This window comes from Microcebus murinus, chromosome 6, assembly GCF_040939455.1.
Source record: "Microcebus murinus isolate Inina chromosome 6, M.murinus_Inina_mat1.0, whole genome shotgun sequence".
NCBI classification, from domain to species: domain Eukaryota; kingdom Metazoa; phylum Chordata; class Mammalia; order Primates; family Cheirogaleidae; genus Microcebus; species Microcebus murinus.
This window is the reverse complement of record NC_134109.1, coordinates 84,207,034-84,351,212: the sequence shown is the minus strand read 5'-3', so window position 1 is coordinate 84,351,212 and position 144,179 is coordinate 84,207,034.

The following is a 144,179-nucleotide window of genomic DNA, read 5'->3' as shown; positions in this document are numbered from 1 at the left end:
AGGAAGCCACCATAAGGCAGATGTGTGGCTTGTGTTTATTTGGCCCCCTCAGTATGTCTCACCTTAAGCCTTCATTTCCCAGGTCATTGTTTCCACTTCTGCCAGACTTTGTATCTTCTAGTTTTGGTGATGGGAATTAGAATAGGATGTTCTGTAGACTTTTCAAACACCCACCCAGTTATCATGCCTCTTCATCTATTGAACCCAGTGGCTCAAAAAGTCTTTAAAACAATGCCTTAGTGCAGTTTTCAACCACCTTTACAAAATACAAAATGGTAGACTGCAGGAGCCAGACCAAAGTAGCCTGAGGTCCCCTTATATCTGCAGGTCAAAATGCCTAATTGTACTTCCATAATTCCAGTCACCTTGAGCTCTCCTCATACCTAAGGGGGTTGCACAGAGAGCGTTATTAAAAGACTACTTGTAAAAACACAATTTGGGTTCAAAATGGTTCTCCATCAGCCCATCTTAGCAGCCATGACTTTTTAAATGTTAAAGCCCCATTTATTCTCTGGGTAATTACGAGTATGAGCTGAGATACAGAAATGTTTATTTTCTAAGCAGCAGATATTTGTGCTTTTCTGTAGCCCAATTAAACCAAAGGTTTAATAATGTAAATGTAATCATTCTGTGGGCTGTGGCTAAAACCCAATGCAGGAACAATTATTAAACACAAGCTGCTCTATTGTTGAAAAACCACATTCTAACTAACTTAGAGAACAGATTGAGTGCTTGAACTACAGGAATCTAGACTTTCCTCATTGCCCCATCAGGAGAAGGTGATCGTTCAGAGTTGAGAAATGCTGGCATGATGTGAGGTCAGGTATTTATACAGCCTCATGTAGTTTGGGAAGAAAGAGACCAGAGAAAAGAACATCATGCAATCCCTTTACCTGCAGCAGCCATCCTCAGTGATGAATAATTTGATTCGGCTACAGATGCTGTAGATGCTTTGGCAGATGCTGATTTGAGGTTTTCCAAAAGATCCTCTTTCTTACAGCATCCTCTCTGAAACTGTACCTAATCAGAGACGTACAATATGTTCAACATTCAACAAATATTTATCTATAACCTACTATGTGCCGAGCACTTAATTAACACTTAATACGCATACCAACATTTGTTAACACTTAATTTGCATGTTTTATTTAAAATTTTCTCTGTTCTCTTTAAATGTTAGCATTAGAAGAAACAACCTGGGCAAATCTAGAACAAGAGCTAGACACCTCACAAGCTGTCGCCTGGGGCGAATTAACCAGCCTCTGGCTCTGAGTTTCTGCATCTGGGGAAAGACCAGCTGTACCACATCAGCAGTTCTCAAACTTGAGCATGCCTCGGATCTCCCGCAGGGCTCGCTAAACACAAACCGCCGGGCTCCATCCTTACCTTTCTGATTCAGTGACTCTGGGGAGGGGCCTGGGAATTTGTGATGCTGATGCTGCCAGTCCAGGGACCACACTTTGCCTAGAGTATACTGACCACTGAAAGTTCCCTGTCTTGCCAGACTGCCCCTCTCCAGGTCCAAGAGCGGACCTTTTCTGGGTTTGTGTGTTCTAAGGGCTTTTTTTTTGTCCACGGCTGGTGGTATTTCCAAGTTGCCAGTGTCTTCAGCTGTAAGTCTGCATATGAGGCAAAAAGAAAACTCAGGGTACTCGTCACTGAGTCATTCCTGAGCTGTCTGGTCAGTCTGATTTCTTTATCTACCTTTCAGAGTCTTATGTCTACTTTGTAAAAAATGTGCAGGCATGATGCTAAGTGAAATAAGCCAGACACAGAAAGACAAACACTGCATGATCTCACTTATATGTGGAATCGAAAAATGTTGAACTTATAGAAAGTAGAATGAAGGTTAACCAGAGCCCGGGGATAGAGACAAAGGATGGAGAGATGTTCACCAAAGGGTACTAAGTTCCAGTCAGACAGGAGGAATCCATTTTCAAGCTCTATTGCTCAACATGGTGGCCATAGTTTTTAGCCATGCATTCTATATTTTAAACTGCTAAAAGAGTAGACTTTAAATGTTTTCACTACAAAGAAATATGTATTTGAAACGGGTATGTTACTTATCTTGACACGATCCTTCCACAATGTATACATACACCAAAACATCACACTGTATCCCATAAATATATCCAATTATTTGTTCATTAAAAATAAAAACTTTAATTTTAAAAACTCAAAAATGAAAACCAAAATATGTCCAGGGTTTTTAGGTGTACTGATGAGGAGAAATAGGCAAAAGTTCATCTACTCCACCTTCCCAGAAACAAGTCTCTGGAATGTACTTTAAGAACCATTCCATTAGATGATTTCCCACATCCCTTCCAGTTCTACAGTCTATGATTACAATTTTTTTCCCTTTTATTTTTAGTTGACATATGATTGTACATATTTATGGGATACAGAGTGATATTTTGATACATGCAATGTTTAGGGATCTAATCAGTGGAATTAGCACATCCATCACCTCAAACATTTATCATTTCTTTGTGTTATGATTATTGAAAATTCTCTCTTCTAGCTATTTGAAAATATACAATAAATTATAGTTAACCATAGTCATCCCACAATGCAGCAGAACACCAGAACTCATTCCTTCAATCTAGCTGTGATTTTGTATCCGTTAACCAACCTCTCCCCGTCCTCTCCTTCCTGCTAATCTTCCTGAACTCTTATAACCACAATTCGACTCTAATTCCACGAGTTTAACTGTTTTAGCTTCCACACTAATGAGAATATGCAATATTTATCCATCTGTGCCTGACTTATTTCCCTTAACATAATGTGTTCCTGACTCATCCATGTTACCACAAATGTCAGGATTTTATTCTTGACTGAATACTATTCCACATGTGTATATATATATATATATATATATATATATGTATATATATATGTATATATATATATATACCACATTTTCTTATGATTATAGTTATTTTTAAGTGTCTCTGTGAATTCATGAAACACATGGCAGAGCAGACATTGAGCAGCATGGAGAAGAAATAGGGCTGACTCTCCGGGCCTTTGTGTATCCTTTCTCTTATTCTGATTAGCACCTACTTAGCACTACCAGGTGTGAAGTCCAGGGTGCCTCTGCTGACTCCCAGCTGCCAAGCTTCACCCACCACACCTGTCCAGACTATGCCTCCAAAAACTATCTGGTTTCCACTATTTGCTAACCTACGGCCCCTTCCCTGGGGCCTCCCTTCTTGCCAGGACTGGTCTGCCAAACCTTTCTGTGAGTGGTACAGGTGAGCAGTAAATGACCATTTGCCTCCCAGAAAACAGTTTTACAAGGACTTTATTTTTCCTTAACTCAGAGGAGAGATTGGTGGTCATTTCAGATACTTTGAATCATCCTACCTAGTCAAGGTTGGCATACCTTCTTGCCCAGTTTGCCATGCTGACTCCCCAATTGCTCTCCCCCATAGACTCACATCTCCTTCTAATCTCCTTTCAACACCAAAAAATCTGAGCAATCTTGTCAAAATGAGATTCTCATGGCTTGCTTAGAATGTTATAATGACCTCATGCAGCTCTTAAAACAAATGGTAAAACACGTGGTCTGACGTGGCCTTGTGAGGTCCATGCACCACCCACCTCCTGGCCTCGTCTCAGGTCACCCTGCTGTGCTCCCAGACATAATGACCTGGGTTGATTTCCTCAACAACATCCTTAATTCTACACTCTTTCCTGCTACTGGGCTTTCGTTCTTGCTGCTCATTCTCCCTGAAATGCATTCCCTACTTAGCTAGTTAACTCCCACTTATCCTCCTTCAGATAGCAACTCAAGGCTTTCCCGGATCATGTAGACCCAGCCATGTCCTGATATTACTCATTTATAGCACCTATGATCAAATAATTACAAAATTCTTTTTTAACGCATTATATCACCAGCACCTAGCACAACACCTGCTACATATGATATGTTCAATAAATCTTTCTTGAATGAAGTATATTTGAGCAGGGCAGACTTCCCCCCAAAATACCACATCTTAATCATATCTACTGCAAACAAAACAAAAGAAAATCATTTTGTTTCACTTTAATCAATAGTGCCCGGCACAAGTAAAGTAGTTGTCCAAACATGCTGAAAGACATCAAAGACTTTCATATTTTATTTCATTTGTTAAAGAACTAGCGTAGTGTTCAATACTCTACATAGTGGAGTCTTGCCATATACAAGAGCTCTGTCTAGAGACTTGGGCTAATCCCTCAATACACGAACAAACCCACAGTATATTATTTACTACACAAAAGTGTGGTTCAGTGATGACAGATAAGCTTTTAACTCCTCATGCTTCAACAAAATGACTGTTGAGCCTCCTGACTTTAAGTTGCATTTGCAGAGACTCACTCATGAGTTTCTAAGGCATATCCTCAACCACTGAAACAACTGCTGGTTCAGCATTCACTAAAGTTTTGTCTCTCACTTGAGCCATTGTAGAGCTAACTAAAGCACTCACTGAAATTTTATGAATGACTCTTTTTGTTCCATAGAGTACATATGGTAAACTAACTCTGGTCAGGGACAGAATACTAGCTAGAAATCATTTGGGATAAATTAAGTATAGACTGTTAAACTCAACTAAAAATCATCACTTTCTTGACCTTGTCCGGAGTCACACATACTACAAGGGGAATAGGTAGTACAGATATCTATCTGGAGTCTCATGGGTGCAAGAATCTTGATAAACTACAAGCCTCAGACTAAATCACAACAATAATTTACATGTAAACAAAATCCCAGTTTATTTAAGTGTAATTTACACAAACTATACAACATCAGTTAGCATATATTTTCAGCTCCTTTTAAAAGGAAACATGTTTTGAGGCATTGCGTTTATAGAATTGAGCTAAAGATTGCCAGATATTCATGGAACAAAGAAAAACTTTTCTATAATATAAAACACATGCCATGTGACTGTACTGCAAGGGTGGTTATTCAAAACTGCACCTCAGTGAGCGAAATTGGCTTGGACCACAAGCAAATTCAACTAATTAGAATGTTTTAAATGCCTAATCACAAATGGTCACATACCCAGAGGAGTCTATATGAGCCAACTACCAGAATTTAGTAACTAAGCTATGGTAGCTGTTGCTGTAGTGTTTTATAAACAACATAAATCAATTGTAAATGTAAGCAATCAAAACATAGCTAACAAACACTAGGAAAGCACATGATGAGGCCAAAAAATCTTGAACTGGGTCATGCAAAAAAAAAAGGATAAAGGTGATTTGAAAGAAATTTCTTTGGACTAAGGCAAGGATGGATAACAGGTATCATTTTAAGTGTCCACTCTGATGTCTTGGTGGGGACTGCCTAGACCCTGAGAGTTAGAATGAAAAGAATTATGAGGCGGGGGCTGAATTTAGCAGGCGAGAATGAATGATCAACTTGTGATATCTGCCATGAACTTGAGAGAAAAGGCTGGTGACACAAACGCTATGTTTTGCTGACCTTGACGTAGGATCCCCAGCTTTAGAACTACTTCTGACACCTCCTCTTCTTCACCAGCACAAGCAGTTGACTTTAATTGGGGTGATATTTTTCACAAGGAATTGGAGTATTTTTTTTCTCACTGCAGCAGAACTTGTACCTAATGGCTACTGCATAGAGGACAGCCAAGTCCCACTGAGATGCAACAAGGTCTGCCAGCCGGCTCAGCGGCTTGCTGCTGCATACCAGCTTCACGGCATGATCAATGCCAGTTCCTGCCTCAGCATTTTCCAAATGACTACCTAGGACTTCAGCGTCACTCACCATTAGTTAAAAGTGTGGTAGTCACATGTGTAAATGAGGTTCAGTATTGGTTTATACATGTGATTGCTTGCCTCTAGACATAGTCCTTGATACAGGTTGACGATTTTAGCTGGGAAAGTTAATATAGTTGATGAATACATGTGTAAGTAATGCTAACTTTGCAAATTGAAGAAAAGAGCCCTTTAGAACTGAGCCTTAAGGATTAGCAGAATTTTAAAAGCGAGTTGGTGGTTAAAAAAAGAATGCATTTCAGGCTGAGCAGCCCTGGAGAAAATGTTCTTAATTTTAGTTCCTGCTGCTTCCTCCAAAAATCCCATGGCTACTTTAGCAATATAGTCATGCACCGCATAACAACACTGCAGTCAATAATAGACTGAATATACGACAGTGGTCCCATAAAATTAGAATGGTGCTGAAAAATTCCTATTGCCTAGTGATGTCCTAGTCATCATAAAATTGTAGTGCAACACGTTACTCACATTTTAGTTGTGCTGCTGGTGTAAATAAACTATTATGCTGCCAGTAACATAAAAGTATACCACATACAATTATGTACAGTACAAAATACTTGATAGTGACAATAAACAACGATGTTACCAGTTTATGAATTTACTATACTAATCATTATTTTAAAGTGTATTCTTTCTACTTAGAAAAAAGAAGTTAGCTGTAAAACAGCCTCAGGCAGGCCCTTCAGGAGGTATTCCAAAAGAAGGCATTGTTATCCTGGGAGATGACAGCTCCATGCACATTATTGTCCCTAGAGATCTTCCAGTGGGACAAGATGTGGAGGTGGAAGACAGTGACATTGATGGTTCTGACCCTGTGTATGCCTAGGCTAATGTGTGTGCTTGTGTCTTCATTTTTAATAACAACAACAACAAAAAATAAAAGTAAAAAGTAAAAATAAAATTAAAAATGGAAAAAGCTTATAGAAGATATAAAGAAACTATTTTTGTACAGGTGTACACTGTGTTTGTGTTTTTTTTTTTGAGACAGAGTCTCATTTTGTTCCCCAGGCTAGAGTGAGTGCCGTGGCGTCAGCCTAGCTCACAGCAACCTCAATCTCCTGGGCTCAAGCGATCCTTCTGCCTCAGCCTTCCGAGTAGCTGGGACTACAGGCATGTGCCACCATGCCCGGCTAATTTTTTCTATATATATTAGTTGGTCAATTAATTTCTTTCTATTTATAGTAGAGACGGCGTCTTGCTCTTGCTCAGGTTGGTTTCGAACTCCTGACCTCGAGCAATCCGCCCGCCTCGGCCTCCCAGAGAGCTAGGATTACAGGCGTGAGCCACAGCGCCCGGCCTGTGTTTGTGTTTTAAGCTAAGCGTTATTACAAAAGAGTCAGGAAGTTTTCAAAAATTAAAAGTTTATAAAGTCAAAACGTTATAGCAAGCTGAGGTTATTACTGAAGAAAGAAAACATTTTTTTATAAATTCAGTGTAGCATAAGTATACAGTGTTTATAAAGTCTACATTAGTGTACAGTAATGTCCTAGACCTTCACATTCACTCACCACTCACTGACTCACCCAGAGCAACTTCCAGTCCTGCAAGCTCCATTCACCATAAGTTCCCTGCACAGGTATACCATTTTTTTTTATCTTTTATAACATATTTTTCCTGTACCTTGTCTATGTTTAAATATGTTTACACACAGAAATACTTGCCATTGAGCTACAGTTGCCTACAGTATTCAGAACAGTAACATGCTTACAGATTTGTGGCCTAGAAACAGTGTAGGCTGTAGCATATAGCCTAGGTGTGTGGTAAGCCATATACTATCTAGGTCTGTGTGAGTACGTACACTCTCTGCTGTTTGCACAATGATGGAATCGCCTAAAGAAGCACTTTTCCAGAATGTATCCTCATCATTAAGTGACACATGACTGTACTACTAAAAGCTTGGTTTATGTTAGCTCTCCCCTCTTCTGCCTCTTGGCTGGCTATGTGTATTAGTGGATGCTATCCGAGGACACGCAGTGAGAAGAAAAGAAACTCTGCAGGGCTGGAAACCACTGTTGTGCTCCATGAGTCCCTTTCTAATTTTTCTGAGTTTCCACTGTGGATGAAGCCATGGATGGGATATGGAGTGTACTGTGTGGCCTGGTGTAATTAGGAAGATGACAATGAATGGAAGAAATTTAATATGCCGATGACAAGCCAGAGGACTCTTTGCTGCTTAAAACACAAGGCATTTTTTGGGTTAGGCCAGAACACAAATGGCTTCATGTGTGCCATGCCACAGAGAAAGTTTTGGATGATCGTGTTAGCATTGCAAGTTAGAAAAGATCCCTGCTTAATTATAGGAGGCTACGCAGAGCACCTCCTGCAAAAGGCTTCAAACCCGCTTGTGTGTGCCTCTGGTATGCTTGGCCAAATCCAGTGGCCAAGAAGAACAGGATGTAGTAAATTGCTTTAGTATACTTCTCTGACCACAGTCTGTGATGGAATTTTACTAGTGACAATTTTAATGATGATCCTTTTTTCTATAAAATGTGGAATTTAGTGTAATCTTCTGTGCTTTGCATTTATTGCTATTAAAAACTTGGATAAATTGTGCATTTTGGCATTAAATATTATCATCTTAAGTCAGGGTCTCTAGAAGCAGGGCCTGAGAAGGGGCTCTTGTGTGCATTCAAGTGACTTATTGGTGGAGTGCCTTGAAGAGAGGGGCGTGACAGGGAAGCAGGATAAGGCAGGGCCACAAAGCAAAGCACGCTGACACTGACACGCTCTCAGTTGGAGACCAGCTTCGGTTTTATCCCCCCGGAGAAGTGCTAGGGTAAAAAATGAGACCACAAAGTTAGTCGCACCTTGAGTAAAGTGGACCCGCCTTTGTACACACTTGCCAAAGCCATTAGCCAAGGTCATTTCTCAGAAGGGGACATCTATGATGGCTCTCAACAGTCAGCAGCAGCTGGGGGATCTGGATGGGGCACCCACAGCACCACACCGGCATTTTCACTGGCAACTGGTCGCCTAGGATTGTTTCATTAACCGATTGATTCCTCCCACTTCACCCTCTTTCCTCTAGTCTAGGGGCCGACAGTCTTTTTTGTAAAAGTACATACTTTAGGCTTGGCAGGCCACACATCTCGATCACAACAACCCACCTTTGTTGCTATAGCGCTAAAGCAGCTACAGATAATACATAAACAAATGAGCCTGACTGTGCACCAATAAACTACGTTTGCAAAGACAGGCAGAGGCCAGAGGTGGCCCGCAGGCCACTGAGCCCTGCTCTGGTCCCTGTTCCTGCCACACCCCCCTTCCTGCTTGACTTCCCTGACTACTCCCCTTTGCTCTCTCCCATGCAATCCCATATACAACCACCTGGAATTATGCCCTTTAATTCCCCATGGTTTCTCCTCCCTACTCTCTCTCTGTACCACCTCCTGGTCGCCTTCTTTTCCCTGCTATTCCTCTACTTATCTCTCATTCAAACTTTGGAATTAGTATCATGTGAAGTGCCTGCCACAGCTGCTTAATAAAGTTCCTGTTGTTCTTTCTTTCAGTGATCTCTTTCCATTTTTTTTTTTTTTTTTACCGTCACATCTCTCTTCTAATTTTTCACGTATTTGTAATATATCCTAAAATTCGGTCTTCTCAGGCTGGTGTTCTAGACTACAGCAAAAATGTTGTACCTCCTAACCAGAAACAAAGTCTGTACTTACTCCAAATGCCTGCAGGAATCCATGTTTCCCGTTTGTCTTTCTTCAGTTTAGCCATTTCTTTGGTACTATGAAGATTGGTTTGTGTTTTATCTGATGTATTTGGAACAAGAAAGAATATATTGATTTTCAAGCAGTCTGGTAGCCTAGTCGCACCTCACACCCTCCTCAAGGAGAATAGGATCTAAGGACATTACATAATCAATACTCAAAAAGGCAATCAGACACAGGAGGTGGAGTTTTCTGTGGAGCAGAGATAAATTTGTTTTCCACTTGGAGGCCTCTTTTAGCCCCACTTTTTAAAGTTATTTCATTCCTTAGAACCCGCCTCTTCATATAGCTATCCTGGAAAGAATGGTCTAAAATCTCTTTCTACTGGCGGAGGCATCCTTCTAGGGTGGGGGTCTCAAAGGCAAGAAGGCATGGAGGTACAGCAGAAATCTCTGGATTAATATTCTTCACAGTTCACTCTTAGTTATGAACAATTTGCCAAAGTAAGAAATCACTTAAGAGTATGGGCCAAAGCTTGGGCTACTATAAGGTAGTAGATTTCCAGTGACATGATTTTCAACCAGTCCGGTAACACAGTCTAACCTCATGTCCAATGGAATCAACTACCATATTAGGAGCACATATCCTTGGGAACGAGCTGGAGTGGCAGCAGTCATAGTAGGCGGGTGCTCAAAGATTTCAGGGCTCAGGATATCAGATAAATCTTCTCCCAGACCGACCGCTGGGGCTGTGAAACAACTGGAGGTGAGTATGTGGGTGTGTGCAGAAGGGTGCTGAAGATGCGAGACAGGCTCACTCAGAAACATCAAACTAACTACAAGAGCAACTTTGCTTCTCAGGGGAAAAGTCCCAGGTGGAAAGAAGAAAAATCTCTCTGTCCTTGGAAGATGTTCTCCATCACTGGTTCAAGAAGATATCTCAGTGGGGCTAAGGATTCGTCTCAAGGGCTAAGGCAGGTTCACTCCTGAAGAACAAATTAGAACAGCAATTATGTATCTGATTCCACTTGGAACAACAGAACTGGGACTTAGTTGGGGACAGGAATTCATTACTAGAGTGAGGCAGGCTCAGCTCACATACAGAAATGCACTTTGTGCCTTTGTCTTATACTCAGTGAGGGGTGGAGAACTACCTTTGCTGGGAATGCAAAGCTGTGAATTTTACTTGTACAGTTCATGCTACTCTGTGAGTAGTTTGTTTGCTAAAAAGTAGGAGTATCTTAATTTAAATGATCCCAGAAACAGACCCTGAGATAAGAAATCAAGTACAAGTAGTTTATTTGGAAGGTGATCCCATTAACAATGGCAGGGAAGTGGGAAATGAAACAGGAAAGGGAAGATATCAAGCCAGCTACCACTGTGGGCAACTAGAGCTTCATCCCACTGAAAAGCTCTAGGAATCAATGTAGAAGAGACAATTCTGAGATACCCCACCCAAGTCATTGAGAAAGGGCTGATTATAGGACATTAATTTGGTGACACTTCTAGCCTGCCTTGGGCACAAGCAGTGGGCTATAGCTGCCTTTGAAAGCCTTCTCTCTCCCTACAGTCCCACCCTGAGGCTCTCAAGCTGCCACCAGGTCCCATGGCCCTGCTCCCAAGGGCTCCCTCGCCACCGCCAGGCCCTGTGTCCCCACTCATGTGGCTCCCCCATGGCCTCACCCACATGGCTCCCACACTGCTATCCAGCCCCACAGCCCCACCTCTGAGGCTTCTACACTGCCACCAGGCCCTACAGCTCTGTCCCCAAGGTTCCCACCTCCTGCCTAGCAGGAACCACAAGGGCGATTCCTGCTAGGGACCCACTAGCCTCGAGCCACCATCACACCTGGACCCTGTTGGAGTGAACACCACAGCCCTGATACCCACAACCACTGGCTAGACAACCTTATCCAGCTGCCACCATCACTACTGCAGGGAGATATGGGCAGAACAATCTTTCACATCTTCCTCCTCCATGGAGAGGGACCCACCCAGCCCCCAGCCCCAGGTTCCAACAAGCAGCTTGGGGAACATCCCACCACTCTGCACCAAGTCATCCAGCACCGGCTTGGAATGTGAAAATCGCAGGGGAACAGGACAACAGAGAACAGCTGCATTACAGGCTCTCCATGCATACACCTCTCTCCTGCTGGGCCAGTCTTCCAGAGTAGGACACAAATGCACCATCTAGGGACCTCTCCTCCCCCTAAATAAGTCAGAGAGTTCCCAACAAAAGAGAACAGGTGCATTGGAAACCTATCTGCCCCCAGCTGAGAGACGAGGTTTCAGATGAGAAGAAATGAACAAACAAAACAATTTGACACCCTCAAGGGATCACAATGGATCTACAGCAATGGACCCCAACCAAAAGAAAATTGCTGAAATGTTAGAAATGTAACTCAGAATATAGATGACAAATAAGATGAATGGGATTGAAGACAAAGTTGAAAACCAACACAAAGAAACATGAAAAGCTACCATGCTGAAATGTAATATTCTGTAATATGTCCTTGTTGATTTCTCCTGCTAGACTGTGATCTTTATAATAGCAAGAGATTATTCGTTATTGTACCCCAATTATCCAGCACAGTATGTAAACCACTGCAGCAGCCTCCTAACTAGACTTTGCATGTACACTTCCCTTCCCATGACCTTTTTTCAAGTTTGAATACGGCGTTTTAAATGGAAAGCAGGCCAGGTAACCTCACTGTTTAAAACCCTCCAATGGTCAAAAATGATCTGCACCTTTATTGTGGTGGTGACCATAGACCTTTGTCAAAATTCATAAAATTGTATGCCTAAAAGGGGTGAATTCTGCTACATATAAATTATACTTCAATAAAGCCAACTTATAATTTAAGAAATTAAAATCTCCAATGGCTTTCCACTGTACTTAAAGTAAAATTCACACTCTTTACAACGGCTGACTACTTGGCTACACGAGTCAGGGTCCCATAGGAAACAGATGGCAAATTCAAATTCAGAAAAAGTTGTAAATAGTTTGTTGAGCTCTCCTCAACGTTGTGGTGAAGCTACAAATATAGTGGAGTTCCCAGAGCTAGTGAAAGTGGGTGCAGTTAGCACCCCAGGCCTGAAAGGAAGGCGTGGCTACAGTAGGTTGAAGACAGAAAAGCCAAGTGGAGCTGAGACTTTGAGTTAAATTCCCAGGCCCCATCTCCCATTAGGACTCCTCCTTGGCTGGACCCAAACAGAAGACAGAGGCCAAGGAAAAGTCATCCCGGGGACACAGAGATCTCCATGCCCAACGTTCTCTGCCTCTAGATCTTGGCAAGCTGGTCTCTTTGTTGATATTCAAATTGCCCTCTCAATCAAACCTGTCCCCCGACTTCTCCTTAGCACTCATCATTTCTGAAATCATCTTGGTTATCTGCTTACACATTACTTTTTTAATAAAAATGTATACGCTGAAGGGATACAACATGATGTTTTGATATACACAGTGAAACGATTACTATAGTCAAGCTAATTAACATATCCATTTTTCCATATACATAGTTCCCTTTTATTATGATGAGATCACATAAAATCCACTCTCATAGCAAATTTCTGTTATACAATACAGTATTAACTATAGTTCTTGTGCTATATATTAGATCTCTAGGCTTACTCATCCTACATAACTGAAACTTTATACCTTTTGACCAATATCTCCCCTCTCCTCCACCTCCCCCCTCCTGGTCACCACCATTCTGCTCTCTGCTCCTGTGAATTTGACTTTTTGAGATTCCACATATAAGTGAGATCATGCAGTATTTGTCTTCCTACACATTACTTTCTATTTCTCCAATGCCTACAAGAGTGCCCACACAGAGGACCTTAGCATTTGAAAGAAGAAAAGGACAATGAAGGTGTCCCTTCTGCCTTGTGCACTGAGTCTCCATTTATTACTGGTCAGAGGGTGCAGACGGGTGGAGTGTTGAAATTAGGGAGGCAAGACAGACGATGTGGGTAGGGGGTTGGGAGTCCTAAATGAGAAAGGGCTAGAACAGACAGATACAGCCAGGATGCCCAGAGATTCATGGGGAAATCGTTCTTTTAGCTTGTTCAAAATCAGCAGAAACCAATCTCTATGCATCAAAAGGCAGCAGAGCCCTGATCAGAAGTGAGGTCTAAACTATGGGCCGGCACATGTCAAATCATGCACAGTCAATAAATATTTGACCAATATTCTGACTCACTGAAGCTCCACCAGGAAAGAGATAATCTAAGAGAAAAAAATTAAAAATCATGATAAAAATAATCTCTAGTTTCCTAGTGTGGTAATATTTACTCAGTGAGCTGAATCGCAAGTTAAAGGTCTTTTAACCAAGTTGATTTAAAATAAACATCTATGCTTTCCAGAAAGCTTTGTTTTTAGGTTATCATTATGTCTTACTTCTAAATATGGTTAATTGAGGCAATTTCTTTTGCATTTGCAAAAATAATTCCTCCAAAACAGGGCTTGCTTATTTCCTGCTGCCTTTCAGCTATTATTTTCCTTTATTGTTTTGTAGGCAAAATGACACTGCAAAATTTTTTCCAGCATTTACTCAATTTTGTTCAGAGCTGCTACATATTATATATAATCATTTTCCTCTTTGGCTACAAAGTAAATCTCATGAATTGCAAAAATGGGAACATTTTGAATTAGAATAAAGGTTTCCTCAAATCATTTTCTATATATGGAATAGCCTCTCATTCTCAGCATTTCCTGGCATTAGAAGAACTGACTATCCCAAATATTGATTGGGATTTTTCTCCATGTAGTTTAGAAGACAGCAACATTGATTACACCGGGCTTTTCTTATTTACCACGTTTTCATTTGTGATGGGCCATCTGGGTATTCAGTGTTTAGTTATGTATGTCTAAACTCTTTGAGGAAGACAGTTTATTTGTCAGGCTGCAAATACCTAGAGAGTTGGTAACAATTTTCTTTCAACAAGCAATTGTCAGGCTTCTTCTGGCTTGGAATGATACAAACCCAAATCCTCCTGGGTGGCACACATGGTCAGAAACAAAATGGCATAAGAGACTCTGGACCTGACTTGGATCCAAATTCAGTCCCAGTCATCAAAGAGGTTAATTTGTAAGGCAAGATGGCTGCAGCTCCATGCACAAACACTGCTTTTCTTTTTTCCCTGGTATGTCTCCTTCTCAAGAGGCTATCCAAAGAGTAAGACAGGACTGCATGCCCAGAAAATGGCCTTGAAGGGGCTTTCCCCAGCCAGATTAATAGCAGCTGCCTTTGATTGAGAAGTGGGAATGCAACATACATTAGTTCTAGGGTTAAGATGAGAGAAGTAGATATCTCCATTTCTCAGAGAAGGAAATTGAGGCTTAGAGAGGTGAGATAACTTGCTGATAATCGAACAGGTGGCAGAGGCAGGATCTGAGTCCTGAGTCCCTCCTGGAGCCTGTGTTTGCTCCACTGTGCAAGGAGGAGCCTGCTGGGTTATGAGTCCTGTGACTCCAGTTTCCTACTCCAACACTCTTGGCACTGGAAACTCCCTGGGGACAAATTGCTGCTGCTGTTCACCTATCCTATTGATCAGATAAGGAAAGCCACTTCAGTGAAAGTGAGAAATCATGGCTCAGCAGCTAGTCTGTCACTCCATGTCCCAGAGAACAGGCCCTTTGCTTGGGCAGAGTAGAAACGACAGTACCATGAGAAAGATCACTCCCAAAGAGACAATATCCTGCCTGCACACCTGCACCACCACCACGAATTCCCATCTCAGGTATTCCCTTGGGGTTCATTCACTCATTTTTACAAGTACTTTTTCTGAGCTTCTACTTTGTGGGAGGTGCTGCCAGTGCTGGGGATTTAGCAGTGAGCGACATATGTTCCCTCCCTCAAGGAACTTGCAGACCAGGAGAGATGACAAACAGGTGTCATAATAAAGGTGACCCCGTGGAAGGCCATCTTCCCCAACTTGTTTGGAGAAGGATGAGAGGGACGGACGTGGGGCGTGATGTGTAAATGGAGACTGGAGGGTGGACAGAAGCTCAGCGAGGAGGGTGCAGCTGGGGCTGCAGCATGTATCAGAGGGAGTTCTCGAAAACACTGGGGACGGAGGTCCGGAAGCAACGGAGAGCCCAGTGAGTTCAGGCTGAGGAGTGGCAAGAGATTGAGTGATGCTGGAGAAAGAATCTGATGCCAAGTTATATGGGGGCTCCACAGGCACAGAGAGAACTTGTGCAGTGTGGGGTGGTGGTTAGGAAGACAGGATCTGGCTGGCCCCCGAATCTGGGCTGCAAAGCGGAAACAGCTGACCTGTCTCCCACGGAAGTGGTGAGGAGGCACTGAGCTAACCCACCCAAAGAGCGTGAGTTGCACAGTGCCCAGCATGTACACCGTACAGGGTAAAAGGTAGCTATTAGCATCACTGTTATTTTAGTGTGAGGGTGGAGGAGCCAGGGGAGTTTCAAGAAGGCAAACATGATCAGTTTATATTTCAGAAGGGCTATTCAAGGGACAGTGCAACAAACACGTTTACAGAGGACAAGGCTGAAGGCAGGCGGAACTAACAAGGAGGCTGCTGGACAGGAAACCAACCCTTCGCACGCTCTTTGTGGCACATAACTGGTATTTAAGAATGCTGATTGACGGTAAAGAGCAAACATTTGTGAGTGAAACATTAAGATACTGCCCTCTATCAATGCCTACATGTATTACAAGTTAGAGATAAATTTTGATAGGTGGAGACCAAAGCAAGAGAGCCTGGAGTGTAGAAAACCATGGGATGGGTGAGGAGGGGCCCAGAAGAGCAAGACCATGTACGATTTGGGGAAAAGAATGCTTGGCAGTGGGGTGGGGCCGGGGCAGAGGGGGTGATGGGAGGTGCCCTGAGACACGTTCTGCTCACTTCACAGTTCTGCCCAGGAACAGCCCTCGTGGGGTGATGGCTTGTCAAAGTGTACACCCCTGTGCCTGCCGTGCTGCGTTTCCAATTTCCCACACCGATGCTGGAAAATTATTTCGTGCCTGCCTCAAGCTACCTTTCCTTTCACAGGATGCATTCTCCAGAAGGAGTGTGGAATCAACACGTTTGAGAGGAAGGGTGAGGCAACAGGACTGGGCTGCTCTCCCTGATGCATTATGACGCTCTTACCCCACTTATAGGCCTAGTGACAGAAGGGGAGATATGGCAGGGCCAGTGGGGGGGGGGGTACATGCTGCCTCTAGGGGAGAGGACTCTGCCTTTCCTTGCAGCATGGAGAGGTGGGGGCAATGGTAGTTCTTGCTGGGGAACGTTTGGAGGAGTCTGGCGAGACAATGTTCAAGGGCATCCACACAGAAGTCCCATACAACGTACCATAGCCTAGCCTTGTGTTTTCCCAGCCTGGGCCCTGACCTTAGCATAAGCGGCCTGCCATGTATGAGTATTTTTTTTGAGACAGAGTCTCACTCTGTTGCCCTGGCTAGAGTGCCATGGCATCAGCCTAGCTCACAGCAACCTCAAACCTCTGGGCTCAAATGATCTTCCTGCCTCAGCCTCCCAAGTAGCTGGGACTACAGGCATGCACCACCATGGCCGGCTAATTTTTTCTATATGTTTTTAGTTGGCCAATTAATTTCTTTATATTTTTTTTAGTAGAGACAAGGGGTCTCACTCTTCTTGCTCAGGCTGGTTTCGAACTCCTAGACCTTGAGCCATCCGCCCACCTTGGCCTCCCAGAGTGCTAGGATTACAGGCTTGAGCCACTGGGCCGGGCCCATACATGGGTATTCAATCCTCTTTAGGGTTTACCCACTCTGACTTCTAAATCCTGGGGTTGGTTCCTTAGATTTCTCTACTCTTCCCGGCCCCACCCCACCCCACCCCCAGGAGATGATTAGCTAAACTCCACTTTCACATGCCCTCAGGTGTTAGTTATCTTCCTGTAGCATCAGCGCTAATCATGGGAAGCCACCCAAGCCTCTTGTCCTTAGAGCTACTATTCCCTCCACCCATCTCAAACACCCGACATCACACACTCCAGCGTCCCTTCCACCAGTGTATCATCCCAACTAACCACTGGCAAAAGTTCTCACAACTGGCTGCCACCTTGTCCCTCAACGCTGGTGACGCTTCTCCGACTACCAGTGATGGGGTCCTCAGTGCCAGCAGGGACCATGAACCACCCCAACCCCCGTCTTGCTGCCCGCTTCCCCAGAAACAGGCAGCAACAGGCGCGGCTGGGTCTCCAGAAGCAGCCGTCCAGATGGAGCTTGGGATACAGGCACTTAGTTGTTAAGAGTCAACACCAGTGAAAGGAAGGGCGCTGAAGCAGGACTGAGGAATCGGGAAGTAGCCGAGCTATAACTCGGGCCTACGAGGTCTCCAGGAAGCCGGCAGGAGGCTCAGGGACATGTGTCGCCAGTCTGAGTTGTCGGGTGGGCTGGCATGACCAGGGTTTATCCCTCCACCTCGCGCAGTCACTGAATACGGACCACCCCGGGAAAGGCAGAAACCAGGCCCACTGGCCTCCCTAGCCGAGGCAGGTCCCAAAGCAGCTGACAGCCGGCAGCTGTCTTGCTGGCCACACTCCCCAGAGCCCCATGCTGAGCCCACGTCCTTCTCTGAAGGGCAACACACGCCTGTGCCTCCCACACTTCTCCTTCCTACCTTCTGAAGACATTTCTTTGAGGTTTATTTTGTTGCCGTCTTTTCCAGCTCATCTTAACTCTGGGATCGTTTTGTAAACCATCCCCATCAGACTCAGGGCATCAACACACACGTGCAGATACGCACACACTTTGTGTTGCAAAACATTGCACACCGTACCAATGGAAATTGCACATTGTAAAAAGGTTGCACATTTGGTTGTATGTAGATTAGCTTCTGTGGATATGCAAGGGAGGAAGGATGTGTTATTAGAAGATTCACCTGTAACTCCGTTGATGGTAACAGTAGAATCAGTTGATCTGGCCAGTCAGGAGGTTGCTGGGCTCTGCTCCATAGCTCCTCAGGCCTCCCTGCTAATAGCACAAGGGTGGGCAAGAAGATGACCTTCCCAGAGAGAGGAAATAGCCCTCGGTGAAATTAAGCAGTGTCAGCCAAAGCAAACCAGCTAACATTCAGAAGTTGGTCTTTGGCTGTAACTGAGATTTAAATGACATACAGACCTCAGGGGTTGAAATGATTAGAGTGTGACCCTGATCTGATCTTCACTTAATTTTGTTCTAGCCGGTGGAGCCAGTACCGAGAGGTCCAGCTCCCGGTTAATACCCTTATCTAGTCCTCTGCAGCATAGTCCTGACGGTCTTAACAGCACCCTCTAAACTGCTACGTGACTCGCCACCTGTGTGTGTCTCCTCCAACCCTCTGCCACCACCCTACCCCACTGTCCCTTTGCCCCTCTAACTAAAATTATTCAATTACATAGAAGAGCATTTTGTCCTGTTCTTAATTTTAAAATGCAAAATTAAAAAAAATTCTCCTTGTAAAAAGAAAATTAAATGAAATCACTTTCTATTTACGTGGCTCTTGCCTGATTTCCTCAGCCATCACCCACAGCTCCGCTCTGCGGTAGTGATACTTAAAATGAAGTCCCCATGGTGATGTGAAATGTCAGAGTTGAGGCATCGTTTTAATCCTCTTCCATTTGTTGAAGTCCACAAAGCGCCCCTATCACCCCAAGCACTCCTCCACAAGATAAAATCCAGAATGGAGGACTCATATACCTCTTATTAGAAAGAAAACACCAAAAGAAGAAGGAAAAAAAGAGAGAGAGAGAAAAGATAAGCCTTTACCTGCTTTGTTTTAAGAGGACTTCTCGGGCACCAGAACGGCTTCACAAAACTCACTGCTAAATCAGGCCTAGAGGGAGGGGGCGGCCACCAGCCCAGCTGGTGCATGCAAGAGGGGGGCTGTTCCAGGCCCTTCAAGAGTAGGTAGAGGGGAGAGACACCCCTATTTTTTCTTTTCTTAGTATCCTTAGAGATTTGCTTATTTTATTTACATATGAAAAAATTTCCACCATAGGGTTTAGGAGAGAGACAAAAGGGAACACACATCGTACCCTAATCCCAGGATTCCACTATCATCGAGAGCAACACAAACTGCAGACAGCAAAGACATGGTGAGCACAGATCCAAATGAGCAAGAAACAGGAGTCAGGCCAAGAGAGGGGGAGATTTCCTCCAGTTTCTTGAACTATTTCTGTTTTAAAATATTCAGTAGCAAGAATCACAGCAGACTATCCCTTGCCAGCTAAGCCACAACTCTCTATTATATGGTCTTCCAGGAATTGATTTTAATCTGCTTAGTGGTGCTTAGATGCACATAAGGAAAATGCAGCTAATGTAGGCCCTGCAAAAACTTCAGAGAACAAGCCCTGTGCATTTATACACCAACACGGCAGGTGCACAGTGGCATAGCAGGGAGCTCTGAGACCTCAAGCAAAATTTCAGAAAGGCCTTTTTTCTAACTTTAAAAATAAATAGGTCCCTAACTTAGTGCACTAAAGGAGTTTATTGAGTAGTATTTGCACCTGTAGAGAGAGCAGGAGGTGGCAGCTGAGAGGATCAGAGTTTTTCTGACTCTAGCTTGCTTTCCATTATTTTTGCAGTTCCCCCCATGCAAGCCAGAGACCCCAGAGTGTTGCTTTTATTTATTCAAGGTGTATAAACAACCCCAGGAAATGGGAAACTCTAACTTTAAAGACTGAACTGTGTTTAAAATGCAGGAAGTGCCAAGGCTGGCTCTTGGGAGCCACACCACATAAGAGAAAACTGCCACAGGTGGAAAAAGCACTAGCCTTGGACCCCACAGCCCTGGGCTCTGCTGGGTGGCCTTGGGTGAGTCCCCTAAACTCCCCGAGTTTTTCTCTCCCTCTGTCAGGTGGAAACGGTACGCAGACCACTTCAGACGCAGACTGTTGTAAGAATCAAAGGGGAAGGTAAGTAGAAGCATTCTAAAGGGTGTGAGATTAGGAAATCTTGTGGAGGTTTCAGGCATTCCTTGTTTAGGTAGTACAAGTGAAGTTGGTAGGATATGGAGGGTGGTTTTCAGATGCTCCATCAATGTCTAAGCCCCAAAACTTGAATCTTAAGGACAGATGTAGCTACATTAATATGTTTGGTTTTCCTCTTTATTTCGTTCCTACCCCTTTAATGCATAGTCTTCTATTCTGGAATTCCAACCCTTTCTTAGGGCCCTGTGTTTCCTTCCTGGCCCTGCATGTTCTCATTAGCTAATACTGCAGTGTGGGGGCCAATGTCATGATGTTCTTGTCGTCGTGATGCAAAAAAAATCAGCCTGGGCTGGCTTTAGGAAGTTGTTGTCTGTTGAAGCAGACGCCTTAATGGGAATTAGTGGACAAGAAAGTTGTTAGTGAGTGTTCTTGGGGAAGGAAACTAGATTGGGTGGAGGGAGAATTTTGGCTGTAAGGTAGCTTCCATGAAAGCCTCCACCAACCCAATGGGGAGCTCTGAATCCTATGGGGGCCCTTCAGAGCTGTCCTGAGTAGGGAATAAAACTGTAGCTATCTGCAGAGATGCAAAACCACGAGCATAGAATTTCCACTCAAGGATGGGAGAGGTACTATTTTAACTTCACTTTCTCCAGTTAAGGCTCCTATGCTGAAAACAACCTGAGGTGAGGCAAGGTTGAAGCAAGATCATAAATAGCAACTAGCTTTGCACCTGCTTATTATGTCCAACTAAGCAAGATAAATTAGTATAAAATCACCAAGCAAAAGACCTGTGAGCCAGGGAGCTGTGCTGTGAATTCATATGGATCTCCCAGTTGGCAATCTGCTTACCTGGAAACAGAGCGAGGGAAAGATTACCCCAAAATCTGAAGGATAATTGTAACATTTTATGCTGTGAAATATGAGATAGAATATATTAAAACCATAAAACTTCAGAAACAGCAAAAAATAAAACATATACATCCAAAATGCAATGACATGGACTTTTTAAGACAATTAGGCAATAAAATGGAAAAAGAGACCCAAAAAAAAGAGGCTAAAGGGAAGAGCAGAGACATGGAAGATGGAAGCTGTTACCTAATGCACACATAATTGTTATTTCTCAGTAAGAGAATGGAATAAACGAATCCGCCAAAAATTTTAAAATATAATAAAAGTTGGCAGAGAAAAAAAAGAAAGCTCTAAATCTGTGGTAGCAAAAAACACACTGTGAACCAAGAAGATTTGCAGGAAAAAAACCACTATCCACACTGAAAAAGTAAAGTCACAGGAGGATAAAGGGAATCAAATTAGTACATTTATTCTCAAAAGGGATAATATCACCTCCAATGAGATAAAAATTGGTTATTAGGGGAGATGGAAAAATAACCTAGATATTATATTGATTTGTGGCCCTTTAGAGAACCATAACACATAAACAAATGTGGAGTTTATCTGCAGAATGAAAGGTTCTTTGGGGAAGGAAGTACTAATGAAAATAGAAATGCTGGGTTAAGCATAATGCACCCACAAAATATCCAATACCAGAGCAATCTTTAGAGAGTCTTGCAGATAAATAACCATGTCCCAATAATTTCAAACCAATCAATTACCAGTCATGAATGCAGGCATTAGACAGGCATGGGAAAACATGCAGAGTCAGAATATAACAACTATAAGTTTTTATGGGAAAAACTGGGAGAGAATGAACCTCACCCAGCCAAAGGATGAACCAAAATAAAAGACAAAAATGGAGAAGCTGTGGTATTGAAGGACTGATGGTGATCACCGAAGCTATTAGAAATTTATAACATTTAAGTGTTGTAAACTTTGGCATTGTGAAAATAAATTAATTAAAGAGCAAGTTAGTGAGATAGGGGTGGTGGAAGGATGGACAAGGGCACTGATTTCCGCTTATTTCATAGCAAGGGGTCAAGTTTTTCAGCAAGCCTTAAAAAATAGTTACCATCATAAAAGCAGTCACTAGAGGAACTAAAAATCAAATTATAAATATCTCAAAGTATGAGTAGAAGGGAAGCAATATAACCAAAATAAAGAAGGCATAAGCCATATAGCCAAAGACAGAAAACAGAAGCATTAGAAAGAGAAAACATAAGATGATAGAATTAAAACATGTTATATATGTAAGATATGTTATACATGTATATGCCAATACAATAAATTCATCAAAAATTCTCAAATTTGATTTAATAAACAAAAGCTATATATTTCTATTACTAAATATTATGCATAAAGGTCAAAAGCAAAATGATTAATATTACAAGTGACTCTCTTTTTTGTTTTTTGGCATGTATTTATCATGTCTTTGCCAGACAAAATTCAAGGCAAAAAACATTAAACAAGGCAAAAAGCATAATTTATCATTATAAAAACATTCAATCTACAATAAAAATGTAACTAATGTTATGTTTTACATTCTATTTATTGTAACATAAGGACATATAAAGCTTAAAATGCAGGAAATGTAAGGAGAATTCTCTAAACAGAGGAGAATTTTAACTTATTTCTCTTATCTCCAAATGGGTCAAATAGTCAAAAATAAGCGAGAATATAAAGAATCTTAAATTTAATTTATTATATTAACATTTTTGTAACTCCTTACCCTGAAAAAGAGTGTGGGCTTCTTTTCAAATACTTATAAAAACATTCACAAAACTTGACCTTATATTAGGCACAAAAGAAGCCTCAAAAAACAAATAGTAATAATAATGACCATGATCAGGTTATAATGGAGTAAAAGTAGAAATGAGTAATAAAACCAACCACCTGAAGATGTTATAATTCATTCTTTAACAATTTAGGACTTGATTTCATTATTGGCCCCAAAGTTGCAGAATATCTAGAAAATAATAATATTGAAAGCACAAAGTTAGTAAAATCCATGGTAAACACCTAAAGCTGTTAACGGGAGAAAATTTGAAGTTCTATACACTTACATTACTAAATAAGAATTCAACTCAATAATTGTAAAAGAATAAAACCCTAAGGAAAGCAGAAGGAACAAATTGTTAAAGGTAAGTTAGCAGAAATTGATACATTATAAAATAGAAGAAAGTAGAATTAACCAATAAGACCAAAAAGCAATTCTTAGGGGGTAAAGTAACACAGGTAAATCAGAAGTTAACCTAAACAAAAAATAAAAAGGAGAACATACAAACATGAATAATAACAATGAGACTAAAAAGGGAAAGAAACCTCATATGCTTAAGATATTAAAAAGAATTATGAGTACTTTGTAAAAACTACAAAAATAGTTTTGAATTTCCAGATGAAATGGATATTTTCCAAGAAATTATAAATTATCAACATTGAAAACATACTTAATTTCTTTCATGACTATAGATATATCATCTTTCTCTTCTGGGGTCAAAGAACAATTCATTCCCACACCCCTATGCCCAAGAAAACTGGGTCAAAAAAGATTCACAAGTGATTTTTTCCCAATCTTTAAGGAACAAATAATGTGATATTATCTGAACTCTTTCAAAGCATAGAAAATAAATAAACTTTCTAAATTCAGATCAATCTTGCTAATTAACGTCAATGCAAAAATCTCTAGTGTGATACAAGTAAATACAAAACATGCAAAAAAAAAAAAAAAAGCTACCATGACAAATAGGGCTTATTGAGAAAGGAAGGGATTGCTCAACAGTAATGAAGGTCCTTCCAAGTCTTGCACTGATATCCAGCCCTCTAGGTTCATTCCTCCCAGTGTACCCCCATCATAACACACAGTCTATCCTCCACATTGTTTTTTTTTTTGTTGTTTTTTTTTTCCCTGAGTTGGGCTGATGTATCTATCCTCCACATTGTTGACAGAGCTTCCTAACACATACCTCTATATGTCTTTGTGTCCCTACTTATACTCCATCAGAATTTCCACAGCCTTCAGAATCAAAGCTCAACCACCTGCTTCATGGGAGGGAGGCTCTGCCCAACTCTCTAGCCTTGTTCCCAGCCTGCACACACGGTTCATTCTCTTGCCATTGCAAAGTACTTGGAGACCCTCAACTCTTTCTACTGTTTCTTTCCTCTGTGCTTCCCCACACGCTGTTTCCTCTGCCTAGAACCCTACTCCTCCTTCCCCTAACCTCCTCCTCAGCTTATACAGGCATCATCACCCCAAGGAAGATTTCCCCATTGTCTCCACTAGGCTGTATTGGTTTGCATCCCCAGCCTCACCCAGTTCAGGCTTCAGTGGGACTCCTCACAATGCACAGAAATTGTGGATTTCAATGGCAGACTCCCACTCTACACCTGAAACACCATGAAGACAAAGAGTGTTCTTTTCTCTCTTGCACTGAGCATATGTCTGGCATATGGCAGACACTAAATAAACACTGAAGGGTTGAGTACCTCCCAGTCTGGTAGAAAATCCAGATCAGGAATGTCACCACAAGTGGTTAATGAAATCGCCCAGATAGAGGATTACTTTGGGGGCTCTGCTTAAAACTACCAATATGCCAACTTCTGACCATAAGGGCTTTTTTTCAAGATTGTCATCACGTGAGAAATAAATGATTATCTCAGAGAATGTGTGTTCTCATAAGATGTCTTCCTATACTTGGGAGGATTCGAAATAGAATTTCATAGTTTGAAGGTTACAGAATGCTGAATACTAAATGACCCATCTAAAAATTCAATTTAGAATAAGCACAAATGTATTTTGTCATCGCTGCATACATGGTATACCAGTTCACCTAGGTCTCTGATTTGTCATTGACATTCCTCACATCACATTGTTTTATATTGCAGATTTTATCATCAATACAGGGAAGAAACTATTGCCCGTTGGAAGCTGGTACAGTGTTTCCCCAGTTTCAACTGCATTTCTGGATCCTAGATTCTTTGACATTCCTGCTTCTACCACAGCTCCAGTTATATATCTTTTATGTAATTTATTTCCCCCTGCAATTTTAGTTAAAGACTATTTTCAAACGTTTTGGCAGAAAAATGCTCTGATTTAGCGCAACTCTTATTTTACAGATGAGGAACACAATACCAGATAGGTTAGATGAGTGTGCCCACACAACTAGCTATTAAAATCCAGAATCACAATACAAATACTTAAATCCTAGATACAATGTTTTTTTTAATTTGGGGATAATAATACTTATAGTTATTTCTATTTTATTATAACAATCTATCACAGCACAAAATTCTATATGCTTGCCATCTGAATCTCTTGGTAGAACATCAGCTACTATTTTATTCAATTATCTGGCATGGGAGGGTTTCATTTTCTAAAGTATTAATCAAAGACAAGACTTTAAAACCTAAAACTAATGAGACAACACACGCATTCACATGAGTTTCCAGACAGATAGCTCAATCAACCTGGAAACTGCCTAGCAGATTTCTACGCTAATCAAATCCATTGTCCATTAAGTTACAAAACAAATTAAAATGCAATGGAGAATGATAGAAGTTAACTTCAGGGTCCACCAGTGTGTTTATTCCAGCACCATCTGTGCATCTGTTACATGATTAGACTCTGTATTGGGCAATATTTAAATAACTGGGCAACTCTACCATAAAGACCATATGCTCAAAAGTGAATAAGAGTTGTCAATGCAAGAGCAATCAACTGCTCTGCAGAAGAATCTACTGTCAGATAAATCTTCTGTAAAAAGTTTTTGTTTTTTCCTAAAGAAAGGTTGTGGCTTTTGGTTGGTAGGTCTCTTGGTGATTTGGGAATGTTCATGAGAGGAGTGGTAGAAGCAAGATGGAAATGTTAGAAAGGGAGTACTTTGTAAAGATCTTATAAATAAGAAATACATTTGGAGCTAAAGTGAAGCTATCACACGTAACCGCTGACCAAGTTACCTTCCCAAGGTGCCCTGGTCTATACTTTCATTATATTTTCAGATCTCCCAGGCCCATCCTGCAAAGTTTCACATAGCCATGGATGAGGTGTAGGAGGGCACTAAAGGAAGCATATTGTAGTGAATCTCCTATGTACCACGCACACAACAGATCGTGCTTTTTTGTGTGTGCTAAAAAGACATGGTAAAAATTTTTTTTTACTTTATTTGAAACTCATTACAATGTCCTCTCTTGCCGGATCTTATCTTACCCACATTAGATATTTTAAAAGGCAGTTATGTGTTCCTCCTCTTATATAGAAATTATTACACTCTTTTTAAAAAATTTTTTGTGTATTTGTTTCCCCCTACTAGACAGGGAGAAATTTTGTATATCTACTACTTAGCACAGTGCCTGGCACATAATAAGTACTCACTAACTGCTTGAAAGAAAGAATGAGTGAATGAGTGGTGTAGCAATTGAGTTATCGGGATGAGGTCAGTGTGAGAGACACTGAAGAAGGTATAGACCAGATGAGTTGTGATATTATTGCTGTCACCATATGGGCTAAGGAACCTCAGTCTTAATGGGAGAAACTGAAGACTGACATCAAGACATACAGTATACCTTCAAATTTTGTTCTGTAAGTGTGTACATGTAGTAAATCATATACCATTTTCATGTCAGAGTGTAAGCTCAAAAGGATTTGTTGAAAGTGGCAAAAGTCTTCATAAAGCCCCAGGTTACGAAACCTCTTTGGGTATTGTTATATACCTAGATAGATTTTGCATGACTATTAGATTCAAGATTCTAGGGCTGAAAGTGAGCAAAACTCCTTTAACTTCACCTGAATCTCCATCCTTCCCCTTTGCATAATCTTGTCTGGGTATATTACTTATTTCATGAGTCTGTGCCCAGAGCTGGCTATGAACATGGATGGTACTTATTAATCTTGTACAGGCTGATGGCATTTCAAGAGACAGACAGAAGGCCATTGTGGGAAGAAACCAGGTTTAAAGTAAAGATGGAAATAGAAACCAATCATTGGCCCTAATTCCCCAGAATTGACAATCTCAAATACCAATGAAGATGTACTAAAATTTCACTTGAGATTAATTATGTATAAAAGTTTGAAATTTCTGAGTTACATATAGGAGATATGTTGAGTCTGTTAAAAAAATAACATTTAATCAGAAAGCATGAATGAGTAGCAAATATAACTCAGTGAATAAAATTCTTAAGCATATTCTTAGATCTTACAGTTTTGTGCTCAAAGAACATTGGAGATCATGCTCAAATCCCTAATTTTACCAAAGGAGGAAACTGAGATTCTAAAAGATTTCCTTTGGTCTAAGATCTTTAAGTTATTGTCATAATGGAGTTTCTAACTCCAATTCAAATATTCTCCTTTCCACCCATATGAAATAATTCATTAATTACGCATTATTTTAAAAATACATAATGAAAACACTGTTATTCAGAATTTGAGGAAAAGATAAACATAATAGTCTTATAAGCCTACTTTATGAATGGCTTTCTTTTTTTCTACATAAAAACATTAACTCTATTATAGTTAATTGTTAAAAAAAAAAAAGAAAAGCCAGTGATAGGTAATACCCATCATTATTTTAACATTCTAAAACTGTTTATATATAATTATTACATTCTATAGTATTTGATATTCTACATGTAGCCCTCTGGACTTTCTAAAGTTTAGTTAAATAATAAATAACTTGAAACATGATAGTCTTTCCTTCCTTCTCTAACAATTTAAAATGATTATGTTTTATAACAGTAGGAGGTGGGATGATTTTTTGATGTTTTCTTATTTCCTGACATCAGATACTATCCTCTTGTTTAACATCAGCAATAGCACAAACATAAAATCCACCTGAGATATAAATAAATAAATAAAAGGACCCCAAACAAATTTTAATTGCAAAAGGACTCCAGAGAAAGAGATCTTTAACTCTGATTATTTCCTTCCTTAAAATGCTTTGCTGTCTGAAAACCCCAATTTCACTCTCCGCTGTGTATCTTCCCATTTCTCTCTCAACTTTGCACATACATTCCAACCATAGAGGACATTTGCTGGTAGATATCTTTATGCCCTAGAATTATATAAATTAGGATGCTTTAAGCTGTAAATAACATAAATCCCTTATTCAAAGTAGCTTAAACAAGAAGGAACTATGTTAATCTAACATGTCCAGAGACAGAGTAGGTTCAATGTGCCCATGGGCAGCAACCCAGTGATGAGATCAAGGATCCAGGTTTTTTCCATCTCTCTACTTTGCCTTCCTAGGTATAACCTCCTCCTAACTCTGATTCCCTTCAGGGTTTTAAGATAACATTGATTGCTACTGACAGTTGTGTGTTTGCTTGTTAATACTTGTTATGAGGAGGCAGGGAAGCAATACAAGTACCTTCCAATATGGCAAACTTAGATTTTATGCTCATTCTTGGACTAATTGCAGTTTCCAGGGGAATGTCATAATAAGATTGGCTTAAAATCTAATCATCAAGATCCCCATTTAAATCTAGAGATGAGGTGGATAATTGAACAAATCCAGAGTGCTCTTATCCACCTAGAGTTAGGTAATGGATTTAGGTTGACTGACTACTCAATGTCTACATCAGTAATTGTTAAAATCAGTGTGCATGCAGCCAGAAATCCAAGCTGCCCTGGATACACCTTAAATGCTCCCACCTCTACACTACCATTCCTCAACATTTCTTCCATCAAACTTCCAAAATGATATAGCAGGTGGGATAAGATAGAAACTGGCATGAGTTATTGTATGTATTTGCATGCAATTTCTGCTCATGGTTGGCAGAGCCCCTTCTTCAATTTTTTGGGTGGCATACATAACAGACCCTGCTGAATCCAGCTATTTGGGCTTATGTAAATCAGCATTGCACATTAGAATACTGATGTCTTTGAACAGCTAGCATGCAGATTAAATCAGACTTTCTAGGAATAGATCCCGGACATGAGTATCTTTAAAGCTTCCCGGGTAATTCTAATATACAGCCAGGATTGAGAATGACTAGTGTACTAAACACCCTGATTGCCTGAATTTCTCAGTTAATATCCTTGAGGTGTGTAGTTATGGCCCCATAGTTTGAATTCAGTTTCTTTGAAATTTACCCAGGTGACTTAAAGCATAATCCATTTATATAAAACATCATCTGCAGTATAACAACTACAGTTTGAGGTAAGAACGCTGTGTCAGCTTCCTTTTAGAGAATGCTCTTCAATCAATGGATGAATGTCAGAACCAAAATATTATATAGGCACGAGGCATTTTATATTGCTTTCTGTCTATTTCTGGGTGTAGTGTATAACATACATTGGCAACATTTCATTTTTATATTGTAATAGGATCTCCATAGGCTTATATTGAAATTGGTTTTCTGCTGTAATCTCACATTTTAACAGCCTCTATATACCTGCTCAGAAACTGACTCAAAATTGTTGTGAAGAATATTCGGCATCATAATTTATTTTTTTAAATTATACAAATGCTTCTTCCTCCCCCTCAAACCAACCATGGGAGACACTGAAGTACCATTATAACTGCAATGGAAAGTAAATACTTGACATGTTCAATAGTTACTTTACAAAAGCTAGAAATTGTTTTTCCTCCCGAGTACCAAGTCTTCCGTCATCCTCAGATTTTAATAGGATTTTGATACCCATTTCAAATGATGGGGGAAAGTGATTTTATCTATTGTTTTTTTAAAAAATTAATATTATAGGCACAGGAGCCATTCAAAGCCCCAAAGGCACCCAGCTGGTGACCCTCTCTTTGTCACATTCGGGCTGCCTTCCTGATCAACCAAGCCCGCTCATTTTCTCAAATCCACCCACCAACCACCCCCAGTGCATTAGAGGGGATAAGATTCAGAAGGGAGGTGGCCACCTGCTCTTTCTGGTCATCATCTCCTCTGTGAATTTTCTCCAGGCAGCAGAAGTCTCTCTCCTCTTAACCCCACAGCATCTCTGGTGCTCTGCAGAAGCTCAGAGTAAGATCTACCCTACCACTTCCTAGCAACGGGTTATTCAAACAACCTTCCCTCTATAAATCTCCATTCCTTAATCAGTGAAATGCAAACTTTACCACCTAGTGTCCCTGGGAGGATAAAACGAGATAACCTGCGGACTGTGCTCACTCAGCACAGCACACAGCACATGATAAGGTCTCAGATTTTAGCTGCCGTGTGCACCATTGCGGCTGCTGTTGCTGGTTGCCACCATGGTGGCCATTCCACGGGTGTGTCTTGTCTTGAATATTTCATTGTTTTTCAGATATCTCTTTTCTCCTTTGTATCCACTTTTATGCCACCCTACTTCAGGCTTTTGTATCATTCTTACACTAACTACATAGTCCCCCTTCTCCTGGGGATATGTTCCAAGACCTACCCCCGCACCACCACATGGAAGCCTGAAACCATGGATAGTACTGAACCCAGCTGCCATCAGTCGGAACACGCTTCTGTTCACATCTTTCATCCACAAATTTAATGCCTTTTCCATCTTAACAAAGCACTTAGCACTCACCGTGGTCATAACTTCTGCAGTCTGAGGTGTGACAGCAAAACTAGCATGAGTTTCTTTTTCCTTCTTTACAATTTCATAGACAGATTTGTTCTTACCACAGATCTTAGCAACTACAGCACATCATTTTTTTTTTCTCTCCCTAGTAAGTTGAGAAATTTCACCTTTTCACTTAAAGGAATCACTTTATGGCTCCTCTTTGGCATATCCGAATTGCCGGCCTCACTACTCTTGTGCTTTGGGGCCATTATTAAGCAAAATAAGGGTTACCTGAACAAAACCACTGCAATACTGAGACAGTCAACCTGATAACCGAGATGGCTACTAAGTGACTAACAGGCAGGTGGCATCTACAGCGTGGATATGCTGGACAGAGGGAGGACGCACGACCCTGACAGGATGGAGCGGAACAGCACAAGATTTCATCACACTGCTCATAACGGTATGTGGTTTAAAATATGAATTGTTTACTTCTGGAATTTTCTATTTAATATTTCTGAGTACAGCTGACCACGAGAAACTGAAACCGCAGAAAGCCAAACCTCAGATAAGGGGGTATTACTGTATTGCAACAGTGTAAAGAATAGTCCCCTTTTCTTGCCTCTAGCTGCTTACCTGTCCTCTCCAGAGAAAAGGAAAACTGTCCACTTTATCAAGTCACTCAAATCTCCACAATATGATCCCTCTCGGCTCTCCAAACTCTACTTACTTTCTCTAAAATTGTTTTCTTGACTCTTCAACACAGTCCTTCAAAGCCCCATTCATGACCCGGCTCTCCTGTGAGACTTTCACTAAGAACCTCAAGTTGAAGTGAGAAAACGCAGATGCACACTAGCACAAAATGATTCCATTGCGTGAGTGGACACCCCCACCTTTTTTTTAGTACAGCTCTTATCACCCCTCAGCACTGGAGTTCTGTAGAACACACTTTGGGAAATCGTGTTTCAGGAAAACGATCTAACTGAATCACAGGAGCCTGCAATGCTCCATCTCCTGGTTCCCACGCTAAAGAACAAAAGGCCTGTGGCTTGGGAGGGGGAGCTCAGCTAAGCCTAAATCAAGACTTTCTCCATGTGCCAAGCTTCCTCAAGTCTTCATCTCTGTCCCTGATCTCTTGCGTAGAAGGCTTTGGGAGTGATAATGACATCAAGCAATGACATCAGGCATCTGATCCTTCCACAACACACAAAGGGTGTGGGCTTCCCCCAGTTATTCTCCAAAATCTCTTCTCCCATTGCCTCCTCAGCATGAACCTTGCTTGTTATTTGGATTTGAAATGATTCACCTCAATGCTTCTCCAGGATGCTTCTAAACATTGGTTCTACTGCAGTTAGACAAATGTAATAGCCCAGGGCTCGAGTCGGCTTCACTGCTTGATCCAAAAGCTAAAGAAAATCGTGCTCCTCTGCCACTCCTATCTCCATCAAAACATGCAGCTCTGTAAACAGGAGAAGGGGGCTTGTGCTCACAAAGGTGACCTCTAATTAGCAGTCTGCATCTTGTGCCTGTGGCAACAGAGGCTCCATTAAATGCTAAGCACCTCTTCTCCTCAGTTCCTGGTCTAGGGGTGCAGTGTAACTGCAGTTGCTGTTTCATGGTGCAGTACGAGTTAGGAATTGTGTGATTTATCATCCACACTGAAACACTCTTCGAAGTGAAAGATGGTACCAATTACAATTATGCCAGGACAACAGGCACAAAATGGAACAGTAATGGGCAAACTAGGAATTAATATCACTATACTTAACAAGTGCTGTGGTTCTTAGAAAATGCTACAGGTACACCATTCCTACCCTGTGTCACCAGAGAAGAAGGTGACACGACTCCTCTGCCACCACAAACTGATAGAAGAGAAGGAATGTCTCTTGCTTTTGTCACCATCACAAATGATTGTTCTGCTAATCAATACCCACTCCAACTACCACTCCGACCTCTGCTCCAATACCATTCCTCAGGAGGAAGAGGAGGTGGCCTTGCTGGTTCATTTCCATCTTTGCCCATCTTATTTACTTAAAGGAAGAAAGTAATTAAATCATGAAATCAATAGACTACTCAAATTAATAATTCTGAAAATTTAGCTTGATTTGAGATAAATATACAAAAGGAAAAATCTAACTTTACCATAGTCCAGAAATAAGGGGAAAATTCTGATAACTAGAACAGGTGAAAAAAATCAAAAGAAAACAATCTTTAAAGTGCCTAAGACATATGAAAATATGCTAAAATGTATAAATGACTTAAATGATAAAATTTGACATGATAATGAATGGGATGGTTAAACATTATAAAGATAACAGGTCTTTACAAATTAATTTATACATTTAATAATACAAGGTCCATCAAAATTGCAACAGCATTAGGAGATAGAGGAGTTGTGCCAAAATGGTTCTAAAGTTTATCTATCTTTTTTTCAACTTTGCTTTTGCAATTTTCACAAATGGGGATGTCTAACCTTTATAAATATTATAACATATTATAAAATTATAACACCTAAAATAGTTATAATAATATTTTTAAACATAAATGTTCAAGCATTCCCTTTTCAGTGCATCTGCACAAATATCTATTGACTTTTTAATGATGGTCATTCTGACATGGGTAAGGTGGTATCTCGTGGTATTAATTGGCATGTCCCTGATTAGTGATGTTGAGCATTTTTTCATGTTTGTTGGCCATTTGTATATCTTCTTTTGAAAAAATCTGTTCATGTCTTTTGCCCACTTTTTAATGGAGTTATTTGGTTTTCTCTTGCTGATTTGAGTTCCTTGTAGATTCTGAGTATTAATCCTTTGTCAGATGTATAGCTTACAAATATTGTCTTGCATTCTGTAGATTGTCTATTTACTCTGTTGATAATTTCCTTTTTTGTACAGAAATGTTTTGGTTTAATTAAGTCTCATTTTATTTTTGTTATTGCTGTATTTGCTCTTGGGGTCTTAGTCATAAATTCTTTGCCTAGGCCAATGTCCAGAATAGTTTTCCCTTTGCTTTCTTCTAGAATTTTTATGGTTTCAGGTCTTACAATTGAGTAGTTAATCCATCTTGAGTGGTGGGTATATAAATTAGTACAACTTCTATGGAACACAGTATGGAGATTCCTCAAAGAACTAAAAGTAGACCTACCATTCAATCCAGTAATCCCACCACTACTGGGTAACTACCCAAAGGAAAAGAAGTTATTACATCAATAAGATACCTGCACCCACATGTTTATGGTAGCACAAATCACAATTACAAGCTATGAAATCAACCTAAGTGTCCATCAACTGATGAGTAGATAAAGAATACACACACACACACACACACCATGAAATATTACTCAGCTATGAAAAGAAATAAAATAATGTCTTTTGCAACAACTTGGATGGAACTGGAGATCATTATCCTAAGTGAAGTATAAACAAAGACCACATGTTCTCACTTATAAGTGGGAACTAAACAATGTGTATATATGGTCATACAAAGTGGTATAATGAACATTGGAAACTAAGAAGGGGAGGGGGAGGGAGGTGAGGGATTAAAAATTTCCTATTGGGTATAATGTACAATATTTGGGTGGCAGGTAAACTAAAAGCCCTGATTTCACCACTATACAATTCATCCATATAACAAAATACACTTGTACCCACTGAATCTATCAAAATAAAAAATATTTGTTTTAAAAAAAGTAAGTGTTGATACGATACACATCTAAGAACCAAACATATGGAGGTGGTTTTGTTAACTGAATTAGGAAAATATTGTTTCAATAGTAGTTGGGAAATTCATTTTTTAAAATAAAAATTCTAGATCTTCAGATCATGACATAAAATAACTCAGATATGTATAAAATTTAGGTATAAAACTGAATCCTCAAAATAAAAGAAAATAAATGTTCACATTTACTTGATTTTTTTGGTGAAAAAGGACTTTCTACACATTAAGACAATGGAAGAAATCACAAAGGGAAAAAGCAGATTTGCTTATATAAACCTCTTAAACTTTTTACAAGTCAAGACATAAGTAAAATTATAAGGCAAGATCTGAAACATATTTGTAACCAATGGACAAAAGAAGATAATAGCTGCATCAGTTATCTCTCTCCAAAACAACTTTGCCTAACAAACAAACAAAACCTCAGAGGACTACAATCACCATTTACTGTCCACAGTTTGGAGTCAGCTAGAGGGCAGCAAGGTGGCTCTGTTGTTCTTGGCCGGGTTCACTCTCATGTCTGGGAGTCAGCGAATGTCAGTTGATTACCATGTCCTTCGCTCCTTGCCACATTTCTCTCACCATCCAGTAAGCCCAGTGTGCACTCTCAGTGACGGCAGAGGGGCAAGAGCGGAAGTGGAAATATAAAAGGCTGTTAACAGCTCAGGCTCAAAAGTGGCACACAATCACTTCTGCTTCATTCTATGGACCAAAGCAAATCACACAAAGCTAGAAATTGACTCTGCTTTTATGGGAGGAAATCTAAAGTCACAGGACAAAATGCATAATGGATATAGGCCGAGGTGAAAATTTGGGACCATTAACACAATTAATCAATCAAGAAAATAATCGTATCCAATTGATAAATAGGCAAAGGGTTGGGTTTTTTTTGGGGGGGGGGAAGGGGAGCCCAAGATGACTTACTCACTAGAGACATGGCTTGCGGACCAGCCTTGGAGGGAAGGAAGGGTTTCAGATAAAGGAGAGGGCAGAGCTGCAGATCAGTAGTAGGTCAGAGAGAGAAGTGCCCAAGCCTGCCAGGGACCTCATGAAGGACAATCGTGAAGTGAAAAAAGAAGAGGATAAAGGGGAAAAAAAAGACCTTGGTGAGGATCAAACCCAGAGAGGCTAGAAGGCCAGTAAAGGGGTAAGGGGGAATCCTTTTCTCCCTCCCACACTTTCGGTGAACAACAGGCTACTACTAAGTTATTTGGAAGCTTCCCCACCCCCACAAACACTGTAGCAATCTCAGAATTGTGGGGAGAACTTGCACAATCCCACAGCTTGGACATTCTGTGTGGGGCTCCTCTCCAAAGGGAATGACCCAAGAGGCCAGAGAGCTGGCTTTCTTCCATTCAGACTCTTATCCTTCCCTACCCCTCCCGCACCCACTGCAACAGGGACAGCAGTTTGAGCCAAAAATTTGGCAAGCGGCCACCTCTCCCCAGCTGGCATGTCCTCCCACCTGAACTTCCCACAGAGTGGGGCCCACACCTTTCCCCGTGAGGACCTGCAGTGGACCTGGGGTGCCCAATCTGGGAGCTCTCTGCCCGCTGGCATTTCTCAGAGACACAAGCCAGTGAGTCAGACACGCAGGCTGGACCCTGTGCCCCCAGGACTCGAGCAGGTTGCTGGGGGACACAAAGGGGAGGTTTGGGATCTGGACTCTGGAGACAGGGGAGCCCATGTGGGCAGAACTGAAGGGAGAATACTGTGGGGTCCCAGACACAGCACTCTGGGAGAGAGCCCATCCCCCTAACAGGAAAACCACACTATTGGATTAGGGCAGTTCCTCTGGCAGGAAAGATCCCAGCCCACAGCAACATAGCAACCAAGCGCAGTGCATGCAGGTGCCAGAACTAAAGGGAAATTGAGGCCCCTTCCTCAGGAGCAGCCGTCCCAGTCTGAAGAGCCTGCCATGACCTGCCTCCCAATGGCTCCGGCTAGTGGCCAGGAAAACAGCCTCTGAGCCCTGCACAGGCTTTGCAAAGCCCTCCAGGCTCACACAGCCTAACCACAGCCTCACTCCTCCACCCACCTCTGCTGTGGAGGAGAACAAGCAACCCCCTGGGAGGTACAGGGACCCTCCCAAAGCCTGGGGCATTCAAGTGCCCCATGTGAGGGACTGGAACTTATCACAGGCGCAGAAGAACATCTCAGCAGTTGGCTCTTTCCTGCAAGCATCAACCACTGAGGAAGAGAACAACTCTATAGCTTATTATAGCATCTACCTACTCAATCACACAGTGGCCGATTCTTACAAGCATCACCCATCAACTCAGAGATTAAGCTAGGGTTCCTGATACAATCCACAATGCTGGGAAGAGGTGAAGACAGTAGGATAGAGGCAACCTGAAGGGACACTGCTTTTTAGGAGAGAAACAAAAGTCACAGGCAGTTCCATCTGTGAGGGGTCTCCCCCTTCCACTGCAGACCCCTGGACTGATTGGGGAGCACCCACAGGGGTTCTTGGAAGGTATCCCCCATGGACAAGGGGGCACTACTAAACTTCGTATTGAGTGGCTTAATTGTATAATCCAGTTTTCCTTACTCCACATCTATTAAGTTACTAATAAATATGTATGAATTTGTAAAAAAAAAAAAAAATAGGCGAAGGGCTCAAGTAATCATAAAAAGGAGATAATACAAAAGACAAATAAAAATATAAAATCTCAATTAGAATAAATGGAATGTAAGTTTAAAGAAATAATATGTAAAATAAGGTGTTCTAAAATATATTTTAATTTGATAGCTCCCCAAAATATAATTATTAAAACAAGAAAACATTATTTTTCACTCTATCTTCTAATTTGATGATATTTAAGGCATGGAAAATTGGAAATCACATGGAGCTGGTATAAGCACACATTAGTACAACTTTTTTAGAGAAGCACTGGGCAATATGTACCAAAAGTGTTTCCTCCATTTCCTGTCACTTAGAGGACAAAAAATACACCTGAAGAGGTTTGCAAAATTTAGGACACACAAAAACAGATAATTATTAAGCCGTCATAGCAATATCAGAGTATACTATAGGCACTAATTAAAGTTTGAGAGGGAGAAAGGAGGAAGGGAGACAGGAAGGCAAGCTACTGAGTAAGAATCTGAATGAAAGGTTCCCCCAGCACATGCTCTCCATGAGTAAAAAAGAGCAGTCCTCTATTTTGGTAGATAGAAGATGCTTTGGTTTCTTACTCAGCATTCATCTCTCCATTTTATTCTTCCTAAAAGAACCCCAATGTTATCCATCCACCACATTTCCTGAGTCTTGCTAAATGTAACCCAAACTTCACATAGCATGTTCCCAACGATGATTATGGTTCTGGCATGGTCACATGACCTAGGATGGGCCAATCATACCAAAGGGAAGAACATACATTCTATGCTTGAGGAACAGCTCTTTTTTCCTGCCGGTTTTGAGTAAGGAAGTGTGTACTCTGATCACCATTGGTGATCATTGTGCAACCACATGGGAAACAGCCACAGAAAGAAGCAGAAAAGAGAGACGGAAAGAGCCAGGGTCCTTGATGCCATTGTTGAGCCTCTGACCACCATGTCTGGACCCTGCTCTGCCTCTGGGCTCTCAGTGATGTGGGATGTGTCTCCTCATTGTCTAAGTCAGCAGGAGTCTAGATTTTCTGTTACTTGCAGCAAGGGGCATCCTAACCAATACACCTCCCCACATACATACACCTTCTCCTAGAAGTATCTCCTTCCAAAACGTATGCAGCCTTTGGGACTGAAATTTCTTTACAGACTTCAGAACATGGTATAGCAAAATTTCAGGCAGTACCACGGGTCATGGCTGACCTTCTAAGGGAAGCACCAGGATGCCAGTTACACCTGCCCACTTCCCTCCACTGAGGTGCTGCAACAGCCTTTCAACCCCTGAGAGAGAAATCAATGGAGTGGGGGTGGCCTGCCCTCTGTGGATCTATTTGTGTTTACAGACACAAGTGAGAATCTCAGAACAAATCTGCTTTATGAGACCAAGAGGGCCTGTCTGGCTTTAGGCTGTATTTCCAACCATATTCCTGATTTAAGGCAAGTCTTTTTTTTGTGTTCTGTGTTACTTATCTATGGGAATATTACTTCCCTCTCTATTAACGATGGTTACAGTCTCAATATTTTCTTGTCTGGGAACCAAAATGCTGAAAGATGTGCTACAATAAATGTCTCTTATAAAAATATGAGTTGCAATTTTGCTCTCCAAATCACAAGATTTTTAAGCTCCATTATAGTGATTATGACCTTTCATTTGAAACATTCTTGAGATTTTTTAAAGGCATATCCATATGATTAGATGTAAAAAGAATATTTCAAATACACTTTTAATAGGACATGAGGGTCTAATAAAACAAATGTTCTATAGATATGAGGAAGTTCGAATTATTGGTGTCTTTTTCAAATTTTTTATTAAGATTGTATTGAGTTTTAGCATTGAGTTGTAAGCTATTCCTATAGCACAAATGCAAAACCTCATCAATTTTGACTGCATGAGAATGCAAATTCTGTCCTTCCAAGTATCTTAATGAATAATTAATATCATGTTCAATGATCTGGCTGCAAGCACCAATCAGCTGGCCAAAATAAATTGGATTTGTATTGAAGAAATATTTCCCCATGCTCATCACAAAGATTACTGTTTCTTTTAGGGAAAGCCTATAATAGTATGAAATGAAGCCCTGTTGGAATACCTTACTGCTATCTGCATAAATAATTATTCCTTTTTGAAATTACTCTGCCACAGCACTAGCTGATCTTAAAAGCCTGTTGTAAAAGATAATTGAAAATAACAACAGAAATTAAATTGATTTTTGTGGAATAAGGTACACATCTCCTTTTCCTTCTCTTTTGAAGCCACGTTCCCCATGCTTTGGCTCCAACGGAAGCCTTTCCTGGCATAGTGGTTGTCAAAAATCCTGCCTGGTGCACTTCCTAATCATACTGTAGTTCTATGGGTAGGAAAAAACTGGAAATGCTGAAAAATATGAATCAGCATATCAGAGCTGTGAGTTCAAAAAAGTGAGTGGTCACCAGGTTTTATTGCAGAAGTCTGAAAAGCATAAAATGTTAAAATAAGATCATGAGCAAGGCCCATTTCATTGAGTCATCTGTCTGGTTTTTGAATTCTCATTACAAAAAAAAAATGCCATCAAATAGACATTTTTGTCAGAAGCATACTTGGAAGTCACAAAAATACCCCAGAGCCCACCTTCTTTTGAGGGGACAGGGTGGTACTTGGTGATGATAATAATGAAGCCATTGATTAAGCCAAGCAATTTGGAAGTGGTGGAGAGAGACTTGGGGTTTATACATATGGAGATAGAGAGATAGAAGTATGTCAATAGAGGTAACATATTTGAGCTAAATATATGGTTTTAAAGTCTAGTTACTAGAAAATTATAGGTGCAAAGTGCTCTTTAAGCAAGTATATCCCACTATAGACTGTAATGTTAATGTAACAATACACAAATCAGCTAGATAATACTGATGATAAACTAATAATTTTTAATTAAACTTTATTATACATTCATTGCAAGTATTATCAAGTTATCATAGTTTTAAAAGACAACAATTAATCATGAAGCAATTTCCCTGTGAGTTCCTAACCTCTAAGCACGCACAATAGGAGTTTTGCCATGTTATCAATTGCTGACTGCCATTTGTTAAATTACCACTCCTCAGCAAGCTGATAAGTGCACATAGTTAGTTTATGAATACTGAAATTTTATAACCTTTTTAATTCAGACACCTTCTGTCACTAACAAAGATAAAAGCCAATGGACTCGAGTCCTCCGAGTAGACGCCCTGTAAAGAAAGACTTGAATTTTGCATCTGTTTTTGACCCATCAGGAAGATCTTTGTGGACTAGCAGTGGAACACAGAATAGTTTGGTCCCTGCTGTAAAGGCAGCTTGTTCCTTAGTGATCTTAACCGTAAAAGTCAGAACTCCCCAAACACAAAAGGACATACGGTCCTCCATTTACTTCCATCCGCAAGTCCTAGCTGTCACAGCCTCAGGCTGGATAAAACTACTCTCAACCTCTTCCACATGGCAGTCTTTTAATTAAAGAGGGCCGATTTGGTCCCTATGAGTCTTCTCTCCTCCAGGCTGAACATTCCCATGTCTTTGGGCATGGCTAAGAATCCTATTATGTCCTGGTCACTCTGCCAAATGCAAGCCTTATTCTGAGTTGAGTAGCTAGAAGGGGGAGGAGGGGCATGAAGAAAATACCTGGCAGAGAAAGCTGCATACAAAATAGGTACGAAAATAGTACAGCACCAGCTAAGCCCTACAGAGGACAGTAGGGCTAATCATCAAAGCAGTGAGCAGATCAGCCTTCTGGGAGTGGGAGTTTCCCGGGAGTAGCAGAGGAGGTGGTGGCCGGCAAGCTACGCTGGAGCGAGACAGCATACTGCCCAGCTGAGGACTTTGGAATTGACTCTGTTTGGGAAGAAGCCAAGAAGGCTTTTGAGCACAGGAATAAAATATTCAAAGTAATATTTTAAGAACATTAAATCTGACAGCAATCTAAGAGTAGCCAAGAGGCAAGACATTTAGTTAGAAGACCACAAAGCATTGACGATTACGGACTTGAGCTTGGGAGCCAAACTGCCTGATAGGGAATTCCTGCTCTGGCACTTACTGTGGTAAACTCAGCAAGTTACTCAACTACCCCAACTACTTCCCACATCTTCAAAGTGGGCATGGAAATACTACCTCTTTTATAGATTGGTTGTGAGGATTAAATAAGAATAGGCACAAAGGATTTGGTAGGTGACATTATCATCTTCCTTATTATTGTTATCATTATTAGCGACATGGGGTGTAATACAAGATCCTGAACTGGAGTGACAGAGGGAATAGAAAGGAAGGGACATACTTGAGAATTGGTGCACATGAGATTTCTTACCCTCTGCCATGGCCTTCCTTTGTCTTGCCTCCCATTGCTGGTTAAACACATAGGTTTGGGTCCAAGTTTATGTGAGAGTATGAAGTCAGAAAAAAACTTGTCTGGTAGACAGGGAATGAATTCAATGTCAATAAATCTAAATAGATTGATTAACCTTAGGTGCCTTAGGTAAGGGGTTATGTCTGTGCAGACTATACCCCTAAACTCTTGGCTCACATAGAAACCCCAGGATTATCCCAAGTCCCCTCTTCATCTCTTCCAGCTGTCCTCAGAGTCTAAGGTCTTTCCAGAGCCAGGGGAAAAAAATATTGAGCTTACACATGCAAATATTGATATATCTCCTGGTGCTTTTTTGTTTAAAATGTAAAAGAGCTTCAGGTTCTAAACTCACAGGGTTTGGGGTCCTAAAACTTCACCATCATTCTCCATTAATTAGATAACTTGATTTTCAACTTAACATGTGAGAATCAGGGCTTAAATTGTTTAAACTGATTTATTAACATACTATCTATATTTCCTCATAAAACAAAACAGTTACATATAGAAACCTCTACAACTGGCTTGTGTTTCTTTATCGTCCACATGCTTACATCTTTTACTGTTAGGAAAAAATTATTACATTAATGTGCCCTAAAAATTAAAAGGAACATTCCTGATGAATAAATGATATTCAACTCCTAGAACATCAAACCTTCTCTACCCTTCATACCCAAGAACGAAATGGCATTAGAGGAAATGGAGTTTGTATTTATTAGTTTGTAATATTATATAGTTGTAGAAATTCCAGGGAAGAAGAAAACATTGGACCTAACATTTAGAAATGTCAATTTGGAAAAGAATAGCCTCACAGTGGCTCCAAAGGAAAAGAGAAGTTGTGTGTTGACTTAGGAAAAACACCTAATAAGAATATCAGACCTCTTCGTATATAGAGGGATTAAAAGTGTTTATTTATACACATTTGTTCCATTTGAAAATTATGTGTTATCAGTATACTGCAGATGTCTCACTGTACTAGTGACTGACATCTGTTAAAAAAAATAGACATTCTGAACAGCTATTCTGCCTTGAAAATGCGGAGAAACAGTTGTTCCTACCCAACTAGTCCCATGCTCTCTTCCATTTTCCTATATTTTAATTCATAGTTTAGATTCATAGGGTAACTTGGTGTTCATTCACCACTACATCTACCCTGTACCCTTCTTTGGAGACTTTTTTATGTTCAGGCATGTGCCAACTCATGTGTTCATCTTACACCATGAACTTTAGAGCAAGTTAGCACAGGATTGGCATAAAGTGATAACTAATGAACACTTTCCATCAGCGAACAAAAGTCTGTGCACGACTTGCAACTTATCCATCTTTTCCCTCTTGCTGTCCTGTAGGTCCTGCCTTTATTCATGCATAACCACAGGGTTTCCACAAATGAGGATATGGAAGCTTTGAAAAGGTCAATGTCAAATCTTGCCTTAAACCAAAGGTTAGATCAAGTAATCTAGAGGTAACTTCAATTGCTAAGACTTAGATTATTTGACTCTGTCAATGACTTATCAGACCATTTCTTAGGATTTTTACTGCTTACTGGTATCACAGAAAGTCTATGTTGTCTAGGTGAAGTCTGGGGGCTCTCCTCAGTGCTTAACCAAGTTCACCCTTCCATGACAGGGAGCCCAGGCTTATCTGTTAAATAAGAATAATAATAGAATCTAACCTATAAGGATGATTTCAGCATTAAATGAGATAATCCGCATAAACTTCTTAGCACAGTACCTGGCCCATAGAAAGTGCTCACTAAATGTTACCCATTATTGCACTAGCAAGAGATGATTGAGTTTCTCCCCAGATTGACCTCTATGACTATTCACTGCAACAAAGCCACTGCCATATCAAAATATTCCAGCAGAGCAGCAGCAGCCCTTCCTTTTAGGTGGCCAGGACAGGAAATGTACCTTACTATCTGCAGGTCCCACCTGGGTGAAGTTAATTGAGTCTTCTCAATTTAAAAAAGGAAGAATTTATACTGCCTTGTACAAGGCACATATAGGTGCCTTGAAGGTCTGGAAGCAAAAGTCAGAGAGTGAGAATAAGGAATAAAGACCTCTTGCCACAATACCTCCAATCTGGCAAAAAAGAGGGCTTTTCTTACATGTTAGGTCACTCCAGGACAAGGGTGATAGGAGATTTAAATCAGTGAGTGAACATCATTGTCAAGATGCTACTTGGTATTTTTTTTCATAACTTCCATTAGAAAAGTCTTCATGTTTTGGAAAAGAGCAAATGTCAGGACCAACTCCGAAAGGAGAAAAGAAGAATGACCCTGAAAATGATGGATAAATCAGCTTAGCATCACAAGCCTTGGAAATACTGGAACAGATCAGCAAAGGATCAATCTACAGTCACTCAGAAAATGAAGAGCTAACAAGAGCAATCAAGTAGCTCTGGGACTGACAAACCATATTGCGCTAATTTAGCAGAAGGACAGATTATCTAAACACAAACAGTGGGGATGGGAGAGCCAGAAATAAGTCTCTCCTGAGCTGAGTGCAGCCTCAGCATCTAAACCTCAGGAGATTTTCAGAGGCAAACTGGGAGAACTTGCTATGGATCACAGAATTCTCAAGGGGTTTGCTTGTCTTTGAGCTCAAGTGACTTACTTGGGTTATTGTTTCCAGAAAGAGGCCTAGAGCCTATTTCTGTCCTTTACCTATGTCGTTGAACAAAAGAATAACAGAGTAGCCACTATATGCTAGGAATTACACCTACATTGTCTATAATCATCCTCCTTTCCCACTTCTTCATCAACAGTGCAAAGTAGTTATTTTCTTCACCTGTCAAATGGGAAAACAGGAATCTGAGAGGATTAAATGAGTTGTCCAGTGCCACATAGCTGGTAAGTGGTAGAGCTCAAGTTCACACCCAAGGCTGCATCTCCAGAATCTGGTCCAATATGAATTGTCAAAACTATAACTGATAATAAGTAATCATTAGTTCCTTCCCTGGAAAGGTGAATCAAAATAATCTGCTTGTTCTTATGCCCCAGGCTACAGAAACTTGGTTAAGATGATAGACAAGGATGATCTTAAAGAAGGGAGATGTTTAAAGAAGAAATGTGGACCGGGCGCAATGGCTCACGCCTGTAATCCTAGCACTCTGGGAGGCCGAGGTGGGCGAATTGCTTGAGGTCAGGAGTTCGAGACCAGCCTGAGCAAGAGCAAGACCCTGTCTCTACTATAAATAGAAAGAAATTAAGTGGCCAACTAATATATATAGAAAAAAGTAGCCGGACATGGTGGCACATGCCTGTAGTCCCAGCTACTTGGGAGGCTGAGGCAGTAGGATTGCTTGAGCCCAGGAGTTTGAGGTTGCTGTGAGCTAGGCTGACGCCACGGCACTCTAGCCTGGGCAACAAAGTGAGACTCTGTCTCAAAAAAAAAAATAAAGAAGAAATGTGCAGCCTATATGGAAGAGAGGGTATTGTTATCAGGCACCCAGCCCTAATTTTTACATGATGGTGAGAGAAGAAAAAGGCGGGATGCAGGCAAAGCTTACATCCTAATTTGTGGGTAAATGCATGTCAATTGTAGTATCATTTCCTGGCCCCTCACTAACTGATCCACTGATTACCACATCTCACTCAGCAGTAGGCCACACGCACACACATACACACACGCACACACACAAACACAAAAGTCTGAAGTCTGAGACAATCATTTCTATTTGTCATACCCTTACGATGGCCTGGTACAATAGCATCAGTTAACTTAAAGAAGGGCAAGCATCAAATGGGAAACAGAATAGGCTTCTGGAATACTAACATTAGAAGGGACTTTATAGATCTAGTCCTTCCCTTGCATTGTACAAGTGGAGATTTTAAGATCCAAAGGGGTTGAGTCATTACTTGCACAGTTGAGTCACTACTTGCCCAAGATCACACTGCAAATTGGTTTTAGTCAGGACAACAATCTGGATCTCCTAACCTTATATCTCAGTGCTTTTCTACTATACCTAAGGGACAAGAAAGTGACTCTAGGAAAAATAAGTAAATGGTAACCAAATTCCTCTCTCTCTCTCTCTTTCTCTCTCTCTCTCTCTCACACACACACCACAAATAAAGATGAATAAACACATTTACTGTGAGACTAGCAGTTGTTAAGCAACTATAGAAAGAGAATTTTAATATCTATCAGCAATACGGTGCTTTGGGAGGGAAAAAAATAGCTAAGAGAGTCCATGGATTCCAGGGATATAACAAAATAATATGATGAATGAAGGCCCAGATATAATTTTTTTAAAAAAACAGCAAAAATTCTCTTTAGAAGACTGTGTAGTCTGTTCCCCAAACTTTAAAAAGGAGGTGGTCCAGCAGGAGAGAATTCAGAATAGAGCAACAGAGATAATCAACCCCTCTGTGTAGGATCTACTTTCATTCCTGTTAAAATGACTCGAGGCTAGAAAAGGGATGGCTTGAGTACCTGACGGACTTTGGTGCCAAAAATGAACTGGATGAGAAGGACAGGATTTGAGGTGTCAAGGAGTTTTAGGTTGCTCACAAAAAAGTGCCTTGACCATCTAGATAACTATGCTCTGGAAAGGCCTACAGAGGGGACCTGGGGTCTTTTTCAACCTGGAAGTACCTATGCCCAAAAGAGACACAAGAAGGCTGTTCTTGGTGAGGAGAGGAGAAGAGATTCCAGGCTGGGCAGTTTCTTGGGGCACTATGGAGTCAGGCACCAGAAGAGAGCAACACTGAAGAACCAGAGGAGCTACCCTGGCAGGAGGACAGTGACTGATGAGGAAACTCACACCTTGGGAGCGCCATGGGCACTTGACGCTGATGATGGCTGGTGCCAACTGAAGAACTGGGCCAATGGCTTGGGATCTGAGAGAGGAGAGAGATGGGAAGATGGGAAGAGCAGAGAGAAAGTGTGTGGCCTGCAGATCAAGAACGTCAGAGCTAGACTGAGGGGCAAGACACTCTTGGCCCCCATCGCTCCTCCTCAACAGAATGGCCATGGGGCACAGGGACTGTCTAGGTAACACCCGAAGCACACAAGGAACAGGCACCTGCTGGGCCCTACTAACACACGGGAGGAAAACAAACATTTTGGTGTTCATATGACAGACCATAAATCTAGTGCTCCAGGACTTGTTCCCTCTTCCAACTCTCCTGCAATCCTAGCAATATAGTCTGTGTCTTTTTTATATGTGAATCTCAGAGAGTTTGTGCCTTGACCAAATTCAAAAATTTGGATAGAGCCAAAATTGAACCTGTATCTATCCAACTCCAGATTCTATATTCATCAATTATCCAGCTGTGAGTTTTAAGGCCCTGAACCACTCACCTGTGTTTACTACCAAAATATGTGTTTCTGATTTCTTTCCATTTAAGGCCCAAGAAAAAATAGGTAGCAAAGAGAAGACTTCCTTAGAATATGAGATACAACGCTTTTTAACAGAGATGGAACTTCTTGAAAGTACTCAGATGTTTAAAGTCAGCTCTCTAGGGTGTTCTTTTTAATATGCATGTCACACTTGATAAGGTGTCAGCGGGAAGGAATCATATAATACTTACGGCAGACATCTGAGGAACATAATTGCTCCAGCTGACATGTGTGACTGCTCTTTCATTATCGTGTCAAGAGGACAGTTCTGCTTATAAATTGTTTGCAGTGAAAATAAAATAGGAAGCACTTGCTTAAAGTTTATTATAGCCTTTTAGAGTAACGTAATTATAATTATAAAGTCTTCTTCCTTGGTGTGAACATTTTATTTGTTCTTCAGAGTATTTCTTTTAAGATCAAAAAAGAAAATGTTATTTTGGTAGATGTTAAGCCTAAAAGTTCCATTCATGGAAACTTTACCTGAGTGTTCAACCAGATTCTCTGGAAGGCATAAGGCAACAGTGCCGCTGTGCACTCTTACACAGACTAAGAACATCCTAGCATGTTGCCTTGCTGCAATTCCCCTGGGATATCAAGGCCCCAAACTAAGCTTCAGGACTACCACCAATCTGCAGTAGAAATTAAAATGAAAAAGGAGTAGGATTTATTACAGTCAAGACCACGATTGCTCTAACTCTCCCGCAAAACCAGCCAAGCCAGGATGTGGCTTTCATACCTGTTAGTGAAAGACTCCTGGAATAGGCAACCCCCAAAATCAGATTTTAGACCCTCCATGTGAATTGATTTCAGATTATATTCAGTATTCATAAAATCGTAGAGATTAGAAGGGGCTTGGAGACCACCCTATCCAACGCATCATTTTACAGATAGCATAGCTAAGCTCTGAGAGATGATGTGCCTTGCCTAGGGTTAAACCTCTTACAAGTGACAGAACCAGGAAGCAGATTCAGGGCTCCTAACTTCAGTGCCAATCACCTTTCGTCTAATAATCATGAATCAATAACAGGATACTTGAGAGAAGAAAAAGGGGGAACAGGAATCAGTCAAAATGTGTCTTCTGTGCCCCTCACCTTTCTATTCTGTTCTGTGATCAGTGAAATGAGAAGATGGAAACTCATCTGTAGGGTTTCTATGGGACCAGAGTTTCCATGATACACATTACACCTACATCCTATTGGTCAGAACTCCATTGCACGTACTCAACTAAACCCCAGAGGAAAGAATATTAGCTATATGACCAGGAGGTGAAGGGAATTGGTTTGGGTGAAAACATAGCAGTCTCGTTGAAATTTTCTAGCCCCTTGGCCTCCATGACATTTTTACATTCTTGTTCTTCTCTCTTTCTTAGACTCAGAGGCCACTGATTAAAGAGGAAGGCAGGTCTTCTTAAGCAAGAAACTTGTAATCCACCGCAAGTTTGTGCAGTGAATATTTCCCCAATTCATTACCCAAAAGATCTGAAGACATTTGGCAGGGTAACTGTAAACCAAGAAAAGGAATTTCCAAAATATCCTAATTTTTTGAGGCTTGTGAGATACAGGATTGGAGATGTCACTAATAGCAAGAAATTCAAAATGCCATCAAGATTCTCTGGTTAAAGTGAATGCCTATGGAGACCAGGTGATAAATGGAGTTTGCCCCAAGACTATTTCAGAAAACATCCAATAGGACAACAGACCCATTCTACGGTTATTCCTTAATTTCCAAGTATGTTAAGTGGATACGATAGACTTAGCAGCTGGAAGAATCTTCACCTTTGTTCTCCAACTTGTGGAATAAGAACCATTATGGTAGGAAAGACCAAGTGGAAGCCTCTAAAATTGCCCCAGTCTTGGCTAAAATAGTATTATAAGTCAGAAACAATTTTGCATCCCAATAGGAATTTCAAAGATTAGTATTACCCTGAAAGACTTAAAGGAAACAGGAGTACTTTCTGTTGTATCTCTTTTCAATATTTTGGCACCTGAGATGATCAGATGAAATGTAGCAGATGACAGAAGATGACCCTAAACTTAACCAGGTGGGAGTCCCGAGTGCAGATGCTATTTCCAGGTGTGGTATCTTTATTGGAGCAAAACAATAAGACCTGAGATGCTTGCTACATAGCTTATTAATCTGGAGAATGTATTCTTCTCTATCCCCACCAATAGAAAGAATAAGAAGTAATTTGACTTCACATGACAGGGACAGAATTATAGTTTCACTGTCCTGCCCAAGGGCCAACCTAGCTCTCCTGTTCTCTGTCAAAACATAATCCACAGAAAACTCAATCATCCTAACATTGCACAGAATATATTGGTGTCCCTCTGCATTGATGACATCATACTAAATGGATGAATGGAGCAAACACTCTGGATGCTCTAGAAAGACACCTTATGGTGGAAAATGTGAGAAAAAATCCTATGAAGATATGAGGGCCTGCCACATCAGTGGGGTTGTAAGGAGCACAGTGGCCTGGGCTGTGCCATTGCATCTCCTCTAAGGTAAAAGACACATGGTTTCAACAATTACCTCCTATACTAAATGCGTGATGGTTTCTTTGGATTTTGGAGGTAGAATACATCACCCTTGAAAATATTAGCAGTTTTCTTGCCTGAAGTCTGTTAAAAAGAAAAGAAAAGAAAAAAAAGAAAGAAAATATTAGCAGTATAATTCACACCTGCCCCATGTATTGAGTAATTTAGAAGATGGACAGTTTGGGTGGGATGTAGGCTGTGGAGCAAGTTGCCTCACCACTCAGGTTGTTTAACCCCAAAGACTTAATGTTACTAAATGTGTCCGTATAAGGATATCATGGATGTCTAAAATTTTTAGCAAACCCAAGTAGGAAAAAAGGCAATGTACAGATTCCTAGTATTCTGGAGCACAGCCAAGACTTCCGCAGCAGAAAACCACTCACCGTTTGAAAAGCAGCTCCTGCTGTTCAGCTGGGGCTTAAGAGAGAGAGCGAGAGGGCATGATGCAATTAGTTGAGCAGAGGGTCTATACCCCGTGCCCTCAATCTGTATGGCGTTGATGCCTCTCCTTCAACTCACAACCTTGGCCCTACTGGGGGTTCTCTACGATCAGCTACAGAGAAGAAAATCAGTCCTGGTTCATAGATGGACGGGGACAATATGTTGGTGCTAACAAAACGTGGCCTCCTGCCCTAATACAACCTCATTCATGAGTGGTCCTAAAGGCAAGAGGCAAAACAAATCATCCCAGTGAGCAGATCTGTGATCAGTACACTTGAAGATCCAGTGTGTATGGAAAGATAAATAGCCAACAGGAAGGACAGCCACAGACTCCCGGGCAATGGTGAAGGACCCAGTGACAAGATTGGAAGGAGCTCTGGGGTGGAGGGGTAGGGTGGACTAATGGGAATGGACACTTTCTTTCTCATGTCGTCGCTCGCCAGGGAGCAGTCATCAGAGAGGAAACTATCAACCACCAGGGAGAATAACACCCTGTGGATATGAGCCAGCCTCTCTCCTTGGCCATCCCAGTGTTTGCACCATGAGCCCATGAATCGAGTAGTCATGATGACAAGAGTGGAGACTACTTGAGAGCTCAGTAGCACGGGCTCCCTCTCACCAAGGCTTTCCTACTCTCTGCCAGTACTACCTACATACCCGAACTTCAGCCTTTGAAATGGAACCAGTCCTCAGGGAGAATAATCAACCACTTGCTGGAAGACCGATTACATCAAACCCCTTCCACCCTGGAAAAAGCAACCGATAATCCTTACTGGAACAGATACACCCTCCAGATGAGTTTACCTTCCTTATCCACAGTGCCTCTGTCGGCCCCATCATCTGCGGGTTTACAGATGTCTAATTTATCAACATGGGATCCCAATTTTGTCCCAAAATGAGGGACTTACCCTATAGTGAAGGAAGTGTAACAATGGGCACATGACAGTGATCCTGCCACGTACTGTCCTACAGAAGCAGCTAGCCTGATAGAATGGTGGAATGTTCTTTAAAGGGTTCAGTAAGATGGACACTATGATATATTATCCAAATTCCTCTTCAGGAATGAAGAACACATTCTTCCCAAAGGAACTGTCGTCACAGAAGATATCCACTCCACCAAGACCGTGACTCCTACCCAGGGCAGTCACAGATGATTGATGGGGGTACAAAGGCTCAGCCTCCTCACCCCAACTCTGAAGAATTCTGAAGGGCTTTTACATCTGTAGAAAGGGTGGGTCTTTGCTGGGAATGCATCACAGCCCAACTTCTCTCTCTGACCAATCCTAGTTTCTTTTCATTCCTTCCCTCCCACAGTTGGTGATCTCAAAGCACTGCCTCATAAACCTCCTACTTACTACCTCTGTCTCAAAGTCTGCTTCCCAGGGAACCCAGCATACAACTCTCAACTAGGACACCAGCTGGGGACTCACACCCTGTAAAGCTGTATATAACTGAGCCAGTGTGGTGCTCCGTCCTTCACAGCTAGAATTTGTGAGCCTGAGAATCAAAGGGCGGAAGCCAGAACACCCTATCTCATTATCCCTCCCTGGGAGCCCCCTGGGGGATTTGTGCTTCCTGTCTCCATGATCTAGGAAGCTATAGGATTAGAAATTCATGGTATGAAGTAGGAAGCACTTCTGTGAAGGGACACATTAAAGATTCCACTAAACTTGAAGCTGTGACTACCCCCTGATCGATTTGCTCTTCATGGTGGTAGACCGGCAGGCACAAAAGGAATTCACTGAAATAGCAAGAGAATTACATGAGGAGCTAAGTTTGGAGTTAATTTGCCCCCACTCAATGGGAAAAGGAAAGAGGATGTCTGGAATCTAGGGGATTCCCTGGAGTACTTCTTTTTGTTTCCATACCCGACAGCATCAGTATAAAAGAGCAACTGTAGCAACCATGGCTAATCAAGGGCAAAGAAACTAAATGGCTCGGACCTCTAGGGGGTGAAGGTCTGTGTCATCCCGCAGGTCAGCCAACCCAGACCAGCCAAAGGGCTGACTGCGGCTGAAAGAAACTGGTAAAATATCAACTAAAGCTTCACTGAAACTGCTATAGTGGAAATCGTACCTCACTTCACTAACCCTACCATTCAGAGATTGCAGCTAGCCACCTTCATGAAAGGAAATTTATGATGATTAGACTTATAATTCCTCTCAGGAAAGAATGGAAGGAATAGTGTTCTCACCAAAAAAAAAAAACTATACCCCTGAAGCTGAATATCATGGAGGGCATGATCTGTATGATACAAGTGGGGAACTATGTCAAGACGCTGGTTAGGCACCACCCATGTTGCTCATACCTTCTCCGTCTCTTCCAGCTCTGCATGCTTTCTTATCCAATTTAGGCAGTTGCATCTTGACAGTGCTCACCTTCTGCCTGTGTCTTGCCCCATTCCTTTCTTCTCACCCTTGTTGCTACCCTGCTAATGCTGCTGTAGGACCCTCTGCCAATGCCTACATGTATTATAATTACTAATGCAATTAAAGTGCTTAGAAGTGATGCCTAAACATTAGCTAATATCATCATTATCATTATTGTTACCTCCCAGTCACATTTCCTGTCCCCTTCAAACTTTATATTCTCTAAAAATTGAACCTGTCCATAATGGAGAGGGTAAGTTTCAAGGTGTTCCTGCCCCTTTTTTGCACTGTGGCAGGTGAGGGGATGCACTGCTAGAAGTGACAAAAGAAGGCAGCTGGGGGTTCATGTGAGACTGGCCAAAATCTTCAGACTATTCTAAACTTTGCTGATATCCCTCCTTGCAGAACTCATGCATCACACTAATTATCTAACATTCTAAATCAAACAAGTTACTTTTGACTTTATGGTGTTCTATGATATTTCACTTATTTGTACAGACACACACATAAATGCTTTGCCTTCCTATCTAGAAATGAAGGACCTACTTGAATACCCCTCCGAGGGTCCCAATTCAGGCTAAACAGCTGTTGGTGTTTGATAAAAATTTATTGCTTGACTGCTAGGCAGGCAGAACTTCTCTCTGTTCCTTCTTGGCACACTCAGTAGTTCATCCACCTGTCTAGATTCACAGCAAAACATAAGCTACTTGTCTCTAATATTTCTTTTCCACAGTTCCATGGTGGCTGCTTCTCTAATTAAACAAGACTTTTCATAAGCACAGAAAACTACAATTTTTGTGGGAGAAGTGCAAAAGAGCCCCCAGGCGTCCTCATGGGGTGCTCTGCTCCACCCTCCAGCTGTCCTGGCCACTCTGGCTGGCCTGGGCACCCCACCTTCACCATCAATCCTTGTCTGGCACACATTGTGTCGGGTCAGGGAAGAAAACCATCAAAGTTTAGAAAGATAGCAAATATTTCCCCGTGCGTATCCAATCCAAGACATTCTATGGCCATCGGGGTGAGTATAGGGAGTCTTTACAAGTAAATGACGTGGGGTGGGAGGAAAGTTTCTTCCGCATTACCCGACATTTTCCTGTAATCAGTTTTCCTTGTCTATTTCAGAAGTGTTCATGTCACACACTGCCTGCCTCCAGGACTGACTCTTGCTCTTACTATATTTTCTCTCACCCTTTTCAAATATAAAGGGCTCTATTTTTATTCCCAACCTGCCTTCCACCTCCCAACCACCACCAGGTTGCCTGGAATATAATCTGTCAAGAGAAAATAGAACCTGCTTTCTCCACCCTCAGCATCACTAAGCTTTTCGTCGTTGTCAACCAGAGGGGACAGCAGCTGTTCATGGGGCTTGCTTTCAACCCTAGGCAGGATGAGGCCCAGGGGCCCAGCACGTGCTGCCCAGTCCCTCCCAACCTTGTTACCTTTGTGGCTCACTTAGGTGCCCCTTCCCAAAGAAAGGATTCCCCACCTAAACAGCCTTTATCTTTAAGAACCTATAAAAAACAATCATCCTCATGGATTTCTTTTAACGTCCAATATTTTAATCATTAAAAAAATATTTAAGAACTTCATCTCTACTGCTCTAAAAGCTATGGTAATTCTCAGAAATTCTGTCTTGATAATTAGATACCTACAATTAGAGTTGTATTACTAAGCGTTAAAGGCACAATGCATAAAAAACGCTCTCTACTCAACGAAAGAAATTTCTGACTTGTGGCTCAAAGCCTACCTTTTTGTGAGTGGGGACATGCTGCACCCACTGACAAGGGGATCTAGTCAGTTGCAGATGAATGGCAGTAAATTCTGGCTTGTCCTGTAGGCTTTCTCACGGAATATAATCCTCTGGTAGATTTTCTGGCCTCACATATTCTAGCATGCCTACTTCCCTGACACTTTTATTCCCTTCCTATAATATCTGCAATGACAATTCTGGCATCTCCTCTTCACTCAGCATGGGCTATCATTTTCTCTTGCTCTTCTAGAAGCCACCCTAGCAGTGAGTTTCCACCATGTCCTGGAGTCTTTGCCAAGGTATCAAAGCCTTTGTCCTAAGGACACTTTTAAGCCAGTAAACTTTTCCTTAGCCAATCTTACGTTCAAGAACCCTCAAACGCTACTACCATGAGTACTGTTGGTACATGCTGACTGGGGCATGTAGCTCCTTTGGAGTGTAATACTTTTGCCCCCTTATCAGACCCAGGACATTCCCAATAGGGTCACGCTGTGACTTAACCCTATATAGGCCTAGCATCCAAGAGAACAGGTGGGACTGTATTTCAACAAGGGTAGGGTACGGCAATCACCTTGTGGAAAATGGCCTATATAGGCATTACCTGGCCTACGATGGTTTCTCGCATAAAAGGGGTATATATTACCTCTTAAAAGGAAAATGGGAAAATTCTGTAAGCTCTGAGAGTTCAGAGGAGTCTGGAGAGCCAACATCTGGCAGGCAGCCAACAAAATTGTCCCCATCCCATGCATCAGAATCCCTGTTTTCTCATGCAAGGCCCTGACCTTGGCATATCACATCTGCCTTAGCTGTATAACCAGTTGTCTTTGCAGCTCAGGACTGTATTCAACCCTGAGTTCAGCCTTTTTCTTTTCTCCAAATGTTGGAGATAAAGGCCTCTTTTGGAAGCTACCAAAGAAGATGCCTGACCTTCTAAGTTTTCAATTTTTAACTGCCTTCAGCTTTTCATTATCCCTCTGACAGGCATTAATACAACTTAATAACAACCAGCCAATTCCCATTTTCCTTGTATGAATTGTTTCTTCTGTATTTTCAAAGGCCCAAATCATTGCAGTGGAACATTTTCTCAATTCGCTAGAGAAAGTTTTTGCAATCAGGCCAACACCTCATGCCAGAGACTCTCTGTGCCCCTCCCCCATACCACCTGGGACGGTGCTCTCACTGCCAGCCAGGCTGTGAGTGATCCAGGCCCAAAACCTCATCTTACCACCTGTTTTCTTTGAGCATTCCTGGAACCACTGTCAGCTGGGTCCTCTGGGAAGCAGATGCTGAGAATTAGTTAAGAATGCAAACAGTAGATTGAATAGTAACACCTGTGAAAAGAAAAGGGAGGCAGTAGGATTGGGTAGGGGGAAACGGCAGACCATAATGCATAGTGGGCAAAGCCTCAGCCAGCCGCATGGGAATCTTTAGAGCAACAATTGTCCATTAGGGCAGCCCTAGCTCAGTGGCTGAGGTAGCCTTGAAGCAGAAAGCCACAGAAGGCTGAAAGTGAACCACACTCTTTACAAAGAAGCAGCAAGTCCTTTCTTGAATGGAGCTCAGCAATACATCTCTGTGTCTGCCACTGTGATATGCAAAATACTATGGTTTTACCCTATACGCAGTCCTGAATATATAGCAACCTAATTAAGGCCCCTGGTGGCTATTTGGGGCCACCCTGTATGGCTTAATGAGGCCCTCAACCCCCGCTCATCTCCAGAAGCCTCTCAGTCCTTTTCCACCATTTCTTAGTGTGGACCCAGATATCTTCTTGACATCTCCATGTCCAAAGAGTTTGAGCATAGCCTTAGAGAGAGAAGTCAGTAAATACAGCACCCTGTTGGCAGAAGGCCTGACCTCCTTGCCACATGGGTCTTTCCATAGAGCTTCTTTGAGTGGGGAAAGAGAAAGAGAAAAGGAGGAAATCATAATACCTTTATGTCCTAGTCTCAGACATCACACACCGTCGCTTCTACCGTACTATTTGCTAGAAGCAAGTCACTAATTCCAGCCCCCACTCAAGAGGAGGGTGATTAAATAAAGGAAAGATATCAAAGAATTTGAAGACCTATTTTTAAAACCACCACACTGACCCATTCAGTACTTATACAGAGGATTATTTCACTTAAGAATACTTTCCTGTAAGAATATTATTCTTAGTGGCATAAAAGGCCATAGTAGAAAAAGCAGTGGATCCAGGAAAGATCCCAAAATCTTCCAACAGTGACAAGAGGAGCTCCTTGACTTTCTATGAGTTCAACACTCTCTGGGCATTGAAATCATTCTACCTTTCCTTCAACCATCAGCACCATCAGCCTACATATTTGGGTAATAATTTTCTGATAGAGATAAGAGAAGTCACAAAGAGGCAGTATAGTATAATGGAAAGAACACTAAACTTAAAATCAGGAATCTCAAGTTATAATTTTGCCTTTCTCTTTGTCTACTTGAGTAACATTGGACAAAGCAATGTTTGCCACTTCTAATCTCATTATCAGAGTGAGAAAGACTGATATTGTTATTTGTCCTAAATTTCTCACAGGATGTCCTAAGGAACAAATAATATATAGCAAGAGCCTAAACTGCATATCTGCAATGAATCTTAGAGATCTAGAAATGTCTTTCTTGGCATGTAGAAAAAGCCTCTGACTCAGGAGTTAATATCTCCCCAGCAATCAGGAAAAACTACCTGTTAACACCTTATGCAGTTCACTGGAAGAGGGAAGGCAAGACATCCAATCAATCCCACATCTTCTCTGCTAGAAAGGGACTTAATTTCCTTTGTCAGTTTTACCTTGAAAAATCCTGGAGCAGAAACAATCTTTTTTAAAAATTCTTTGTAGAGATAGGGTCTCCCTCTGTTGCCCAGACTGGTCTCAAACACTTGGCCTCAAGCAATCTTCCTGCCTCAGCCTCTCCAGTAGCTGGGACTACAAGTACAAGCCACCTTGCTTGGCAAAATCAGAATCTTGAGCCTTAGAATTCTTGAATTTTACAGACATGCCTAGACCCAGTAACTGTGAACGGGTAGGCACAGCCCTGTGATCTAAAATGTGTCCCCCTAGATGGTGTGGAGGCCAGGAGCCTATGACAGGTAAGGACATGGTAGCCCCTACACACATTAGAACCATAGAAATGCAGAAATAGGCATTTCCAAAAGAAGAGGCCAATATACCTGAGAAGAAAAGGGAAGAAATTCTGGGCAAATAAAACAATAGTTGTACTTTTTAGAAAACTAAAAGCTCAGGCAAGGTAAAAAGCTGAGGTCATTAAAGGGAACTGAAAATATAGGTCACTCCATCCCTTACCCTTGTTTCAAAAGGTAATAAAGGTACAAGAAGGGTATTTCCCACCCAATGAATTTGTCCACACATAGAGCAAAACGATTGCCACCCCAGTATGGATGATGTCAAGTGAAAAGCATTCAGGGTAGGGAAGAGTGACATCAGGCCATGGAAGAGGAGCCACAGGTATCAGGAATGCCCTGAGCTAGGCAGGTGAGACAGGCACATAAGGGCTCTCAGGGCAACTCCCTGGATAATATGGGAGGTGTCTGGGGACAAAGACAAGAAAGACATTGCTGGTAACTGTTTTTTTGTCAGGACAAAATTTGTTAACATTGATTTATGCCTCAATTATATTGCCTAGGCTGTTGTTGCTTGGGAAACCATTGACTACTGAAATAATAATGCCAAAGAACTAAACAAATTAAAAGTATCAATTTTAGAAGTGATAGGAAACATCTATTAAAAGAAGGCAGGAGGGAATCAACATTTATTGAGCAACCACCATGCCCCAGCTCTGAACTAGTAGTGTTACATTAGGTCTCATTTAATCTTCAGAAACCCTCTATGTGAGTGCAGACTGCAAGCTCCTTGAGGGCTGAGTTTTTGTCCATTTGGTCACTGCTGTATCCCCAGCATCTAGAACAATGCCTGCAACTTAGAAAGTACTCAATAAATATTTTTTAAAAAGGAATAAATACAACTAACTCCATTTCTCAGATGGTAAAACTGAGATTCAGATAGAGTAATTAAATTGCTAAAAATTACACAGCTAGCCAAGATTTAAAACCAAACTATCTGATTTCCAAGCCTATCTCCTTGGAAGTCATTTTCTACTAAAAGCAAGAACTTGCAAAAACTTTCTGACTTCATTTATTATTTAAACCCTGCATACTTCCAAGAAGAATTGGAAGGACCCAGTGTATGACTTGCCTCACTATTGACTTCCTTTTTCAGAAAGTTAAGGAAACAGATGCTCCATATTTTGATCAATAAGAAAGTACTAGTCCATAAAACAGTTGTGATAGAATCTTAAGAATCCATTCTGTATGTCATAAGAAATGAAGAGACACTTGGTATCACTGGACCTGTACCCTAGACACTTTCTGAATATAAGTGAAATCCCAGGGTTAGATTATCCAAAAAGGAAAAACAAATTTTCCAAGATTCAAGATTCTTACAGGGAAAATTCTACCAATATAAATTTCCCTGGAGAGTGTTAAAGGAGTAAGATAATTTTTTTTTTTTTTTTTTTTTTGAGACAGAGTCTCACTCTGTTGCCCAGGCTAGAGTGAGTGCCATGGCATCAGCCTCGCTCACAGCAACCTCAATCTCCTGGGCTCAAGCGATCCTCCTGCCTCAGCCTCCCAAGTAGCTGGGACTACAGGCATGTGCCACCATGTCCGGCTAATTTTTGTATATATATATTTTTAGTTGGTCAATTAATTTCTTTCTATTTTTGGTAGAGACGGGGTCTCGCTCAGGCTGGTTTCGAACTCCTGACCTTGAGCAATCCGCCCGCCTCAGCCTCCCAAAGTGCTAGGATTACAGACGTGAGCCACCGCGCCCGGCAGGAGTAAGATAATTTTTTTAAAAAAAATACTGAATCCTGTCCCAGTCACAAGACCTAGCAATGAGTAGCAAGTAACAGCATCTTGCCTGAGAGGGGCGGGGACACGGAGAGAGACCCTCAGTGGCACAGGCATGCAAGACTCCATGGAAGCTGACAGAGGACAGGAATTCTGACAAAAACTCTGCTGTAGCTTCAGAGCTCACACAGAACACAATGTATCAGCAGTTTAATGATGAAGGAATTTGAAGTCTAGGGTGGACTGAAAATAACTATAACAACAACCCAAAACACAGCTCAACTACAGGCTAGATTAACTCAAGCATCCCACAGTAAAAGCCTGACAGAAGAAGAGGTCTGGCCATTTTCAGGCACTTGTTTTCCTTGATCTCACTATTCTACACAGTGTCTAGGATCTAATTTAAAAAAAAAATATATATATATATATATATGTATGCAGACACACAATACACACACACATATACATGACACACGGAAAGACATACTCACACATTGGCAAAAAATAAAGCAATCAACAGAACCATATCCAGTTTGGTAGAACCATCAAATGTGAATTTTAAACCAAAAATTAATAATATGTTAAAATATTTAGTAAGAAGTGTATATGCTATATATGAATAAATGAGAAATTTCAGGAGAAAGATGGAAACTATCAAAAAGAATCAAATGGAAATGCAAATAAAAATGTCTTAGAGATGAATACTTCCTTCAACAGTTTTATGAGCAGACCCAATACATTGGAATACGTAAACATGAGCATAAATTTTTTAAAAGCATCCAATGCAAAGCAAAGAGAGAAAAAGAGTGAAGAAAAAGAACAGAATAGAGCACAAAGCATCTGAGAGCTGTGAGGAAATATCGAATGATCAAATGATCGAATTACATATAGAATGATATGTAAAATTGGAGTCCTAAAAAGGAGGAGTAAGATAAAGGGAAAGGGTATATTTGAAGAGTAATAGGTCAGAGTTTTTCAAAATTAATGACAGATAAACTACAGATACAGAAATCTCAAAGAACTTAAAGCAGGATAAAATGTTTTTAAAAACTCACATACATAATACTCAACTTAATAAAAACCAAAGGTAAAGAGAAAATCTTGAAGACAGCCACATGTAAAAAAACATTACACATAGAGGAAAGATAAGAATTCTGATACACATTTTATCAGAAATTACACAAGCCATAAGCAAAATGAAATCTTCAAATAAAGAAAAAATGAAAAGAAAAATTGGTCATTCCAAAATTCTATACCTAGCAAAATTATCTTTCAGAAATGAAGAGCAGGTAAAGGCTTTTTCAGACAAACAAAAGATAGAAGAATTCAGTTCTGGCAAATCTGCACTACAGAAAAATGCTAAGGGGAAGTTCTTTGGGCAGAAAGCATATAATACTAGATGAAAAATTGGATTTAAAGAAATAAAGCAAGGGCACTGGGTATAGTAAAAAAAAATAAGAGTAAATAAAATGTTTCTTATTTTTTAATTTCTTTAAAAGAAAATTGGCTGCCCAAAAAGCAAGAAAAAAAATATCAAAATATATTCTGAGAATTGTAACATACATAAAGTAAAATGTATGACAACAATAGCAAAAACAATGAATGGGAAGAAATGAAAGTGTACTATTGTAAGGTCCTTACACTATAATATTATTTAAAAGTAGACTGTAATAAATTAAAGATAAGTCAATATATATATATATATATATATATATATATAGACATAGAGAGAGAGAGAAATGTATATTTTAAACTCTTGAGCAACAACTAAAAACTAAAACAAAGTATAATTATATTTATATGTGTATGCATGTGTTTATATATAAATATAAGATAGATAGATAGATAAAAAACTATATTTCCATAATACAGATAAAATGGAATCCTAAAAAATGTTCAATTAAACCAAAAGCAGGTAGAAAAAGAGAGGGAAAAAAATAGCAAAAAAAATAGCAAAAATAGAAAAAAATAGAACAAATGGAAACCAACTAGCAAGAGTGAATGTAAATCTAACCATATAAATAATTGCATTAAATGTAAATGGTCTAAACAACACACCTTTTTTTAAAAAGAGTGTCAGGTTTGATTAAAAAGAGCAAGAACCAACTATATTTTATTTATAATAAACTCACTTTAAACATAAAGATATAGATAAGTTAGAAGTCCATTGATGGACAAAGATATACCATACAAATAATAAGCATGCGAAAGCTGGAGTAGCTATTACTATCAAACAAAGGAGACTTCAGAAAAGGACTACTACAGGGATGAACAGGGGCATTATGTAATGATAAAGGATCAATTTTAAAATTTCCTCCATCCTATCCTTTTTGCTATTATTTTCATATACTTCACTTCCATGTATGTTATAAACCTCACAATATTTTTATCATTCATTTAGCCTTTCTTATATGAATAATACCACTGAGTAACCAAATAGCACATGAGGAAAATCATCTCTTTATAAAAGTATTTTAACTAATAAGTAAAGAATAAAATGTAACTATCTTGCTACTCCAGATAAATTAATGAATCTGGATATTGAGTATCAACCACTGCTAGTATCACAAAAAGATAATCAGACATTTCATGCCTTCTGATGAAAGATCACACAACCACCTCTAGTCTTCCCAAAGGGATTGATCATAAATCTGGTAAACACTTTGCCTCGGCTGCCAACTTTCAGGAAGTTCAAAGTACAAGGGAGCATGACGAGCTGGACCATAAGTATGCAATCAACAAAATCCCAACGACAGGTCATGCTACAGGTCAAATGGCCCAAGTTCTTCAACAGAGAAATTATAAGGAAAATAAAGGGATAAAGAAGGTACTGTAAGTAAAAAGAGACTAAAAAGCAGATAAAAATGGGCAAGATTAACCTACAGTATCTAGGGGTACAAGAAGAGATTAGTATAAAAATCCAGCTACTTTGGAGAGAGGGAGAGGTTGGACATTGTAAGAGGGACCTAGAGGAGCTTCTGGAGTTGATGACAAAGTTCTGTTTCTTCACCTGGGTGATAGTTAGAAGAATACTTGCCTCATCAATAACTCATTAAGCCGTACATTTGTGTAGTGTAGCTTTTATGATCTGTGCTTTCTTTTATAATAAAAGGGTTAAGAAAAAAAGCAATGTGATCTCAGAGCTCAGAACTGAAAACAATTTATATAGAAGTTGGCAAATGGAGCTTGACAAGAGATAGATACTAACAAAAGGCTAAAATCCCTCAGGATACTGCAAAACAAATTCAAAGCAAAAATATAAACAATAAAAAAAAAAATAGACTCACTACTCAGAACAAAAAGATTAGTGTTACAGAGTCCTATAACAACAGAAATGAGAGGCCAGAGCTTCCATTAATATCGTCACTTAAGAAGTGGGATCTTTGGTCCTTTTTAACCAGAACTGTCTTTGTAGTTCAAAGTCTGAGTCTGGTAAAAAATACTCAAAGATACTAGTTCCCTAAGAATTCCCAGAGAATCCAGATTTCCAGATTTAAATAAATTACTTCCAAGGATACAAAAGTGATGTGATCAAAGGAATCCTGTCAGCCAGCTCTGAGGAATCAAAGAGAGGGAATCACTCCCCTGTTTAAAGTGCCTTGTTCAAAACTCACATAACTAGCTTAAATTGGAAATAATGAAGGTCTTTGGACAACTACTTAAACTATCTATGCCACCAAACTTCCTGTTACGTGTATTTATTTATACATGCACATAACTATACATACAGGTCACTTGTAGGAGGGCCAAAGCATCACAGGCACTTTCCCTAAAACAAGATGATTAAATATGTTTATCTTTTTAATTGTTATAGCCACAGTATTTAATTCAATACATGCTACATCATGACATGAATATATAAATTGTAATTCTTTCAGTACTTTTGGGTTTCATTTTCTCTATTTTACATAAGTATTAGTACATTGATGATTTCAAAGGATTTGCTAATGCCAACATTTGTAGCTGTAATTATGACATTTTTTTAAAAAAACAGCTATTTGTATGATCACAGTGTAGAGTATGAGAATAGAAGTCAGAAAATCTGGTTTTACTCTGAACTCTTATCGTTAACTAGTTCTTTGACCCTAGTCAAAGTATCCTATAGGAAAGAATTTAGTTCTCTGTCTATAAAACATAGATGTTGGGTTACATCTGCAGATAAAAGAGAGTATTTTCACTTTAATAGAGAGCTCTGGGTTTTGAAGTTTCCTCCCATTTCAAAAAGGAAATAAGTCTTTAATGATGCCATTTTAGGGTCTGTGATTGATGTTTGGCATAGGAGACCACATTCAATTTTCTTCTCCGCTTCTGAGCTCAGAGCTCCAAAGCCGCAAGGAAATCCCCAAGCTCCTAACACAACAGGCTCCCCCACATATTCACCAACTAAAAGCTTTAAGGATTCATGAATATTGGAACTCTCCCTTTTAAACTGGCTTGTTTATTTTTCACTCATCAAATTGGCAAAATTGCAAAGAATAAAAATACCCAGGGCTGATTTAACAGTGGGTGAAGACACACTGTCATATATTGTTGGTGGAAGAGCAAATTGGTAAAATCATTTTGGATGTCAATTTGGCACTATCTACCAAAAGTTCACATCATGCCCTTTAACTCAGTTATTCCAATTATAAGAGTTTACCCTACAAAAAAAAAAAAAAAAAAAAAAAAAAAAAAAAAAAAAAAAAAAAAAAAGCTATATATGCATGTAAGAGTGGATTTTCTGGCCTATTTGTAATAGTGAAAAACTGGAAGGAACTCAAATTTTAATAAACTGAAGATGGAGTTAAATAAAATTCAGTACAGTTAAATAATGAAGTTCCATTCAATCATTAAAAAGAATGAGAAAGATCTATTTATACTCATATGATCTTCATAAGAAATTATTATTAAATAAAAAATGTAAGCTGCAAAACAAAATGTAGAGCATGGCACCATTCACAAAACTGTGAATGCTCATTCGTATATACATATTCATGCATATATATGTATGTGTGTTTAATATATGAGATTATATAGAGATAGGAAAAGTCTGAAAGGACACCCACTGCAATAGCCATGACAATGTAGCTCTTAGATCTTCTACTGCAGGGTGCATAAACAACAGATGGACCCCGGCTCTGTTCTCCAAAACCCATCACTGCATTAGCACCAAAGCCACGTTTCCCAGAGGCTGATCCCAACCAATGACTAAATGCAGTAGAGACACTAAGCCAGGCCCATTTCTAAGAGATTTACAACTCCTGACAGAAGACTTTGCCTCAAAGATTGCCCATTGGCCTGGTCTAAACTTTCTTAAAACTGCAACGCCATCAAAGACCTCCCTCCCCTCCTTCCCTCTCTCCTTCACAGGGCTCAGACCTGCATTCCAGTTTGATGGTTCTCTTCCTCTTCTCTGACTCACTCCACATTGTCCCTCACAAGGGTTGTTCCCCAATAAATCTCTCTCATGTCTAATTCCAGAATGGCATCTGCTTCCTGAAGTGCCAAGACTAACAGTCAAGCTGACAGTGGTTGCCTCAGAGAAGTGAAAGAATATGTAAATGTTTGCTTTAGGTGTTGTTACTTTTGCAAATTATTTTTTTTTCTTAAAGTTCTAAAAAGAATAATTAGCAATAAAACCCATATACTTAAGGTGAGTCCCTTTTCTGCACAAGCACACAGAAGCATGTAAGTGCTCTAGTACACCATCCACAGGGCAGGTAATGATTCCCCTACTGTTCGAACAGCACTTTAAAGTTTTCATTCTCACTAGATCTCTGCTGCTACCTTGGCAAAGAGGTAGACTTTGCATTATGAACCTCTCTTTTTTTTACATCAGAACTTTAGTTTTCTAAATCCTAGACCTCTTGATCCAATCTAGTGTTCTTTCCTGTTCACTAGATTGCCCCCCTGTGCTGGAGAGCTCAGGCCCTGGGCGAGAAGCTACAGCCTCAATGAACCAGCAGGCTGTGCACAGAGTTCATTCAGCAACTCTGGCCAAATGCTCTGCACAGGACCCAGCCTTCCTGTCTGCAAGGTGTGTTTGTATTAGAGGCTGAACTAGCCAAAGAGATCATCTCAGCTCTGCAGAGCTTTGAGAAATGTAATTATTAGAGAAGATTGATATTTGGCAAGAAGGTTTTCATAGCTCTGTTTAAAAAAGTACTGAAGTTTAGATCCTTTCTTAAACTATTCCTCTCCAGATGGTTAGCACCAGGTTGAAGAAAAGCCAGGCTGGAATTCCATTCTGGAGCACACAGCAAGCAGACATAACACAGTCCTCCGTTTGCAAAGGCAGGAAGTGAAGCCCGACTTTGGTCTGGAAACTTCATCTGCTTTGTTTCTCTTCCCATCGGCCCAGCATTTACAGAGGATGCATAAACTTCTAGGTTCCTGAACTCCCCTGAGAACCAGACCTGCAAACACTCACCTCCAGCTCCAGACCACTCTGGGTATTGGTTTGTGACTATTGTCATCACCGTTATGGTCATTTTAACATTGGCAAACTTGGTCAAAAAACATAAGGGTTTTTTAAACTAATATTTGTTGAGCTCCTATAATCCAGTAGGCACTTTTCTCAGCACTTTAAATACAGAATCCTCACAATCACAAAAAGTACATACTATTATCCTTATTTTACAGATGCAAAACCTAAGACCAAAAAGGTTAAGTGACTTGTCCAAAGTCACTCAGCAGTAAGTAGTAGAGCTGAAGTTTGAGCCAAGGTAGAGGGATTCAAAGTGAACTCATTTCATGAAACTACCTACTATCTAAGAAAAAGCAAACTCTAAAATGTGGTCTTCTTCCACTTATATTTTCTGATTGCTCTTTCTTACCCACCCCAACAGAAATATCTTTTCATCTTCTTTTCCCAGTCTCTCTTTCCCCAGTGATATCCTCAAATCATACCTGAGTTAAGGCATAATCCAAAGGGACCCTGGAAAAGGGAGAAAGGTGTTGACTTGGCGTTGAGAGCAGACCTGAATCAACCAAGGCCACAGGAGAGGGCTAATGACTTAGGAGGGACCAGAAAGTATTCCACAATGGCACGTGAGCCTGGAACGAGCTGAACCAAGTTACAACAGAACAAGTGCCTGTTAACTTATCCTAGCACTATTTTAAACTAAAGAATAACTCAAGATTTAAAACTAGTCTGAGACCTCTGTGCTATTACATCTCCAGGACTGGCCTAGGGAAATGGACATAAGAACTTGGGAGGTAGAGTGTGGAAGACTACAGCATCATAACTGAGAAGCAGTAGGTAATTTCATTATGAAAATGGAATTTTTCTTTACTGGAGGGTAGAATATTTTTCATAAATTAGCAGCACTGTAAGTAGAATCAAGTGCTAGCACTGCTGAATCACACACCTGTATAGAAGGCTGCACTCATTTTCCCCAGCCACCCTCCTTGGAGAGGAGCAAGGATCTGATATCTTCTGCCCAGGAGAAACGAAAAATGAAATATTCACTGCATCAGCACCCATCACCTTCAAGCTAAGAAACTATTTAAGTCAGAATCCCCATGGGTCAATAATCATAAAATTTTGAAGTTAGTTCTCCATTCTTCCCAGAGCAAGAAACCAGCTGAAAGAGGATCTTGGAGAACTCCCCCCCAGCAGAATCCTGGTTCCCTAATTACTCACGTAGCATCAGCTATGGACATGGCCTCAAAATGATTGGGACAAAAATAAGAGCTTGGGGAAAATAGCGCCACCTGCTGGCATGGGCACCGGAAGGAAAAGGGCAAGAAGAATGCCAGGTCACATTGCAACCAGGCTGTCATGGGTTGCTGGGGTCAGTAGCCCAGGAAGAAGTAGCTAAAGAAAAAAAGAGATAGGGAAGATGACAGATAAGGTGGGGATAGCCTCCTTATTTCCTCTCTTTCCAGAACCAGGGGAATGGGAGGAGGTTTGTTACAACTCTGGGGAACTGTTTTTGAATTTGGTGCACAGGGTGCTTCTTGGATCTGCTCTACACTAAAGTGGCAGCCCAGGGTGATTGGAAGGTGAAGTGTGGGAAAGAAATACAGTAACAGACTAGCAGAGCCAAGGACAGGGTTGAGTGGTTCAAACTTTTGCCAGCCTCCAGCTTTGCTTTGCCTTGGTATTCTCATATAGGGTAACAGTGTATCTCTAACTTGGTTAGCCACAGTAAAACCATTTGTGTTCTTTTTTTTTTTTTTGAGACACAGTCTCACTCTGTTGCCCAGGCTAGAGTGCCGTGGTGTCAGCCTAGCTCACAGCAACCTCAAACTCCTGGGCTCAGGCAATACTCCTGCCTTAGCCTCCCAAGTAGCTGGGACTACAGGCATGTGCCACCATGCCCAGCTAATTTTTTTCTATATGTTTTTAGTTGGCCAATTAATTTTCTTTTTATTTTTAGCAGAGACAGGGTCTCTCTCTTGCTCAGGCTGGTTTGGAACTCCTGACCTTAAGCAATCCACCTGCCTCGGCCTCCCAGAGTGCTAGGATTACAGGCATGAGCCACCGTGCCCGGCCCATTTGTGTTCTTTTAAAGGCCAAGGTCAGTCTGGAGAAGATACCCTGCCTACATGGCCTGAGTAGTCGAAATCCTGCCCACACAGGGACAGAAGCCAACCTGTGGACATCCTCTTTATGGCATGTCTCAACATAAGCATTTCAAACACCGACTGATTCGTCTGCCCAGGCCTGCGCTTCCCAGACCCTATCATACCTCTCAAAAGACTCCTTCCTTCCTGCCCTCTCACCATCCTTGCCTCAGAATGCCCACTCCTTGACTCCTGCGGCCCCAGCTAATCCAGCGTATTGTCTTAACCGTGGAAGTTTCCAGGTGAAGTGAGGGCAGTCCTCACTTCAAATGTTTGGCTGTTCCTATAAATCACAAAACTATGCTGGAAATTCCATTATTTCCACATCTAAATTATGTCTCTCATATGCCCTCCTATACCCAGAAACAACAGAAATATCCTCTTGCCAAACTTTTTGTCCCAATTTTTATTAATGAATAAACTATTCATCCATTGCCAAAACATCTAGGCCTTGCACAGCCAAAAATTGTGGCACAGCCTCCTCTCTCCCAACTCAGGGCAGATACTGTTAGGAGAACACAGAACTCTGCCACTGAAACCTCATTTTGCTCATAATTCTCATAGCAATACAATCATCAAGGCCGGGAGTCATTGCCAATCAAGTTTACATTTGTTCTAAGCTTTATAAACTTAGTTATGACTAATATGTCACCAACAAATTAAATGCAGCTAATAGTGCACCTAAATATCTACATGCCAATATATCTGTATTTTAAATTTCATCCTGCACAGTAAATGCATTTTCAAAGAAGACACCTGTGTGTATGGTTCCCTTATCCAAGGACTGCATCTCTAACTATAAAATTTCAGGAGTTCAAGTATATGGGCAACAGATCCGAGGGTCCTCCTGAAGCTTCACATGGAACCAAGTGAGAGATCCCAATTCCACCTGTGCCCAGGACAAGCCCAGGATATAAGTAAAAAAATTTCTTCAAATTAGAGAAATAAAGTTACTAATTCATGAATCCACCTCTTATCTATCATAAAATACCAAAGATGCAAGGCACTCTACATTCATCAGGACCACCTAAGTTCTCTCTGATGGCCAGAAAAGTTCCGGAAGAATGGAAATGTACTCTTACTCTCTCCATCTTATCATACTGTCAAAAATGTGTGCACACATGAGTCATGCCCATAAAAGATGATCTGCAGATGCATTTATTGTGACAGAACTATTTCAAAAAATGTTTTGTGTCTGGGGGATTATTTTAAGGATGATAATTAGCATGCATGTACCACCTCCAGAAGTAGTTCTGTACTAGCAATGCTGTTTAATTTCTGAATTTATAATGTCACGTTTTATGAGTTCAAATAAAGATAGAGACAAGATCCAATGTTGGCTGCCACTTCTAAATAGCATCACAGAACTTTCTGAGGACAGTTTACAGGGATGACAATAGTAGCCTGAAACTTTTGACTCAGTTGCTGTAATTTTCCATTACAGACCCAATTTCAAATATTGAATTTCAGGCTATAGAGGGTAGCCTGATTCTTCAGTGAATTTATAGAGTGGATGATTTTTGGAATTTGAATAAAAAGGATAGCGGACTATTATCCTTTGAACATAGATAGATAGGTTGCCAATTCTGGACAGTACTCAATGACCACAAACCGTCAGGAAGATATATTCATAAGCCTTTTCCTTTTCATGCCAGAACCATCATAGTAATAGTATAAGAAGAATGTACGGCAAAGCCTTTTTTGTGCTTTGATTCCCAACTTGAAGGTATGGAGGTACCTGAAGAATTGGGATTGGCAAAGATCTTAAAATTTGGCCTTCATTCCTCATTTGAGGAATGTGTAATTAAATAGAAAAATATATGGAGGCATACATTAACATTTTGGCAGTGGTTGGTTTCCTCTGGAGAGGAAATCTAAAAGTGAAGGGTGAGAAATAAATTTATTTCTCATTATATTATTTGAATTTTCTTTTTCTTTTTTGAAAAAGGATCTCTCTCTGTTGCCCAGGCTAGAGTGCAGTGGTACAATCATAGCTCACACAACCTCAAACTCCTGGGCTCAAGCAATCCTCCCATCTTGGCCTCTCAAGTAGCTAGGATACAGGCACATGCCACCATGCCTGGCTAACTTTTCTTATTTGTGTAGAGATGAGGTCTTCCTATGTTGCCAAGGCTGGTCTCAAACTCCTGGCCTCAAGTGATCCTCCTGTTTTGGCCTCCCAAACTGTTGGGATTAGGAGGCATGAGCCACTCTGCCAGGCTCAATTTTTTATTATAAGCATTTTCATTTAAAAAGTATTCAGCATAACTGCAATTTTGAACAAAGAAATGGACTTATCTCTGTGTTTACTTCTCCATGCTTATCTATATTTTCCCAAATATTCTTCAATAAACATGTACTACTTTTTAAAAGGTAAAATATACATAATTTTTAAATATGTCATAATAATCTCTTTTAAAAACTCATTTTAATAAAGTAAAGTCACTGGATATGCCCTATGGGATTCCTCACATTATAGAACATGAAACCCTGGCTCTCCAGATGCTTGAAAGGACATCTGGACATGAACTGCTATGAGGACAAAGACATGAACGGACGATTTTAAATATCAGGAAGAGGTTTAAATAACATTATGACACAAAAAACACTTTGCATTAAAAATCTGTGGTATACTCAAATCTCAATTTACTTGGGAGCTTATTCCTTTTTTTATTGAATGCCCAGGAATTGCATTGCTGGAAATAAATGAAAATTATCCCCTATGAATAATTAGACGATATGAGCCTGAGACTCAGATAAGTTTGCTTTATCCTTTAAAAAGATAAAGACAAATACCAGAATATCAATAATAAAGACTTTATTACTGAAGTATCTATAAACTAATTTAAAAATTAGTTGACAACTGAGTTACACTGGGTTATCCAGATCTTCCTTTCTAAAGACAACAAAAAGGCAACTACTATAGTGACACAGAAAGACGTTGAAGAATATTGATTGTTGTGCCAAAAAAGCAAATTATACAACCCTATGTATAATACGATTCCACTGAAAGTGTGGATGGGTGGATGGATGGATGGATGGATGGATGGATGGATGGATGGATGGATGGGTGGATGGATAGATGAATAGGTGAGTGGATGGATGGATAGGTGTGTAGCTGGACAAATGGATAAAAGGGAGGAAGGGGGAGAAGGATAAGGAAGAAGGGAGCAATGAAAGGAGGAAGAGAGGGAGGAAAACATATTCACTAACTGCTGAGTGGTTTTTCTGAATGGTGGAACTATGGTTACCTTTTAGTACCTTCTTTTGGCATTTCTGACTTTTCCACAATATGCATGATAATTTTAATTTTTTTAAAGTGCTTAAGCTAAATTGATGCTTGATGAAGGAGGTGGACCTCCAGAGAAATTCAATGACTTGCTAAAGTTTACCCAGCTAGCTAAAGTAGTACTTGGGCTTCAACCCAGCCTTGTGAAACTTAAAAGAGATTTGATCTATACTCTTGGCCAAGGAGTTTCAAATGTTCCTATTCTCGAAAGACAAGAAGGCATCCTTTCTATGTTTTAAGGAATCTTCACACATTAAGTCCCAGAAACTAATGGCCTTCATAAGTCAAGGATAAACTGATACGTTAAGTACAAAAATCTTTTCTGCTGTCCATAAAGCGAGGATGTTGGGATTTGTCTGTAGCTCATTGCTTCTTTTTATGTTTTCTGAAGAATTAGGTTAAAGAACTCCTCAGGAACCAGGAGCCTGGGGAACTTTGTTTAAAACATTACCATGGAGGAAATAAAATTAGAGGTGTTACTGGCTGCTTTAACCTTAAGCTTCTCCAAAATATATGTTCTGTTTCCACAGAGCTCAGCTCACTGGTTTATAGAACAATCTGGTACTTTCATCAGGAAGAGTGATTACTACATCAGTAGTTGCTAGAAACAGTGTCTATTGTCCTGATTACTCATTGTCAAGAATTCCTCGTAATCAGATCAGTGAAACATTGTTACCCCAGAGCAGTCCCCTCAGGATCACTCACACTGTTACCTGTGAGCTTGTGCATGTGAGGGTTTAGCCCAGCGGTCCCCAACCTTTTTGACACCAAGGACTGGTTTCATGGAAGACAATTTTTTCCACAGACTGGGAGGGAGGAAGAGAAATGGTTTTAGGATGATTCATGTGCGTTAAATTTATTGTGCAGCTGAACCTCTCTGCTGATGATAATCTGTATTTGTAGCCACTCCCCATCGCTGCCTCAACTGCACCTCTGATCATTATGCATTAGATTCTCATACGGAGCACACAACCTAGATCCTTCGCATGCGCAGTTTACAGTAGAGTTCACGCTCCTATGAGAATCTAATGCCACTGCTGATCTGACAGCAGACAGAGCTTATGCAGTGATATGAGTGACGGGGAGCAGCTGTAAATACAGATGAAGCTTCGCTCACACACTGGTGCTCACCACCTGCTGTGCAGCCCGGTTCCTAACAGGCCACCGATAGCAGTCTGTAGCCCAGGGGTTGGGGACCACAGATTTAGCCTATATTGTTTGAACACAGGAATACACATTTTCCAAATTGCTTTAGCTGCCTCGGCTGAAAATGACATCCTCATGCCCACTTCCTCCTTCCATTGAACCCAGTGACCCAACTGAACAATACTGAATTGCAAAATTGGTGGGTTATGTAGTCAGGCTCACACATACATGTTTGCTTAGATAAGCAAGCAGTATTCCCAGGAAACATAAAAGTATCTTTCATTCCCAAAAAATAATGGCAACAAAGAGGATGGCTAGAGAAGGAAAAAGTTATTAAGTCACTGGAGGTTATTGTTCAGAAAGGCTCTGTTTTCTGAGTAGCCAAAAATTCTCTACGTGAATATCAGATAAAACAAAGGGAAGCAGCATTTCAGAACTTGACACTTGAGTGAAAATGCTCTCAAGACTTTCCAGGAAGCCAAATAAAGACAAACGCCAAGGATAGGCTAGATCAAACAATCAGAATTAAGATCTGGGTCCTAAATTCCACACCTGGATTCCATACCTGCCTAACACTCACTCGTGTCTCTGCACTGCTTCTCCTCCAAACCACCGGGAGGGATGCCTGCCTCACTCCATTCATTGCATCCTCACAACCACAGTCGAGCAGGTTGTTCTGTGTTCTAAAAGCCTGCGTGGGGAATATGTTGTTTTCATTAAGACTTGACTTTGGAGTGTGGAGGAAGTCAAGGAAGTACATTCACTTCCTGGGCCAAGGCCACAGAGAAGAGCTTTTTTCTTGGAAGCAACAAAGGCAGAAACCCTGGTTGGACCACCAGAGCCTCACCCAGTGAATTAATGTCACGGCCCAAGGAGGTCTGGGCCAGCAAACCTGCCATCATTCACATGTCAGTGGTTCCAGACAGTTCCACCCCCCCATGCCATTTACTTGCTCCAGAGAAAGGCCAGATCTGGTGGTTCTTTGTTGTATAGTTTGGCAACCCTTCCCAAAAAAATGTATTAACTTGACTCAAGCTTTTAGATTGCAGTGGCACTGACTTTACCCATTGGATGTGTGTGAGCAGGTAAACCACGACTGGCTCAGGTCCCTCAAAAATACCAACAATGATAATAGTGCGAATAATAGCAGCGAACCTTTATTTGGCATTTATCAGGTGCCAAGAACTATTTTAAGCACTTTCCTGTATTAATCTCTCTGGGCCTAACTTATCCCATCTGTAAAATGAGGCTGATAATAGTACCTGTGCCCCTGAGTTATGATAAGGATTAAATGAGTTATGGAAAGTGCCCAACTCAGGCAGTCTGATTGTGGAGTCTGTACATTTACCCACCTGTATTAGCCATGTGTCTAGCTTCTGTAAAGGTGACATTTTAATATCTGTTCTACATGCATATGCTCCAAGCAACTGGATAATATGTCTGAGTCACCTTGCCTGGGGTTCCTGCCTCCCTTGCTGCCTCACCCCCACCCCTTCCTCCCAGGTTATGCTTTTCAAGTACAAACCAACCAACCAATAGCCCACACCCCCAACCACCTTCCTTATCAGGCCCTCACACTCCAAGCCACTATACACCTGCCTTGATTACCCTATGGCCAATACCAGACAGCCAGGGATAGCCCCTATGCTTTAGAGCCCATTGAAATTATTCAACTAGCCAATCCTAAGCCAGCTCACCTTGCCTTGCCCAAGGTTTTCCCAAGGAAAACACAATAAAGGCTCTTGCTCACAGTTCTCCCCTCTTCCTCTACCTCCTGACTGACCCCTGTGCTTCCTTGGGTGGCCCCCCATGGCATAGTATGCCCCTCTCCTTGGGAACTGTTAGTAATAAACTATCTTCTTAATGGCAATTGTCTCCTGATATGTTGGCCTTACTATATCTCAAATTATCTATTAATACACATGTTTTAAAACACCACTATACCCAACAAATAAGTCCCTATGAATCAAAGCAGGAATGCCTGCTATATACTCAGGTCAATTCATCTCTGAAATCTTTCTTACTTCCTACCATTACTGGGTAGAATTTCAAAGAATCCATCTGTGCATCTGTGTATAAGGAGAGCCTTGGGGAACTTCCCTGAGTTGAGGTCTATGATCCTTGGCCTCATCTTTGCAATAATGTTTCCTTATCACAGGAGCAGGTGGGACCCCTTCCTTAAGCACAACACTACCAAGGTTACTGTGCATCTTCAAATTACATAAAGATACAAAATATGCAACAATGTATAGGAGACGTATCTCCTCCAAGAAAAGAAAAAATTAAAACCTGAAAATCCCCTGCTGGATGTATTTTGGTTAGAAATTCTGCTTTCTTCATATTTATATGGATGTGTATTTATATGGATGTGTAGAATCTATAAAACAGGGAGAAACCTACTCCCTGGTATCCCACAGAAGGCAAAGGAAAGGGATGATTGGGTATGTGATAGGACAAAGGAAGGTAATAAACGGGGTTGGAATATTCCTCCACCTTTTGCTACAATAAGCATTTGAAAGTCCCCACAAAGGTTTAGGTTTCCACAATGGGCTGCAGACAAAATCCCCAGCGTGGACACCAATATGCAAGCTCAAAATCCCAAAAGTGCTCGAGTCATGTTCTGAATTCAGAGGGACTAGTTGCATAAGGCATTATCTGATACAGCAGATAATATCTGAAGAGAATGTGACATGGTATTTGATAGGAAACAAAAGGTGAACAAAATTCTTCGGCACCTCTCTGACTCTTGATGTTCTGAAACATACATCTTGTAACCAGAAGAATCAAAGTAGTCAGACCCAACGAGGGAAAATCCTACTCATGCTGGCAGTCATTGAGACAGCCTCCCTGTGGACACCTGGTACAGAACAAGACGCAGCAAATTTTAAAATTGTGCCAATCGCTGAGGCAATTTGCTAAAATGAAACATTGAGACCCCACCATATCTAACTTGCTTCCTCATTTAAGCAAATTGTATTCATGAGAAAATGCTTTATTTGCATCAACGGCATATGCATTGGATGCCAGGTTTATCTCGATTCAAATATGCATTCTAAAGTTGTAAACATATGGTTACAATTTCTGTGGAGCTGTTTAGGAACTTTTTATGGATCAAATCCTTAGTCCTGACATCCCAGCCAGGTTCAGAGATTTTTAAAACTGCTGCAAAGCTCTTTACTTCCTAAAGGCTCATTTATAACAGAAATTGGCTTTGGAAGTGTTTATATGCTCTTTGGTGTTGTCTATAATTACTTTCTCAGCTGAAGTGGCGGTAAGGAGGGAGATCTAGACGGAGAACGGAGATGAGAAAAGCCTGAATAAATAAATAAAAGTGTCTTATGGGGAATCTCTTTCATCTCTCTGGTTTTGCAATTTTCTTTTTTCCCCCCAACTGTAATTGAAAAAAATAAATGCCCAAGTTCTGCCACGGATATTAAAAGAAACATCACTGGTTTTTGTTGTGTGGGTGTCCTAGGCTTGCGGTTCGAACAGCCGCTCCATAAAGGGCAGTGTCCGGAGAGGAGATTGGAAACAGGGGTAACTGAGTTTCATCTCCATGGTTATTTACACACACTTGAGAAAACCATTCCACCTTACCTGGGAGAATATGAAAAATAGCTTTTGCAGCCTTCCATTATGCATGCATTTTATGAACGAGTCCGAGGTAGGGTACTTGAAAGTGAAATTGCTACTTTGAGGGTTACCGAGCTAATACTCACAACTTGCACTAGATGATATGCTCTGAGCTTCGTGATGGGGAGGGGTTTTGTGTAATCCAGAAACTCTGGGCTGCACCATCTGGAGTCTGTGACTGGCCTAAAGTGATATTTGGGTTAAAATCCACCGAACTAGAAATAAGTGACGACTTCTGGGACTGTGGTGGCCCTCCCTTCCTTCTTTCTCATATTTTACTTCTCAGATCATTCCAATCTGCCCAACAGGGCTCAGGTCATTCACTTCTCTCACTACCTTTGCCGACCCACTGCGCTGAGTCTACCTACAGGGACAGAAACACAGAGGGGACCCAGCCAGCAAGTGGGCTGACAGGGACCGCCTGGGCAGTAATCCCCAGCAACACACTGCACTCAGATGTGGCCGCCGCTTACAATAACCGCGATTCAGCACCTTTCCATTCATTCATCGGCAATGCTTATAAAGGCATGATTAATATTTTTAATGAGGCAAATGTTATGTATTACATATAAATACATATGTATTACTATGGAACATTTCGGGATAAGTTTTTAAATTTTAAAAGCAAGTTTCCGTTCTTCAGTGTGTTCTGTAGTGTGTGAAAAATAAAAAAATAAAAATGTAAAAGAAAAAAATTATTTAAAAAAAGCAAGTTTCTGAACAGTGAATATATTGATAATACCAAGCTTCTGAACAGAGGGTATATTAATAATACCCTACTCTTTTTTTTTAAGGCTAGAAGTTACTTACACACGTCTGTTTCTCTATGTGTAGACTATCTCTGTTAGTATACACACAAAAAACTGATAATGTGATTCCATCAGGAAAAAAGGACTGGACAATTCATGGCCAGAAACGGGAGGAAAGCTTACTTTTCAGAGCATTTCAATTTGTTCTATCTTTACTGTGTGCACATATATTAATAAACCAAAAATTAATAAAATATAAGTAAAAGTAAACAATAAGTCACATGGTATAGTCTAAGAACAGTATTATCTCCAAAAAAAAAAAAAACAGTCAGCAAACAAGAAAGTAATCTCTGAAAAACTCAAGTGTTCTATTGGTATTTCTTGAATACATGAAGGAGGGTTGTTTCTCTCCTCTTCCTCATCATAGTTGTTCCCAAACCTTTCTCCTCTTTCCCTCCAAACTCTCTAGAAGACTCCACTCCCAAGCCTAGACCTCTGTACCTCTTATCCCTTCCCTCCTCCTCTTTTCTCCAGGTGTTTTTGGTATAATAAAACCCCAAAGAGCTTGACTATGGATACTCTTTGGTGTTGTCTATAATTACTTTCTCAGCTGAAGTGGCGGTAAGGAGGGAGATCTAGACAGAGAACTCACAGGGCAGGGATGGGAGCAGACTGATAGGACCAACACAGAAACCTCTTTAGCGGTGCAGGGTAGGGGTTGGCTAAGGCACAGTTGACTTGTTCATTTTTAATCTCATTTCATGATATTTATTGACCTATCAAGAGAATTTGAGTACTGGGGCACTAGAAAGCTGGAATCAGGACACCTGGGCACAACCTGCTTCATCTTCCCGTGAGGACTGGCCTTGCTACTAGTGAGTCCAGGTTAAGGACCAGGAGAGCCTTGTGTTCATAAACATGCCCTTAAATGTTACATATCAAAAATGGTGAGACATAAACGTGCGTATGTTTATGTGTTATGATATTGTAATTTATAATAAGTAATGTTTCTTTTTTCCTTCATCCCTAATTCCTAGCACAGAACATCCCTAGTTCCTAGTCCTAAAACCCTTGTCATTTCTTGGGTGATAGGGGATCTAGATGCATCTTTTGACCTCGGGTCCTGAAACAGAGCACCTAACCCCCTGGGATGTCCTGGGTGACAAAGTGTCTTTTACTCTAATGAGGTGACTCTTGGTGGGGTCCTGGATGGGGCTTGTCACTAAAAGAACTAAGGCATGATTCTTAGAAGTCTGGAACTTTTGGCCCCACCTTCCATCCTCTGGGAAGGGGAGAGAGGCTAAAAATTGAGTTAATAATTGATCGTGCCTACGTAATGAAACCTCCACAAAAATCCCTGAAGTATGGGGTTCAGGAAGCTTCTAGGTTGGTAAATAAGAACATAGCCATGTGCTTGGAGGGTGGTGCACCCCAACTCCATGGAGACAGAAGCTCCTGAACTTGGGGCCCTTCCAAACCTCACCCTATGTATCCTTTATGGTATCCTTTATTCAATAATAAACTGGTAAATACAGTGTTTCTCTGAGTTCTGTGAGCCATTGTAGCAAATGATCAAACCCAAGGAAGAGGTTGTGAGACTCTCACCCCCCTATATAAAGATCAGTTATATATACACAAGCCTCAAGTATAAAGGGGACAGTGTTGAAATTCAAAATTAAGCTTCACAGATCTGGCAAGACCCACTTTATGTGGACAACATAACTGTTAGTCGCATGTCCTCCCATGGGGACCCTAAGGTCTTGGAAGTTGAGTTGAGATGCAGAATGAATCCTCTGGTTCTGTGTGGCCCTCCCTTTGGCTAATTTCTGTATCCTTTATTAAATAAACTGATCATTTAATCTATTTTGGAATGTACAAGTGTGTGTGCCAATATGAAGTCCACCTGAAAGGAAGGAAGGAAGGAAGGAAGGAAGGAAGGAAGGAAGGAAGGAAGGAAGGAAGGAAGGAAGGAAGGAAGGAAGGAAGGAAGGAAGGAAGGAAGGAAGAGAGGGAGGGAGGGAGGGAGGGAGGGAGGGAGGGAGGGAGGGAGGGAGGAAGGGAGGGAGGGAGGGGAAAGAAAGAAAGAAAGAAAAGAAAAGAAGAAAGAAACCATCACAAAAGGATTTAGTCAATCATGAAAGCTAAAAAAAAAACAAACAAAAAAAAAAAAAAAACCTTTGGCAATACCTGTTCGATCTCAGTCCAGATAAGAAGTAGGAAGACCCTACTTGTCTAGGCCTGGTGGCATGTCTGTTACTACTGTGGACCAGGCTGCCTCGTGCAATTAAACCTTGATGCAATGGAACAATAAAATTGTATAATTAATACACTCAGTTCCAATTCCCTGTTCACAAAACAATATTCTGTTTATAATCTAGTCACCCACACAATGAGCTATAGAAAGAAAAGAAGTTGGCAAGAGAACAAAAGTATCTGGTTTTAGCCACAGTTCATTTTCTTACTACAAATTAATTCATTGGCATTCTGATTGTATACATCAGTCTCTGTAAGCTTGGTTAAAGTGAGTCTCCCCTGAGAAATTCTTCCGTATTTAGTGAGCTGGAAAAAAAAAAAATGGGTTTCTCAATCTGAAAGGCTGGACCTTGGACTGTAATAAATTCACACTTTGGGAGACTTTTTGGAAGATCGCCTATAAGCCATTTTAAAACTTAACCATTTTCAAAGAGTGCATTTTAAATCTTTTTAAAAATATATAAGTAATGGGCTTTTGTTGTAGAAAGTTTAGGAGAAACGTAAAACTTAAAGGAAGATAAAAATCAGTCCTACTACCAAGTTTAGATAACCACTATAAAATACTTGATGTATTTCCTCCTATTGTTAATTCTGTGTATCTCTGTAAATATGCAAAATTGCAATCATACCAGAAAGAGCTTCATAACTTGTTAATTTTACTAAACATAATATTCTGAACCTTTCCTATATAAATAAATGTTTTTAAAATATCTTTATTCAATCCCCTTTACAACATTTAATTCCAATATTTTGTTAGAATACAACCTGCCCTGATGAATATTTCATCTTCATAGATAATGCTTACTCAGGTCTCTGACTATCTACTTAGGGTAAATTCTTAGAAGTAAAACACTGACTAAAAAGGTATGAACATTTTTGGTGTTTTCATCTATATTGCCAACTTGTACCCCAAAACTTGCTGAACTCATTTTCACTAACATCAGCAAAGTTCCTTTTGGCACTGGAATGAGAATTTTGCTAATTTTTCATTAACAACTATCATTTTTTAACTCTTCACTAATACAAAGGGCAAAGCTTTATATTTGTTTTGTAATCATTTGTATTTCTTTTATACTTATACTTTGTGTGTATGAATATTTTTTTCAAATATTTGTGGCCATGATAGTTCTCATTCTATGACTGTGCTCATTCCTGCCCTTTGCACATTGTTCTTCTTGGGGTGTTGACCATTTTGCACACTGATTTGTAAAATCTCTTTTTATATTAATCCCATGCTACATATTGAATTTTCTACACAGTTTATTTCATGTAAGTTAGTTGTGCTTATGGGAATTGTTTTGGGGTAGATGGAATTTTTCAAATTTTTCTTTAATTTAGAGATCTCAATCAACACCTACCTGTCCACACTTTCCTCTGAGTGAGTGAATCACCAGTCCGTGGCTTCTGCTACTCAGCACCCAGGCTTCACACCCAGGGGTACCCCTTCCTTCCAGGTCACAACTGGTAGCCGATGGGTGTGCACTTGCCCAAGGACAGCGTCTCCAGAGGCTGACCTGCAGCCTGTGCCTATAACACAACCTGACATAATAGCAGAGATGTGGTTACTAGTGGAGGTAAATTTCCGTCTCTCACGGTTAGCAGCAGGGCAGGATATGAAAGCAATGGATTCCATGCATTGGATGGCATTCCAATGAATCCATTGGAAGCAATGGATTCCATTCCTCTAGGAAGCCAAAGGAATGTGTAAGCAGAGGCAGGCGTGATCACAAACAAAACAAGCCCAGAGGAAACCAGCGTGTAGAGAAAGGACAAAGGACAGCAATTCTGCCCTGAGGGAAACCCCACAAACCTTATCAGAGAGACAATGAAGCCAAAGCCGGGTCCTTTATCTGCTCTGGTTCCTTGCAATTTTATATTTCCAAGATAAGGCCTCACATGGGCATATGATTCAAGCCCACTGCTTGAATTTGAGGGCCTCTTTTCACCCTTGCATCTAAAACAATACTTCTAGAACAGTGGAGATTTTGCCCACTAAGGAACATTTGGCAATGTCTGAAAACAGTTTTGATTGTCATGACTGAGGGGCTACTACTAACATCTAAGGAGTAGAGACCAGGAATGTTGCTGAACCTTCTACAATGCTTAGCCCCCCACAACAAAGAATCATGTAGCCCAAGATGTGAAAATTGAGAAACTGTTTTAAAACAAGTCAGATTTTTTATGGTTTCCCTCTTCACATTTGTGCTTAGAAAGTCCTTCTCTACTCCGAGGTAGAGTAAGTCCTCACTTAATGTCATCAACAGGTTTGCAGACACTGAGACTTTAAGTTAAATAATGTATAATGAGCCGGGCGCGGTGGCTCACGCCTGTAATCCTAGCTCTCTGGGAGGCCGAGGCGGGCGGATTGCTCGAGGTTGGGAGTTCGAAACCAGCCTGAGCAAGAGCAAGACCCCGTCTCTACTATATAAATAGAAAGAAACTAATTGGCCAACTAATATATATAGAAAAAATTAGCCGGGCATGGTGGCGCATGCCTGTAGTCCCAGCTACTTGGGAGGCTGAGACAGAAGGATCGCTTGAGCCCAGGAGATTGAGGTTGCTCAAGTGAGCTAGGCTGACGCCATGGCACTCACTCTAGCCTAGGCAACAAAGCGAGACTCTGTCTCAAAAAAAAAAAAAAAAAAAAAATGTATAATGAAACCAACTGTACCATAGGTTCATTGACATAAACAAGAGTTAAGTTTCTATGGCATATTTCTGGTCACAAAAACATCACCAAATTTCTAAATAAAGACCCAAAACACTTATAATATTAAACACTGAGATAAATAATGTGAGCTATACACATATTAAGAAAGATTAATGAAAGCAATTAAGATAATAATTTGACTGTTTATTCCAGTCTATTCCAGTTTATTCCAGTTTATTTCAGGGTCTCCGGTGTCTGGACCCTATAGCCCAGCAGCCAGGACGGGACGCCATTTCATCACAAGGCACATTCTCACACGCCCACATTCACTCATCCCGGGACAATTTAAGACACACCAATCCATCCATCATGCACCTTTGGGATGCAGGAGGAAACTGGTGTAGCTGGAGAAAAACCACGCAGACATGGGGAGAATGTGCAAACTCCAAGTAGCCAGTGGCCTAGCCAGGAATCTTTTTTTTTCTCTCATCAATGTTATAATGAAGTGACATTATTTCAGAACTTGCTATATTGACCTATCTTATCTTCTATTTCCATGATTTAATTTTTACAATTTCTTTTTGTTTTTTTTTTGTTTTTTTTGAGACAGAGTCTCGTCTGTTGCCCAGGCTAGAGTGAGTGCTGTGGCGTCAGCCTAGCTCACAGCAACCTCAAACTCCTGGGCTCAAGTGATCCCCCTGCCTCAGCTTCCCCAAAATTTCTAGTAACAAGAAAGCTATGTTAATGGCCGGCAGATCAGGAAACTTACTAAACTTATAAAACAGGTCACAATGTCTTCATGCCTATGATTGGCATAAATCACCAGAAGACAAAACAGGGCAAGATTCTCAAACCTTCTTGATTAGATCCACTCTACTGTGAAGGTGAACCAGGTAGTGTGAAAATCTACGTTCCCTGTAAGTGGAGAGGCAAATCCTAATAAATTTCCTCAGCAATTGTACTCAAAATGTAGATTCTACTTACTAAAAGTTGATGACATACAGGATACTGTGTTCACTTGATCAACCAAATGTTCAAAATTGAAGGGTTAGGTTAGGCTTAAGAAGGTGGCACTCATGTCAGTATACTGGTCATCTGGCTTACTGGACAGAAAAGTTTTAGAGGTGACATGAAAGGATGAAACCAGGAGGACACCTGGCATAAAATTAGGGGAGTATGACTTACACGGATCTCAGTGAAAGTTTACTCTTTTGAGCTACACTTCAGATGTCACATCCTCTGCTCCTTTCTTGTCGCCAACAGTATGGGGTCCATAAAGTTTCCTAAGATTCTGCGAGGCAGATGGTTTCTGTCCTCACATCACCATAACAACCCATATTCCACAGTAAATAACAAGCATGATTAGAAAAGACAGATGCAATGAGCCTGCCAGTGCAAAATGTGCTCCTCAATTTATAATTCTTTGTCCTGGGGAGGGATTCTCACCTGAATGTTTAGTTGCCTTCTTGTGAGCTCCTAGTAGCTCATAACTAACAGCACTCACACGTTAGCCCTGCTCTTCCAGAACTCTGAGTCTCTGCATCTACTCTGAACCAAATATTAAATCATTCTTTTAGTGAACTGGAAAGTGGAAGAAAATAAGGTATTTTCTGCCCAGTTACTTCAGCTCCTATCCCTACTGCAATGTAAACTGCAACCCAAGCAGTTCCCTGAAGTCTCAGATAGCAGCATTTTGCTGGTTTGCACTTGACAGCAAATTATCACTGTGACTCTGTTAAGGACTTCTATCTCCTTTCTTCTGCCCCTTAGAACTTTGCATCTTGTGCTCAATCTTTCTTCCATGCATTCATTACTTGAATACCAATTCCTTTAAGCCTAAGTACACTCACTTCCCCAGTACCTATGAGCTAAATTAACACACATAAACCTGGCTATGAATAAAACACCCAAGGGGAGAAAAATGAATAACTGGGATACTGAATATGATATTTTTTCATAAAAAAAATAATGATCAATGCCATAGTTGGAAAATGTGCCTTTAAAAAATAACAACAACAAAAAAAAATCAATGGAAGGAAAGAAGCTTAAGCCAAATTGGACCTATCAATAAGATAAAATATGCTGATTCCAAAATATACTTCCTGAAAAAATATTAAGTAACTGTTCACTAATAAGCAGTCATAATTCAATGAGATTATTTATTAATAGCAGAGGTTCTCAGCTTTTTTCTTTTGCAGTACTATCATATGGACCAAAGGTTGGCAAACCTTTTCTATAAAAGACCAGATAGCAAATATTTTAGCCTTTGCAGATCATAAGGCCTCTTTTTCAACCACCCAGCTTTACAATTGTAGCAGAAAACAGTCATTGACAATACAAAAATGAATGAGTGTGGCTGTGTTCTAATAAAACTTTTTATATGGATATTGGAATTTGGATTTTATATAATTTTCACATCTCATAAAATATTATTCTTCTTTTGATTTTTTTTTCAATGATTTAAAACTCTAAAAACCATTCTTAGCCCAGGAGACACATAGGCAGGAGGATGGATTCAGACCATACACCATGGTTTGCTGTAGTTTGATGAAGACTAACACCTATTCTTCACAGAGTGATTCTCAAAATGCTTCATTAAGAAACACAGCTTAACATTTATCGGGTGTCAGGAGGGTGGGAGGGGGCGGAGGGGATGGGTATATACAACCACAATGAATAAGATGTGCAACGTTTGGGGGATGGACACACTTGAAGCTCTTACTCGAGGGGGGAGGGGGGCATGGGCAATATATGTAACCTTAACACTTGTACCCCCATAATACGCTAAAATAAAAAAATAATAAAAAAAAAGAAACACAGCTTAACGATGTCCAACTTTCCTTGCTCTGTTTACTAAGCAACCTTCTCCTGATCTGTAGAATCTAATCAATTTGCAAGTGGTACTTCCTTCTGATGAATTGGTTCCATCAGAAAACCAAAGAGTGAACACTAGGAACAGGGTTCTCTCTTGTGGTGCATTAATAAGTTGGTTTTCAGGTATGGATTAGTCTTATGAGTCTGTTCCTGTTCCCCTAAGTACATATAACCATTCAAAGTCCTATCATCTCATAGTTATGGAACAAAAAGGTATAATGTGGAGATAATAGCAACCTAAAGCCCCAGACAAAGCAGAATCACATCATTACTGTAAATTCTAGCACCTCATTGTCAACTCAAAAGAAGTATAAATTAACATAAGTTATGAATTTAATCAATTGCTAGTCTGATCAGTAATGATTGTAAAGACACGAATTATAACTATAAATTGTAGGAACTCAAACATCTAAATAGATGCACACAGGCCCCAGTAGAGAAAACCTTCCATGCCAATTGTGGCTGCATGACTAATTCTAGAAACAGAGGTTGTGACCACCATCGATATTTTGTGTTTCTTTCCTTCCTAGAATATGCCAAGACTGAAAAAGCATCTTTCCATTTTGGGTGGGTTTGTTTTTTTTTCACTTTTTAAAGAAATGAGATTATTTCATTCTAATTATCTTCATTATATTCTGTTTTTCCTCTACTATTGTATATGAATTAGGTAGGTAATAGATGCAATGAATCAGTGAGAGATGGTAATTTTTTTACATCTTGAATTAATGCCAATTGATTGGGGGTGACTGCCTGGACCATTGTGTTAAGAAGGATTTTGGTGCTAAATCCAAGCTTAGTGAAAAAGAGAGATATGAATAATTAGCAGTATCCTCAATGGATGTCTGTCATACTTCATTTTATTAGACAAAAGGCAGAATGGTGAATAATTACACCTACATGGATTACAATGAATCTATACAGGCAATGGACAGTAATGGTAGATTGTAGGTGGAGAGACTGATGGGCACTCTTGTACTGACACTAAGACGTCTTTTCATAGACTTGCTGTGTGTCTCTGTCAGCTGCTCCTCCACATCCATTCTCCACCATTCTTCACTCTGCTCGCTGCCTGGAGGCTGACCTTTATGCAGTATATCATCATGGCTGTGTGCCCTCTGGCTCAGGTTGAGTTTGGCCATTGGAGGACCCCTACATGAGATAGGAGTGAGGAAACTGAGAGCAAGGTCAGGATTTACCTGAATCTCTCCCTGAAGGGTAGCTTCAGGCTGATTATGTCCCTTGATTTAAAAGTATTTAATCCTCTCAATGTGGTTAACTTTATGTAATTCTCTCTTCTTCCAGGTTCCAAAACCATCCCCTCTTCCCATCCCTTTGGACCTAGAGGTGATATCCAGTACTACAAGCTCTGGGGTACTATACTATCCCTAGTGGCTCTCCTCACACACACCTTTATGAATAGTTCCTGTATAAATGAGCCTCTTCAAGCTATATTATATTGAAAGAATCACCATTTCCTGTTGTACCCCTTACTGATGATACACTGTGCCTTTGGGTTGCCTCTATGTTGGAAGTAAAGTAAGCATCCAAAGACATGCATAGACATGGTAGAACATGCTAGTTTGGGTATCTTTGCATATATAGGAAGAAGACAGTGTGCATGGCAGCAAGGGATGAAATTGACTGCAGATAGCCATACAGATGCCCACCATGCCCACTTACCCACCTACCTTAAACTGCCCCCCCACAATCTGGACATTTCTTTGCATAGGTTAACATCAGTTCATTCTTATCAATGTCAACTGATAGAGCAGAGGTAGTTTCAACCATTAACAATCTCTAGTTTGGCCTGATGGAACTGTTTGGTTTCCCTTACTTGGAAATTAAGACTCAAGAATTCATCATCTGGATGCCCATGGGACAGAGAGGTACAAACATTCAGAAGAAGGCTGAGTTGGGTAACAGCAAAACACTATAGTTAAAAGGACAGTGTGTTCTTGCCTAGACCTTCTCCTGTCTTTCCCACCAAGCCTGTCTTGCTGTAGTCAAGTCGTAAAATTCAGCCTAGGTCTCTACATTTGGGGAAATAAACACACCTCTGTTCCTTATTTCAAAAAACAAAATAGCTAATAGATCCCTGTTCACCATGCCCTCTGTGATACAAGAACCCACATGTCATGATTATGAGTACACATGGAATCAGGAGAGAAGTGAGCCTGCCAATGTGACCTCCACCCTCCAAGTAAAGGTGCTGTCCCTGAGTGTCTCATCCAGTGATATTGGGAATCACGTACTAGGTGATCACCCCTGAAAACCCTCATCTGGACTACAATGACCCCACTTATTGATAGAAGGGAGACCACTCAGAACCATTAAGCCTCTTCCCAGTGTCCAGCATCCAGAGATAAGGCCCCCACAGCCAGCGCAAGCAAGGCGGCAAAGAACCACAGCGCTGACTCTCTCCTGTTCAAAAGATGATAAAACATCCAAAGAGAAAAGGATATCTCTGAGAAGGCAGGCTGTGAGAGAGCAATCAAAACACTATTTAGGAGAATAAAAGGAAGAGGAATTAGGGCTGCAGGTCTCTGCCCCTTAAACTGGCAGGACAATAAACCTCACCCCAATTCCATTTTAGTAAGACAATTTAAGCTTCTCCAACTCTTCAATTCACTATCTTCAATAGCCTTTTCATCTCTTGAGGTCCAGATCAAATGCCTTCTTTTCTGTGGAGGCTTCTTACTCCCAGTCAAAATTAACTGTTCTTTTCTCTACACTCTTAAACCATGCTAACCCTCTCGTTAGCGTCTGTAAGAGAGGTACACATTTGCCTTCCCCGAATGGTTTGTGAGCTTGCTAATGGCAGGGATCTGTCTCAGGAATTTCTGAATAAAAACAGGACTTGGATCATAGTAGACGAGTATGAAATGCTCACTGAGTTTGACAATGACAGACTTTTTGCTACCAGCAGGAAACTGGGCAGCCCTCCTTCCCCCACCCCACCCCTGTCTTTTGCCAGGTTTGTCACTGGTGGGAAAACAAGTGTGTCTGCAATGTGCATATAGAGCTGACTTGTACCCTGTCTTAGCCTAAGTTTCCCCCAAAATGTGGACCCAAGACAAGGTCTTCTGGGAACGGGAGGAGGGGTGCTGGAAAGAATGAAATAGAAAAGAAGAGAAAAACAAAATAAGATGTGTAATCAAGCTGGTTCCCTATTGGGCAACTGCAGCTCCCTCTCACTGGGGACATTCTGAAGAGCCATGTAGAAGGGACTTCAGAATTATTCCCCCAAGGGAAAGAAAAGGGGAGAATGTATCCATATGCTCCCATTACCCATTGGTCAAGGGTTGCATATGGGATCTTACCTTTCTCACACTTTTATTAATAGGTGTGTGGCTACGAACAACTGAGAAAACTTCTGCAGGTATCCCAGATGACGGCATCAGAGATGACCCAGGACAGATAGCAAGTGACGCATTTTGCAGTTAAGGTGAGGTAAGATCAGGTTACACCGGAGCACAGCTGGTTGCCACAGCAACAGCTAAGTAGAAAGATGGGCCAAGAGAATGTGTCGAAGTGTCTGATCTACACACCCTGTGATCATTTGCATCAGTCCTTTGTGATTTCCATACACCTTAGAGAATAAGTCTCACTAATCCTAGGATTAGTAATTGTTGAATTGTTAGCAAAAGGAAAGTATTGGTTGACACAACTAGAATTTTCCCAAGCCTCACCAGGCTGGGGGTACAAAGTCTTGATAAATACCCAAATTTCAGTGGCTCTAAACCCTCTAGCTTGGCCCTCCAGTCCAGCAGCTTCCTGCAAGCTTCTCCCAGTTATACCTCCGAGCCTCCAGAGGGTGCTGCACTCACACTTACAAGGCAGTACATCCAGTGCGGTCACCCCATGGCCTGTGCCACCTCCTTCCTCTCCCATTGCAGGCTCCCTCTGTGCAGGTCGTTCTGCAAGCGCTCCTCCTTGCCACTCCTGCCTCCCACGCCCACCACGGGACACCACCATGTGTTACCTTCCTTGCCTCCCAAATCACCAACCATCCAGTTGCCAAGATGGCGGATTTCTTTCCGTTCTCCCTGTGCCAGGGCCACAATGTAGTTCATATGGAAATGGGGAGATGCTTCTTTCCCCCAGATCACACTGGGCCTGGAGAATACTACCGTGTTTCCCCAAAAATAAGACCTACCCATAAAATAAGCCCTAGCAGGATGTCTAAGCATTTGCGCAATATAAGCCCTATCCCAAAAATAAGAGCTAGTGATGGGCGTTGCTACACAGCGTATGCATTTAGTCACGGTGGTAAAGAAGATGAGCAGCCCTTCTCGTCTACCCCATCATGACAGCTACTATCCCAGAGGTGACCGGAAAGGTGCAGGCAGCGCCACCAACAAGGTCGGCTCCCCCTGTCAGGTCCAAACCATCCTGTGCGTGCTGCAAGCTGAGGCTTTGAGGGGAAAATAACACATCCCCTGAAAATAAGCCCTAGGTTGTCTACTTGAGGAAAAATAAATATAAGACCCTGTCTTATTTTTGGGAAAACACGGTAGTGGCTGGGTCACTGGAGACAGCTCCTCCAGCTTCAGCTTTAGCCCAGGGAGCTGTCCTCTTCTCTTCTCCCTTGTTCTGTCCTTCCCCAGCCTCCGCCGCCACCTACATAGCTCACACAAAATGGGCTCCTTCCTCCTCCGGCCAAAAATATACACCCTCAACGCAGATAAACTCAAAAAGGCCAGTTGCTCCCAGCCCATCCCAGCAGTGCACTGGACATGCCCGGGCAGTCTGAACTCAGCAGTCCTCACATCCCCGGCGCTGACCACGTCCTCATGACCACTGCAATTATTTGAGAGTTTCTAAATTCCAGCGATTATGTTCATTGTGGCTTAGAATCCCGAGGATGCAAATAGTTCAGCATTCAAACCCTCCGAAGGATTTTTATGTTTGTTTGGGGTTTTTTTCCCCCTACTACTACAAAATGAAATCCCACTAGATGTTCTGAGTAGCATTTTACCCGGGCATTCTCTCACACCATTTCACTTTAAAGAGAAACGGGCTTTTTGGTTAGCAAAGGTACCTGATCTGCAAGTGACCTACCTCCAAGACCCATGGAGTATGGGTAACTCTAGGGCACAAGAAGTCTCACTGGATGTGTTTTTAAACGACAAAGTTTCCTAAAAGTAGACTTAATGGACATGCAACATCAGTCCTTAATTGTGGCCATTAAAAAAAAATGTGTCTATGGTGGTGTGCTACAGCTTGGTTCAGCTATTTGAAGAACAATGGCTGATGAAAGCAAAGAGCAAAAGAAAATAGCAATAAAATAAGATAGCATGTTGACAGCTGAGCTCTAGTGTGAAATCTGTGGGTGGTGCTCTGGTTCCAGGATTACATTGTTCTAGCTTCACAAAAGCCATCCATGAACTCTGTCAATCAGCAGCTCAGTCACACATACATAAAACCTCTTCCCCCACACCTTCCTCAAAAAAACCCTTAAAGATGACGCTCAGGAAACAATGTGTAGATCACATACATTCTAGTGAAAGGCAGCATGTTTCTCCTTGACTAACTTACAAACTGAGCTTGAATTTTGTATCTGACATTTATCGTGCCTCACTTTTACAAAAGGAATTCAATTTATTATTCTCCTTGGACTTCAAATAAAAAAGTAACATCAAAGTCTAACAGAAAATGAAAGCTCTGGTTCAGACATTGTTTTGTTTTCCTCTCCCAGGTAAATATTTGCACTTGCTGGAGGAGCTTATGCTGATGTGTCTATAAATTGAACATATTTTTTTTATTAGAAGGTAAGTAGCTGGGAACAAAGGGACACAAACCAAAGTTGCCCTGTGCTCTTTTCCAAGTGATCTCCAGCCCACTGTGCAGATGACATGCTCAGAAGGAAGATGATTCAGTCTCCATGGAAGCTCAGTCTGTGGGCTCTGCATTGGCAGATTGACAGCGGCGCTAAATGATGTTGAAATTACATGTCATCAATTTTAGATTATGACTATTGTCCACCAGGGACTGAAGAACCCCATGCAGTGAGAAGGGGTTCTGTTTGGTTATCTTCTTAAGCTTCATTCCAGAGTAAAAAGGCAAGAGCTCTTCTTGCCTTAACAAAAATTGACCTTTATGTTAGTTGGGGGAGGTGGTAAGTACCAAAGTAGTTTAACTAATTAGCAGCTGCCGGGCCAGAATAATCATTGTCACTCTTTTCTGGAATGAAACTCAACCATGTTCAATACAGTTCTGGACACAATTCTTCCTCCAGCATAAAGCTAGGAATAAATGAAATGCTCTATTTTTCAATGCCATAATAGCAAATTAGCATAGAATTAGCCCAAATTGGCATTTGGAATTTGATTGTTTGCAGGACACAGTGGGCTGCTAACCTCCTCCAGATACTGTTTTATTGATATGCATGAATTTTGTTTTGTACGTTTGTTTTTCTTCCATAAAGGAGGACAATGGGATTTGTGTGAGGATGTCCAGGAGAGAGGAATGCAATGGAAAGAATGCAGGTGTCAACCCCAAGGAAATGGAGCAGATGAGGAAGGATGGACTTGAATCTGAGCGCAATTGAGATGGGGCCCAAGGAATCCCAGAAATGACTGGGAAGGCTGTGAGGAGATACTGAGTGCCTCCTGAGTATGAGAAAGTAGACATATAATATCTGGGAAATGGGTAGTAGCAAAAAAATTATCATATTTGTACTTTGTCATAGTTCAAGCAACACAGGCCATGCCCTGCCTTTTTCCTTCTAGAGCAAAGTTGGTGTGTTTGCTTGATAATTAACATCTCTGCACCATAATTGACTTGAATCTCTTTCCAGGAAACAGTTTATGAAGCAACTGGATAAAGAAATAGGAAATGGACAGGAGGAAAAAATAAGTGAGAACAATATTTTATACTTCATCAAAATATAACATAGTATTTCATGTTTATCTCCTCCAGCATATACCGCCACCACTACTTCTAAAATAAAGCACTGGTCGTATGGAGCCAGACCAGTTTAGACAAGTATATGTATTGGTTCCAAAAAAGACATTTAGGGACTGTATTCTGAAGTTCACCCAGAGCTGGGGAAGATTGTCCGTAATGCATTCTAGTCACATCCAGGAGTAGTCTGGGGTCCTGCTACTCAAAGTGTGTCCCAGGACCAGCATCAGGGTCACCTGTGAGCCTATCAGAAATGCAGCATCCCAGCCCCCCCCCCACTACATCTGCATTCTTACAAGATCCCAGGTGATTCATTTGCAAGTTAAAATTCACACTCAGCTCAGATGACTGGTCTTCTCCCTTTAAAGGTATTGAGAGAGAGGCAGAAAGGTAGAACTTAAAACAGAAGAATTCTGAAAATAGTGAAGGTGGTATTTCTCCCTTTATTTCTTGCCTCTCCCATTAAGAACGAAGCTTCCCAAAATGCAAAAAGCACATTTAGTGTGATAAATAAAGGGAAACAGGAAAGCATACATGTATCTTTTATCTTTACAAAAAGAAACACAGGACAGATAAATCTGGTTACTTACAAGGTATGAGAGGAGAGAAGAGAGTAGAAGGGTTACAGGGGGGACTGACACTCCCCTGGGTATATCTTTAGTATAGTTTTGACTCATAGAAGCATGTTGATGTTCTATATATTCAAAAAGTAAAATGAAATCAACAATGATGGGAAGAGGAAAGGAAAACCCTAAAACCTAAAGCAAACTAAAAAAAAAAAAAAAATGAGCCAATTAAATTTCAAGCAAATACCATAACCACAGTGAAGGAGAAAAAAACAAAACAAAGAGCTAATCCAGGTAATTTATAAACACAGTGTTTGATGGTATACCCTCTGTGCTGGGCAAGATTGAGGCTAGAGAGAGCACCAAACAAATCACCAGTAGCCACAGGGTGAAGAGATGTTCCCCTGAGTCCAGCATCAATCACGACTTTCTCAGGAATAAAGACAGGCAGAAGGAGTTCCAAACAGACACAAAGAGCAGAAGAAGGCAAAGAGAAGATGGAGTCAGAGATTAGAGTAATGCAGCCACTACAAACTGGGTGAGACAAGGAGTGAATTCTCCCCCTAAAACCTCCCTGCCCACACCCTGATTTTAGACTTCTACCCTCCAGAATTGTGAGACATAAATTTCTGCCATTTTAAACTACCAGGTTGGTGGTAACTTCTTACAGCAGCCTCGGAAAGCCTGTAAAGCAGATATTTTTTATTGTTTATTGGGTTTTTTTTTTGAGTCAGAGTCTTGCTCTGTCGCCCTGGCTAGAGTGCAGCGGTATCATCATAGCTCACTGCTACCTCAAACTTCTGAGCGCAAGTGATCCTTCTGCCTCAGCCTTCTGAGTAGTTGGAACTACACGTGTGCATCACCATGCCCAGCTAATTTTTCTATTTTGTAGAGATGGGGGTCACGCTTTTGCTCAGGCTGGTCTTGAACTCCTGACCTCAAGCAATTGATCTTCCCACCTTGGCCTCCCAGAGTGCTAGGATTACACGCGTGAGCCACTGCATCCAGCCAGTAGATGTATTACTGTCTTCACTTACCAGATAAGGAAATAGAGGCATGAAGAGGTCAAGTCACTTGCCCACGGTCCAGGACTAGTAGCCAGTAAATAGCAAATAAAAGACAGTATTCGAACTCAGGAAATCTGATTCTAAATAAAGACAGCCTTTATAACCACTATTTCATATTCTATCATGTGATCATTAAAGAAGATAACTATATATAGTGAACATCTTTCCATTTCTAAATGTGATTATGTAGAAAAGCAAGTTACAGAATTAAATGCAGGGATACTTTGGTAAGCAAACATAGAACCTCGCCTCAGTAAAAGAAATGCTGGGTAAAGAATTAAAAGAAATAAATACCTAGTTGAGCTCAAAAAAAAGGAAGATCCCCAATATTAGAAATAGAGAAGAAATGTAAAGCCAAAGTGATAAGCTTGTGAGCAAGAGCTGGAGTTGAATACCCACGAGGGAGCAAGAAACTTAGTTTCAGAATGCACAGGGAAGGGAGCAGGAACTGAAACTCCGGCACAAAGCCAGGGTTCCTGAAGGGCTGTCCCTTAGCAAAGCAGACTAGATAGGCTCCGCTCATTTTCAAAGAAGGGAACAAGAAAGTTTGTTTTTATGGGGAAATGATCCCCCATTAGAAATACGTTCCACACACATATGTGGGCTCCGAATTTGTACAACCCACATAGTGTGCGACTCTCCAGCCAATAAACTGATGTAAAAATGGGCCCCAAATAAGTGAAATGCCTAGGGTTTCCAGCAAAAGCAAATAAAACACTGTTTAGAAATAAGCCTTCTAAAATCCAAAGCATGCAGAACATTGTAAGGCACACACACACACACTATATTCTGCCTGAAAATGTACTCACAATAAAAAAATTACAAAACATAGGGTAGAAGGAGTCACCATGAGGAAGGGGCAGCAGTCATTGCAAACAGGAAGATTTGTATGCTCAATGACATAACAACCTCAAAGAGACTCTTAAATAATTATGTTTCAAATCACAAAATAAAAGGACTTGAAACCATAAGAAATGAACAGGCACTATGCAAAAAAAAAGAAAAACAAAACCTAGTTGATTTGAAAATGACCAAAGAGAACCTCTAGAAGTGAAAATGGAAAATTCAATGAACAGGTTAAAGAGCAGATTCGAGATGGGTGGATGGGAACAAAGATGTGAAGAAATCATGAAAAATGCAGCAACAAGAGATGAAGAGATAGAAAATATGAGACAGAGGTTTAGAGAGTTGAGAAGGTTAAAGTATATCTCACTGAAATTCCAAAAGGAGAGAAACTAGAGCATGAGATAAAAGCTATAATCAAAACTCAATGGCTGTATACTATATACCATGCAGTATTATTCAGCCACAAGAAACCATGGTGATCTAGCACCTCTTGTATTATCCTGGAAAGAGCTGGAACCCATTCTACTAAGTGAAGTATCCCAAGAATGGAAAAACAAGCACCACATGTACTCACCATCAAATTGGCTTTAACTGATCAACAAGTAAGTGCACATATAGGAATAACATCCACTGGGTGTCGGGCAGATGGGAGAGGGGAGGATGTGGGTATATACATACATAATGAGCGTGATGGTCACTATCTGGGGGATGGACATGCTTGAAGCTCTTACTGGGGCAGGGCAGGGGCAATATAAGTAACCTAAACATTTGTATCCCTGTAATATGCTGAAATAAAAAAGAAAAAAATACAATGGCTGAGAGAATTTGTGAGACCTGCTGAAAGATATGGATATCAAACAGGATCTAGGCAGAAAACAGAACACTCAAGCTAGGTAACTGAGAGACACTACCATTTTGGTGATCTGGGTGTTTTTTTCTTTTTTGCTTTTTGCTTACTGTATTTTCTAATTCTTTTATAGTGAACATGGAGTATAATGGCGCAAAAGATAGATCTTTTAATAATACTAAGAGTCAAAAAAAATAATAATACTAAGAGTCTGTAGAAATTATGAATTCCTAACCAATTCATTCACTACTAGACTGATATCATTCCTAAACCAGACTCCCTGCCTAATGTCAGAGCTAGAGATATTAATCAATGATTTAGCTGGAAAAGAAAAAAAGAGAGAGAGAGAGGGTTTCAAACCAGGTATTGGGCAATAGTCTGTAAATAGTGAATTAGCTTATAGACAGGGATATATGAATCCTTGCTTAAACTAAAATAAAATCTCCAAAGTAGTGCACGGCCAGGTTTGTGAAGTTGACATCCTGGCCTGTGGAAGGCAACAAGAAGTCCTACAAAACCTAAGCTGTATCATAGGTTTCATGTATGTAGAAATAAAATTTGCATTTAAAAAGACAGCAGTGAAATTACATCTCTGACTAAAATACTTCAAGACATAGGGAGCCGAGCCGAGCCTTGGCCAAAGCTGAAGCTTGACGTGATGTACCTAAGTGCTCGCTGGATTTTTTTTTTAATCTATCCACACAGCTAATCATTGCCTGAAACTCAAATATCCACATGATGGGGCTTGTAGGTGAAATCTAGCTTTTGATGGATTGGAAGGCAGGTCCTCATTTCATCTCTTGCATCAGAATGTTGCTACCGGGAATGTGACAGACACATCCCTTCTTGCCTACAGCACAATGAGCTGGCTGGGATTCGGGGGAAAGAGCGCCATCTGCTGCAGCGCCTCTCACACCTAGCGCTTCACGGTGCTTTCCCCAAAGGCCTCCCTGCTCCATTGTTCCAGCTCCAACCAGCTTGTGAGAATTAACGAGATTTCAGCTGGGGGTTGGACGGATGGGAACCTACAGCCACAGGCCAACACTTAACTGTATTAAAAATCCCAAGTCCTTGGTGAGAACTATTTATTATTAACACTGTAATGCTCTTAGGCAGGAATGATGATTGATGGAAGTCATTTTACTAGGCAGTCAGACGCCAAGTGTCAATTTCTTGGCATTTATGTGAGAAACGACATCATCAGCCCAATTCTCTGATGAGGAGTGCAGGAGGATATAAAAGCCAGCAGAGACAGCTATGAGCCTGTTGGTCCTTAACAGAAGCTGCTACTTTCTGACACCCCTACCCACACCCCTGGAGAGATAACCCAAGTCCTACTTTCTTCCTTTATCTCAGATAGAAACTCATGTTCAGGTGAGGGAGACAAGAGGAGGCATTGCAGCCACACATATGGTGATCTTATATTCTGCAAAAAGTAGACTTTTGTACATCTCAAGCAGGGCAGAACAGTAGGCTTAATTAAGCTCAGAGCAGGCAAGCCATAGGACTTGGTGGGCCAGGGAGGACCACAGAAGATTCCACCAGTAATTGACAGAGGGCTTCACAAGGGACCAGCAGTTGGTCCTCATGAGATGAAATGCAAACGCAACTGTCTTTGGACTTTGGCTCAAACCCTGATTGGCATGCAAATGCACACAGACCTCTTCCAGCTCTAAAATTCTACGGCAACTTACTCTCACATTAAACTGAGTAACAAACACAAAACACAGCTCAGAGCAGCATCAAAACCAAAGTCCCCTGGCCTTTCTCACTACATCATGAATTCCTACCCTATCACCCAAAAAGGCTTGGGCGGTTTCATGTTCGATAGCTGTGTACTCATGTCTGTAGCATTTCCTGGCTGTGTTATCCCTTTCACTGGATCTTCTTTATTATAAAACTGAAAACTTGGGGTTGGGGGGAAAAAATCTCAGTGTCTCCACAAAGAAAGTTAATGTATCTATTAGGTAATCATAGATGCCACATTCCATACCATCCACTGCTTTGCCTTTCATTCTTCCTGCCCAGTTAAGAGTCACCTCACCATTCACACTTTCCACCATTTATTTGTTGGTTTTTCAAGCCATCTGTGTTAAACTCTACCATCTGGCTGTTTTAGAATGCAATGACCTAGTAGCTTTCCCACTAAGAGTGAAGTACTCTGTGTTATGACAGCAAAGTTTTAGACTGTGAATTGGTATAATGCTTCCTACTTTTCTTGACTCATCTTTGGGTGTTATATTCAGGATTGGATTTTGAAGAGTTACACACACTAACAAATCCCCAGCATGGCCCAGGGCTGCTGTCCGCCCTCCCATTTCCACATCAGAACTGTTAGGCAGAATTACATATGCACTCTTTGTTGGTGGGAAAGCATAAAATTGAAAGCCTTCAACTTTCCGTGGTGTTTGCAATCCTTCTGCGTGTCCCATTCTCATTCCTCACATCAGCAATGTCTTAAACTTTCTCTGCCTTCCTAAGTCTCTTTTCTCACCACCTCCCTCCTTCTGCACAGTGGGGAAACGGAAATATGAGCAATGAATTCTTTCACTTCCTGCTTCCTCATTGTCACCTCTTAGCCTCCACTTCTAACCACACCTCTGTCCCTGTGAGATGCTCCTCCTCTTACCCAGGAGGAGCCTGAGTCTCCATGCCAAGCACTCCCGCTTCCTCAGAGACCTGGCTCTGCCATCATCATCATCTCTCTTGCCTCTTCCTCTCTAGAACTTTTTCATTCAGGGCCCTGACATTCTCAAATATGAAAGGAAGAAGAAGAAGAAAGAAAGAGAAAGGAAGGGAGACAAGAAAAGGGGAGGGGAGAGGAGGAGAGGAGAGGAAAAACAACTTCCTCAAGGCAACATTCCCTCTGATTTTCACTTAATCTCTTTCCTCCCTGCACAGACAAATTAGCCATGAGAGTGTGATCTCTACTTATGTCTCCATTTCCTCCCCAACTACTCTTTCATCAACTCAATGCAATCAATATTCGGTCTCCACCATTTCACTAAACCCTAATTAAAGTACATTTGGGCTATTGTATATGTTGGTGCATTACGCGGCGCTTGATATGTGGCAAAAGCTCAATAAATGTTAGCACAGGTATAAAGCCTCTCTGGCCAATCTACCCCTAATTGGTAAACCAAGTAGGCACTTTCCAGTTCTTCCCTTAATTGACTTTTCTCCATTATCAATGCTGCCTTCTCTGAACTGTCTCCCTTTAGCTTCCAAGTCCCTTCTCTCTCCTGGAGCTTCTCCTACCTCTGACCGCTTCTTATCAGTCTCCTTTTGGGCTCCTATCCCCCCATGCCTTAAATAAGGACCACTTTTAGTCTTCATCTCTTGGCTGTGTACCCTTGCTGGTGGTGACTTCATCAACTCCCATAAGAGCAACTACCACCTATATAATCATAAGTGTACTATGGTGCAGTAATGACTAACAGTCAATACTTGTATCCCAGAACTCTTATCATTTTTATTCATTTGACCAATGCATAATGAACTACTACTATGTGCCAGTCCTATAGTCCTCTCTCCACTGGACATCTCCATTGAAATAATCCATAATCATCTAAACTCAGCATGTCCAAAACTTGAATTATCTCCCTACATACAAGTGTGTGGGTGCACATACACACATACATCATTATTCTCTCTATATATTCAATTTAAGTACTAATAAATGATAATGCCTATCTACCAAGTCAACCATGTAAGAAATTTAGTAACAATCTTCAAAAATCTCTTGGCACCCACCCCTACATCCAAATAGTCACCAAGACCTGTGGATTCCATCTCCTAAATGCTCTAGAATCACTCCCCTCTTCTCCACACCATTGTCCTTGCCTCAGTTCAAGCCTTCGCCCTTTTTCCACCTACATACAACTGCAAAGCCTCTTAACTGGTCTCTTGTTTCAGTCCTAATCCCTGTCAAGCCATTCTCCACACTGGCCTTTCTAAAATACAGTCTAATAATAGTGCATCCCTGTCAAAAAAAAAAAAAAATAGGCCGGGCGCTGTGGCTCACGCCTGTAATCCTAGCTCTTGGGAGGCCGAGGCGGGCGGATTGCTCAAGGTCAGGAGTTCAAAACCAGCCTGAGCAAGAGCGAGACCCCGTCTCTACTATAAATAGAAAGAAATTAATTGGCCAACTGATATACATATAAAAAATTAGCCGGGCATGGTGGCGCATGCCTGTAGTCCCAGCTACCTGGGAGGCTGAGGCAGAAGGATCACTCGAGCCCAGGAGTTTGAGGTTGCTGCGAGCTAGGCTGACGCCACGGCACTCACTCTAGCCTGGGCAACAAAGCGAGACTCTGTCTCAAAAAAAAAAATAATAATAATAATAATAATAATAATCAGTGGGTCTCTCCTGTTCCAAGATAAAATCCAAACTCTTAAAAGTGCCATCCAGGAGGGAGGATCAAGATGGCGGATGAGAAACACCGCCAGAAAGAGTGTTTCTGCAGAAAAGACAGATTCTAGCAGAAATTAGAAAAAAGAAGCAAGAAAGAGAGCATACAGCAGACGAGGGCCGGAAGGAGGGGTACCTGAGACCCCAGGAGACTCCACGGGAGGAGGCTGTGGAGGAAAACTGGAAGCTGAGACCACCAGAGCAGCCCAGAGACCAGCGGGAAGGGTAGGTGGATAAATCACCTTTCCGCTCCCCTGCATTTGGGACTGCTGGTGGGCTCCCCAGTGGGTGGAGAGACCTGCGGACACCAGCCCAGAGACGGCCGCTGCCAGCTAGTGGTGAGCCTGTAGCAGACGCAGCACCAGACTCCCAAATCCCTCCAGGCACCTCCGTGTGCACAGACCCGAGCCACCCGGCAGGCGCCATATTGCCTCCTCCTCCCCTCCGCCGACCCTACCCACGGCTGCCCAGAGAGACAATACAACCACCAGCCAGAGGCACCTCCAGGGAACAGGACCTTCCCTTTTGGGACCCTACAGCTGACTCAGGGGAACTCAGACTGTGAGCTCCCTACCCGCCCACCCTCCCAGGTGCTGCTGGCACGGTGATCCCAGGAGAACGGTGCAAACTCAGAGACTGAGAGACACAGACAAATCTTGGGCTCCCTGTGGGTGAATTCGGACCGGGACTCCTCTCCCTGGTGGGGATACAGTTTGAACTCTGGGACCCAGAGGTCGGACCTGCAGACCAGATCCCATGCACCGAGGTCCAGCATTGCCCGGGGCACAGAAGGGATATTTGTGAACAGCCTGCTGAGGTGTGTGTGCCTCCAGGGGCAGATCAGCGTCCTAGAGGGCAACCCTCCCCCCAAAGGGAGGCCTTGTGCTCAGCCCATGTGACGTTCCTGCGCAGGGAACCTCCCCGCCGGCATCACAATCTGGGGAGGCCTGGTGGCGTGTGCCTGGCCTGCTGGCAGAGGCCCAGGAGTAGCTGCGGAGTTGGGGAGGGTGGAAAGAAGCGAAGCCTGCTCCAGACTGCAGGTCTCAGACAGACCCACCCCCACAAGCAGACTTTCTGGCTGAGCGGGACCATTCCAGTCCCATCCTGACAGCTTTTTCTGGAAGCAGAGAACAGAACTTTGACCCCTGCTAACGGCATTGGAGGTGCCTGAGGGCAGGCTTACCCAACCCAGCTCCGCCCAGAAAAAGAGCTGATAACAGTATACAAAAACAAAAGCATAGCCTGTTCCTCCAAGCAAGCGCCACCTACTGACAGGGACAGCATCCTGCACAGCCTTTTTACGGCACCCACTGACTCAATATACAGGGAGTGGTCCAATCTCACCCACAGACACCACCTAACGGCTCAGAAACTAAACAAGGTGTGTGAATACCCAAACAAAAACCTAAAGGAAAGAAACAACAACTGATTGACATGGGAAGAAATCAGCGAAGGAACTCAGGAAATATGAAGAACCAAACGGAAAACTCTCCCCCAAAGAGGAGCCCCAGCCCCCTAGAAATGGGCACCAACCAAAATCAGGCAACCAAAATGACAGAAGAGGAATTTCATCTGTGGATCATAAGAACACTCACCGACCTGCAACAACAACTCAATAACCAACACAAAGAAACCACAAAAAGCCTCCAGGATCTGGAAAAAGAAATGGACACAATGAAAAAAAGTTTAACCGAACTCCTGGAAATGAAGAATCAATTCAAGGAACTACAAAATACAGTGGAAAGTCTCAAGAACAGGGTAGATCAAACAGAAGAAAGAATCTCAGAGCTTGAAGATAACACCCTCCAATTAAATAAATCAGTCACAGAAATAGAGCAGAGAAACAAGAGAAAAGAGCAAAGCCTACAAGAGCTGTGGGATTATGTAAAGAAATCTAACGTGAGGGTTATAGGGTTACCAGAAGGGGAAGAAAATAACACTCAAGGGTTGGACAAGCTGTTTGAAGATATAATAGAGGAAAATTTCCCAGGCCTTGCTCAAAATCTTGATATACAAGTTCAAGAAGCTCAGAGGACCCCTGGGAGATTCAATGCAAACAGGAAGACGTCACGACATGCAGTCATCAGACTGACCAAAGTATCAACTAAAGAGGCCCTTCTAAGAGCTGTAAGACAAAAGAAGCAAGTAACATACAAGGGAAAGCCAATTCGAATAACACCAGACTTCTCTAATGAGACTTTACAAGCAAGGAGAGACTGGAGCCCCATTCTCACTCTTTTGAAACAAAACAGTGCCCAGCCTAGAATATTATTCCCTGCAAAACTAAGCTTTGTATATGAAGGAGAAATAGACATTCTCAGACAAGCAAAGGCTCAGAGAATTCACCAAGACAAGACCAGCCCTATAAGAACTACTCAAAACAGTGTTACGCACGGAGCACCATAATAAAAACTCACGAATATAAAAACAACCAAAACCAAAAAATTAAAGGCCAGATAATACAATGGCTCAAGAGAGAAATCAAAGCAACAACATCCAACCCAACAGAATGAACAGTAATCTACCTTACCTATCAGTTCTCTCAATAAATGTGAATGGCTTAAACTCTCCACTCAAGAGACATAGGCTGGCTGAATGGATAAGAAAATACAGGCCAAGTATATGCTGTCTTCAGGAAACACATCTAACCTGCAAGGATGCATATAGACTAAAAGTAAAAGGGTGGAGATCAGTATTCCAGGCAAGTGGAAGCCAAAAGAAGCCTGGCGTGGCAGTTCTAATTTCAGACGATTTAGTTTTTAAAGCAACAAAAGTAGTGAAAGACAAAGAGGGTCATTATATAATGGTGAAGGGCACACTTCAACAAGAAGAGATAACAATTTTAAATATATATGCACCCAACTTAGGTGCACCCAGTTTCATAAAGCAAACTTTACTGGATCTAAGCAAATGGATTAATAGCAACTCTATAATCACCAGAGATTTCAACACCCCACTGATGGCACAAGACAGATCCTCCAAACAGAAAATTAATAAAGAAATAATGGACTTAAACAAAACCTTGGAACAACTGGGTCTGACTGACATCTACAGGACATTCTACCCAAAATCCACTGAATATATGTTCTTCTTATCAGCTCACGGGACATTCTCTAAGATTGACCATATCCTAAGACACAAAGTAAATCTCAAGAAATTAAAAAAAATAGAAATCATACCATGTACCTTCTCAGATCACAGTGGAATAAAAGTAGAAATCAACCCTAATAGAAACTCACATTTCTCCACAAAAACGTGGAAATTAAACAACCTCCTACTAAATGATTACTTCATAAATGAAGAAATCAAGATGGAAATTAAAAAATTCTATACTCCTACACTGCTGGTGGGACTGCAAATTAGTTCAACCTCTGTGGAAAGCAATATGGAGATACCTTAAAGCGATACAAGTGAATCTACCATTTGATCCAGCAATCCCACTGCTGGGCATCTACCCAAAAGATCCAATGACACTCTACAAAAAAGACACCTGCACGCGAATGTTTATAGCAGCACAATTCATAATTGCAAGGCTGTGAAAACAGCCCAAGTGCCCATCAATCCAAGAATGGATTAATAAAATGTGGTATATGTATACCATGGAGTACTATTCAGCTCTAAGAAACAAAGGTGATATAGCACATCTTATATTTTCCTGGTTAGAGCTGGAATCCATACTATTAAGTGAAGTTTCCCAAGAATGGAAAAACAAGCACCACATATACTCACCAGCAAATTGGTATTAACTGAACAGCACCTAAGTGGTCACATAGGTACTGCAGTAATAGGGTATTGGGCAGGGGGGAGGGGGGCGGGTATATACATATATAATGAGTGAGATGTGCACCATCTGGGGGATGGTCATGCTGGAGACTCAGACTTGTGGGGGGAGGGGAGGAAATGGGCATTTATTTAAACCTTAAAATATGTACCCCCATAATTTGCCGAAATAAAATAAATAAATAAATAAAAAGTGCCATCCAGCTCCCACCTACCTGTCCAGGACCACATCTTAGTGCCCATGCTCCTACCTATATTCACGCCTGTTTTTTTGACACACTGGTACCTCTGCTCAGAGCCTTCCTGCCCTCTTTTTGTCTATTCAGGTCTGTTCACATTCTCAAATTCAGATCAACTATCATCTCCTCTAGAATATTTTCTCTGCCCTTCAGCTCACTTCCCCAGTCCTATTTAGATGCTGCTTTCTTGGAAGTCCCAAAGCACTCTGTACTTTCCTCTACCTTGTCACTTACCACGCTTCCATGGAGCCATATTCTCTACCTTGCAACCTCCATGAGGTCAGGGATCATCGCTATTCAATATCTTCGGTCCCCTATCACGGTGCCCATAACATAGTAGGGATCCAGTCAGAGTGTGTTGCATAAATGTTTGTATAATTGAAGGATTACAGTATAAAGCTTCCCCAGACCTTATGAGCTATGGTCACCAGTGAATTCCTATTAATAATATTAACCCAAAGTCCACTGGCTCCAGCCCCACCTTTCCATGTTAGACCTCAGATTCTGCAAATACACACAAACACACATGCACACACAAACTGAGAGCAGAATGCACCCAGGAAATTGCTCCACATGATTCCTTCAGACTGCAGGGGCTTCCTGTTGCCTTTGATCCCAGAACAGTCTCCATTGGTCACTGATGCCACGGAGCCTTCATGATGGTGATCGTCTGCAAAAGAGGAGAGGAGGAAATGAGCAGAGAAATCTTAGCTTCTCTGTTAGCAGCACCCCAGAGCAATACAGCTTGTGCCTCAATTTTTTACACACCTTTATTTTTTTATTTTACACACCTTTATTTATTTATTTTCAGAGACAAGGTCTTGCTCTGTCACCCAGGCTGGAGTGCAATGGCAGCTTTGAACTTCTGGGCTCAAGTGATCCTCCTGCCTCAGCCTCCCAAAGTGCTGGGATTACAGGTGTGAGCCACCGCACCCAGCCTTATTACACACCTTTAGATAAAGCATCTCTTTTACTGCTAATTTGCACACCCCTGCTCCTCGTGGGGCCCCAGGTAAGGTCAGTGATGGTTGATATCAGAGAAATCTGAGTGATGGACCCTGAGCTGACTTGGGCACTTTTCCTTTCCAACAACTACAGCATTCTTGACAGAGGAAGCTGATCTTCCTGCCTCCTCTCTCCCTCTGCATTAGTGCTCAGCACTCCCAGCCCCAATCCACCTGCCCCAGTAGTTCATTGGCTATGGTTGATTGTCACTTATATCAAATAGGGACAACTGTCCCTGCCACACCATGCCTCAGACACTGTGCTGGCACTGGGCACACAATGGTGGACAAAGCAGACACGCCATCATGGAGGCAAGAGAGCATAGAGGGGAGAGGCCAGGGTGCTGGGGCTAGACCACCTTGGGTCACAGCCTGCCTCTGCTACTTTCTATCTTGTGTGACCTTCAGCAAGATACTGGAACATCCCTGTGCCTCAGTTTCCCCATCTGTGAACTGGTGGTAGTATAGTTCGTACTTTATAATGTTGTTATGATGCACACAAAGTTAAATCATGTTCAATACCGTTACCTGGCACATAGCAAGCACAGCAAGTACTCTCTATAAAAGCTAGCTCTTATTATTATGGTCTAGTGGGAGATAAACAATAAAATTAAACTCAAAAATAAGCAAAATAATTACTTATTGTAATATGTGTAACAAAAAATAATGGAAACAGTGACAGTGGGTTATTTTAGGCAGAGAAGTTCTCTCCAAGGGAAGCAATTTAAGTTGAGACCTGAAGGTTGAGAAGGAGCCGGTCACACAAATAGGTGGGAGAAGAAAATTCCTGGCAGAGGGTCAGAGGCAGCAGCAAGTGCAGAGTCCCTTAGCAGAAAGGAATTTGGTGAGCCCGAACACTGAAGGAGGGCCAGTGAGCTGGACAGAGTGAACAGGGGGCAGCATGGCACAGGAGGAGAGAGGAAGGACCAGATTGTGCAGGGCTGCAGGGCTGCAATAGGAAATTTCAATTTCATTCTATATTAAATTGGAAAGCCATTGGAGAATTTTAAACCAGAGAACGACATTACCTAATCTACATGTTTTAACATCATTCTGACTAATGGATTGAAGGGTAAGCAAGAGTAGAAAGATAATTAGGAGGCGCTGCAGTCATCCACGATAGAGATGGTGATGCCTGACACTAGAAGGGGGGCAGTGGAGACACAATGAATAAATGGCCGTGAGTGTTATCTGCAGAGATGATGCAGTGGACTCCGGTACAGGGCAGAACTGGCTGGAGCATTAAAGATGAAGAAAAGGTGAATTAACCCCCCTTCCTATAACCTCAAGGGGAATGATGTCTTTATTTGAAAACATGACAGATTGTCACTATTTCCACAACACAAAGCAATAATTTACTGAATGCCCACAATGGGGTATAGTGCTGTGGTTGGTAGAAATGACTTTGTTTCAGTATGGATGCACAAATACCTTCTTTTTCTCCTGATATATGTCCCTGCAGCTGTTGTTTTTTAAGTCATCAAAATTATTTTTACAAATCTTCTGAATAATAAGAAAGCAAATGCAATAGGCATTGGATATAATAAAATGGAAGTATTAATTGACCTACACTTTAGGTCATTTATAAAACAATAGATTTGTATTTTATAATTTATGTGTGTTCTGTAGTACATTGTGAGTCCTTTGCTACTTCATAGGAAATATGTACAGTATGTCATAAATATTTTATAGAAATTGGAAATAATTTTATTTCCAATGACTAGATTGATTTTATATTTTCCCTTTGTAAATATTTATGATCATATACAAGATTTTTTTTTTATTTTACACACTTAATCAAGAATGTCACCCCGAAGAAGGAAATGAAATTTCTTTCATGAGAGTTTTTAGAAATTCACTCTGGCAAAATGGGGCAAAATAAAGACTACAGGCAGAGTCTTTAATGATTCCCTGTAGTCTTTAGTCTCTTTAGAGTCTCTTTAGACTAAAGACTCTGCCTTTAGTCTTTATTTTCTTTTTCCTGGCTCAAGTTCACACCAGTACAGATTTTAAAGTCATCGTTTGGTATCCTTTTCTCTCTGCTCCTAATCAATTGAAGCTTTTGCTCTCATAGTCTCTCTTGTCACTAAAAAGTAGATTTCATCTAAGAAAAGTATTACCAAAACATTTCAAGTATGACCAAATCAACATACACTTATTAAATGACTAATATTTAAACTCCCTTGTCTATCTATTCCACTCCCAAACTGCATTATTTCATCCCAACTAAAATTGAAGTACATGTAGAATTATGCCACCTGAGGACGAAAATAGTTTCTTGAACAAAGAAAGTAGAGGAGAGCTATGGTCAGATGGAAATAAAGAAAAATACAAGAAAACCACCCAAACTTAAGGGCTCCTTCTCTAAGGATAGCTTGCAAGACAAAAACTCAAGGGAATTAACATCTGTTGAATACATATACTTAGGGACCAGTAAACACTAAGCTAATGTGAAAGCTTCAGAAGGCCATATTTCTTAGCATCCAGAGAATGAGGAAATTCAGCAATGGAAAGAATGATACAAGGATCAGAATAAGCAGAGTCAGGACTGGGCGATAGGACAGATTTTTGTGAGAACTCAGGTCAATTATCATTGGTTCAGTTAGCGTAAGGAAGGAGGCTAGCAGATGGGGAGCCAGCCAAGGGACTCGAGATTAAGAGGTATTCAAAGAATACTTTGAGCTGAACGTTATTCAAACAATAGTTCACAAGTAATTTGGCCATTTAAAAATATCTGAACAAGGAGGCTCTCAATGCCACTGCTGAGCTAGGAAGTCTATATACTGGGCTCATAAGCATAAAAGTTGGGGTGGAAGTTGCATGTCTCCGAAATGGCCATCCTTCAAGTTTATGTGTAGAGGATGGTCTGTTTCTGGGCTGGCTGAGTTGATGTTGAAAGATCCACTTCGCCCATTTGGTCAATATCCAAGAGGGCAAGCCTATCTGATTGCCAAAGACACTGACTCCTGGGGCCAGGCTGGATACTGTCCAAAACCCGCAGGAAAATTAGAAAATCCAAATGAAAGTAGATTCAAAATGATTGTTTTTAAATAGGGCACATCATTTTTAAGGCCCAAGGGAAAAAAAAAATCAGTTTACGGAAGGAGAGTAAGAGTGCAGAAAAAATGCGGCACCGTTAGAAGTCCCAACACAATCACAGGGTACCCTCCCTGTTAAAGATTTGAAGAAAGGCCTACCTGATCTTGCTTTTGTCCCTGAGTCCCTGCAAATCTCTTCTTAACCTAGAATCCAGGTAATCCTATCAAACATAAGTCAGATCATGCCCTTCATTTCCTCTAAATCTCCCAATGACTTCTGACCTCATTCAAAGTAGTTGCCAAACTCTGTGATACTAAATGGTGAGAACAGAAGCCTCCACAAAACATTTACCCCCTTTTTTGACACTCAAGCATTTCTATATTCTTCCAGGTTGAGGGAAATTCCCCCCCCCCCCCCCAGAGTATGGTTCTTGGCAGGAGGCAAGACCCACAGTGGTGGAAGAGGGACTGTTCCCTGTCCCCACTTCCCACCTGCTGGAGCGAAATCACAAGACCTAGGCAAGGCCAGTCCAGTTGTGTATTTACATCACTCCTTTGAGATTCAAAAACAGAGACTGTTTGCAGTAATGAAATCAAGGTGGCAAATGGTGGCAGTGGCACCACCAACCATAAGTGTCCATCTCCAGTGATGACTGCAGGAACACCCCAACCAAACCATTCCTGTGCATGCCCCTGGTGTTCTTGACTACTGAGTTTTCTTTGGCTCCTGCTCCCTTTCTGAGCCTGTTTCTACAGCCTCTGCTTTATTCTAAGAGTCACTACAGCCTTCCAACAAACTTTCGTTCTGCTTAGATTAGCCAGAGTCATTTTCTATTGTTTACAACCAAGAATCATAACCAGTAAGATGAGTTTTGGTGCACATTGATGAATCCTTGAATATGGAAGGAAAGGACTAGAGTCTAGTAAGGTACAGAAAGCTAACTCGCTCTACATTAAAAAGTGGACAGAATTGAATTTCTTGGGTGTATACAAGGGGAGGTGACCTGAAATAGAGTCTTAAAGGAAAGAAAGGAGTCTGAGTCATATAGCAGGAGCCTGTGAAAGGAAGGGACCAGAAAAAAAATCCAATAAGCAACAAGAGGAGGGGAAAAAAGAGTGAAATGGTAAAGAAATACTTTATCCAAAACGTGTTGTCCTACCCTGCATCTGATCTGTCCATAGTTACTTTTGTTACTAGAATTGCCTTTTGTGAAAGTTTGCCCCAGATGAGATGTCAATTGCTAGAGCTAAATTAAAAAAAAGGAAAAAATCAAGGCCTTAAGTTCGTCTGATTGAATTTTTAAAAAAATACAGTGGAATATGGGGCACGTATTCTGCTTATACAGAACTATTGACGGGCTTCATCATTTGGTTGAGTAATTAATGTATTTTATTGCTTGCTGGTCATTATTCAGAGATCAATTTACTAAAATTTGAAACTCTAGGACAATCAACAAACAATGCTTTATTTATGAGATTTATGAAGTTAGTAACGATGGGAATTTTATAAGCCCCACAGAGAAGTCATTGTATTGTTCCAGTCTCACCTCCTGGATACCTCTCCATCCCTGTCTCATTTTCTCTCTCCCTCTCTCTCGTCTCTTCTCCATGTCTCTGTCTCCCTCCAACTCTGTGTATCTGTCTGCATCTGTCTGTTTCTCCTTTGTCAATTTCTCATCTCACGTCCAAAAGAGTCTGTTGCATCTCACAAATATTTATATAACATAGTAAGGTAACATAGATTCAAAGTGGATGATAAAAGAAAAGACAAACAAAAGAAAGACACAAAGTAAGGTCAGAAGTGAGACTAACACAAAAATGCAAACTATGAAGTCCTACTCGCAAGCTCCAGGTGCCATAAATTTTGCTCTACGCTCTCTAGCAGTCATTCCAAAGATGGAAATACAATTTGATGTCTATAAGATAAAATTATACCAATTGCTTAAGCTTCCTAAATCTGCATAATAACATAATTTATGAAAATAATGCATCACAATGGCACAATTTGTCAAAAAAAAATCCTCTACCTCACAAGTGGCCCTGCCACACTCAATATGCAGAAATAACTGGCAGAAAGTTCAGTCACCTTCCCTGGCTTGAAGAGCTGGTTTTCTAGTGCACCTGATGGGAGTATTATTTCACACAGCAGGTAATAAATTTGTGGAATTCATTACCCACAGGAGAAGGTGCAGGCAGAAAATAGAAATGGATTCAAATAGGGTTGGTCAAATTTATAAATGGTGAAGCCATTTGGTTCTTATTGCCTTTGTATTTAATAATACTTCATACTGTGATCCACCCCACTTCTTCACTTGCTGTCCTAAAGTGCATCCTTACAGCTCCTTACCTCTTCTCTGATACAATTTCTGATGGTATAGATAGCATTTAATGTATATTTATTTCTACATGGAAATAGTTTCTTTTTTACTCTTTGTTAGTAGGACATACTCAAATTTCATTGGCTTTATTTCACTATAAATGTTTTAACAATCTTCAAATTTTCAGTATATTTTGTACCACTATACAACACATAACTAAATTAACAATTCTAGTGCTATTGTCTCAACTTATACACTACTTTGGAACAAATTAATTATGCTTTGACAACCTAACTGAAGTAATCCTGGCCCCAGAAACACTTTGGAAACTTTCTCATCGTTCGAGGCCCAAATGGGAGTAAGGATGATAATTGTTTGGATAAAGTAGCAGCACCTTGCGTAAGCAAGGGTGGGTTGAGGCGCTGTTGCTTTCTGCAGCAGCTGGTGCCTCTCTCTCCTATGATCCTGCCTGCCTCAAAGAGAGGGGAGAATACATGTTCAGACTTTGTCAATTTGGGAACTCAGAAAATGATACCCCAAAATGTGTTGCTTTATTATACCAATTACCCAAAAGTGAAGGCACTTGGGGAACAGCAAATACAAGGAGAGGCTTTCTCTACATTTCCTTATCTTTCTTGAGACCAGATTCTTCAGGAAGAATTCAATTGTCCTGGGTCTCCTCCATAGGAACCTCATCATCCAAGGAGATTGACTCAGATCACAGGAAAGAAGATGGGAGGTTAATACTATGCCCAGATGAACTTCATCAGAGTCTATCATTTATTCTTTGGGCCTTTCATTCTCTCCCCAAAATCACTTACTCTCCCCTAAGTTGCCTGCACCACCACCCCTCCCATATGAAAGGGCATGTAAGCTTCTAAATTCACTGGGTTATTGGGTACTCACTTTTCTTTCCTGTGATGCCCCCATGCACATAATAAATGTGTATGCTTTTTCTCCTATTAATATGTACTATCACTTTAGTTAGTTCATAGGCTCAGTTACCAAACCTTCAGAGGGCAGGAAGTTTTTCTCTTCCCTGCACCAAGAACCAGCATGGCTGCTCTCCAGGGTCGTCCATCAATGCACAATGTGGCAGTTCTGGGAAGCAGGCACTCATTCAGCCAGAGCTGGGCGTGGATAACCTCTTCAAAGTCTTAAGGCATAAAATCAAGAGACAGGACTCTGCTGGGCTTCAGGTTACTTTCTTCTCTTCAATTTGGGAAAATGCCGGAAAATTTACCAAGTCTCTGAGTGGCTGGGAAAAGCCAGCCAGGAGACATAAGCTTTGCTGTATTTTCAGGAAAAGAAGAACTTTAGGGCGCCCAGAAGTGAAATTGCTATTGGGATGTGCTATTTATTCCAGGAGAAATTGTGGCTCAGATTGATGGAGCTCTTTGGCAATTTTGAATTCCAGGAGTTATTTATTGGAATGATTTTGGAGGTGGAAATGAAGGTAGTTTTGCAGCAATAAAGGTCTGCTGTGTATTGTAGTGGGATTTTGATGACCGTTACCAACACAGCAGGGGCAGATCACCTCACTAGACACAGGCCAAGAAATAGATTCCAGGTGCGCTCCTGTGTCTGCCTTCGCCTGCGTGGTGCTGAGGTTTGCTCGGAAGTCCCCTTGGATAGAAATATCACCTTAGACAAATTCCTTGCCTCCTCTCTGTCTTCTTTCTCATCTGTAAAATTGGGTGGTTATACACATGATCTTGTGGGTCTCTTCCAGCTCCACACTCCCGTCTCTCTGCCCTGGGCTCTCGATTTTGTGGGTGTAAACAGCAGGTGTTGCTGGGATGCTCCTGCCCCTCCCACCCAGCTGTCTGCGGAACTGACATTCTTAAGTTCCAGTTTTGTTCCTGGTGGCAAGAAAGCAACACTCATATCACCAGAATATTCCTGACAAAATGTAAATGCATGACAATATACATTAACATTTGTACTGAGCAAGAACTGTTTGAAGATTGTTTTAGGGACCTACCAGCAGATAGCTGGGAAAGCAAAGCAGGCTCCTCATTTTCCTTCTCTTTAAAACAAGGGTGAAGATGACGCCTGTCTCAAGGTGTTGATCTTCAGATCAAATGAAATCATACATTGCTACCACAGTGTCCCGTGGACACAATGCTATGAATACTACAGTGAGTGTTACTGTGAGGCGGCCATGATTACCACTGCACAGAAAACTAAACTTCAGAGAAGTAAAGTCCACAGGGTTACATAAGTAGGAAATGGTACAAATGGTTTTGCAATATGCAAGTATTTGACTCCAAAACTCATTCTCCTAACCAGTATATTTATGAGTTGTCTGGCTTTGCGGCTGTTGGTGTGCGTGGGCTTTGGAGCCACTATAACAAGGGTTTAAAAGCTGAATCTACCACTTAAAGGTGTTGACCCTAGGCAGCCTACTAACCTTACTAGAACTTAGTTTCCTCATCTGTGAAGATTAGATGAGATTATACATGCAAAGCACCTCATACACAGTAGCCTTCAGCAGATGGTGGTTTTCTTCCTGTCTGAGTTTGTAATGCCCCTAAAGCAGAGCCTGAGAAAAGGGTTTGGATGCAGTAGTTTATTTGGGAGGTGATTCTCAGAAGCACAAATGAGGAAGCAGAGCGAGTGAGACAGAGAAGGGAGAAAAGGCAGTAAGAGGTAGGTTAGTGGCCACGTGACCATGATGAGCAACTGAGGCTCAAATCCCCAAGGCTGTGCGAGACAAGTGCAGAAGCGACTCAGAATCGGCCCACTCGAGCAGCAGTTTGCAAATTGGAGTGTTCGGCAAAACCACCTGCAGGGCTTGTTGGAGCACTGATTGCTGAACCGTATCCTTAGTGTTTCCGTGTCAGTAGGTCTGGGTAGAGGGCAGGAATTTGCATTTCTAACAGGTCTCCAGGTGAGGCTGATGCGGCTGGTCCAGGCCACCCTGTTGAGATCCACTCACTAAAAGGTGGGAGGCTGGGCGCTTAGCCACTGACACCTCCCTGCTGTTTGAGATCATCCATTGTTTGGGAACTGTCCTCAGGGATTGTTAACCCACACTGCACGCTCACACACGCGCGTCTGGGTCGGCCTGCGGTGGTAAAGCAAGTTTGAGCACTACCAAAGCAAACTTTAAGACAGATCAAAGAGAAACAGGTGCTTAGAGACAGAGGGCTGGCAGGGGGCAGCTGTCTCTGGCAGTGTGGGGGAGCCCAGGTGAACTGGGCAGGTAGGGGCGGGGCATCCACAGCCTCTGCTGTACTCCCTCTTGCCTGTTGTTGCCACACTTGTGGCCACTAGTCTCTGAGCTGAAGGGCTGCAGTCTCAAGGCCATTGGCTGAGGAATCTGGTTGTGAATGTGGAAAGCTCCCCCAGCCTGAGGATGACAGTTTCAGTGAAGGACTCTTGCACGTCAGGAACTCCTTCGGCAGATTCAAGGAACTAGGAGAAGATGACGAGGCCACGCGCAGAGCAGTAAACTGAGTGACTCTTCGGTGGCCAGCAGACCCGCTGGGACCCAAAGCAAACGCCTGACCCCACAAGGCACATCCAGGCTACAGAGAGGACTCATTTCACATGCAGATCATGCAGACCGCAGGCCGCTCACGCATGCTCCCTGTGCCCTGTGGAGAAATGGCTAGCACTGCTGATAAAATGGGGCTGCTCCATTATTCTGTTCCGCATGTACATTTAATTGTCAACATTGCAATTGCTTTAACTGCAAATAAGCACAATCTCATTGCCCATCAATTGTTTGATGGGAGGAAAACAGGCCGTTTGAAGGTGATGTTGAGATGAGAAACATCGTTATTATCTTTTTATATGACGTTTTGTTTTCATTCTTCACTTCCCTCGCCCTCTCCTCAGTGATTTTTTTCCCCACAAATTCAACATCAAAATACTACAGCCAATATAAAATATTTCATCTGAGACCCGAGGCTTTCATTTACTAATGCCAGATATCTGTAATAGGAGGTTTTTGTTATCTTTATTAAAGCACTTTTATATTTCTTAATCTATTCATCCTCATAAAAAGCGACTTAAGCTTGAACAGCTGGCAGGAACACCATTTCCAAAGGAGGAAACTGAGGCACAGAGTAGCAAATCGACTTGTCCAGGAACTGACAAGCTGTGATAGGGCTGATTCCCACTAATATGCAGAGGTTCATGTTCACTTTGACTCATGTGTTCAGAAAATTTGGGGAAATACTGTATTAATCAATGAGGGTAGAGAATTTCCCATAGTTCCTCTGCCCTTTATTCAAGCAAGTAGCAGAGCTCCCTGCTCCTTGCCCCACAGAAGGTATGTGGTTCAAAAAATAAAATTATCCCTGGAAAATTCCATGTGTTTCCAGAGGAAGTAGGAGGGAAAGTAGGAAGGCAGAGAAGGGTGTTAGAAAGGTACAGCAGAGAGAGAAGATAACAAAGAAACATGGAAGGAGAAGATCTTCCCTGAGACTAGAAAATGACCCAGACTCCCCAAGATACAGGAGGAGTGAAAAGAGAGGGCTGTACCCCAAGACAACAGAGATCCAGATCCCACTTGCTGGCCCTGCAGCCGGGAAGGAAGCAAGACTCTGAGAGGACATGGTGCAGAGTACGCGACAGCCTGGGCAGAGGGCCCAGGACTCGGCAAAGATTTCCAGAGCCCCAGCATGTTCAGGAAGTAACAGGGTGTCCCAACACCCAAAAGGACCATGAGGACAAAGACACAGGATGTCTCGGCTGAGAGACAGATGAGCAATCACCAGAGATCCCAAGTTCCCCTCTCGCCCCAAACTTTACACAAAGTGATAATACTGGGAATCTTGACCCTAGCCCATGAGGCAGAAATGGGGAGAAGGGGGAGGACAGTAGGAGGAATCCTCAGAATGGCTGGGTAGGAATTATCCATCAGAGGAAAAGTGACTCTGGATTACAGGATATAAAGTAAGCGATATTTCCCACACTGAGTTTGGGGCTGAGATTCAAACCTACTATGATTTTCTTGGTACCAGCAGCATTTTTTTTTTTTTTTTTTTTGAGACAGAGTCTCGCTTTGTTACCCAGGCTAGAGTGAGTGCCGTGGCGTCAGCCTAGCTCACAGCAACCTCAAAGTCCTGGGCTCAAGCGATCCTTCTGCCTCAGCCTCCCCAGTAGCTGGGACCACAGACATGTGCCACCATGCCCGGCTGATTTTTTCTATATATTTTTAGCTGTCTAAATAATTTCTTTCTATTTTTAGTAGAGACAGGGTCTCGCTCTTGCTCAGGCTGGTCTCGAACTCCTGACCTTGAGTGATCTTCCTGCCTCGGCCTCCCAGAGTGCTAGGATTACAGGCATGAGCTACCATGACCGGCCGGTATCAGCAGCATTTTTTAACAGTCATCAGAACTGTCATTAGGTAAAATGATGGAGCAGTGAAGAGCTCTCTGGACTTTTCAATCCCACATTGAAAAGTCTCCTCCAGGCCTTCCCTCTGCTACTCTCTGGCTGCAGGGCTACATCTTCCAATGTCCTTGTTTAGGAAACACCTTCCAGTACCACCATCAAAATGCTACCCTGGGCTGGGCGCGTGGCTCATGCCTGTAATCCTAGCACTCTGGGAGGCAAGGCCAGGGGATTGCTCGAGGTAAGAGTGAGACCACGTCTCTACTATAAATAGAAAGAAATTAATTGGCCAACTGATATATATGGAAAAAATTAGCTGGGCATGGTGGCACATGCCTGTAGTCCCAGCTACTCGGGAGGCTGAGGCAGGAGGATCGCTTGAGCCCAGGAGTTTGAGGTTGCTGTGAGCTAGGCTGACGCCACGGCACTCACTCTAGCCTGGGCAACAAAGTGAGACTCTGTCTCAAAAAAAAAAAAAAAAAAAAAAAAAACACTACCCTGTAATCCCAACTGGATTATTTAACAATCACCCTCAGTCTTCTCCCCGCCCCAACCCCTTGGAGATGTAACACACAAAACACAAATTCCATCAGAATTGTGGTCCCTAATCCCTGGGCCACAGACTGGTAAGGGTCCATGACCTGCTAGGAACTGGGCTGCGCAGCAGGAGGTGAATGGCAGGTGAGTGAGTGAAGCTTTGCCTGTATTTACAGCTGCTCCCCATCGCTCCCATCACTGCCTGAGCTCCACCTCCTGTCAGATCAACTGCAGCGTTAGTTGCAGGAAAACAAGCTCAGGGTTCCCACCGATTCTGCGTTATGGTGAATTGTATAATTATTTCATTATATGTTACCATGTAATAATAATAGAAATAAAGCGCACAATAAATGTAATGCACTTGAATCCTCCTGAAACCACCCCCTCTGCACACACACCCCAACCCCCGTCCATGGAAAAATTGCCTTCCATGAAACCAGTCCCTGGTGCTGAAAAGGTTGGGGACTGCTGCATCAGAAACAGTAGACCATTCTGCAGAAATTCTCAGATGAGGACACAGGAGTGTGGAACATAAGGATCTGAATAAAATGTTAGGAAGAGAGCTGAGGTATGAGCTTTTTATGTTTATCAAAAGGGACATGGTCTGGAACACTATCACATCAGCACGAAAAGAGCATTTTCAAAATCTGGGCATGGCCATTGGAGTGCTGTAGACATGTGAGCCATGCAGGACAGAAAATGCAGAACTACTGTATTAAATTAACGCATAAGAAGCTGTGAAATGATGGCAAGCTGGGAGAACAGGGTAGACCCCAGCTCTACCATTTACATCTGTGCAAGTCAGGGCAAGCGTCACAGATAATTGTTATCTCGCAAGTTAATACTAGCATCATCATTGCATCTCTACTACTATTCACAGTTAATACTTATTGAGAATTATCATGGAATAGGTATTATTTTAAGTAGGTATTTAAGGTATTATTTCAGCTGCACACGTACTGTTTGTAGTATGTGTTGTTTTTATCCCTAGTTTGATATGAGGAAACTCAGGCACAGAGAGGTGAAACAACTTGCCCAACAATACGATCATTTGCAGAGGCAGAGAGCAAACCCTGCAGTGTGAGGTGACAGCTCTGAACCACTCTGCTATCCTGGGTGTAGGAGTGTTAGGAGGGTTACACGAGATAATCTAGGAGTGTGTTACGCATGTTCTGTGGCTGTGCAAAGGGAATATAATCACGGGAGAACCATTTCTTCCCAATTGACGATACTGGTTAGGGTTTTGGGTTGCCTTGCATAGGCAACATATCACTGGTAAACTTAAGAATAAAAGGAATTTATCCAAAGCACACTGAACACATGAAAGAATCACAGAAAGCCTGACAAACAAGACTTGACTGGACACTAAGGGCAGGGAGGCATAGTGAAGACCCTACCTAGGAACAACCTGCTTCATTCCAGCACTGTTGACTGTAGCCACCAACCCTGGCTCTGGGGGTCTTTGCCAGCCCCAGACACTGCCACGCTGCCTGACTCTAACTCAGTCACAGCCACCAGGAATAATGGCTGGCTGAGTCCCCCATCTTTTGCCTCTCCCTCAAGTTCTAAGGGCTCAGTGAGAAACAGTTGATTGGCCATACTTAGGTCACAAGGCTCACCCCATATCTTTCTAGATATCTGTACTAGTCAGCTATTGCCACAATAATGCTGCATAACAAACCACCCCAAAATTCAAGGGTGGTTGCAACAAGCATTTATTGTTGCATTTATTTTTACAGCTCACGACAGGTGAGCTGCAGTAGCTCTGCTTCACACTGGATCAGGTATGTTCCATGTGCCTCTCATCCTCCTTGGGCCAGGTACTATATGGGCATAATTTTCTCACACACAGTGTTATCAATGAAAGAGCACAAGGCAAAACACGTGATGCCTCTTGAGGCCGTGGCCCATGCTGGCACACCACCTCTCCCACCTACATTCCACAGGCCAAGGCAAGTGGTGTAGCCAATCCCAGCATCCGTGGAGAAGGGAAATACACTCTCTTCACTTTAACGGGAGGGACGATGGAGTCACATGACAAAGGACATGGAGGTACATAATTCTAATGTGGGAGCGTGTAGAATATTGCAAATTCACTCTGCAACATGATCAAAAAAGAAGGAATCCCTTTCCATTCCCCCTAAAAGGGTGTTTAGCTTCTATTCAGCCAAGATCAGAAAAGTCCACCCTACTTTTAAGGGGGGGGCCTTCTGGAGACAAAGGGATCAGCCTGAGCAACCCCAGAAATGAAGGATCCCCCACCCCAACTCTTTCTCCCTGTTTCCATAGTGAGTTACAATCCCAGCACAAGGTCCAGCTTCGGGTCAAGATTCTATTTCAAGTTTTTGAAGATGTGTGCTTATTCAGTATGTCTCAGCCTTATGATACCCATCAATTGTGTTATTTCCCTGGATGATTTTTTTTCAATTTTTATTAGAAATGACAGCTCTTTTATTAAAAAGCAGAAAATATTATATCGAAGAAAAATACGAGCAACAGTAATCAGGCGCTAAAGGATATGAAAGTCCTATCTTGTGACAGAGAGGAACTAGCTACATCTTTAAAGGATTTGTGGTTTGAGTGGTTTATTAAATCTGACACCAGGCCTGCAATTACTACCAATTATTTGGTCATAGTGTCAGTTCCATTTAAAGTGAGAAAGTTAGCAATGGCAAGAGTTTATTTTTAATAACTGATTTTAGAGAAAGCCATTTTGTATTCGATTGCTACTTCCTGAACTCCTGATCTCCAAATAAAAAGCCTTGTACCTGTGGGGTTACTTGTGTGAACCCACCCCAGGAGAGCAGTCACTAGATGCTATTATGGGATGACAGTGAGTTACACATCCATTCAACCGTTCATCTATCCTGCTACACATAGATGCACCCACCAGGGGCCAGTCCCTGCAGCCAATGTCTTCTAAACATGCTGCGTTCAACCAAAATGCTGAACCTGAGAAATCCCCCCTACCCATGCCACTAAGAGAGCCTTTGTCCTCTGAGCAGGAAGAGGTTTCATAGTTGCTTGTGTTGTTGTGATGATTATGTGGGAGGAAATGCATCCTTCCATGGCCACAAATCAATCCCCTATTTACTCATTTAATAGAAAGTTAGACGGTTTTGATTTTTTTTGTTAGGATTTGTAGTTTTGGGGGTGAACAAATGGCTCTCAAGTCCCAGGAGTCTGCTAGGACAGTGTCTCACCCATCACAGGTTAGCCCATGCCACTGGGGAGTAACTCCAAGTGTGAAATTGCCAAATGAGGTCACTTTCTTTAAATCCACATTTTATTTTTCTATTTCACGGCACAATCTCCCACAGATTACATCAAATTTAGGTAACTTGCATACCAAGTATTTTATACTTTAATATCCTTCTCTTCTATTTTAGGCACTTGTGTTTAATATCATGTTCACTCCCTTTTTCCCCACTTCGGGCTTTTTGCTTGGCTTGGCTTCTTTTTTGCTCCTGCTCCTTAAACTTATTATGATGATTCTGGAATCTAAACAATAACAAAAAATGTCCAGAAAGCATAGATTTATGACATCTTAACCATCCAATCCACCAAGGTGTCTGAGTAAATAACGTGTCCAGATTCAGCTTTGGCATAAAGAATGACTACTGGCAAGAGACTAGACTGAGGTCATCGTTTTCAAACCCTGTCGGTTTTGAAGGAGTGGGAGAGACGAGCGGGCAGGGGAAGAAGGAGGACACTGGGGAGAAGGGTGTGCGTTCTTATTTAAACAGACAAGCAAACAAGGACCTTTTGGTAAAGGCTTCTAACTCGAGGCAACACATGCCATCCGATGCCTCACGTCCCGAATCTCACTTCAGCACGAACACAGCTGCTTGAGGAGACAGAGACTGAAATAGAAAACCAGCCACGGTGATGAAATGTGACAACTTGCTTCAGAGAGGACATGTTTGATGTGTTTTCCAACTGGATGTTTCTAAAATTTATGGCAGTTTCAGACAAGATTTCCAAAGAAATCCTTTCTCTTCCTCATTTCAAGCTTCTAAGTCTATAATGCCCTTATCGCCGTGGCAGAGAGGTACCAAAGAAAAAGCTCCTTCCCAACAGGTCTCACAAATTACATTTCACTCTTCCGAGGATGTTTCTCTTCTCAGCAAACCCGGACGCCTTTCTCAGACCCGTCTCACCCATCCTCCCCATCCTTGTGGGTGAATTACCTGCCTCCTCAAGGCCTCAGTTTTCTCATCTGTGCGCAGAAGAGGTTCAGCTAAATAATCGTTAATGCTCCTTCCTACAACACGTAACATTTAGGGACTCAGATTTTTACAGCAAGCCTGAAAGCATTTTTTTAAGGACACATTGCATCCTTATGGTAGGGGGAAGAGCATTCTAGTAACATGAAGAGAAAGAACAGAGAGATGTTTTAAAACAAGGATTGAGCTTCCAGTAATGGCCAAGTAAAGATCCTCCTCCCAGAATAAACCCTCCACAGAGAGCTTCTATTAAATAGGGACCTAACACAGGCAGCAGCTATATCAAGGCACGAGAGAGTGAAGGAAGGTAGATTCCAGCAAGGGGCCTCTGCACAAGGGTGGGCAGCACATGGAGTAGGTCCTCCATTCTGCTGCTTCTCACCTGAGGGCAGGTTCAATTAGCTAGCACAGGTGTAAAAAAGATAAAAACACAATTTTTCTAGCCTAGGGAATCCAAGTACTGAATTCAGGGCAACTGCAATAACTGAAGAAAGGGGAAATTTTGGAAGAAAAAGAGCCAGAAAGGGGATACCCAAGTTCTGCCTGCCCACACCTCTGGCTGACTCCTGAATCATGCATGCGCAGAGCAGACTCACAGCACTTCAGCTACAGGGAAAAGATCTGAACTGAGTTTAGAACTGGTAAAAAAAATAAATAAATAAATATATAGAAAGAGTTTAGAGAATATATTTAACCAAGTTAATTGTGTGCTAAAATAAAAGAAACATGACTCATCAAAAAAAATTAAGAGAATCTAGAGTTTCTACAAAATGTAATTCATTATATGTGCATGATACAATTTAAAAATTACTCAAAATATAACAAATTGAGAAAATAGGGAGCCCTAACATGACAGTCACAGAGAGGTTGGAGAGGAAGGCTGTCATATTTATCCCATTGTCTCCAATCCTGTAAGTTCTGGTTGTGTCAGACCATCCCACAGTATTTTAAATGTTCACCCCCTTCATATTCTTCAGTGCCAAGAGTCATCTGATTTCTCTAAACTTTGCATTCAATGTGCTCTTCATTCCAGGTGATTGTGAGGGGTTATTTCATCACTACATGCACTGTGCTGCCAGACGACCATGCTCTAATACAAAGGGATTTTTTACCACCTTCTGCCCCAGCTAGCAATCCTAGATTCCCCCGTTTTCCCTGAAGATCCGTTGCTTGCAATCTGTTCTCAGTACCAATATTGTACCGGTCAAAGTTCTTGACTGCAAACCATAGAAATAAACTCTAGCTGATTAAACAGAAAAGAAACTTGCCAAAGGGAGCAAAGTAGTTCATAAAAATGAAAAAGAGACAACTTTCTGCTTCCAGCCATGGCAGAATAACAAAAATTTCATTTTTTTCCTCCAGCTTCATTGAAATATAATTGACAAAAAAAATGTATACATTTAAGGTGTACAACTTAGTGGTTTTGTTTTTGTTTTATAAACAACATAAATTTATTTCTCAGAGTTCTGGAGGCTGGGAAGTCCAAGATCAAGGTTTTGACAGATTCAGTGGTGGGTAAGAGCCTGATTCCTGGTCCAAAGATGGCCATCTTACTCTGTCCTCACATAGTAGAAGGGCTTAGGGAGCCCTCTGGGGCCTCTCTTATGGGACACTAATCCCATACATGAGGGCTCCACCCTCATGAACTAGTCACCTCTCAAAGGCTCCACCTCCAAATACCATCACTTTCAGGATTCAGTCTCAACATATGAATTGGGCAAGGGTTGGGAGGACACACAAACATTCAGTCTGCAGCAATGGCCATCCATTTATACATGTACTCAACAAACAGTTATTGAGTACCCAACTGGAGAAAAAGGAAAGTGTTCAGCTTCCACAGAGTTGTAAAATGGAATGAGACTAGGGTTCTATCTTGGATGGCGTTACAGTCTAACAGGAATAGAGAACGTTTCTTGAGCCCTAACATTGTGCCAGACACTGTTCTAAGCATTTCCCATATATTACCTCTTTAGATCCTCACAACAAATGTATAGACTACGTATTATTGTTACAATTCCCATTATAAAAATGGGAAAGCAGAAGCAATGAGGGATTAAGGCACTTGCCTAGATTTCCAGGACATGTGCTCCAACTGGGGAGATGAGTGAAAGTGTCTGAGAAGATGCAGCGGATGTAGTGCATTTTCCACACAATGGGACCAGTGAGGAGCAGGCCAAGGAGCAGAGGCTTAAAGGTGGGAGCATAAGAGACTAGTCCAGGGTAGAGGCCATATGCACAGAGTATCGGGGAGACAAGGAGGGAAGCCAGCCTGGCATGGAGCTGGTGCTTCATAAATATCAGAACTTCACCATGCCAGCATCCTGATCTCAGACTTCCAGCCTCTAGAACTTAATCATACCGGCAGTGTTTCTTTTGTCTGGTAAAGCAATATAGTCACAGGTTCTAGAAATTATGATGTAGACATCTTTTTGGGGCCATCGTTTTGCTTATGTTTACTGGTTTACTATAAAGGATATTGCAGAAACAGCCCAAGTGCCCATCAATCCAAGAATGGATTAATAAAATGTGGTATATGTATACCATGGAGTACTATTCAGCTCTAAGAAACAATGGTGATATAGCACATCTTATATTTTCCTGGTTAGAGCTGGAACCCATACTACTAAGTGAAGTATCCCAAGAATGGAAAAACAAGCACCAGATATATTCTCCAGCAAACTGGTATTAACTGAGTAGCGCCTAAGTGGACACATAGGTGCTACAGTAATAGGGTATTGGGCAGGTGGGAGGGGGGAGGGGGGCGGGTATATACATACATAGTGAGTGAGATGTGCACCATCTGGGGGATGGTCATGATGGAGACTCAGACTTTTGGGGGGAGGGGGGGAATGGGCATTTATTGAAACCTTAAAATCTGTACCCCCATAACATGCCAAAATAAAAAAAAATTAAAAAATAAATAAATAAATAAAAATAAAAATAAATAAAAATAAATAAAAAAAGGATATTGCAAAGGATACACAAGGAGAGATGCATGGGCAAGATATGGGGAAAGGAGTGCAGAGCTTATAGGCGCTACCCTCCAGGAACCTCCTCATCTTCAGCTATCCGGAAGTTCCTTAATGTTCTGCTATATGTATATGTTGTGAAATAATCACCACAATCAAGCTAAGTAACATATATATCACATAGTTACCGTTTTCACGTGTGTGTGTGTGTGTGTGTGTGTGTGTGTGTTGAAAACACTTAAGATCTACAAAGTTTCAGTTATGCAAGATGAATAAATTCTAGAGTTCTAAATGTATGGCAATGTGACTATAGTTCACAACACCTTGTTGTATATTTGAATTTGCTAAGAGGGTAGATTATAAGAAATCCACTTTAAATATAAAGACACAGATAAGTTAAAATTAAGAGGATAGAAAAAGACACTATGCAAACACTAAGCATAAAAAAGTTAGAGTGGCTATATGAATATCTGACAAAGCCAACTTCAGAAAAAGAATATTTTGAGAAATAAAAAGGAGCATTTTATAATGATTAAGTGATCAATTCATAAAGAAGTGATGAGAAGGCTGAAGAACCAGCCTTAGAACAAACATAAGCAAGAGCCATGAGAGCAAGGGCAAGGGCACAGTCAGCCAGGGCACTGTATAGGCCACCTGCATGGGACACCCACAGTGCAGTGGTTTCTGCTCCCATGGTAACCACTGCCACTGCACCCACAGCTCTCCGTCCCAGCCCCCGGTATGTATCTCCAAGTATCACTCATGTCTTCAGATCTATATCCCTCCCAGACTCAAGTCCAGGCCAAGAGCATCCAATGGCAAAACCTGCTTCCTATACCTATGCTTTTGTTGCCGGGGAGTAGAAAGAGGAGATATCTACTTCCTTCATCTCTAAAGTGAGAGGCAGGGCCCTACTTATCACCCAGGTTCATGTGTTTAGAGACACCCACAATGAGAATGAGATACAGGGCTTTCAAATACAAACAACAAATGACTACATACAATACACACTTCACATTGAAAGGCCATTTGGATCTATATCAATAGCCTTATGTCATTTTCTTTTCATTTTTGACGAAGCAGTCCTATTTCTTAGAAGTTATCCTTTTAAAAAAGGATATAGAAATTAGCACCAGGATCTAGGTTCAAGGAAGTTCAACTAAAAGAGCATTTATAATGATATAATCCCAGGAAATTAGTTAAACTGCAGTAAAGGTCAGTCAAGTTCTCAACAGAAAAAGATGACACTCAACATAGGATATTCAAGTGACTATTTACAAAGGTGCATGTAGGGAAACCACAAAAGATAGCATAGTAATCCTGGCTGAAAACTCTTAACCTAAAAGGGTGAGGAGAAGAGCTGGTACTGTATCTTAGAAGGAGAGAACCCTGTAGAGCTGGCCTTTTTTGGAAGGACCCAGCCAACCTGAGGTGACCCACCAGGGAGAGAGCCAACAGAATAAAACACCTGCCCTTTATCTCTTCCCACCCTCCCTTCTCTCCCATCTCCTGCCAGGTCTGCCCATTGACCAAACCCAATAGGAAGCCCAACGGCACAGGAAGCCCTTGATATGGTCCATAAGATCAGCCTTCAGAGGAAGAGTACGGTACAGAAGGCTGGAGAAGGGTAGAAGTGGATCTGGATGGACAAAGGAAAAGTATTATATTCTATGTGATGAAATCTTCTTCAGGCAATCATTAAAAATTATTCTAGAAGAATATTTAATGGTGAAGGGGAATATTCCCCATATAACGCCAAGTGAAAGACAGGATCCAAATTACCTAGAAATTATGCTACCAAGTCAAAAATGAGTAAATAAACAGTGTTACTGTGTGAGGTTGTTTGTATTTACTCCTTATTAATTTTTCTGTTTTCCAAAATGTCTATAAGTAATGCAATTTTATAAGAACGTATGTAGTTAATGAAAAAGATATTCCAACTAATAAACCTACAAACAATGATAAGAACCAAGATCCATATGAAAAGGGAAAAACAAGTAAACAGCATGGTGTTTGTTTGGCTGTACCATGTTTGATCCAACAATTATTGGCCCTCTGCCACATGCTTGACATTAGTCTGGGTCCCAGAGGCGTAGTGATAGCATAACTTTGTCTTTGGGGAGCCAACCTTCTCTAAGATGGTGTGAACTTTGGACTGGAGAGTGGAACCAAATGGTGAAGGACAGTGCCCAGAGTGTGGCTGTCCAAACGGCAGTCAGTGTGAGTTGTCAGGGGTGACATGCATAAACCTCCCAAAGACACACACACAGGTGGGGAAGGGCTGGCAGCAGCTGGCTGGCGCAAGTGCTAGGACTGTGCCTCATGTTGAAGAAACACATAAGGACTGGAAATAGTTTCAGCATTATTGTTGATCTGGGATCTAAACTAAACGTGCTACATCTGACTACAGTATGATAAACAGGGATAGAGAGATTCTTACAGAATGAGTACATGATAAACAGGGGGAGGAAAACAGGAAGAGATATATATATTTCTCACATAATAGGTGTTCAATATATTGGATATTGATTTTTAAAAAATAGCAAGTAAAGAAACTAAACCTGTCATACTTGTTTTTAAAAAAAATGAGTAGTAAGTATAAATGTTGTCTGAGGATTGAGATATCTGATAAATGTGATTAGTGACCAGAAACCTTTTTTAACACCAAGAATTAGAAACATCTTTTATAAAAATTATAGGCTACAGAGCCTTTATGGCAAAAGCATCAGGACAAATTAAGCAATGAGTCACAGGACCATGTAAAGACAATCAACCGGAACCAATTTCCAGGCTCCTGTCGGGACTGTATTTATGGTATGTTATAGCTGAGTCAGTGCTGTTAGAATAAGGGCCGTGCACTAAGTCCTAATTATCATCCCCAAATGCCTGTTAGCAGGACACAGGGCAGCTCAGTGACCAAGTGATATGTGTGATTATGTGAAAGAGCTGGTGCAGAAAAGGCCAGAGGCGATGAAGGCAGGAACGGGCGTTAAAGAAAGGAAAGGGACAAGGGGCATAGTTCGTGATCCCTCCTGGGTGCTGCCCCTTCACTGTCAGTCTTCAAGTCAAGAAACCAGTGATATCCCATTGTGGTTTTGATTTGCATTTCCCTAATGATCAGAGATGTTGAGCATTTTTTAATATGTTTGTACAATGGAATACTACTCAATTACAAAACACGAGTGTGATCTAGCACCTCTTATATTTTCCTGGATAGAGCTTGAGCCCATCCTCCGAAGTGAGGTATCACGAGAATGGAAGAACAAGCACCATATGTACTTGCCATCAAATTGACACTGATTGATCAATGCTAAGGTGCTCACGCAGTAGTAATATTCTTTGGGGATTGGGGCGTTGAGTGGCGGGGGGGGACTCACAACTAATGCACACGGTGAGCATTGTAGGGGGAAAGGGCACCCCTGAAAGCATGGTTTGGGTGTGGCAAAGTCATAACATGTAAACAAAATTTGTGTACCCCTATAATATCTTGAAATAAAAAAAAAAACAGTGACACAAGGAATGTGCCTTCCCCTGAAACGATACTCAAATAGGTCTACACCCATATTGAACGCAAGACCTTCACACATATCTTTTCTATATTACATGAGGTTTGTTTTCAATTCGAATTTCACACTGTCAACAAAAAAAATAAAGTTCCACAAACAATGTAGACTTTTTGAAAACCATATGAGTTGATAAATATCTTAGAAGGCTCTAGATTGTTTAAAAATGAGATGTGCTTTTTAAATGTTGGATAATTTTGTTTAAAATATACCATAGATGTGGTGAAGTTCTAGAGCCAAACCAACTGACTTAAAGTCCATTTAGAAGCTGGGCTGTGAACTTGGGGAAATTATGACCTCTCTGTGCCTCGGTTTCCTCATCAAAAAATGGAATAGTAACAGTAATCCTTTCATGGGCTGTTACAAGGATTAAGGGAGTGAATACACTTAAAGCACCTGGCACATAGTAGGTACTTTTAAAATATGAACTATTACTATTATTATTCAAAAGTTATACTGCACAGAAACCATATGGCATTAATATCTCAAAATCTATTATAGTCTTTATATTAAAAAGCATTATCTTTTGAGTTTCTTAGAACATTTTTAAAGACTTTCAGCCAGGTTCAGGCTGACTTTCTTCATCTTGAAGAGCCCAGTAAATGATAATATTGTGGGTCCACATCTAATCTGATTTGAGAACAATAAAGGTAGAATTAATATTTCATAAAACTTTAACAATAGATTTTAAGCTACTCCTACTCACAGGTAATGGAAGTAGTAATCTATGACAAAATTTAAGAGACCTCCAAAAAACACCTTCCCACAAAATATCTCATGCATTTATTCAAAACACATTTACACAAAACCGAATATGATATGACTTTGCCCTTGAAGAAATCATGACGCAGGGAAGACCAATCTACAAAAGTAATTATAATATTAATTTGATATGTTTATTAATAAAAAGAAAGACAATGTACAAATTGCCTCTTACCATCCATCGGTGCAATGTATCAGGCATTTGAAATTTATGAAAGACAAAAATAACTGCAAGGATAATGAGACTGGGTAGTTATTGCCAAGGTGCACTGATACTCCTCAGAAATAAACTAGATGCTAAGGGAAATTAGCAAATAATTGGAAACCAAGTGTAAGAGCCAGAAGACTTCTTTGGTAACACAAAGAAGTCCTTTTCTCCTGCAGTGGAAGGACAGAGAAAAACAAGAATCAAGCCCAGAATTTAATGGTCCACATGACTTAACTTCAAAGAAGGATAAATATCCAAAAAGGCAGGTCTGTTATGCCAAGGTCAGGGCACTACCTGGGAAAACCTAGGACCTGACATGCAATGGAGACATCTGGGAGGATGCCCTGGAGATTTTGACTCACAAGACCCCTCTGAATTTTCTGAGCCTGCAGAAATGGTTTGTCCTCCCTACTAAGTGCTAGCACTTTCCCTTCTACCTCATCCTGGAAGACAATGCAAAGACCTCTCCCCAGCAATGCTATAGGATCTACCCCACCTCCCTCCTGGCCACTGGGCCTATAACTCTGGTTAAAGCACAGCACAACCCACCCGAGAATGTGCTGGCCTGATAGTGAAGGAATGGGACTATACCCAAAATGATTTACATAGTATTCATGGATGATGTTTTGCATTTCTATGGTATCAGTTGTAATGTCACCTTTTTCATTTCTGATTGAGCTTATTTGGGTCCTTGTTCTTCTGTTCTTGGTTAATCTAGCAAGAGGGCTGTCAATTTTATTTGTCTTTTCAAAGAACCAACTTTTTGTCTAATTGGTCCTATGTATTTGTTTGTTTTCCAATTCATTTACTTCTGCTCTGATCTTAATTATCTTCTTTCTTCTACTGGCTTTGGGTTTGGTTTGTTCTTCCTTGTCTAGTTCTTTGAGTTGTGACATTAGGTTGTTAATTTGTGATCTTTCTTTTTTTTTTTTTTTTTTGAGACAGAGTCTCACTTGTTGCCCAGGCTAGAGTGAGTGCCGTGGCGTCAGCCTAGCTCACAGCAACCTCAAATTCCTGGGCTCAAGCGATCCTCCTGCCTCAGCCTCCCGAGTAGCTGGGACTACAGGCATGCACCACCATGCCCGGCTAATTTTTTCTATATATATTAGTTGGCCAATTAATTTCTTTCTATTTATAGTAGAGATGGGGTCTTGCTCTTGCTCAGGCTGGTTTCGAACTCCTGACCTTGAGCAATCCGCCCGTCTCGGCCTCCCAGAGAGCTAGGATTACAGGCGTGAGCCACCGCGCCCGGCCTCTTTCTTTTTTTGATGTAGGCATTTAAGGCTATAAATTTTCCCCTGAGGAATGCTTTTGCTGTGTCCCATAGATTTTGATAGCTTGTGTCCCCTTTGTCATTCAGATCAAATAGTTTTCTGATTTCCATCTTCATTTCATTCTTGATCCAATAATCGTTCAGCAGCAGGTTAATTTCCATAACTTTGTGTATGTTTGAGTGTTTCTCTTATGATTGATTTCTAGTTTTATTCCATTGTGGCCTAAGAAAGTATATGGTATGATTTTAATTTTTTTGAATTTGTTGAGACATGGCCTAAGACATGATCAATTTTGGAGAACATCCCATGTGCTGCTGAGAAGAATGTCTATTCTGTAGTTTTTGGTGGAATGTTCCATAAATGTCCATTAGGTCCATTTGATTTAGAGTTTGGTTTAAGTCCATTATTTCTTTGTTTATTTTCTGCTTTGATGATTTATTGACAGTGGGGTGTTGAGGTCCCCAGCAATTATGATGATATTATTTATTTATTTGCTTAGCTCTAGTAAAATTTGCTATATGAATCTGAGTGCTCCTGTGTTGGGTGCATATATAATTAGGATTGTTATATCTTCTTGTTGAATTGCTCCCTTTGCATTATATAATGACCCTCTTTGCTTCAAATTTAGCCAGCATGTTCTATCATGTACCAATAAGTACCGGAGTAGTACATGTGGCACTGAGTTCTAATGGTACTTACTCAAGTTAACTGAAACACAAACTTAAAATAGATAAGTATAACTTGGGGGTGGTCTCCAAAGATACAGAATATAACACCTTGGCAAAGACCCAGAGAGATGGTACTAGCTTCTTATTAAAATGGCTCTTAGAAACATTACACACACACACGCACACACAAAATGATGCTCCCTGATCAAAGTTGTAAGGCCAGGATTGCCATGGCAAATGAGGAGGAAAGAATTTAAAGATTCATGGAAGTCATTAGGCTGAATGGAGATACTATGTATGGCCAGAAGCTATGCTCAATGGTTATGTTTCATTGAAAGGTCCAGAGGGCATAGCATTTACCCAGACTATAAACAATGTGCTGGAAAAAGAGATATTAGCACTAAAATGCTATTGCGATGACACCCTGTAGGCCAGAGAGGATTATGGAACTTGGCTCCCTAATAGCAGTAGCGATGTAGGTACCCCAGAACAACAGAGGGCAAATGGTAGCAGTTAACAGCTTAAGGCTAGAGGATTACAGTAATGGTAATTAGTGAATGGTGAAGTTGTCATGGCAGCCAAGGAGCCTGAACTGTAGAGAGTTATATGGATGGGTAATAGAACACCAAATCTCCAGAGACAATACAGATAAGAACCACTGAGTTCCTATCAGCGAAAGAAATCAAGGATAAATGACTGGAAGACTGGGAACAGTCAGCCCCCAAAACAAGGCATGATCCCTTGTATAGTTGCCAGACCTGAACCAGTTTTCAGATCCAGAACCCACTGATTATAAAGAGATGGCCTCATCCCCAGGAGGAAGGACTCTGTAATACTGAGATAGGGAACTGGCAGGTACTGCTTTAGGTACTATCTTGGGCATTATTTGGGGCATTGCTGTAGCATTGCCTAACTGAGCCAGGAAGTCTCAAAACAAAGTTACAAATCGCCCTCATCAAAACAGGATAGAAGGAGGGCAAGTTACAACCAGTAAGAACCAAGGATGGTGAAACACCACCCCTTCCTTGAATATTCCTTCCCTTGTTTAACCTATAATTAAGCCATTGCTTAAATAGTAGAAAGGCAGCAGGAACCAAAGGCAGCAGGGCCAATTCTCTTCTGCAGGGAGAACTTGCTCTGCTGTCTGTGGAGTAGACTTTCTATGAGTGTGATCGTGGACCCCTGTTAGAGTGGGGGCACATGGACAACAGGTATAAATTGAAACAAGCAAAGGTCTGGCTTACAGTGAGTCCACTGGGCCCACAGACTAACCTGATGGCCATATCCCAGTGCCAAATATATAGTTAGCAGTTGCGTACCCCAATACAAAGGAGGAGGAGTTGGGCTAGGAAGGTAGAGATTAGAGGTACTCTTGATCTAAAGAATCAAAGGAGAATTGCCCCCATAATAACTCTAACTCATCACTCTGGCCCCTCTGGAGCATGAATGTAAACCAGGGTTTAGCAAACTTTTTCTATGAAGGGCCAGATAGTAAATACTTTAGGATTTGGGGGCCATATAGTCTCTGTCAAAATGATTCAACTCTCTCATGGTAGTGTGAAAGTAGCCACAGACCATGTATAAGTTAATGGACTTGCGGCTATGTGTTCCCACAAAACTTCATTTACAAAAACATAAACCTGGACCAGATTTGGCCCACAGGCCATACTTTGCTAAGCCCTGATGTGGATTATCACAAACTTGACAGAACAGGAGCCAACTAGAGCAACTATGTCAGATGTGGTATCAGCTAGAGAAAATACAGCATCATGGACATGATCTGTGACTATTGATTTGGTGACTGAATCAGAAAAGAGAATCATAAACCATTTGCATTTGTGTGAGATGGACATTATTTAGTTATGGCTTTTCCCCAGTGCTATGTTAACCCTCTGTACTTCGTTGTGCCGTAATGCAAAAAGATCTGGATCATCTGGACATTCCACGTTCCACTGATCCATCACATTGATAATATCATGCCACTTGTACTAGGTGCGCAAGAGGTAGCTATCACTCAGACTTTGTAAGACACATCCACTCCAGAGGGGAGGGGGAATAAACCCAGGGGCCACCACTTTAGTAAAAGCTCTAGGGTATAGGGATCAGGGGCATCTCCTCCCCAAAGTTAAAAATAAACAATTGCCTCTTGCACGTCCTACTACAGAGAAGGAAGCACAACACATACTGAGCTCTTTTGAGTCCTGGAAGCACCATATTATACATCTGCAATGTCCAATACAGTAGCCACATGTTGCTAGTGGCTACCATATTGACAACACAGATATAGAATATTTCCACAATTGCAAAAAGTTCTATTGGGAAGTATTGTATACCAGGAATAAGGAATATTTTTCCAACTCGTATACCTGGTAACCAAAAAGCAGCCATCTTTGGGTGAAGCCCAGGGAAGAAAGTTCTACAGCAGGTCCAAGCTGCAATAAAAGCAGCCCTGCCACACAGGACATATGATCCAGCAGACCCTACAGTGATGGAGGTGTCAGTGGTGGGCAAAGTGGTCTTATGGAGTTGATGGCAAGCTCCAGTGGGAGAATGCAGTGTAGGCACCTGGGATTCAAGAGCAAGATTGTAGCATCTTCCCTGGAGGTTAAGGGTAAGATTAGAGTTAGGATATGAACTGAGGAAGGAGTACTGTTACAACAGTGGTGGATGCCACAATCTGGGGCTCTAGAGCAAAGCCGTGCTGTCTGCCCTGGAGAATTAGATGCTGTTTGGAAAACAACTCCTGGCATGCTACAGGGCCCTGGAAGAGCTAAAATGCCTATTAGTCTTGCCCATGCTCACTCCAGAATATACCACTTCCATGTTATAATAGGTGACTAGGCCCACTTGGTCTTATGTTTTGGTAGGTCTGATGGGACGGCAGATCCAGAGTTGTTGGTGTTTCATGGGGAGCCATTCCTTCTGTGCCAGTTTAGGAGTGGGTCCACAGCCACAGATTCTACTGGTCATATCCTATTCCACAGCACCCAAAGTTACAGGCCTGACAGAGTGTCAGACAAGCCTACTGAAGGCACAGAGGGACCGTCATCTCAGAAGCAGTACTCTTAGAGAATAAGATGCCATCCTTCAGGATGCAGTATAGACAGTGAACCAAATACTTTTATGTGGCACCATGTCCCCAGCAGAAAGAATTCAGGGGTCTGAAAGCCAGAGGGTTGAAGTAGGAGTGATTCCACTTACTATCACTCCCAATAACCCACTTAGGGAATTTGTGTTTCCTGTCCCCACAACTTTGAGCACAGATAGAAATCTGGTCCCCAGAGAGGGAACACTTTTATCAGAGAACTAGCAAAATCCCTTATTGATCTATAAGCTATTGCCTGGATACTTTGGGCTCCTTATATCCATCCAAGGGCCAGCAGACAAAAAGAGGAATCACCATCTCAGCTGGGTAACTGTCCCTGCTCATGAGAATAAGGCAAGGACTTGTTATACAATGGGGGCAAGGAGGAATATGAGTGACCCTCAGTAATTTATTTGGGTACCTCTTGGTCCTCCCTTGCCCAATTAGACTATAAATGAGCAGATACAACATTCTTCCTGAGAAGGGCAAGGCTATCAAGCTCTCAGACCCTCAGCATCTGGTTGAAGCCACTAGTTAAGCCACTGAGGCTGGCAGACCTGATCACCCAGGGTGAGTGGAATCTATGATGAATGGTGGAGGAAGGACACAATGTCAACTGCAGCCTCAAGAGCAGCTGCAGCAGCAGGGGCTATAGTTCATCTCACTAACCTCTCTCTTTGAAGTTTTCCATTAGAGAGAGAGTCCCAGAGGTATCCAGGAGGAGCTGCTCCCCCAAAATATAGAAAGAAGTGAAGCTAAGAAGAATGTGGACCATGGAAGACCAGAGATGCACCACCCGGATCTCCTTCAAGGAAGGACTTGCTGCCTGTCTTTGGGAAGAGTGGGGACTCCTTTAGAGTGTATCTGAGCTGCAGAGAGCTACCTTGCCCAAAATCATATCCTTCCCTGCAAAAGCCCACATCCAACAACCAAGTGAGGCAGGTATACAAAGGCTCAGCCACTCCAGGCCAAGATGGGACAACTCTGATGGGCTGGCTGAGGCTTTGTCAGGCCTGCATCACAGCTCAGCTTCCATCTGTACCCAGTCCTGCCTCTTCTCCCTTCCTTTCCCAGGTGTTGATCTCCACTAAATATCTTACACCTCAAACTCCATCTTAGGATCTGCTTTCAAAAATCTAATGTGTGTGTGTGTGTGTGTGTGTGTGTGTGTGTGTGTGTGTGTGTGTGTGTGTGTAGGAACCCAGGCCTATGGTACAACCTCAGCTGAATGTGATGATACAGGAAAAATATCTTCCTCTTTCCCTTCAGATTTCCAATAGCATCCTAAAAAATTTGTCTTGAGGCCGGGCGCTGTGGCTCACGCCTGTAATCCTAGCTCTTGGGAGGCCGAGACGGGCGGATTGCTCAAGGTCAGGAGTTCGAAACCAGCCTGAGCAAGAGTGAGACCCCGTCTCTACTATAAATAGAAAGAAATTAATTGGCCAACTGATATATATATAAAAAAATTAGCCGGGCATGGTGGCGCATGCCTGTAGTCCCAGCTACCCGGGAGGCTGAGGCAGAAGGATCACTCGAGCCCAGGAGTTTGAGGTTGCTGTGAGCTAGGCTGACGCCACGGCACTCACTCTAGCCTGGGTAACAAAGCGAGACTCTGTCTCAAAAAAAAAAAAAAAAAAAAAAAATTCGTCTTGAGCTAACATGTGCATCAGTCCAAAAAGCACTTTCTTCAGTGGTTGGTGACTACCCCAGGCTGCAGGATGGCCAGCATTAATGACCAGTGTGTTCACATCACTGCAGGTCTTTTGACAGTAGGCAAGCAACAGCACTGGAGCAATATCATGTAAGAGCAAGAGCAACAACAGCCAATGGAATGGGGCTGTTCTGCTACTTGTACCTGCTCCCTGGTCCTTTCTCCTTGGCAGGACAGTGACCAAGACTGATGTCTAGGGTTAAATAAATGCTCTTGGGTTTTTTTAATTTACTGTGTGAGCTAAAACTCTGAGACGATCGGGTGGATGGATAGATAGATAGATGGGAGAGATGGAAGAGAGATATTCTTCTGTATTGGAGACACAAATTAATTTAACTTGAACATTAAAAGTGATGTGAACTCATTTTGTACCTCCAAACTGGTAAAAAACAAAACATACTGACTACAAGTATTAAATGAAAAAAGATTACAAAACAGTATGCTTAGTATGAACCCACTATTATGAAATATGTATCAATATGTTCATAGAAAAATATTGGAAGGCCAAAAGTTGTTAGCAGTTGGTACAGCAGGATGATGGACTCACAGGTGAGTTTTGTATTTTCCTTATTTGTATTATCTGAATTTTCTGTGATGACTTTGTGCTTTGATAACAAGAAAAAAAGTTACTGTTTTAAATTCACTGCAGTAATGAATCTGTTTTTCCTCAACACCTTTACTTTTTTCTTTTTAAAGGAGTGATGTGCGTTCTTTTCCTGAGAAATACAAACATTTCCCCTTCCTTTCATTTCAGATAATTAGAACAGGGCTGCCAGGTTGGAGGCCCTTTCAGATGTCAATCTGCAAAGTGGTAGAGAAAGGCAGGAAATAAGCCGCGAAACATTTTAATTGCTTTTATGACCCTGGTTTCGGAAAGGAGACATCTCCTTTGTGATTTCTGCTTCTGACAGGAGGTGTTGGGGCCAAGGGCTCAGATGCTCACAGAATCTCCCGTCCCCTTCCATGAGTATTACTGAAGACAGGATATCACACAGAAGAATTGTGGGAATAAGCACACTGCCATTCACATGCCCTGTGAGCTCGTCTAGCGTAAGAGGCCACCCCCTCTGCAAGATCACTAACAGCTGCCCATGCAGCAGCAGCGTGAACATCTCCAGTGGGGAAATCAACCCCTACTGAACAGTCCAGCTTGGATATACTACAAGTATCAAGTCTTGAACACAATGGATCCAAAACTAAAGTTACTACCTTTTCTCCCGGAAACAATGCATTTCCATGTATCCTACCGTTACCCCTACCCCTACCCTGACCCCCACCCGACTAGACTGTGTGCAGGTCAGTGACTCCGACTCATTTCTCTATATTACCAGCACCTAGAATGACGCCAATGGAATTACTATTGAATGAATAACAGGTACCCCAATGATTTTCTTTAAAACTCCAAATCCCTTGGTAAGTTTTTGTCTTTGATCAGCTTGTCTATTCAATTTCTGCCGCCCTTCTTTTGATTGTGACCCTGTGCTCTCTCAGAAGCAGTTGGTTTCTGTCAATTCTCCTTTGCTAATTATCTCAGAGCCCAGATCCAAGGTCATCTCTTTCAAGGATCCTGTTTGGGTGTCAACATTCTATGTATAGTCATATTCTTCTGTTAACCCTCCCAAATAAGATTTGACAGAAAAAGGCATTTTTGAAATGTAAGGGTGAGAGAGTAGCTCAATATAATAAAAGCTCAGTAATTTGAACTAAGTGAAGGGAAGGTCAGTCTGACAGTGAAAAGTACAAATTATGAAATCATTTTTTTTTTAAATAGAGAGTGACTGTTCTGAAGTGTAGGAGGGTTATAGACCAAACTAAAAATGTACCTTTTAAAGAAAAACGATGACGTATTGTAGTTGGGGAGAGGGAGAGAAAGGCAAAGGCAAGCCGAGGCAGAGAGAGGTGCTGGGTGAGGCTGGGGGCCACAGGAGCCCAGGAAGAGACAGACACGGAGAACACGGCTCCTCTGCAAAGGTGGCACAGCGATCCAGAAAGATGAGAGGCGGCTTGGGGAATGTGGCAGAGGGAAAGTCTGCCATATTTTGACTGACCATCTCCCTGAATTCATGACCGAAACAAATGCAGGGTTCAAAGCTAAGCAGGCATCACTCTCTGCAGTACTGAGGAAAGAGGACCGTTGGTCCTCAGTGAGCATCTAGCAGACATCTAACGCAGGCCCCTGTGCAAGGCTGCCTGGGGGACCACACACACCATTCAAGTGTCGGGAATGGCTCTCCTCGGCCCAACCTCCTTGAAGGCAAACACCACTTCTCATGAAAGAACCAAGCAAAAGCCTGGGATAGCAAATGATAGTGAGATGCAGTCAGAGACTACAAAAACCAAGACCTTGTGGATAAGCATCATTCAGTAAACCACCACAGAGGACATGGAACTCAGGTACAGTCAGACGGGTAGGATCTGGTTAGACAGAGAAGAGGAGAGGAGCAGGTTCAGAGGAAAGAACAGTGTGAGCACAACCCAGAAGTAGGGATGGACGTGAGTTGTGCCGGGGATGAGAGCTGAGGAGGCAGAGTGGAGGGGGCGAGTGGGACGAAGGCCACCTAGCTGAGGCGAGAAGGGACGGTGACACAGTCAAGGGTGCCAGGCACTGCTCACAGCACTGGAGACGAGACGCAGCAGCAAACAAGACAGACAAGGCCCTTGGGGAGCTTACCAGGAACCATACCAGCTACCGTTTCCTAGAAACAGAGATTGGTAGTGAAATGAAAAGCACACATAATAAAATCCTTAAGAGGGAGGAGTACAAATAAATCACCCACTCCTCACAAAAAAAATAAAATAAGTTTTCTCTAGCTGCTGTTGGCCAGGAAAAGGGAGGCAGTTATAGAAGCTGGTGAAGATGACCAGCTCTGTTGATGCATTTCCTTACAACTGCGAGTAACCTGGCAAGATGAGCCAATCGAAGTTAAGGAAAAGAGGAAGAGCTTCAAAAATAACCACCCACTGTTCGTTAAAGAAATCAGCAATGCAGAATAAATATAGCACTGATTTTTTTTTGGAGAAATGCTGAATCATGCCTTAAATTTTATCTCTATTTACTTACGAAATTATTAATATGTCAAACATTTGCAAATCAATCTACTTTCTAGGAGGAACTTCAAATTGAATGCTTTCTCATTTGCATGGAAAAGCTCTTTGCGGGATAATCTAAGTTGAGAATAATAATACATCTTCAAACATTTTGATTCCTATCTATTTCCTTCTCTTCTTACCAAAATAGTTAATGACAGATTCGTTTCAATTTTCTGCTACAAATATTATTTTAGAGAGCTGCCACCAACTGTAAACATCTTCATTCACTTTCCTTTAAACTGCACCATTTTATTGAATAAATTATTCAATGTCAGGGACCGAGACAAGGGACCACTTTACTCTGAAAGAAGTGGAAATATTGTATTAGGGACTGGCAAGCCATCATGGCAAATTGCGTGTGACCCCTATTTCCAACCTCAGCACCTGCCATATTCCTTAAGCTTCTGTGACTGAATCTTGAGTCTAGAAAACTCAATGTGGTTAAGTGTGGGAAGACAGATCTTAATTGAAAAGTTCATTTCTAATGAAATTCGAGGTGGTAAAAGATTGGACTGGCAGGGTAGATCATTAGAGTTTTTATTAATGACACCAATTCATTTTAATTCAGTGAAGCACATAATTGGCATCAGGCTTTTCAAGTTCACCACACATTCCTGTGCTTGGAATCCCTAATATTTTTTAAAAAACTTTTCGTGTTGGGTAATAGATGTTTTAATAATTTGCATTTTAACACAAGGTTACTTGTAGCTGGCTTATACTAATTATAAGTGTGTTGAGTTTTATTAAGCCAGTGGTATCCACCAGCCAGTGACAAATCTTTCTAAGTCTTAACTTGAATTCTCTGTAATTATTCTGCAGTCAGCTAAGACTCCAGCAAAGAGATGAATGAGGCCCCTTGAGATTACTGCACCTCGCATAATCAGAGGCGGTCCACAGGGTCAATTACTGTTTCAGTTTGTTCCATAGCTGCTGCATGTAAATCCCTTTACTAGGAGCTTAGAGAAAAGCCTGGATGGCATTTGTTTCATTGCCTTTATCTCTGCAACTGCAGCCATTCTATGATGCAAGACCCTGAGGGCTCAAATGGACCATCTCCATGGGAAGTGAGGGAGCTGCAAAAGGGTTGTGTTTTTCAGAAGGAGACAAAAAAAAAAAAAAAAACTTTCTCTTATTCACAGGATGGCAGAGAGGCAGAATTGTCAGTTTAATGAAAAGGACTTAGGACTGAGAATCCAGAGACGTGAGTTTTCTAATTCTCCTTGGCTGTGACAACCAACCAGCGAATCATACCAAGATGAGTTTCTTCGGGGCCTTGTACTGTCATGTAATTCTACACAGCAAGAAATACAACTTGGGGTAGCAAACCAAGAGTGGTTGGAGCAAAAAGCAAGAGGAGGAACTCCTATCATGAAAGTTAAAACCAAACAAATGAACAGGTAATCCATAAAACTCCAGTCAATGTAGTACCTGACATACCAATGCCTTCATATGAGCTGACTGAATGTGCACAATATTTCTGTTTTAATTTAATGATCAGCTTTGTAATGCCTACTAGATATTATTGAGGTTATAAAGATAAAAAAAAATAATAGCCACTGCCCTTAATCTTATAAGCTCAAAGAAGAAAAAGATATACACAAAGAACATTATTAGCTAGCAAATGATGTGGATAAATATTTTTCATTCATTCAAACACATTTCAATAATCTTGCAGGATTCTGGAAGTAAATTTGAGAACTCAGAGATACCCAAGCCTGGTTGTACAATAGAATTATAGTGTGAAGCTTTTTGAAAATACAGATGCCTAGGTCCTAATCCAAACTTCAGAGGGTAGACTCCTGGAATCGATATTTTTAACCAGTCTCATAGGTCATTATTCAGTCACCCTTTCCAGGTCTAAAGAAAGAATTAGTTACACCTTCATTAATCCTCCATGCAGGGAAATTGGAAAACTTTCTTAGTCAAACCAGAACCCAAACTAACATAATCCCAATTCACTTTATCACAATGTTCTGCTGTTAGTAGTTTATCTTTAAACTGAAGCATCTTTTATTTGATATAGTTGGGGGTAAAAAAGGAAGGAGAGGAGGTGTCAGATTCTCAATTTTAACGCATACTTCTGTGAGTAGGAGGAAGGCTTAGCAGGGAGAACTTCAGCAACGCATTTAGATTGCATCTAAAGACTACTAAAAACATTTGGAATAGCTCATGAGGATTTAAAGCCTACCAAAATAATTTTACTATACGTAAAGATATAAACAAGAAGATCAACACAATGACTACACCTCTACTTGGTGTAATGACAGAACTATTAATAGAATCCTGATCCCTGAATTCCCAGTAAACTCTTTCCACATGACCTTCCTCCTTCTCCCTTATTGGCTGCTTGGCTGGCAATAATGAAAATAAGGCACACGTGGTCTAAATATAGCTCCTACTTCATGTCAGGACACATATTTTTATAAGAAATTGATAACTATGCAAATAGAGCATTCTCACTATGTACTTAAGGCTTTTAACTTACTTATTCAGCAACCAGAGAGCTAAAAGTTCACATTTATGAATGTTTTTGTGGCAAATAGATACAGAAATAGTGAGTCACAATCCCTGGCCTCTAAATTCATTTAAAGTTGGAGGAGACCAGGCCTAAAATTCTGGGTTGTTGGTGGCCACGGGGCAGGATTGTTTAGTATCCCACAGTGGGAGACCAACATGGAAGGTATAAACCAAAAAATCCTTGGCCCAGGAAAGACAGGTTGAAGCAGACAAGTACATACTATATGCCCTAGGTCTGTGCAGCCACAGAAGTGACAGCCAAGACAAGGAAGAGCCCCAGTGCTAGCAGAGTAAGTCAGTTACAGGGATATCAAGTTGCTGTGCTTTTATGTCCATGTTGGAAATTTTGAGTGGCCATGAAGCCAGGATCCTATGAACAGCCCAGTTCTGCCAGCTGCAAGGGGCTCTGTTCGCCTCTCAGGAAAGTCACAAAAAAGAGGGAAACTTTATCTCACATCTCCTCCCAAATAAAACTATTAATACATACGGCCTACTGGGACAATTAGATATACACATGCAAAGGAATGAAGTTGGGCCCCTACCTCACACCATACACAAAAACTAATTCAAAATGTATCAACAACCTAAATTTAAGAGTTGAAACTATAACATTCTTAGAGGAAAACATAGGGGTAAATCTTCATGGCCTTGGATTTGGCAATAAATTATTAGATATGAAACCAAATGCATAATAAACAAAAGGAAAAATAGATAAATTGGACTTTATCAAAATTTAAAACTTTGTACATTAAAAGAGATTATCAAAATAGTGAAAAATCAACCTACAGAAAGGGGGAAAATATTTGCAAATCATATATCCAGAATATATGAAGAACTCTTACCACTAAACAACCAAAATTCAAACAACTCAATTTTAAAATGAGCAAAAGACAATACACATTTCTCCAAAGATGATCAACAAATGTCCAATAAGTACTTGAAAAGTTGTTCAACATCATTAGTTATTATAGAAATGCAAATCAAAACCACAATGAGATACCACTTCATCCCCATTAGGATGTTTATAATAAAAAAAATTTTTTAACAAAAAATAACAAGTATTGATGAGGATGTGGACAAATTGAGACACTCTTACCTTGCTGGTGGGAATGGTGCTGCCACTTGGAAAGATTAGCAATTCCTCAAAAAGCTAAACCTGGATTTACCATTTGATGCAGCAATTCCTCTCCTAAGTGCATGCAAAAGAATTGAAATATGCACTCAAACAAATATTTGTGCACAAGTGTTCCTATCAGCACTATTCACTACAGCCAAAAGGTGGAAACAGCCCAAATGTCCATCAACAGACAAATGGATAAGTAAAATATGGTATAGACATACAATGTTACATTATTCAACCACAGAAAGGAATGAATTACTCATACATGCTACAAGATGGCATGCTACAGCCTTGAAAGTGTGCCAAGTGAAAGAAGCTAGACACAAAAGGTCACTTTTGTATGATACCATTTATATGAAATATCCAGGATAGATACATCCATAGAGACATGAAGCAGATTGGGGGTTGCCAGGGGGTGAGGGGAGTGGGGCCGTCCAAAACTCCCCTCATAATTGGAACTATAGTCATGCCCCACATAACAATGTTTCAGTCAACAACAGACCACATATAAGATGGTAGCCCCATGAGATTATAATACTGTATTCTACATTCTCTGTGTTTAAATACACAAATGCTTGCAATTGTGTTACAGTTGTCTGCAGTATTCAGTATGGTAACATGCTGTAAAGGTTAGTAGCCTAGGAGCAATAGGCTGTACCATATAGCTTAGGTGTGCAGTAGGCTATACCACCTGGATATGTGTAAGTACAGTCTCTGATGTTGGCATGACAGAATTGCCAAATGATGCATTTCTCAGAACATACCCCAGTCGTTAAGTGACGCCTGACCGTACCTGTTTAATGTTCAGCTTCCCACCAGATTATAAACACCACAAAGGCAAAAATCCTGCAGTATCTGCTTCATCTCTGTGTTCCCAGTGCCCACGTCAGTACTCAGCACATAGTAGGTGCTCAGACCACATCTGAAGAGGACTGAGTAGAGTTGAACTGAATCCTACCTAATCTAACCTAACTGCACGGAACGTACAGGGAGGAGAGCAGTGCTGGGGTACAAACCTTTCACCCTCTCTCACACTCAGCTGCCCCCTGTCAGGAGGGGAGCCCAAAAGAAAGCAAGGAGACATGGTCTTCACAGAAAGATTCCTTTGTAGAAAGTGACCCACGCAGCTGAAGCACTACTACCTCAGGGCCACCATGGGGAGGACAATGTGTGAGATAATATTTCATTAAAAGAACCACACCAGGGCAAATAATGTCTTGCTGAAGGAAGAAGGTCCACCTTAAGGTCTTTTCACTTGTGCTTAAAAGAATTTTAAATAAGGGACAGTCTAATCTTGCAATTCTGTAATTATTAATTAAGAAAAAAGCTAATCTTTGGAGGACGCTGATTTGGTAAAACTGTAAGGTCAGTAAGAAGACTCCTTTAAAAAAAGCTCAAAAATATATCTTCTGATGCTGATTATTATTCCTGTTTCCTACACATTAACTAGGTGACTTTGAGCAACTCACATCACTTGCCCGGGCTGCAGAACTAGAGGTCACCCACTGCTGCTTCGCTGTGTTGCAGATGAAGAAGAAATCCACCAGCCAGGACCCCCTTCCCATGCTAACACTCTACCATCAGAGAGCCATTCCCTTCGGGTTTGGGGGCATTTTGTTCTCAGGAATCCACTTTAAAATGCAGATGTCTCTGGGTAGAACCACGTTGTAGTTATTTTTTTGTTTGTCTCTGTGCAGTTTTCTGACATCTAGTTGAGAGGGAGGAAAATAGAAATAGAATAACTGGTAGATTACCAGAGGCTAGAGAGATGTTTGAAAGGACAAGCAAAGGAGGAAGGGCGATCAACAAACAAGAGACTATGACAGGACAGAGGAGGCAGAGCAAGAGGACTGAGTAGAAACCTCCAGAGATCATTCCTCTGCAGGAACACCAAATTTAACTAGCCATGCAAGCCAGCAACTTCAGAAGAACCAAAAGTCAGGTGAGCAATCACACTACCTGGTTTTAAGATTATATCAAGGAAAGACACACTGAAGAGGGCAGAAGAGCCACCCTCACTCACATTGCCTATGCCACCCCTCCCCAAACCCCCAGCAATGTCACGCCAGGGTACCAAGTGGAGAGAGAATCTGTGTGCCTGAGGCAGAGAGGGTGAAGTGATGGCGGGGCTTTGCATTGAAACTCAGGGCCACCCTAGCACAGGGGGACACAACACAGGGCAGAATTCTGCCAGTGCCCACACATGAAGAAACTGTGGTACGTATACACAGTGGAATATTATATAGCCACAAAAAGGAATGAAATCCTGCCATTTGCACCAACCTGGATGGAACTGAGAACATTATGTTAAGCGAAATAAGCCAGCACAGAAAGACAAATCTCACATGTTCTCACTCACAGGTTGGAGCTAAATATTAAAAACAATCGCTCTCAAGGAGACAGAGAGTAGAATGATGGTGACCAGAGGCTGAGAAGGGTATCAGGGAGGCGGGGGATAAAGCATGGATGCTTAATGGGTTTGAAAATATAGTTAGATAGAATGAACAATATTCGATAATACAACAAAGTCACTGCAATCAACAATAAGTTAGGGTATACTTTAAAATAATCAAAAGAGTGGAATTGGAATATTTCTAAGACAAAGAAATGATAAATGCCTATGATAGAGGATATCATGATTTGATTAAACCACATTGTATGCCTGTATCAAAACATCACATGTACCCTGTAAATATATACAACTGTTATATATCCAGAACAATTAAAAAGACAAAAAGAGAATATGAATTTTCAATGACTGTGTTTCTGCTATTTCATTTATATCTGCGACAACTAGGAAACTCCTCATAATCAGCCTGACCTTCTGTCAGAAAAGTAACTTCAAAATCCCATTGCTGGGCATCTACTCAAAAGATACAATGACACTCTACAAAAAAGACACCTGCACTCGAATGTTTATAGCAGCACAATTCATAATTGCAAGGCTGTGGAAACAGCCCAAGTGCCCATCAATCCAAGAATGGATTAATAAACTGTGATATATGTATACCATGAAGTACTATTGAAACAATGGTGATATAGCACATCTTATATTTTCCTGGTTAGAGCTGGAACCCATACTACTAAGTGAAGTATCCCAAGAATGGAAAAACAAGCACCACATATATTCACCAGCAAACTGGTATTAACTGAGTAGCACCTAAGTGGACACATAGGTACTACAGTAATAGGGTATTGGGCAGGGGGAGGAGGGAGGGGGTGGGTATATATATATATATATTATATATATTATATAAATATATATAATATAAATATATATATTTATATATATATATACACATAATGAGTGAGATGTGCACCATCTGGGGGATGGTCATGCTGGAAACTCAGACTTGCGGAGGGGGGGAAAGGGCATTTATTGAAACCTTAAAATCTGTACCCCCATAATATGCCAAAATAAAAAAAAAAAAAAAAAACCTAGGCCGGGCGCTGTGGCTCACACCTGTAATCCTAGCTCTTGGGAGGCCGAGGCGGGCGGATTGCTCAAGGTCAGGAGTTCGAAACCAGCCTGAGCAAGAGCGAGACCCCGTCTCTACTATAAACAGAAAGAAATTAATTGGCCAACTGATATATATATAAAAAATTAGCCGGGCATGGTGGCGCATGCCTGTAGTCCCAGCTACTCGGGAGGCTGAGGCAGAAGGATCACTCGAGCCCAGGAGTTTGAGGTTGCTGTGAGCTAGGCTGACGCCACGGCACTCACTCTAGCCTGGACAACAAAGTGAGACTCTATCTCAAAAAAAAAAAAAAAAACCTATTACTTTTTTAAAGGATGACAAATATATAGCCACCTCCAGTATGTGACAAAATCCTTTTTAAAAAACTAATATCCTAGGCCGGGCGCTGTGGCTCACGCCTGTAATCCTAGCTCTTGGGAGGCCGAGGCGGGCGGATTGCTCAAGGTCAGGAGTTCAAAACCAGCCTGAGCAAGAGCGAGACCCCGTCTCTACTATAAATAGAAAGAAATTAATTGGCCAACTGATATATATAAAAAATTAGCCGGGCATGGTGGCGCATGCCTGTAGTCCCAGCTACCCGGGAGGCTGAGGCAGAAGGATCACTCGAGCCCAGGAGTTTGAGGTTGCTGTGAGCTAGGCTGACGCCACGGCACTCACTCTAGCCTGGGCAACAAAAGCGAGACTCTGTCTCAAAAAAAAAAAAAAAAAAAAAAAAAAAAAAAAAAACTAATATCCTTTAGAGACTAAAGTTTAGCCAAATAAATCAATGGAAATAGA